The sequence below is a fragment of the Phoca vitulina genome, unplaced genomic scaffold, assembly GCF_004348235.1.
Source record: "Phoca vitulina isolate PV1807 unplaced genomic scaffold, GSC_HSeal_1.0 scaffold42, whole genome shotgun sequence".
NCBI classification, from domain to species: Eukaryota; Metazoa; Chordata; class Mammalia; order Carnivora; family Phocidae; genus Phoca; species Phoca vitulina.
Genome location: NW_022589745.1, coordinates 10363342 through 10507520, shown reverse-complemented (window position 1 = coordinate 10507520; position 144179 = coordinate 10363342).

Genomic DNA, 144179 nt, shown 5'->3' with positions numbered 1-144179 from the left:
ACAGGCTACACGTAGATGAACCTTGAAAACATCATGGTAAGTGAAAGAAGCCAGTCACAAAAGGCCGCATCATATATGATTCCATTTCATGAAATGTCCAGAATAGGCAAATTCATTGAGACAGGAAGTCAATTAGTGATGGTCAGGGGATGATGGGAGGCAGTGGAGAGAAATAGATTGCTAACGGCTATAGGAATCCTTTTAGGGATAAAATATGTTCTAAAGATGTTATGGTGGTGGTTGCACAACTCTGCAAATATATTAGAAACCCGCTGAATTGTACACTTTAGGTAAATTGCATGATATATAAAATTATTGAAGTGTACATTTTAATAGGTGAGCTATAGTGTGTGAATTCTATTTCAATAAATTTGTTATTTTATTTATTTTTTTAAAGATTTATTTATTTTAAGAGAGAGAGAGGTGGAGAGCACAAGCAGGGGGAGGGACAGAGGAGAGGGAGAGAAAGAATCTCAAGCAGATTCCGAGCTGAGCGTGGAGCCCAACGCGGAGCTCAATCTCACGACCCTGGGATCACGACCTGAGCCCAAACCGAGTCAGACACTTAACCGACTGTACCACCCAGATGCCCCTAAAGTTGTTATTTTAAAAAATGAGGGAGAGGAAAACATACCAATGGACTAAAAATTCCAAAATCGATCATTATGAATTTAGGCTTACTTGAGGAAGTAGACATTCTTGGAAGGGGAAAAAAAATAAGGTAAAGAAACTATATATTGGAGGCTGTTTTTTGTTTGTTTTTGTTTTTGTTTTTTGGGTGTTTTGTTTTGCTTGTTGTTTTTTTTTTTTTTCTTTTCTTTTCTTTTGTCTCTGGCTAGGGCTATGAATTTGAACTTCTCACCTATTAGCATCCCCCAGGCAAAGTCCAGGGATAACTCCGGTCAAACTATTTTAGGTTTCCTATTAAGTGGCTAGTTTTACTGCCATCACTGATCCCCAACCTTAGCCAAATCATCTTGCTTTAGGGGATTCAGTCAGTCATGCCTGTGTTGTCTGCTTGGGATTGTTGTAAGATACAGCTCATACAATTGACCTAAAATATCTTGAAAATCGGGGAATTGTGTTATTACCATTATTAGCTGTGTTGCAGAAGCAGGAGAATCTGTTCACAGAAAATCACATTTGATGTCTGACCAATAGAGAACAAATGATATGGATGTAGTTAGCTGTAGATAGAGATCCTGCCTGCTGCAACCCATGGCTGACTCGTGCTCTCACCCAGCAATCCTTGTACCATTTCTGCACCTGTACAGTGTGGTGTGTATATAGGAAACATCATAAATCCTATTACTGTGGCTTATTCAGATTCACACATATATTAATGGAAGGGGCCCTTAAGAGGGACGCATTTGTATTCTTAAAGAGTAGGCAGATCCTCTTTAGCTGTGTAATACTTTAGCTTTCCTTCTGGACCCCTTTTTCTATCCTAACCTCTTAATTACAAGCTTAGTTCTAAAGATTAAAGGGACGTTTTTTTTTTTTATTTTTTTAGGAGTGGGGGAAATGAACAACCAGAGCTTCTGCTTTAGCACAAGTTATAGAAAACCTACATGCCTTTCACTCTGAGAATACTTTGCATTCCTCTCTGCCTCCCTTTCTGCCTGGTCAGTATTTTTACATTTGCATTTTTAGGAAGTGGCATCTGAAAATGGTGCATTCATCCCTACACTGGGACTGGCCTTTTCTGATTGAGCTGTTGGGCCGCCATGATCACATTTTTGCATCATGTTGCCTCGCAGATGGAAGCGACTTCTGATAACATCTTTTGTAACCTGCATTTACAGAAAATATTAAGGGAGAGTGGAAAAGCTGTGCAGAGCTCACCTCCTCCAGCACTTTCCCTGGCCCCTGTGGCTGGGGGTGCACTTTCCTTGGAAGCCCTCCATGCCCCGGCTCAATCCTGTTACTGCACTTACCTTATGGCCCAGTGATCCATCTGGCTTCTTGTTTTCTGTCCTCAGAAGTTCCGAGCTTCTTGAAGGCAAGTACTTTTTGCTGTCATTGTTTTAAACAAAGGCTAGAGTATAGTACCCACCACCGGCAAGAGTCCTTTTCAGACCAGTCCTTATTTCAGGAGTGGTAACTGCTAGACAAAATGTGTCCTGCACTGTAGCTAAGAGACTTATATCTGAGTATCAGCAGCAAAGCTAGGTACCAAAAACAAAATGCATCTCTACTTTGCTTCCATATCTCATGGCCGTTACCATGCCATAAAACATTAGATCTTTTGGCTTCAAAATCTTTGGTCAGGAAGCAAAAAATATTTGTGTCCTATTTTTGTGTCATGCAAATGTGCAAGTAAAGCAAACAAAACCAAAGCATTTCCCTTGGGGAAAACGGCTACACAACTCTTGGCCTTTAATACGGCCTTTGTGTGTTTCAGAGTAAGTTTTTTTTTTTTTTTTTTTCCTTCAGAAATGTTTTTAGAAACCAAATCTCGATCATCTTTTTATCCTGGCTTGACAATGTTCCAGATGAACTGTCACTTTTGCTTCATAATTAAAAAATGATATAGAGCTCTTTTCAGCTATTTTTTTTTCTCCAACTTGCCATTAGGAATGAACACAAGTCAGTGCTGATATATGGATTTATATTTCTTAGAAATAGTGATATTGATGGACAAGAAGATATAAACCAACTTAAACTGGTTCTGCATATGAAATGGCTGCCTGCTTGGGGCAGAGTTTATTCCACCCATAAATACTTAATAGAAATTGGTGGGCTATGCGTTTTGCTAGTGGGAAGGCTTTTCACTCCTGATTTTGAGGACCCAGGTGGCTCTGGAAAAAAAAAATTGCTGAAAGTGATTTATTTTTCTGACACCAGTTTGTTGTCACATATTCCCAATAGATGGCCTTGGGCATCTTGAACTATTCCCTATGCCTTGGTTTTATCATCTGTAAAAAAGATAAAAAAATGTTTCTCTTATGTCCTATCAGGTTCTTGGGAAGGTTAGAACGATAGGCAAGCTGCAGCTGTAATGCATGTGGGTTCATCCATAAGGCATTCTGGAATCTCATTAGTGATGGATGGCAAGAAGCAGGAATCAGAAGGCGGCTCCAGGGACTGGCCTGGCTCTAAGGCTGGCTGGTGACTGGTAGCCAACAGTCACAATTATAGCATCCAGGGAAGCACAGAAGTGGAGTGTGCTTTGAGCTTAAGTTAGATTTCAGGGAAACAAGTCAAGAATATGGTGCTCGAGATAAAGAACCTTTACTGGAAATGATGATGCTTATGGGCAGAGCATGGCTGGATGCTTGCACCGTGTTTCCAGTTGCTCTATGTCTTTTGAGATAGCCAGCACTTGGGAGTGGTGTGTGTGTGTGCATGTGTGTGTGTAAGAGGAGCCAGGGTGGGGGGTTTTAGAGGCTGGTTAAAGACAAGCATGGAGAAGATTCTAGCTCTCAGGAAGAGGACTTAGCAAACAACAGCTCATAGGCCCAGCCTGTAGAGAAAGGAAATGCTTTCAGAGCCAGAACTTATCCCAGGAGGGACCTGGAGGACATCAGGAGTGAGGAAAGCACCGTGGGGTGTGACAGGGAGGTGTGGCTCACAGGGCACAGATGTCCCCAAGCCCTTACCAGTCACATCTTTTACTGCTTGGAGCAACAATGAGAACTCCAGACTAGACCTGCTTGGGGGGATTGAGTTGCCTGGAAATAGGCAGGGGAGAGCCAGTTTTGCTGAGGAATTTGCCAGCTCAGACTTCAGGCCGAAGGTCTTTACTTCCTGCTCTCCCTTGGGGCTGCAGCGGATGAGCAGGGACTCCAGCATTCTGGCCCTAAGAGTGTTTTCCAGCCTTTAGGTCTCACTTAGCCGTGTATTAAAATTGACTCTTCATTTTGTCCCACTATGTTGTGACAGGTTGAAAAGCAGATGAATTTTTTAGATAAAAGTAAAATACAACATTTATTTCACTGAGTTTGAGCTTTGGGCCATTTTCTGCTATTAGATAAGGGAAATAAAATCTCATGTTTTTAAGAGCTCTAATGATGAACATATGCCACCAAGGTAAAGTTCTCAAAAGAAAATCTATTTTTATCCATGGATATTAATTCCAGGGATAAAAGTCAAATGCAAAGTAGGTGCCTACAGCAGTCATAGCCTAGCTTCTCACCCCAAGCTTCTGCTAGTGTGTCTGCTCCTGAAGGTAACTCTATTCTGAGGATAGAAGGGGCATAAATGCATCCATGGCAGAGGCAAAAGCTGCAGCTTCTGTTTTACTTCGCTGGTCCCAATATCATCTGGTTTCTGTTTTCTCTTGCCCTGAACCTTCCTCGTACCCGCTGGTTGCTGATCATCTGCTGCCCTGAGCCTTGGATCCCAGGGCAGGTGTGATGCAGGAGAAGCTGAAATAGGAACCGCCTTCGGTTCTTTGTTGAGAGGAAAGGTGGGGTTCAAGAAAGCCAGGCAGAGGTGCCAGACAGAGAGCCGGGACTTGGAGGTCTGGAAATAGAAGAAAGCCAGGCAGGCAGAGAGGGCAGCACCTGGCCAGATTTAGCAGAGTCTCAGTTTCTAGGCTAGAAGGGGGAGGGAGTGGACAGATAGCAGTTCCTGCCAAGAGAAACTGAGGTATTGCGCTGCCTTTCAAGTCAGGGACTCAGGCCCAGGGGAAAAGACAGGTGTGAGTAGGAAGGTGTGGATGTGGAGTAGGGGGGCATAACTGTGAAGTACAAGGGCGCAGGAAAGAGGCAGGAGGCTAATTACTGGAAGGGCAGACCAGGGAACATAGCCAGTCGGCTGATTACGGTTAGTTTCATTGCCACATCTAGATCTCTGAAATTGGCCCTCATTAAGGATAGGATGCTGCCCTGAGCTCAAAGGGATAAGGCTCAAGGAGTGAGCTTTTATAGCAGAACAGATAACCCTAGAAGTAGGTACTTGAAGAATGGCAGGGGCTGAGTATCAGGCATATCATTAGGAGTTCGCCTAATAACTTCAGCAATCTTTTGTTCCTCCCACACTGCTGCCTCCCATATGTATCAGGAAGAATGGAATCTAATGAAACTCATTTATACTGTGGTGTAGGAGGTGATAGCTCTTAGTCCTCCCTGTAGCCTGAGATGTGAGAAGTACCCCTTCGTTAACTTCAGAGGAATGTTTTAGACCTGTTTGGGAAGCCACATCAAACTCTAAATGATGGATCTTCAATTAATATCACAAAGATAGTACTGAGCAGTTCATCTAGGTAAGGTGGGCATGAAGGAGGGCACTTGAAGTAATGAGCGCTGGGTGTTGTATGCAACTGGTGAATCACTGAATCCTCCCTCTGAAATGAAAAATTCAGTATATGTTAATATAAAAAATAAATTAAAAAATAAAATATCACTGCAATACGATGGATTTTCTGAACTATACAGAAGCTAGAGTGTGGATATTCAGTCTGACCTTTATCCATGTGTATATATATTTATCTGTCTATCTAGATAGATATATACCTCGAGAGAGATGTATGCATATATACGTGTATATAATATGTATATATTTGTGAATGTGTTTTTAGTTTATTTCTTCCTTTGTTTTTCAATATCTTCCTCATTTGAAAATAAATGGGCTTGTAACACATGCTGTTGGTTTCCCTGCTCATAACCTGAGAGGCAGGCTGACTTCCAGTGACCAGCAATTGCATCTCTGAGGGCTATTCTCAAGCTGGGAGAACCTACTCCGGCCAGCAACACAGTCCAGGAATTTCCCAGTACTACAGTCTCTGTCATGGGGATACTCCTAATCAATGTCCAAATGACTCTGAGTGTACACACTCCAGCCCTCTCACTCTTGGTGGGAATAATTCTGAAATGTGTGTTTTACAACAGAGAACTTCCTTGTTGCATTAAGCTCATGGTAGTTGGCTTAATAATGTTCCTTCTTATCAGCTATGTACCTAAACCTCACCCCCTACACTAGATGCACTCTTTCCTAGACTCTGTTCCAGAAAGACACCCAACCTGCACTGGGAAATCAATTATTTTTGTGCTATTTTGCTAAAAAAAATTACATGTTGTAGTTTAAGTTTGATTTCCTAAAATATTTCTTTAAAAAAAAAAGATTTATTTATTTATTTGAGAGAGCGAGAGCACTTGGTGGGGAACAGCAGAGGGAGAGGGAAAGAGAATCCCAAGCAGGGAGCCCAGAGCAGGGTTCAGTCTCATGACCCTGAGATCATGACCTGAGCCAAAACCAAGAGTCAGACGCTTAACCAACTGTGCCACCTAACCTCCTCTGGTTTCCTAAAATATTTCTTAATCCCTTATTTTTTTAAATCATTTTCATTATCAAAATTATGTCATAATGACTAAAAATGAAACAATCTTTTTAAAGGTGAATTGCAAGACCATTATTTGTCTTCCAAAATTGATAAATCATGCCAGTATGGCAAAGAGTTTTGAAATAAGTAAATAAGATAAATTTCAATCTCAAAAATTATCAACTGTGCCAACACATCATGCAGCATACACCTAAATCCTGTTTTACCAGTTTGTGGTAGCCGTGTAACAAGGATTTGTGAAAACACTCAGAAAACCACCCAGGGGTGTCAGGAGTTCATGATGAAAAGCTCTTCCTGTAAACAAGCTCAGGTTTGACTTCTAGAACATTGGATTCTTCTACAGCAGCTTCAGAAACAATGCAAACAATACACACCTCGGATTTAATCACCCCAAGACGGCAGGTAACAGAGGAACTGGTAATTGCCTTGTTATATTTCTGGTTCTGTCAGAAGTCCAAAAAGAGCAAGGCCGCATTAAAAGGACCACTGGATCTGTCAGAAAGGAATTCAGACTCACTTTTTTGATTATAACGCTGTGGATATGGATGTGTTATGGGGTGGATCATTTTCATGATGCCAAAAATTTTTTTTAAGAATGATAAAAACCGACCTATATTCAGAGAATGAGTATTGGGAGTAGAGGGGCAAAGCAATAGGGACTGTGGTAAAAGAAGATTGTGTGTGCTTAGCAAAATACCTAAATAAGAGTTGAAAGAAAGTATATCTAGACAAAAGGGTCTGCAGGGACAGAGCTGGGGGATGGGCATTAACTCAAAGCCAACATAGAGACCTACAGATCTACATTGTTATGACAGCTGCCTTTGGTTCTCCAAGGGACTGTCACAGACAAGGATTAGACTTGTTGGATGTATCCTCCATATACAGAGCTAAGGTGGATGGATTACAGTTTTGAGAAGGCAGATTTTCTATTAATATAAGAGAGAACTTTATAGCCTGACAATGGAGTGCAGCTTGATCACCTTAAACGGATGTATTCGAAGAGAAGTTGACTATTCCACCTCTTGGACTATGGCTGGTATGAGTGTCAGAGGAAGTGATACAGACTGGTAGTTTTGAGGAAGATTTTCTCTATCCTTTAAGGTCCTCCTAGCTGGACTAAGAATCAAATTGACATGAGACACATTAATGGGAGAAAATCAACTTTAATGATCTCTATAAAGGGAATCCACACAAACATGGAAATTCCAAAGATAGTGAGGGACCATAATACTTTTGAGCTAAAGAGAGGGGTAGGGGTTTAAGGATACAAGAAGGAGAAAGACCATTAGCAGTAAGTTAAAAGGAGATGTTTGGAAAACAAAAGTTGCCTTATTATGCAGATACATTTCTTAGCTTTCTTAGGTGAAGAGGAATCTCTGTTAATAGCTTTCTTCCTGGTACAAGCAGGCAGTTGAGGGGGAGGTAAAGAGCTTCTCCTGAATCTGCTGGGTTTGGATTGCTTTTAACTCAAAATAATGTCCATGCCAAAGTGGTCCATCTTGGGGCAGCTTGCACTTGGCCACTACAGTGGTTTTAAAACTTTCTCTTTGTATTGGCATCAGAATACTTTCCTCACAGAGAATCTCATGTGGAAGCACAGTATGTAAAACCTAAAAAGAAAGCTGCTTTGCATGAATGGAGTGTGGGTGCCCACACCCTCTCATCTTCTATCTGAGGCAGCCCTCATCACAACTCTGAGGGACGCCTGGGCTCCACTTTGAAAACTGCTGAACTAAATAATTTTAAACTATTCTTCAATCTCTTAAATGCAATATTCACCTAGGACTTTGTCTCCTTTTAATAATTTTAGAAAATATTTTATCTTCTCTGAAGTCCCATTGAAAATCTGTTTATCCATTAATCAAAGAAAAAAAAAAAAACATGCATTAACTTTACTCATAAATCAGTGTTCCCTATATAACTTGTAGCTCATGCCTTGGTTGGGGCAAATATTTTGGAGACCTCAAGAACAGAGCCGATTGCCTCATGGACTTTTGTGGGAGTTGCAGTAGCCAATGTTTGTTTGAGGAGAACAAAACCCTTTAAAGTCTTGTGTTTGACTCTTAATTCTTTCAAGTTGATCTAAGTCAGCCAGAAAGCCTCTGATGTTGATTAGGGACAGTGTCTGTATGTCTGTACTAGGTGTCAAACACAGGGCTGCTATCTGAAAAGGTAATGTCGTGTATTCAGTGACCCAACCTTACTGAGTGTCCACTTTGGGTCAGACACTCTTCTGGACACTGAGGGCACAGTGAGGAAGAAAACTAACTCTGTGTACTACTTGAGTTTGTCTTCTAACAGGGCTAAATGTGAACTTTCCACCATGGCACCATCCACAAAGAATAAATACCAGGTGCTGTACACCTGGAGAGCCCAACTTTACCTAGAGAAAGACTTCCCTGGGGAAATCAAAGTTCTTCAGATTTTGATCTTGGAAAATTTTAAACCTACAGAGAGTTTTAAAAAATAGTACAATGATAATGATTTCAGAATAAGATATTTAAGAAATAATGCAATGAACACCCATGCTCGGTCACTTAAATTCACCAGTTGTTACTAGTTTGCAGCACTTAACTTTGTCTCTCCATTTAGAGAGAGAGTGGAAGTGAGCTAGAAATAGAGAAATTCAGGGATTTTTTTGGGGGGGGGTGCTGAAACATTCATGGACATTTCGACATTTCATTCCCTTAAATACTCCAGCATGTGTCTCCTAAGAATTAGAGCATCTCCATTATAACCACTACACAGTTGTCAGACCCAAGAAAATTAGCAATCATTCTATAAGGCCATTTAATATATAGTTCATATTCCAATTTCTAAATTATCTCAAAAACTATATCAAAAACTAATGATGTACTGAATGGTGACTAACATAACATAACAGAAAAAAAAAGTCTTCTAGCTGTTTTGTTTTGCTTTTTCCAACCCAGGTTCTAGGCATTATCTGTGATTAAATCTCCTTTTAATGTCTGCTTTTCTTACTTTGAGGTTTTTTGAAGAATCCAGACCAGTTGTCCTGTAGAATATTCCATAATCTGAATGTATCTGTGTGTTGCATCACAAAGACATTCAGGTTAGACATTTTTGGCAAGAATACTTTATGAGGCAAGTCATATGCTGTTAATCACATCAAGAGACACCTAAGTAAGGTGGTCTCACTGTTAGAGATGCTTGATTATTTGGTTAAGGTAGAATCTGTAGCATTTCTCCATTGTAAAATCACATCCTTTCTTTCGGAATATTAAGTGGTCTGCGGTTAATACCTGGAAAATATATAATTGTCCTCTTCCTGCAATAATATTTCCTCCAATGCTCTGGCTCTCATGCATTACCATGATTGTATCTCTGAGAAATGCCTTCATTCTTATAACTCCATCTGATACCATCTGCATTAGGAGATAGCCACTTCCATCACCAAGGACACACTGGACCCAATGACAAAATTATCCTTAATAGTCCCTGTAGGACTTTCGGGAGGGAATGTCCAGCAAACAGCATGTCCTTTCTTCCTGCTTCTCCTAAGGACTGCCTCTCTCTGCTGTCATTATCCAGACTTTTGAGTAACAGGGAACTCAAAGTTTAAAGTCTTCTGCAGGGCTTACAAACCCATGTCAGGGGTAATCTTCACACCAGCATATCAACACCATCAGTGAACAAGGAACATCAGGTAAAGATCTAAAGGAACATTCGGTTAACATAGTGCCTGGACTATAAGCAATCCCTGCGTGGGTCTTCTCTGCTTGGGTCTTCTCCCTCAGAAGAAACAGCTATGGATTTTATAATCTCAGGGAAAAAAAAAAAAATCCAGTGGAGGTATTTTCCTCAGGGAACAGTTTTGTGTGCCTTCTGACTTGGTATGTAAAGTCAAAAAAAAAAAAAAAAAGGTTAATTGCTGCATGTCAGGGTAGATTTGTGATGTGCTGAGGCTTGCTGCTCAGGGCTGGGATGCCCTCTCTCTCCCCAGCTCTCTTGCGGGCACTTAGAACAGGCCACGATGGGAGTTTCTACACCACAAAACCCTGCAAATGCTACAAATTGGGACTTTTTTTTCCTTTTCCTGGAGAGCTGTTGTCAAATATTTACCAGCACATCACTGAATTCGGACTAACCTCTGCCCCTGGTATAGACCACAGGGGGATGGTCACACTGAAGCGTGTGTTCTTAGAGGCCAAGGATAACGGAAAGCAAATAGATAACAGAAATTCAAGTGCAGTGCACTGGGTAGGAGACCTCTTGGGGGTTATGATGACACCCCAACATAGGGTGACAACCCCCCCTTCCCGAGCAGCCTGGCAGACAATTGGGAGGTGCAGCAGGTAGCATCTGGGAGATCAGTCAGCAGGCAGCCAGATCCAAGGTGAAAATTCCAGACTCGTCTCTTAGGAGGTGGGTTTGGAGGACATATGGCAAAGGGAAGGGAGGCCCCAGGCTCTGGTCTGGGCAGCAGAGGGAACCTCAGACATAGGAGGTCAGTTAGAGATCCTGTTACCAGAACAGTCGTCATCTCTGGAGAACATTCTCTTACGAAGTTCAGGTTCTGTTTCATGGTACATTGGAAACTCCTTCATCACCAGCTTCTGCAAAGTCTGCTGAATGGCCCCAGGAGACTGAGGCTTCCTTCTATCAGTTGAAACACAAATCAGCTCGATTTGTAAATGCTTTCCCAGACGTGTGAGTTCCTCAAGGGGCATTGCCACTCCCCTCTGTGATTGGTTTCCTCGGCGCCTGGCGCGGAGTCAGTGCTCAGCAAATATCTGTAACATGCAAGGTTATTCAAAAATGATCTGGTCTCATGAGAGAGGCAGGGGTCCAGCGCCCCTTGTTTTTCCTGTTTGTCTTCTCTCCTCTGGAATGTGTCCCGTGGGAGCCAGACACTCAGTTGCTTCGTTTACTGCTCCAACCTCAATGCCTAGAGGGAGGTCTGGCATGCAGTAGGTGCTCAATACATATGTGTGGAGTGACCAATGACCAGTCAGGGGCCACGAGGTCAGAGCTGCAATAGGTAGTCTTGGGAGTTGAGACTGATTTTGATGTGGGGCATCAGAACTCCGTAAATCTTGTCGGCTTCGGACTATACTGGGCATGTAGGTGGTGTGTGTGGGGGGACCAGTAGTCCGTTCCTACATTTAAAGTAGGCTGATGGGTCCGGTAACAAGATAAATCTTACTGTACTAGTTCACAGACTTGAGTGTGCATCAGAATCCCCTGGAGGGTATGTTAAAACAAATTCAGAGTTTCTTATTCAGTAAGTCTTGGGATAAGACCAAGCAAGTGTTTGTTTTTTAATAAGTTCCCGTGTGGTGCTCATGCTTCTAGGGACCACACTTTGAGAACCACAGTGTTAGTACAACCAAGTGGAGGGCAGGGTGGCTGATAGGGGTTTTCATAAGACGGTTTGGCCCAATTTATCAACAGAAACTGAAATCTTCTCTTTTTGCCCTCTGCCAAATTGTGCACCATTCTGAAAGGAACTTTTCAGGATGCATGGAAACAGGTGCCCACCCTCTTTAAAAATAATATGAAAAACAGTCCCAAATGAAATGCTGCATTTGGTGCAATAAACTATCCTCCAAGGGTAATCAGGTGCCGACAGTTGCACAAACCTCCCATAAATTTTGACACACCAGCCAAAAATTATTCTGCTTTCCCGACATTCGGAAGTTAGCATTTTATGGCCTCACCATAATAAGATCATCTTACTTTGGAGTCATTTATGTTGTAATTGCTTTAAAATTTCAAAGAGCTCTGGATTTCTACACCTCATTAAATTGGATTACATCAGGAAGCTAGGGCTTTTTTTTTTTTGGTTTGTTTGTTTGTTTTAACCAAAAAAGTGACCTTTGTTTGTTCCTTTATCTTATCCTGTAGTTTCCTGGCATAGTGTTCTTGGTACTGGACACTGCTGGACCATAATCCACAGACGTTAGAAACTTCTAGAGGACAGCATGCAACTCTCCTGTGTTAACCACATTCTGTTCTTCCTTTTCATCAGGTAAAAAGAGCCACAAATCACCTGTGGTTTGGGTTTGAGCCTGTGTAAGGATTGCTTAGGCCTGACTAACTGATCACATTATTGTTCTGCTTACCTCTGGGGTAACTGAAGGAAAACAAATACTGTCCAGCCCCTCCCGCATCTGACGTACCAACACAAGGTGATAGGAGGAGGATGGAAAGAAAGAGGGCTTTCTCTCCCTCTTCCTTAGTTCTAGCATCAATTATTTTTTTTTCAATAAGCTAATCATTTGTAATGCTTACCATGTGCCAGGAATCGAATTCAATGATTTATATGCACTGTTTTAAAACACCTACACATTAACACTATTAAGTAGAATTGCCTAAAGGACTCAGAGCTAGTATGTGACTCCAAAGCCTGGAGATTTCCACTACATTATGATTCCTGGAAAACAACATTGTTTAGAAGCACCATAGGGGTTTACATATAAAACAGATACGGCACGTATGCCACCCAGGCTCTAAGGAAGTTCAAAGAAGGCAATTCCTCATTTCATCGATTTAAGATGCACATTGATTCACATTTTAATATCTCTGAAGTAATGATCTTGAAATTAACACTGCTTTAAAATTGCAGGCATGATGTGCTCATTATGACACAATTATCAGTGCGTACATGGGCATGAACTTGACCTTAGTCAGTCATCGTCCATCACATGTAGCTCTAACTCAGTCTAAAAGCCTCTTTGGATAAGTCCAAAATAAGACTTCTAAATGATAAGAAAGCAAGAGCTATCCCTCTAGAAGGTTAAAAACAAAAAACAAAAACAAAAACAAAACCTTATGTGTATAAATATACACATATGCATGTCTGCACACATATAAATACAAACATAACTGAATTTACACACATGTACATTGATGTGTGAAAGCACCTTGCTGTTACCTCTCTCTGTTCCTGTCTGTCTGTCCATCACTCAATTCTTTCCTTTCTGTTCTGTGGGTTCCTGTCCACCTCTCATTTCAGTGTGACTATACGTTGGAAGTGGGTTACTTTTCATTCAATATTAACTTTATTTATTAAAGAAAGCATTAGGTCTGTCCTTCATCATTTAAAATAAAGTGAGCTGAATTTTCATATAATACCTCACAGAGAGAGCAAACATACTAAAGATTCACTCACTTAAGCTGCTTTTTTCATAGTCTAAGCTTTTTTTTTTTTTTTTTTTTTTTTTGTATTAGAGGGGAAGGAAGGGGCAGAGGGAGAGAGAGAATCTTAAGCAGGCTCTACTCCTAGCATGTGAGCCTGATGTGGGACTTGATCTCACGACGCTGAGATCATGACCTGAGCCGAAATCAACAGTCAGATGCTTAACTGACTGAGCCACACAGGCGCCCCCGTAGTCTAAGCATTAACTTGAGATTTTTCATTGTGTCTGACCTTCAAATTGGGGTGTGTGGGTAGTTTCTTCTGCTGGGATATGAAACTCTCTTGTCTTCCTGACTGCAGAGAGGGTTTCACTAACCAGCCAGGAAACTCTCTGTAAGTCATTGCTATGTGACACGCCCCTAGGTCACTACTTTCCCTTTGCATATTTCGGGTGAAAATATTGAAGAGGTTAACACACTTTTCAGTATGCACACATTACATTAGAATAACCTAGTTTAATCTGTTGTCAAAATGCTGCAGACTTCCTGTTTCCTGGGGTTGGCGTGGTTCTGGGTGAATACAGAGAGACGTTTCTCACCGAGTAAGGTTTGCACGGAGATGGCTCTTCAGAGCCCACCTGCCCAGTCACGCACACGGCCATGCTGGTCAGCAGATCCGCTGCACACGTGCCAGCCCTTCCCGAATGGTTTGCTCCTGTGTAGTTGCTTGCTTTGTTTTTATTTTTAAGTGAAATCCTGATTAGAAAAAAAAAATATCAGAACTATTATAGGGAGGCCTCCAGATGAAAAAGAGAAATGCAATCGCATTTGGGAATCACATGAAAGTTACTGACCACACTGGAAAAGGCAGATTATTAAATAGGACGTGGGCTGTATGTGTTGACTTGGTGAAAGCTCATTCTCAAACCTGTGTGGTTCAGTGCCGCTACGATCAGGGAAGGCACTAAATCTAGACTAATCCTAACACATACTTAACTTCTCAGGTATGGATCTGAGAAATGGATTGTCATGTTTTATAGTGATTATACATTAAAATGATAATATTTTTGATACATTGGATTAAATAAGGTATGTTCTCAACAGTAATTTCAGTTGTTTTTAAAGCAGCAATTCAAAATGTTAAATTCCATTTGCGGCCTCATATTATATTTTTATTAGATAACACTGTGCAAGACACCTAATTCCAAATATTCTGTAAAGTCAGCTCTGTCATACCCGTTTTAAAGACAAGTAAACTGAGGCACAGAAAGGCGGAGCAACTTGCCAGTCATCCAGCTTCTATCCAGAGTCTCCTGTGTGTTTTGACTCTAAGCCTAGTGAGTTTCCTTTTCCGGAACAGTAGCTTCTTCTTTGCAGCAAATGCTTCCCCCATCATACTGGAATGTCCATCTGCGTTCAAGCAACAATGGTGCAACCTCCCCGGTCTGGCAAGCCCTGGGAGGGTGGCAAGAGGGCATGAATCACAGCTTTCTCAAGAAAAGCTTTTCCATCTTCGGAAGAGACGTAGCAACCAATCGCAGAGTTAGTGAGAATGACACCACAGAAGTCCAAGAAGGGAAGAGAGATGCATAAGTAACCTGAAATTGATCATGATGGTGACACTGGGAGCAAAGTAAGGCTCATCATTCCAACATTTCCTAATGCCCTTCATTTCATTAACTGCTGACTTCATCCAGCCTCTCTGAATAGCTATATTCACATTTATAGATAGGATGCTGTCTTACCTAGCTCGTCTGAATGATCCTCTCACACATTTATGTGTTACATTCCCAACGTAAAGTGAAAGTGGTGGCTAACCCTCTCCAAAGGGTCACTGTGCCTCTGAACCACACAGAGGACTCTGGTTCAATTTATTATTTCAACAGATATGTGAGTGTTCCCTTGCCCTCTTTAGCATCCCGTCTGTGCTTAGTTCTGTAAAATAAACCCGCTTTCATGAAGGGAGTGGATGGCAGAGTGATGGGTCTCAGGGAATGGGTAAGTCAATCTTTGCTTATTTACCAAATCTTTCTGAGCTTTCATTTATTTGCCTATACATAGGGAATAATCACTTCACTTGCAGGGTTGTCATGAGGAGTGAAGATGATAATAACCTTAATTCACCAGCCACTGTGGCTTGTGCAATTAAGTGCTCAATTGATGTTTTGATGATCTCTAGTATTTAACAATATTACCATAGATGATACTACAATGAAATCAGTCTCATCTGTGTTGTCGGTGTCGAAGGGGAGACGGGTGATAAGTACAGGACAGAGTGCCTCCCTACCGTTCAAATCTCTTTATAGAAATTAGTCACTCAGGACTCTTTTACCATTTCAAAATGGTATGTGGAGAGCCTCTTCTTCCATGCAGGAGGCATTGAGAGGTGGCATGGCGAGTGATGAAACAGAAAATGCAGGATTAGGTCTCTATGATCTCTCGCATGCTCTCAATTTTTTTTTCTTTTTTTAAAGATTTTATTTATTTATTTGAGAGAGAGAATGAGAGAGAGAGCATGAGAGGAGGGAGGGTCAAATGGAGAAGCAGACTCTCTGCTGAGCAGGGAGCCTGATGTGGGATTTGATCCTGGGACTCCAGGATCATGACCTGAGCCGAAGGCAGTCGCTTAACCAACTGAGCCACCCAAGCGCCCCAATTTTTTCATTTAATAGTTGGACAGGATATGATTGGACAATCTTTTTTTTTTAAGATTTTTTAATTTATTTATTTGAGAGAGAAAGAGTGCACAAGCAGGGGGAGCGGCAGGCAGAGGAAGAAGCAGGCTCCTCACTGAGTAAGGAGCCCAACACAGGGCTCGATCCCAAGACCCTGAGATCAGTACCTGAGCTGAAGGCAGACACTTAACTGACTGAGCCACCCAGGCATCCCCATGACTGGACAATCTTTAACATCTTGTTCTATGTTTCACAAAGCTTGGATTTGCCACCTATCCAGCAGAAAAGTATATTCTAACATAGGAGATAAAAACAATTGAACTATTGTCTATAACAGGCTGCTGAAGGGAAGTGGCTGAGGGAGACAGAAAATAAAGTAACCTTGGGTGTCAGAAGGAGGGATGGCCACTTTCATGTGGGGGAATCTGGCAAGTTTTCTTACAGAAGCTGGCATTCGAACTGTGTTTGGAGGATGGGCTGGATTTCAAACATGGAGAACTCTAAGCTGAGAAACATGTGTGAGCAGTGACATGGGAGTATGGAGGGGAGAGGGTCACATTGCTGCAGTGACCAAAGCTTGGACTATGTTGTGGGATTTCACAGACTAGATGGGACTAGAAGCAACAGTGTGGCCAGACTGTGTGTTGACATGGGGATGAGATTTAGCAGCAAAAATAGATAGGACAGGCATGGAAACTGCAGTGCTTGGTTGATAATTCTGGGGACAGTGAATGGGTAGGGGCTGGCAAGAATCACTGAAAATGACTGATCTGTTGAATCTGAAGACAAAGATGGATGGGATACTGGAAAGAAGACATTTTGTCAGGATTATTCTACCAAATGTTGCTGTTTTGAATGACAGTTTGAATATTTTATTCAACTGACTTCAGTTACATGTGCACCTTCCCATTTCGCGTGCTCTCAAAACCTAGGGGAGAAGCTGGGACACCCACACTGAGTCTCCTGTGTCCCACACTGGGCTGGGATGAACATGGCTAGGAGGCCTGGCCCAGCATGAGTCACCAAGAGCTGACATCAGTGAAGCCTGCCCAGGCTCCCAGCCACACAGTGTTGGAGGACAGCATGAATGCGTATGCTAGGGTCCTGCCATTGTCCAAATGACTTTCTCCATGCGCCACCTTCCATAGTGGGACCTGATTAGTTCTCATGGAAGAACAATGACTGAAAGGTGCAGAGGATTGCTGAAGCTTTTGGCACCAAGTGGTGGGTCCTTGAGAATGCCATGACCAGAGGAGTCCAGAGTTTCCCAAGTTCCCCAAAGTGACCAGGCTGGCCTGCCTTTATGCACTGGGGAAAGGGTGTGTGAAGCATGATCAGAGCCGTTCTTTGTCAGCTGAGGATGTCTAGACAAGCGCGCCACCCTCCCCCGCTCCCACACAGAAGAAACCTGTCTGATGAGTTGGCTCCAGAGGACAGAGCGGGGAGCAGGCACAGCTGGTGCAGGGTGCTCCCTAGTGGTGAGAAAGAGTCCAGAGCAGGGGCACGCTGCGCTGCATATTTATCTTGTCAGTTTCTTCAGGGTCACGTGAGCTGTGGACACCAACCCTGGAGGTAGTGTGGAGAAAGGACAGGTATCTAAATGTCAACAAACTTGTTTTTGAATCCTGGTGTTACCATTACTTTCTGTGGGGCAAGTTGCTTAAATACAGCAGGAATAACGCCACCTCCACTTCTGGGTTGTTGTAATATCCTATGTAAAGAGTCTGGCACCTAATAGATGGCGAAGGTGGTTATGGCTTGGAAAAGTCACTTTGGAGAAATCCCTTGGCTAAGTGCTGTGGAAAAAATTAAGGGAGAAAGAAGATAACTATTTTTCCAGGGTGGATGGCATCCATTTTGTTTTTCCTTACTTCACCTTTGTTACAAATGGAGACAATTTACACCACCAAGTTATTTAAAGCAGTTCCTTAGCAGTCATTGAGTTTAAAATGCTTTCCTAATGGTTAAATAGTCAATACTGTGTTCTGTGATCTTATTGCTGAGCACAGCTCAGGAGACAAGCCTGGATCAGTTAAGTCCATTATGTGACTGTCATCAGCATTCTTTTTCTGGAAAAACATGGGGGACATTCATATGTGATAGATCTTTAAACTTCCTTGTGAGATTCTGGAACAATGTTAATGATAGTTGAGTGTAGCATTTAGCTTCTTCTAGTGCAATTAGCCTAACTGAATGTCCTATAGAGACCCCCAGCATTCACTCTCATCCTCCCAATGATGCTAATTAAGGAAACCTGTGGCTTCCTTCTAGCCAAGGGCAGGGCAAGCTGGAAGTACCAGAGAGTAAATGCCCCAGAAGAAGTCCTCAACCAATAATAGACATGGAGTTGATGGATCAAACTTGTTGGTAATTCTAAATTGTGTTTTATACTGTCTCCTAGGGTCCCCGAGAAGACCTGCCCTTCAACTGCCCGTGGTGTTCACTGGCTCCTAAAACTTCTGTTGGATTTCTTCCTTTGTCAGGCTTACCTCCTCACACCTTCCCCAGTGTTTTCTAGTGTCATCTTCCAAACAATCTAATCGCTCTCAGAGGTGTGTCTCAGAATCTGCCCCTAGGGGAAGACACACCAAGTCACATTTTAGCTTCTTTTAGGTAATTGCACTGTTAGTTTTGTAATGTGAGGCCTGGAGCCAACTTACATTTTTTGCAAAGTATAGCAAATGGACATCTGATCTGAAGAGATCCAAAGGGGCAGGATCCAAATCTTCTAGCAAGTCCAGGTGATGGTATTGGCCACAGTTGTTACCAAGATACCCAGTCAGGGATGAAGAACATAGTATTAGAAAAAAAGGAGTAGAAACTAAACATGGAACTTGGGGGAAGAGGCACCCATGATCCTAATGATATACAGTGGTCTGGGGGTCCCAAATGGTGGGGCTGGGCACCAGGGTTTATCAGAAGTATAGGACTGGGTCTTGGGGTAACAGTCATTAGAGGTGGGGTGGTATATATCCATGGCCTGAACCTCCCTGACATTACAAATGGAGATAATGAGTTGCATTAGTTAAGGCTGACACTGAGAATTTTTGTGTATGTTGCTTCACTTAATTCTAATAAAAACAATGAAGTAGGTATTATCATCTCTGTTTTATAGGTGAAAAAACTGAAGTTTTGAGGTCATCTTCAGGAAGTGGAGCTAGGTCTCGATGACACCCAGTTCTGACTAATTCCATAGTTCATATGCCTTTTAGTGAAAGTCCAAAGGGTCCAAAGGCAAACAGAATCTCCTGGACTTCAATACTGTGCATACCAGTCCTCAACAGGATTGGCCACAGGGTGACCTGGGGATTCTAGGGATTATACTACATTTTACCATCAGATCCCATGTCTATGCAAAGGATTCACAGGACTGGCTAAGGAATTGAGGCTTATTTGATCACAAAAAGGGAGCATCATTTTTGGGTGCCAAAAGCCAGAGAAGGTATAGGAAGAGGAAGTACTCTTAATAGGTGTGCATGCATTGCTCTCTGTTGTTCGAATATTAGGGACAGTGCTCAAATTCACCCAGGATTCTACTGACAGGGAAGATACCATGGTTCTTTTAGTCTTAAGAGTTTGTTCTTTATTGTGAAGCATACAACAAAAATGTTTAGCTTATTAAGAATTGTAAAATGAGCACCCATGAAACCTCTATCCAGGTCAAAACATTGACTATTATCAATAACCTAGAAACCCACAGTGGCCCTTCCCTTCCTGTCCACTAGCTATATCTTTATCTTAAGAACATACTATGGTACTCACTCCCTTTCTTTTTTTTTTTTTTAAATAGTTGTAATTACTACTTCTTCATGCTCATAAAATAGAGCTTAATTTCTGCTTTTGAGCTTTATATAAATGATCTATGCAGACTTCCCAGCATTTAGTCCTGTTGTTCCACTATGAGCTGACTTTTATGAAGTTAACTACAGGTTTCAGGGACTTTGAAGAAAGTGAGCCAGTTGGTTGAGGTTACATTCCCTTAGGGGACCTATGTCCAGAAGATGCATTATGTATCATGGGGAATAGAGACTTAAAAGCCACTTGGGAGGCATGCACAGTCATGGTCATGGTTACTGAGGAGGTTTACATGCCTGTCTGTCTGTTAAGTGCATCGTGCTCCTCCTTCATAGGCCAGGTCATATAATTAATGCCTGGATCAACAACAGATTCATGAAGAGTGGGGTTCTTCCACTATCAGCAGTTTTCCTCTAGGAAAAACTGAAGGGTATTCTCCTTTTTTTTTGTTCCTGGAATAAGATACACAGTTTTGACTTTGGGACCTTGGTTCACACTCTTTCCTTTCCAAAATTCCAGGTAATTGCTTCTGTCCCTGGAAAATACTTGGTCCTCAAGGTTCAGCTCAAATGTCCCTTCTTAGATGAAGGCTTTCCACTGTCCTCTCCTTAAGGAGGAAATAATCTGAAATTCACTACAATGAGGGAATATTTGGACCTAATTGTATTGCCAATAACACAGTAGCATAATTATGTTTACATGTAGATCTTGTCTACTCAACAGTAAGAAACTTGAGGAGAATGATATCCCATTTATCTTCTCCCTTCTCAGTGACAAATGTATAGACATCCACTCACTTTTGTTGAATCAATCAGTCAATCAATCAATGAAGAGATAGATAAAGTCCTGTGGAGAGAAATTAATTAGTGTCAGAGACTCATCACAGCTTAAACTAGAAGGACAAGGCAAGGTTATAAATTATAAATTGTAATAGTCAAGCAGAATTGGAGAAAGGATCAAGAAGTGATGTATGCGTGAGGTCTAATGGGATGGGTGGGATAGATTCTTAATTCAAGAACACAAGGAAAGTCGCAGATGGAGTGATGAGAAGAGCATTGGTGGGCAGAACATTGTTGATCTGGCCTAAGAGAAGGGAGGTGCCCAAACCATCACGACCTCTTTCATACAACCTGATTACATTTAAGAAATTAGTAATTTCAACAGAAAGTATTTATTATTTCCATAAATGGAATATATATATATTTATATTTAAATTATATCTATAGATATAGATATAATTTAAAGAGAGCACTTCACGGATGAGGGGAACATACATGGCTGGTGGTTTTAGGAAACTTGGAAACTTCTATATGTTATTCACTTCTAAATAATTGGAGAAAAACTTTCATAAAAATATTACAAATGCTTTTATAACCGGAGCTACTTTAAGTTAAAACTTTTCAGTTAATCTTCCTGAAGACCTCAGGATCCTTCATACTTAATCCATGCAACACATCCTGGTGAAATGGTAATGTAACATTATGGTGCACTTGGAGGTGCCCTGAAAATTAAAATGCAGAGCTTCAGATGAATCCTATTCTTGCTTGTGAAATGGAGTGTTCTTGGGATCAAATGCCCTTGCTGTCAAAAATCAGTGGTGAGCTCCCTTTTCAAGTGCCTTTTTTTCTCTTTCTTTCCATTATTAATAATTTTTTCCTCCTGTACTTCTCTAAGTGACACAGAATGGATTGTAATGATCACAGGGGATAGTGATGATAAATGTAACATTCATAAATATGTCTGTTTCCTCCCACACAAAGGTGCTGTACAAATAGAGAATGGTTATAGTTATTGGTATGGAATCTGGCACACTAAACTGTTGTAATTTGCATGTTAGGATGCTATGAAATGAACAAGAGAAACCTTTTTTGAGTGAAGGTGGAGGGAGCAGTTGGTAAAGAAGTTTATTTTCTTTCTGTGTAGTGATTATATTTCACAAATATTTAGATATTTTCTAAAGGGAGGTATAATGGGAATTGGAATCCTACATTTGGCATTGCTCTTTCTGGTAGCTACTTTTTCCTGCCACTCAAAATCTCTCAAATATATATTTCATTCTTTCATATTCAGTGCATCTTTGGGTGTTCTTTCTGGATCATGGTCACCTCTCTCATGCAGTCTTGGAACCTAGGAGGTCCCAGTCTATCCAGTGACTTGAGGGGAGGGGTGGGTCTAATTGTCTCCATCTCTGGGGCCTTCATTGTCAACATTTGGACTTTCAGTGGTAGGAACTTCTGTTCTTGAATTTTTACCTCACTTGGACACTACAACCTGTTTGAGGGTAATGCTCTGTTTATGCATTATGCATCAATAATTTCAGTTGGAACATGAATTCAAACTAAACATTCCTGCAGGGTTTTGGAAATAAAGCCTGGATTTAGAGCCAGTTTTATCAGCTGCTCACATCCTCTTGTTCTTTAATTCATTAATTGTTTATTGATCAGTTACCATGTGAAAGACACTTCCTTAAGGCACTGAGACTACCCCACTAGATAAGAGAGCGCTGTCTTCAAATCTGATTTCAGAGGTTGATACTGGGGCCTTTGCTTATGACAACGGTTAATGTGGAAATGCAGAGAGAAACAAAGGAGGATTTTCAGTACATATAACAAACAATAGGCTTGAAAATAGTAAACATTCAGGAAGTATTTACTGAATACATTATCTTTCTAAAAACAAATACAGCATTATTTTTGTGTGAACCTCAAACCTACCCACCTGCAAAAATCTCAGCATTCTTTCCTCTTCTCCATGTTGCCCTGCACTTCTCCATATTACCCTGTCCTCCCCTCCTAGAGTTTCTCTTGTGCTTCAACCAAAGCTTCAAGCCATCTCCTTGGTTACGGTATACTCCTTCCTCTTCACTCTCTCCTTAATTTATTTTCCTATCTCTCGTCCCTAGATTTTGATAATACTCACCTCATGTACCGTTTTTAAAGGGATCCATAAATAGTCCCTCACATCAGAGTTACAACTTCTGATCCCTGTCAGTGTCTGTTGGGTAGAGCACGGATGTCTTAGCACTAAATCCGGGTGCTTCACCATGCATCCCCTCCTGCAAGTTTGGGCTCAGTTTTCATTCACGTGTCTCCCCACCCCAACCAGGATCCTTAGGTACACGCAAATCTCTTCACCACCCCCTGACTGGCTCACACTTTGCACCGTAATTTTCCATACCCCGTTTATACAGGCTCCTCTTGTCCTCTAGAATGCCCTTACCTGTATTTATCCAAGAGATTCCTTTTTTCAAAGAGGATCTCCAGAATGAAACTTTTTCTGATAATTCATTATAATTGGTAGCTCTCTCCTTTTTATCCAGTGAGTCCTTACCTCTCCTTCCTAATGAACTTCGATGGCTACTGCCAACTTGTTTGTATTTCCCTTGATGTGTCAGGTCTCTTGTACTTTGATGTCTGTGTTCCTGGCGCTCCTTCTGCCTGGAAGAGTCTCCCTTCACCCTTTATCCCTCCAAGGACGTCAGTCTTTGTAGATTCAAGGATCACCTTCTTTATGGCACTCTAACTGATCCTCCCACTAACTGAGGTTGAATTAGTTCTCCCTGTTCTATGTGGTTTTTGTGCTCATATTGTAGTTTGTATGAACTTCTACCTTGAATCTACTATATCTTGGAGAAATTATATTTGTCCATTTGAGGTTTTTTTAAATATTTTATTTATTTATTTGACAGAGAGAGACACAGCGAGAGAGGGAACACAAGCAGGGGGCATGGGAGAGGGAGAAGCAGGCTTCCCACCAAGCAGGGAGCCTGATGTGGGGCTCGATCCCAGGACCCTGGGATCATGACCCGAGCCGAAGGCAGATGCTTAACGACTGAGCCACCCAGGCACCCCTATATTTGTCTATTTGTATCCTACTACAAGACCATAGGAGCTTGAAGGAAGGAAGAGGATATAATGCAGGTATACATTTATTCATCTAATATGTATATATTGAACATTTAGTATATGCCGGCCATTGTGCTAAGTGCCAAAGATACATTAGTAAGCAAGACAGGCATATTTCTTGACTTCATTATACTTTATACTGCATTAGGAAAAGGAGGCAATGAACTAGTAATATAAGTCTGGTATTACAAATATATCATGGGTATGTGGAAGGTTACAACAGGTGGCTTAACCGAGCTGGAGTGTGGGGGACCTGGTTACGCAAACAAGCCTGAAGTACAGTGGCTGTCTTCTGAGAGTAGAAACCTGAATTCCTGAATTTCAGGAATGAGTTTCAGTGGGTGGCCACATGCAGGCTGTGACTGTGGAGGAAGTTTTTCTGATCTAGCACAGTTCCTGAAACATGGGCTATGAGCAATAAATATTAATTGAAACAATTGAGAGTACGAAATTCTTTCTCACCTGTTACTATCCTCTAGTCAATAGATTTCACCTCATTCTGAGGTTGACGTTTGTTTGGCTTCGTGTGCTCTTTTTCATCATAGTACAGGATCTTTTTGTTTTCAGACAGGGGACTCCAAAGAGGAGAAGAAGTCTTTTCAGGCCTCGTTGACCATGTACATTTACCCTATTACAAGTTCACACGGCATCATGAAGAACAGGAGCGGGTTCTGCTTCTGCTCAGCCTTCTATCCTTGGCTCTTGATGGTTGAACAATACAAATTCGTTCAATGGATGAATCCATGCATGTGCTAAATACCAACATTAACTCACAGGAGGGTGGGATCTGAGATATATGATGACTCTGCACTCACAAGGAACCTACTCACCTCCAACCTTAACCTTGACTTAGCAATAATCTACTATGTCATCTTAAGCCACGTGGACTCCTTAAATCTGGCATGTATGTAATTAGGGGAAATTCTACCCCCAGTAAGTCAAGAGACTTATTACAGTGAGTGCAGCTCAATCTCTCGACTTCAGTAAAGTATTTCCCTTTTCTGGGCCTTGATTTTCATATCGATAAAATGAAGGTGCATTAGATGATCTCTTAAGTTTCTTTCGGCTCAGAACATTTTTGGTAACATAGAGTTGTCTTTTGTTTAAATGCACAAGAAGTTTATTAAATTATAAAGAGTTTGTTAAAACTTAACTTACTCCCTAAAAATATAATCTTATCCACTTAAATATAAATTATAATACACAGTGTGTTGATAACTTTTAATGAACTATGAAAATGATTCCTGAAGGTATCGTCTTTGTTAATAACTTTTAATAACTCTGCTTTAGGAATTTGCAGATGTTCTCATTCAGGTAAAGATAAAGGGCAAGTCTATCTAAATCCTGAGTCCTGTTCAGGATTTCTTTCATAATCTGCTTTTAGTTTTAACCTCCTCTGTGTGTCATTTTTTCAGTGTCTTCGTAGTTCTGTGTCAAATTGATTTATTTTTTGTATCAAAAAACTTTAAAAAGTTATAGAGCATCCTCAGTCTCTTTTCCTCTGTAGAAGCTTATAGGACCCCTTTTGGATGATCTTCAGCCATATTACCTGCTTTTGTTTGATCTGTATTGTATGTCATAGAAAGGAGAATAGAACCAACTTGCTGTGTATTTCTCCCTACTGCTCTAAGAAACCACTTGTATTTACTATGAGCCTACTGTAAGAGGGTGCAATTGTAGGTAGTGGTATGCTGGAGCTAGGATCCAGTTGTGAAATTTTCAGGAATTTTGTGATCTGGTTATTAAACACAGCCTTTATTAAGAAGTAGATTTTATATGTATATATGTACATATATTAATAATTTATATCAAAAACAAAATTAAGAGACATTCAAGATTCATCACTTAAATATTTTATTACATTTACTTTTTTCTGTGCTCATAAATATATGGATACTGCTGACCATCCCTTCTCAAATCTGCATGCATTGCTGTCATATTGATAACTTGGAATTGGCCAAAGTGGGAATATTTACTATTCGAAAATCAGCAAATGCTACAGACTAGCCCTCTCCCCTCCTTTCCTGGCCTGTTGATAAATATTTATCAGCACACCACTGCTTCTAGGTGATACATAAAGTCAGAGTTGGAAAGTGGTTATAGCATTTGGGGAAATCCAGCGTTCATGTGGAAGCAGGGGCAAAGATGTAGAGGCAGCACTTTGTATGCTAGTGCAGATTCATAATTAAAAGGTAACTGGCAAGATAATTAAAAGGTAACCAAGAGAAACATTCTATACTTTGGGCCAAGTACCATAAAAATTAGGTTCAACACATGCTTTACCAGCTAGAAAAGAGTATGAAGCAGGTATTGCATACTCTGAATGTAATGAAACTACATTGTCCAAAGCTGATGAATGTGTCTGATAGGCTTTGTTATGAAAATAGCTATTGTCTTTGTCAATAAAAATTAGACATATATGAACACAAGTAGTTTTATAAGTCCAGAATGCCTGAGGTTTAGGTGTAAAATACATCTCCCAACTTTTATTTAGATCCGGTTGATAGAAAATATTTGTCCCAATTTACCTTTAATACTCTTGAGTTAAAGACTTGGTAGGTATCCAACAACATCCTGCTATTGTGAGTCATGGGCAAGGGAATGAGCACTTAGTAAACAACAACAATGTGCCAGACAAATTGTTAGGCACATAATATAGGCAATTTCTTGCCACCAGCACTCTGTAAGGGGGAGAATGAACAGGAAAGGGAAGGAATTAATATATACTAAACACAAACATGTACTGTTCATATATTGTCTTGAATCATTATGCCAGTTTTAAAAGTGATATTATGTATTCTTGTTTTATAGTAGTGAAGTGGAGGCTCAAAAAATATATAAGAAACCTTTCCAAGATCATACTGTAAATAGCAGGGCCAAGGTTTTTTAAACACATACATATCTATGATCCTTTCATTCAAGAAATGTTTCTTGGGTGCATACTGGATGCCAGAAGATATCCTGGATGCTGAAGAAAGTGGTTAACATTACGCTATCTACTATAAGTTAGAGAACTTATAGTATCCTGTGGGATGAAAATAAGTAAATAAGTTATTATAATCCTGTGTGTAAATATTGTAGAGGACAACACACTAAGTTTATAAGGAACATACTCAACATCATCTTGGAGCTTAGTGCAGGGTCCTGGGATGAGTCTGGTTTAATACTTAAAGGACAAACAGGAATTAGGCAGGTCATTTGGAATGGGGTGGGTGAAGAACATTCTAGACTGAGAGAATAACCTGCAAAGGACTGGGGTCAAGAGGAGCAAGGCAAGTGAATCATAATAAGAGCTAATATTTTATTGATCACTTTCTTAAAGTGATTTATTTCTTCAGACCTTTTAAGAAACTTATGAGTGGGCTTAGCTATCATAAATGAGGTTGTTCTAGGTGTTGGAATAATTAGATCATGAATTTCCATAACATTACAAGAAGTTTGGGTTTTTAACTTGAACATAGTGTTCCAAACAAGGAAAGAGAATGATCAGACTAATATTTTAGAAAGACCACTCTGTTTTTTTTTTTCAAAGATTTTTATTTATGTATTTGAGAGAGAGTGAGAGCGAGAGAGATCAGAGAAAGAGAGGAAGAAACAGCCTCGCTGCTGAGCAAGGAGCCTAATGTGGGACTTGATCCTATGGCCCTGAGATCATGACCTGAACCAAAGGCAGATGCTTAACCGACTGAGCTACCCAGGTGCCTCAAGACCACTCTATTTCGTGTAACAAGTAAAAACCAGACTAGTAGGTAATTCTCTTGTTTAAAATCTGTTTGACTCCTTAATTTTACATGTTTGTGTGTGTGCGTGACGACCCATGTGCATAAACTGAATGGATCATATGTGTCAAAATCTAAGTGAAGGCCTTGAGATTTGGTAGTTCTCAGTAGATGGTGGCCTTTATTTTTGTTGGCTATTTGTATCTCCTTAACCTAATCTTTTTTTTTTTTTTTTTAAGATTTTATTTATTTATCTGACAGAGAGAGAGAGAGAGCACAAGCAGGGGGAGCAGCAGAGGGAAAGGGAGAAGCAGGCTCCCCGCTGAGCAGGGAGCCCGATGTGGGGCTCGCTCCCAGACATGGCCTGAGCCGAAGGCAGACACTTAACCTACTGAGCCACCCAGGTGCCCCTCCTTCACATAATCTTTAGCCGCTCTCTTCTTGGGCTCCAACATACTACCTGCTTAGAATATGGCACCACACAATGTCAGCCCTTTCTTGCAGTGTCTCCCTCCACAGAATTTACCTAGTGAACTCCCAGTAGATTTCCATCAAAGCAGAGGATGAGGAAGGAGCGGTGGCTGGAAGAGTAGTTTTCAGGACTCACATTTCAGGAGTAGCAGTTAGAGGGGCTCAGGAGGAGATTCTTCAAAAGATCCCCTTAAAAATCAACCATAGAGGGGCACCTGGGTGGCTCAGTCGTTAAGCGTCTGCCTTTGGCTCAGGTCATGATCCCAGGGTCCTGGGATCGAGCCCCGCATCAGGCTCCCTGCTCCGCAGGAAGCCTGCTTCTCCCTCTCCCACTCCCCCTGCTTGTGTTCTTGCTCTCACTGTCTCTCTGTCAAATAAATAAATAAAATCTTAAAAAAAAAAAAAAATCAACCATAGAGTTGGCTGTTGGTGATTACCAGACCTAGAGATCATGAGACAGATGGTGACATGAAAACCTGTCTGCTCTCCTTTGCTCTATTTGCTTCTCATTTTTCAGCCCTAGAGGGGTCAGTCACAGCAGCTCTGAGTGGGGGAGGAAGTACAGGAGGAAAAAAAATTTAAAATAACTAGACGCCTTGTCATCTTTATCTGGTTTAAGTTAAGGAGAAGAGAGGCTTTAAACTAGTGGTAATTAACTTTTCCAAGTCGTAATTAATATCTGGAAGAGAATGATTTTTTAAACACAGTTGAATCTAGAATCTGTTTTCCATGAGTAATCATAAAATCTGTGGAACTGCTTGAGTTTTTATAAAATAGTAGTTGAAAAAATTCCTTACTGATTATATTTTATGAGAAAAGTAGGAAACAAAATATAGTTGTATATTTATTATAACCTATCAATCATACATTTTTCCAATTCCTAAAAATAGAGTTTTTGAATACCAAACTGTGGGGTTGGTTTGAAATGGGGGGAAACATGAAAGAAGATGATAAATTCTTGGACATGTAACATTATAATAAAAGTTGAAACCTGAATTTTATTCAGGTGATTATGTTGAAATAAAAAAGGCAATGCATAATTCATATGTGACTCACCAAAACTGGATTAAAGATTAATCCATAGAGGTCACAAACCAGAGATGCAGTGACTGGAACACTGAGAAAGATGGAGAATTTGAAGCTATTTACCTTTTAACACATCTTGCTTCAAACACTCAGGACAACCCACCGCTCAACTTCTTCCTTCCCTATCTTTATGCTGCATTTCAGATCCTTTATGGGGGCAGCTGGGACGCAGCTTTGCAGTGTCCTCTAATGGTGAGCCAGTCTCCTTCCTAACACACTCCCAACCCCAGCCCCTTTCCCGCTCCATGATAACACAGCAAAATCTTCATTTCCTTCCCCCGCTGGCGGCTCTTGCGCTTAGCCTTGCCCAACACAGGGACATTTGACTCATGCTATTCTTTTCATCAGGTGTTACATTTTTTCTCTTGCTGCTGAGATTTCATTCCTCAAGACTTTCATTTTTCTATTCTTATAACACTTTGTTCTTACTTACACTGAAGGAACTTGCCCCTTTGCATTATAATAGGGACTTCCTGCTTATCCTTACTGATTGTAGGTGTCTTAAGATGATGAAATTTGGGGAAGGGTTCAGCAGTCACAAGCACTCCCTCAGTGCCAGGAACTACTCTAGACACCTTGCAAAGCATCTTATTTAATCTTCAAAATATCCCTATAGTGTCTATTATCATCTCCATTTTACAGAGAAGTTAACCACTCAGTAAGTTAATTAACTCATCCAAAGGGACACTAGTGGGAAGGATATAAACTGAGTCTTTTCTGTCTTAAAGCCTCTACCTGTTTCACTCTGTTGCCACATCTTGAGATCTTGAGTTAGAGTTTCTTTAATTTAGTTCCCAGACTTTATACTATCTGGATGCTGCCTCTGGATCATTGTCTCCTTCTATCTTTCTGAGTGTATTTCCTCTCTCCATTTTCTCCAGTCATTTCTATTTCCTTGGGACTTTTAATTTAATTAATTTAATTTAATTTTTAAAGATTTTAAAAATTTATTTGACACAGAGAGAGATAGAGGGAGCACAAGCAGGGGGAGCAGCAGAGGGAGAAGGGAGAAGCAGGCTCCCTGCTGGAAAGGGAGCTGGACGTGGGGCTAGATGCCAGGAGCCCGAGATCACCACCCGAGCCGAAGGCAGACGCCTAACCAACTGAGCCACCCAGGTGCCCCTCCTTGGGACTTTTTAAAATTTTACCATACATATGAGTGTGTAAGGGGGTCATAATAGGGATTCACTATGAGGAATGCCGTGCACTGCAGGGGCTGATGTGATGGTGTGAGTGACCAAGCATTATAATGAGTGGCCACTGTAGTATTTGAGAGCAGAATCAAGGGGAGGACACATGTATTCCAGCCTCCATCTGAATGATACCAGGCATTGGGCAGGTAGGACGGCCTCTGTACCTACCACACAGGTGAAGCCAGTCATCCAAGATGCTCATGGAGAACCAAATCTGTGTTAAGATGGACACTGTTCTATTGGTCAGTGAAGGAAGCAGCCTACAAATTCTTGACTCCTGGTCAACCATCCTTTCACTACCGGGGTGGGGAGGGGAGAGAGAGGTAACTTTTCAGCCTGCGAGCTTGTGTAGATTCTTCCTCTCTCTGCAAATCACTTTTCACTCTTGTATAATGAAATTATGCAAGATTGGCTCTAGATTTGTTTTCTTGGCCAAACAAATGGAGGTCTTTTTAAATAAATGATTTTTTTTTTTTTTTTACTATGTTTTACTCTCAGGAAAACAGTATAATCTTCCAACTCTATAACACCATGTATCAAAATGGCAAATCTCTTCATATTTTTAGTTGAAGGAACTCAGGCCTGGAGAGATAAGGTGGCTCCCAAAGTCACAGAACAAAGTAATAGAGCTGAGATATGACCCCAGGTCTCTTGACATTTAGTTTAATGTTCTTTCCATCACATCTCTGTTGATTAAAAAGAAAGGGGGGACAAAGAAATAGTAAAAGGAATCATCCCAGTTGAGTTTTTGACAAGGCTTATACTCTGTGGAGTTATTAACAGGAAGCTCAACACCTGAGTTATTTTTGATCACTTGATGGCCCTAGTGACAAGGATTTGAAGAGTTCAGAATGAAATTGGTTAGAACAGTATCTTTTCTGACACAAATCACAGCTTCGAACATTTCCAGCATTTACCTACATCAGGCACACACATGAAAGACTCTAAGAAATCATATGTGAAAGCTGGTATTTGAAGTCCCTTCTGAATATTTGTAAAAATTGATGACACTAAAGGACATGGCTTTTCAAATTAAAAAAAAAAGACAATAAAGCTTTGAAAAGAAGATGGAAGTACTTTTTACTCAACATAGAAAGACTCCATTAAAAATCTATTTCCTTATTTTCTCAGCATGCCTGATGTGCTAGTGTTCATTTATTCAGGTTCAAATGAAGCTCAGAAAGTTGCCACTTTACAAATCCACACACTGGAATCTTTAGACTTCTATCCTTCAATTGACATTCAAACAAGCACTAAGAGTTTCTCTGAGAGGTAAATACGCTATTTGTGATCATGTATGCCCTCAAGTTCCCAGTCTTCAGTGGTCACCTTCCTGCTTAGCATCTAATTGTGCAATCTGAGCTTCTACTCTTTATGTCTGCAGATGCCCCATCTTTTACTGGATATCCCACCCTTAGTCTTCCTGAAATCACTAGCTTGCTCTCATATCACCAAAGTCAATTTTTTGGTATGGTTAATATATACTATGAAGAGCTATCTGCCCTACTATTAAAACTGCCAAAATAACAGAAGTAACATAAAACAGGTGCCTTGTATCACTAAGTCCCATGATTTATCTGCTTAAGTGCTCCCATTCCTGAGCTGGTTTGGATCTCTACAGCAATGTATACTTTTCTTTGTATTATAGTCCAGATCAATTGATTTTATTTTTTTATTTTTTTTCACATCAGAGAATTATTTCCTAACTGTTAATTGCCATGCTAACTTATGCCTGTCTTTTGCAAATATAGGAAATCTTATTGTCAGTGGGAAAAACCTTGTAACTGGGAATATATCTTCAATTTGCTGAAACTTTTCTACATCAACTTCAACTCTTGTGGGCTTGATTGAGGTATCTCCCTGCTCATTCTACAGTCTTAGGCTATAACCCAAGAGCTTCCAATTTTGTCTACTTTTCTTCCCCTCTTGAATTAATTTTACACTCTGATTTTTTCCTATAACATTTTTCTATAAATAGCCTGACAGTCACTAGCTTTAATCAAGACTGGTTTGCTAATCTCAATTCTATGGCTTCTATGTCAGTTAGGACTAACTGAGAGAAAGAAACAACACAGTAACTGGAGTGGTAAGTTTAATATAAAAAATCATTATTGATATCTAAAAGGAGGATAAGAATAAAGAGGTAGGAAGAACTTTGAAAAATATTTCAGAGTTGAAGGAAAAAAAAAATCATGGAAAGGATAAACTTGGAAGGGGATGACCTCATCCTCTTCTTCTCTAAGACTAGGATGCAGACCTCACAGGGGAAGGCATGTTCAGCTCCCTGCGTAGTACAGACCTTCTCTGGGTTGCTCTGGGTCATAACTGGTCAACAGTCAGTAGACATAGAAAACACCCTTCCTGGATGAGGATTGGCCAAGGCTTGGAAGCCAACTGCTGGGATGCCTGCAAAGCTCCCTAGAAATCTACTCAGATGGAGCCACTGAAACTCAGAGGGAAGTCTTCCATCTTGACTGTTCACCCCCAATATTCCATTATGCTTTTTTAAACAGCCCTGTTCTTTAAATAATACTTTCTACAAGTGCTAGAGTGAGTGGGAATCATCTAAATTTTCTTTCTTGTTTCATTTGAACCATTTTAAGGTCTTCCTCATTAGTATAGTGGTGAGTATCCCCGCCTGTCATTTGAACCATTTTATGAATTGTTAATAATTTGAAGTAAAAAGACAAAGAAAGAAAGGGAAAATATTGGGTGTGAAGAGTGTTTGCTTCATTCATCCAACATAGCTGGAAACAATTTCAGCAAAGATTTGATCTTCTGAAAGCAATACAAGCCTTATCCTCAGTCATTCCAGTTTGCCCCATGAGGACCTGTCCTAGTCAATTAACCAAGAAGCATGGACTTCTTGTAGATTCATACAAGATCCTGTTCTTGTTGCTGTTGAGGGCAAAGGAGAAGTAAAGACATTAATTGACAAATGCACCAAAATTGTCAGTCTTCAAAGCCTGTGCTCTTCCTGAAGTGCAAGGCTGGAATATGAACTTCACCTCAAAGAGGATGGATGTCATTTACTTCCCCTTTCCTCCCGCCTCAGGATACTTTCAGGTCCTTATTTATATATACTTCATTTCCTGTTATTGCAGAGGAGATACTGCCTCTGTGGGAATTTATCAGGAGCATTCATTGGACTGTTCTACCCATCTGGACTAATCTCTCCATTCTGGCTATTTCCCCATATCCCACTCTGGCCACAAGTGTTTTGCACCAAAGTTTCTCCACCTGAAAATTCTTCTTTTCCCCTTTCATCTAATTTTTAATCTTTCTTCTGATGTCAGCACAAGTATCGCTCTTTCTGGGAATACTTCCATGACCTTCCCGACAAGGTCAAATGTTCTAGCAACTATTCTCATAGGATCTTGAATGTCTCATTTATAGCACTTGTCAGAATTGCAGTTTTATATTTATAGTGTACTGTTTTATTATTCTGTCTCTCCCACCCGATCATTTGCTCGAAGGCTATGGTGTGTTTACTTATCATTATATCTGGTGATCTAGCAGGTATTCATAAGGGGACTATCTATTTGCCTATCTGTCTGTCTGTATTTCTGCCTTTCTCTGGACCTTCTTCATGACGACTCCTTCTTTAAGATGTGCTGGCTTATCTGAATTACTGAATTACTTAGTTTGGCTCTGTTACTTGGTTTCTCCTCTGTTGCTGAATCCAGTGCTGTCTGTGCTTATTTCTACTCAAAGTTGAATCTCTGATCCACATAATTTGCTGCAGTTCTTATCAAGATAAAGGCTCTTTCTCATCCTCAAAGTCACATTTTCTCTTCTTTGAGGCACTTGTTGCCAGAATTCTGAGGGCCTTGCATGTGGGACACACTTCTAGCTTTCTTCTTTGCCTTCATTCAGAGTCTGGCCTCCCTGCCTGTCCCTGATCTTGGGGCAAGTTCCCTGTTTCCTCACTTGCAGTTGTAGCGCTACTGACCTCACACCTTCCTCCAAAGCATGACCTCAGACACAATCAGGAGTCCAGCCCCATAGGCAAAAATTTCACCTGCTCAGCACATAGACATTGCATACCAAACTAAGATGAAGCTCTTGGGACTGGCGTGAGCATCCCAGAGTTTCCAGAGCTCAATCAGTGACTGAGAAGCAAGCAAGTCGATTTTGATGTTGTTAATTAACAAGACAAAACCCTTAGGAGCATCTGAGGAGTTCAGTCTTGAAAGGCTCTCTTTTCTGGTATTTTATCTGGTTTTATAAGTAGAGATTTTGATTATAAAAATGTAAGTATTCACTTATTATACTTATTGAATGTGGGAGAGCTCTGGGAATTTTTCTTTTCTGTATACTCCATCAGTAGGCTAGCCATGATGTTGAAAAAACAAAAATGAGAAAAACATAGCCTGAAGAATCTATAATGGCTAAATTTAAACCACAAGCCCAACAGATAGTGTATTTCAGCTATTCTTCTATTTAGATTTCTATTTCTATAAATAAAAGTAGTTAGATAAAGAACTCTACAAAACTGTTCATTACATAGCATATAGTTTGGGACAAGTGCTTAATTTTTTTTTAAAAAAAGGATTTATTTATTTGAGAGACAGAGAGAGCAAGCATGAGTTGGGGGAAGGGCAGAGGGAAAGAATCTCAAACAGACTTCCCACTAAATATGGAGTCTGACTCAGGGCTCGATCTCACAGCCCCAAGATCATGACCTGAGCCAAAACCAAGAGTCAGATGCTTAACCAACTGAGCCACCCAGGTGCCCCAAAGTGCTTAATTTTGGGGGGGGGGCTTCAGTTTCCTCATCTATAAATGAGAACATAACAGTACTGCCATATAGGGATGCTATGAGGAGAAGAAAGGAGTTCACATATTTAAGCACTTAGAACAATGCTTGCAATTTTCCTGATTTCTTTCATTCAGTCTGGACTTTCCCAACAGGATGTAGACTCATCAAATATGTTCATTTTGGATCACCTCTGACCCTGGTAGGAAGCCTACGTGTAAACAGCACAGTGTCCTTGAGGAAAATGTGCACAAATGATCAATTAGAGGATTTCCAGTGGATCTTCCCTGCTGTGGACATGAGCCTGTATTCTATCTTTAGGTGGAGCATATGCTGTGTATTTCCCAGGCTTTCATTATTGCTTTCAAACTCCCAGATGCCCAAGGAACATACAGGCAATTAGTTCCTTTCTTTTTGTGGGTGATATAAAGTAGATACGTTGTAGTAAAAGAGCACTGGACAGGGATCCAGCAGATATGGCCATTAAGTCTCTGATCCTGACTTTTTCAGATCTTCATTTCTTCCTATGTGAGACCAGGAGTTCATACCATGAGTTTGCAGAAAGGCTTTGAGTATCAAATGTGATCATCACATAGATTCACCTTGAAAATAGTAAAGCTTTGATAAATTTGAAAGTTAACATTAATGAATGGTAACACTGTTAGCTTATCATTACAATAGAAAGCAGAAAACATATTACGGATTCTACTGAGATGCCTGTGATTGGATCTTCTCCAAGTTGGGGGACAGAGTGTGATGGAAGGCTGTAGGTTCTTTATTCAAACTTTCTGCCACAACAACATCAGAGCCATGGTCACAGAGAAAGCATATGAACTAAGGTGTCCAGATCTTCCTTGGAGAGGCAGAAACAAAAAGAAGTACTCACTTTGCATGCTCTGGAAGCAATTCTGACCACTATCCCTCTACAGCCATTAAGCTGGAAGTTAGGGTCTGAAAGGTACTGCAGAATTTGGGGAAGCTAAAATTTTACTGTGATCCCAAAAGATCCCAAAGACAGAAAGAATCTGTTACTATTTGGGGTCAAATGGTAAGTTTGGATGACCTTTGAGGCCCTACCAACTCTTATATTCTTGAATGCCATAACTTTGGAACTGTGAAATTAGAAGAGCACCAACAGCCGGTACTTACATGCCACCTCAGTATGTGCCAGGTACTGATTTAAGTGTTTTATATATCACTCCTTTAACCAGCACAACAGTCCTGTGAGGCAGGTGCTACTGGGATCTCATCTATAAATGAGGAAGTGGATGCACAGAGAAGTTAAATAACTTGCTGAAGGAGCAGAGTCATCAGCAGCAGAATCAGAATTTGAATCCAGGCAGATTGCCTCAAATCCACAATCTTAATACCACTCGTCAAGACCACCACTGATCTTGAAGCCAAAACCAGAATCTTTCCATCAAAACGAATTCTGTCCTCTCCTTTTTCTCCTTGCTCAAAGCTGATGTAGATTAGATCATCTTTATTTGTTTTAAAGATTTTATTTATTTATTTGAGAGAGAGAATGAGAGAGAGCATGAGGGGGGGAGGGTCAAAGGCAGAAGCAGACTCCCTGCTGAGCAGTGAGCCTGATGCGGGACTTGATCCTGGGACTCCAGGATCATGACCTGAGCCAAAGGCAGTCACTTAACCAACTGAGCCACCCAGGCGCCCCAGATTAGATCATCTTTAAAAAAAGACCGTCTCCTTAAGAACATGCTGCTTTTAGACTTGGTGCCATCACAATATCCAAGGTGTATCTTTCTAAATTAGCAGGTTTATCCATTAATTCAACAGATAGTGAGCACTGACTCTCTTGGTTACTGAGCTGGGAAGAGAGAAATGAACAAGCATGCTGATGTTTCTCATGGTGTACACAATCTATAATGGTAGAAAGGAAAAGATCTAATCATAGTCAAAAATTAAAAGTGCCACAAAAAGGCATGTTTATAGCATCACAAAGACCCCAAATCCAGAGCACTGTGCCTCCTAAGGGAGGTGAATTATGAGCAAATTCAAAAAGACCAAGACAACACTAAAGCATTTTTCCTGTTAGCAAGTATCTCTACTGTGAATGGCTGCACCTCTGTGATGACACACTCCTTCCAGATCATTGATCCTTGAGACCCAAGGAGGTCTTCAGGTGAAACTATTGTACAAAAATTGGAGAAAGTGTTCTCTGAAAGAGACTCATCCTCAATGGGACATGCCAAAGGTGGCAAAAGCAAAAGGGAAGTGTATACTGCATTTGTAATTTAAGATGAGTTTGAGATACTCCAGACCCCATGATTTACTATGAGGAGTAGTCAAAGGATCATGTCACTTAGATCGGATGGACCTTCAAGTTGACCTCATACAGCTTCTGAAGAAGCATGCTAGTGATTCAAACATTCTGTTTGAGGTCTTTTAATGTATAGGAGCTAACTGCCCTGTAAAGTGTTCTTGGATATACTTAAATTTTAGAAATGAGTACAAAATATTATAATTAGCCAATATGTTTCTCTCTGTAGCATCTAAATATTGGCCTTTGGGCCATTTCAGAATGAAATAAGTAGCTTTCTATTTTACTTTATTTTCATTGTTTATACTCCCACACCTTCCAAATCAATACTTAATTAATGTAGTAATCTTTATATTCATTTAAAGCATACATTTCTTTAAAACATGGTTATGAATGCCTATTCTAAAAGTCTATGTAATTAGTATTGGTGGAGGGGAAGCTGGGCCAAAGTTTGCTAATCCCAGGAAATTTAACAGCCTTATAGCTGATTCTGATTTTGAGGCAAGGAAAATATAAAAACGTTGAAGTGTCAGAGGTATCAGACAAAATGGAAAGGTCTGAATAGGATACTGTGGGTGGAAGGGAATGAGGAAAGACTCAGGGGCTTTAGAAGGATAGCGAAGTTGGCCTCTCTAAGACCAGTACCATCTTCATAGGTCTCTCTGGAAGTGGAGTGACAGTCCTTCTGTCCTCATCCCAGAAGTATATAAATATTCTAGCCCCAGTCTGGCTATAGCACTCATGGACTTATTCAGCTACCCTGCCCTCAATCACAGAAGGCTCTAGACCAGATATTTGTCTCTTTTTTAAAATTCAATTTCAATATGTAGACCTGATATTTGATCTCTTGGCCACGTATTTCAGTTATAATTCACTTGGATCTAGAGCACCTTTGGTAAAAACACAGTATGGAGGAAGGAAGTGAAATTATAAATCCAGCATGGGCAGGCTACAAAATGGCTCTTGAAGTTCATTACTTCTCTTAAATCTCAATTTTGTAGTTGACAACTCAAAAGCCCACTCCTGAGTTCCTTGCTCTAAAGCCAGAAAGCTCTAGTCCTAAACCTTATTCTGGGTTCTGCACAACTGAATTAGTGAAATATAGAAGTATATATATAAATATGGGAGTACATATGTAATACAGGAGTGTAAATTTACTTCAGATTCCCAATTTCCTTTAAGAAGTATAAAGAAATGGCAACATTATTTTAATACTGGCTCTCAGTATTTAGTAGGTTTCTTAATTGATGACTATTTCTAGAATTAGTACCTAGTATGATACGATTGATGAGTAGATGACTGTGTTTGGTACTTAGTACAAGATATTTTATTTTAAAAAGTTACATGTAGTTCTATTATTCCTTGATAGAATTAAAAATACAAAGGTTTTGTTTCCTTCAATTGCTTCCATCTCTTTAAGGAATTGCTGCTACCCTCCCCTCCCCTTCCTTCTCAATTTGGCTTTTTCCCAACTGGACTGCAGGTAGGAATTAGTGTTTTGAAATACTGCATCCACAACTTGTTCATAACAAAATTCAGCGGGAGGAAGGAAAGGTCAGATGATTTAAGGCTTGCAATCTGCGTACTTAAGTACTCTAAATTGAATCCCCTAAATTGTACAGGTCCTCCTTTATTACCTATTAAGGCTTGGCAGGAATGAGGCATGGAATGATATGTTTTAAGGCTTAGGGGCTTCTGTAGTGAAAGGTCTGGGGATCCACAGAAGAAGCGCACGTCTTATCTAGAAGTAAGTGGAATGACAAGCCACCTTGGTGTTCCATGCCATGAGCAGCACAGGTGCAGGGATGAAAGAAGGCCACGTCTACTGAAAGTTTTGCCAAATCTGCCTTCTTTATTCTACCCTCATTGTCATTATCTTCAATGAAGGCTTTTCTTTTCTCTCTTAGATGGGTGGAATGTACCAATTACTCTCTTTAGTACCACTCTCCTCCATTTAATTTCTGTGTCACTATAAAATATTTTGAACTACAATCCTCATGATTCTCTCACCTTCTTAAAGCCATTGAATGGTTATTACCTTCACAGTAGAGCTCAAGCACCTTAGTAGAACATTCTACAGTCTTTATGTTTTATGTCTTAATGAGCTCTCAGGCTTCTCTCGCCAAGTCCCTTTCCACATCCTCAATCTAGCCATGCTGAAATAGCACTCAAACATTCCAGCATCTTTAGGTCTCTGTGTTTTATGGATGTTGTATCGCAGCGACTTGAAAAGCTTTGCTCCCCTTTTTCCTTACCTAAAACCTATGGATCCTAAAGGAAAAAAAAAAGGATCCTTTCAAAGTCTTTTTACTGTAAGTTGGATTTTTTAAAAAGATTTTATTTATTTATTTGAGAGAGAGAGACAGAGAGAGTGTGGGGGGGGGGTTAGAGGGAGAGGGAGAGAGAGAGAATCTCAAGCAGACTCCCCAATGAGTGCAGAGCCCAATGCAGGGCTCAATCCCGTGACCCTCAGATCATGATTGGAGTCAGAATCAAGAGTCGGGCACTTAGCCAACTGAGCTACCCAGGCACCCCTAAGTTGGATGTTTTCTACTTGGTTTCCATAACTCCTTGAGCATACCTGTATAACTGCATCCATCACATCATATTATAATCCTCTACCTATCTATACTTCTGTCTTCCCTGCTGACCTATAAGCTCTTTAAGGGCAGGGACTGTGCTTTATTAATTTTATTCCTTAATGTTTTATGAAGCAACTGGCACATTAAAAGCACTTAGTAAAGATTTGTTGACTGATTGAATAGATTTTTGAATGAATAAGATGGTCATTTTCCAATGTGCAAAAAGCTGATTCAGATAATAGCACTTTATTGCAATAATCCCATCATGGAAGCCTTCCATCCTAGGATGATATTCACTCAATATCCTGGGTTCACCAGGGTGTTCAGAATACCCAAGACAGGTGTTGTTTGTCTGAAAAAGTCTTTGATCTACATCTGTTTATTAAAAGATGTTCTGACTAGGTATAGAATTATAGTTAGGTCACTTCTAAGAATTTTTTTTTTTAATTTGAGAGAGAGAGAATGAAAGAGAGAGAATATGAGAGGGGGAAGGGTCAGAGGGAGAAACAGACTCCCTGCTGAACAGGGAGCCCGATGCGGGACTCGATCCTGGAACTCCAGGATCGTGACCTGAGCCGAAGGCAGTCGCTTAACCACCTGAGCTACCCAGGCACCCTAGTTAGGTCACTTCTTTTCTTTTTTTTCTTTTTATTTAAATTTTACTTAGTTACCATGCAGTGCAATATTGGTTTCTGGAGTAGAATTCAGTGATTCATCACTTACATACAATACCCAGTGCTCATCCCAGCAAGGGCCCTCCTTAATACCCTTCACCCATCTAACCAATTCTTCCAGCCCCCTCCCTCCCTCAACCCTCATTTTGTTCTCTATTAAGAATCTCTTATGGTTTGTTTCCATGTCTCCCCCGCTTCCCATATGTTCATCTATTTTCTTTCTTAAATTCCACATATGAATGAGATCATATGGTATTTGTCTTTCTCTGACTGACTTATTTCACTTAGCATAATACACTCTAGCTCCACCCATGTCGTTGCAATGGCAAGATTTCATTCTTTTTGATGGCTGAGTATTATTCCACTATATATATACCACATCTTCTCTATCCATTTATCAGTCAATGGACATTTGGGCTCTCTCCATAGTTTGGCTATTGTTGGTAATATTGTTATCAACATCAGGTGCATGTACCCCTTCAAATCTGTATTTTTGTATCCTTTGTGTAAATACCTAGTAGTGCAATTGCTGGGGTATTGGGTAGTTCTATTTTTAATTTTTTGAGGAACTTTCATACTGTTCTCCAGAGTGGCTGCACCAGTTTGCACTCCTACCAAGAGTGTAAGAGGGTTCCCCTTTCTCTGCATCATTGCCAATACCTGTTGTTTCTTGTGTTGTTAATTTTAGCCATTCTGACAGGTGTGAGGTGGTATCTCACAGTGGTTTTGATTTCTATTTCCCTGATGATGAGTGATGTTGAGCATTTTTTCATGTGTCTATTAGCCATCTGATGTCTTCTTTGAAAAGGTGTCTATTCGTGTCTTCTGCCCATTTCTTAACTGGATTATTTATTTTTTGGGTGTTGAGTTTGATAAGTTCTTTATAGATTTTGGATACTACCCTTTAATCAGAATGTTGTTTGCAAATATCTTCTCCCATTCCATAGACTGCCTTTTAGTTTTGTTGATTGTTTTCTTCGCTGTGCAGAAGCTTTTTATCTTGATGAAATCCCAGTAGTTCATTTTTGCTTTTGTTTCCCTTGCCTCCAGCAATGTGTCTAGTAAGAAGTTGCTACGGCTGAGGTCAAAGAGTTTTCTGCCTGTGTTATTCTCTATGATTTTGTTGGATTCCTGTCTAACATTTAGGTCTTTTATCCATTGTGAATTAATTTTTGTGTATGGTGTAAGAAAGTGGTCCAATTTCATTCTTTTGCATGTTGCTGTCCAGTTTTCCCAACACCATTTGTTGAGGAAAATGTCTTTTTCCCATTAGATATTCTTTCCTACTTCATCAAATATTAGTTGACCCTACAGTTGTGGGTCCAATTCTGGGTTCTCTACTCTCTTCCATTGATCTGTGTGTCTGTTTTTGTGTCAGTACCATACTGTCTTGATGATGACAGCTTTGTAATAGAGCTTGAAATCTGGAATTGTGATGTTTCCAGTTTTTTCTTTTTCAAGATTGCTTTGGCTATTCGGCGTCTTTTGTGATTCCATACAAATTTTAGAATTGTTTATTCTAGCTCTGTGAAAAATCCTGGTGGTGTTTTGATAAGGATTACATTAAATGTGTAGATTGCTTTGGGTAGTACGGACATTTTAACAATGTTTGTTCTCCTAATCCATGAGCTTGGAATGCTTTTCCATTTCTTTGTGTCCTCTTCAATTTCTTTCATAAGTGTTCTATAGTTTTCAGAGTGCAGATCTTTGACCTCTTTAGTTAGGTTTATTCCTAGGTACCTTTTTATTTTTGGTGCAATTGCAAATGGGATTGATTCCTTGAAATGTTTTTCTGCTGCTTCATTATTGGTGTATAGAAATGCAATGGATTTCTGCACATTGATTTTATATCCTGTGACTTTGCTGAATTTGTATATTAGTTTCTTTCTGCACTTTAGAGATATCATTTCACTCTCCTCTTGTTGAATAATTTTTGTGTCATTCTTATCTTTCTTTTCCTGTACAGAAACAAAGCTGTTTTTAAGATTTTATCCTTATTGCTGGTTTTCAAGTTGATTATGACGTGCTTTGGTGTGGTTTTTCTTTATGTTTCTTCTGTGGAATTCATTAAACTTCTTGGATCTGTGGTTATATGATTTTCATCAAATATTGGTAAATTTCAGCCCTTGTTTCTTCATATGTTTTTCTTCCCTTTCCCCATTCTGGGACCCCATTAAACATTTCACACCACTTGACACTTTCCCATAGCTTATTGAAGCTAAATTTATTTTTTGTGCTCTTTTTTCTCTTAGTACTTTTTTCTTAGTACTTCATTTTTAATGATTAGTGTTGCCACATTTTAGAGTTCCCTAGTCTCTTCATCCGACATACTTAATATCCTATAAATCCTATCCTATTCACTTTTTAATTTCAGATACTGTATTTTTATTTCTTAAGGTTTCATTTGGTTCTTTTTTATACCTTTCCATTATGTTCATGCTTTTGCTTTAGAAAAAGTATGTTGTTGGACTCAAGTCATATCAGGCTTGTTGAAGGATGATATGCACCTGCTTATAACATTTTACCTTAATCAGGTACCATTTTGGTTCTAGATGTGCCTTTTAAAATAGTGTAAACCCTTCTTGGAAAAAATGTATAGCACTGCCTTACTGTACACGAGGTAGTCATGTTTTTCATATACTTTATCACTTTGTCTCTCAATCAAATATAGAACATCAATATTCTGTTGTAGGGGAAATACATCTTTTATTTATGCATCTACTTTATTGTCATATCAAAAAATTAATCACTGCCAGGGTGCCTGGGTGGCTCAGTTGTTTAAGTGTCTGACTTTGGTTCAGGTCATGATATCAGGGTTCTGAGATGGAGCCCCGCATTGGGCTCTGTGCTCAGCAGGGAATCTGCTACTCTCTCTTCCTCTCCTTTTGCCCCTCCCCCTGCTCATGCTCTCTCTCTCTCTCAAATAGATAAATAAAATCTTTTAAAAATTAATCACTGTCATTATACATGCCCCCTCCTTGCTTTTGTGCAAGCATGTGTAGTATACCATTACATTTATAGCAAGGAAAATATTGGTGGGTTTTTTGTTGGTTTGTTTTCCTTTGTTCATGTTGTCCTAACTTGGTATCATCATTTCAGTGATCTTTCCATTAGATAGCATTGTCTCTCCCGAGATGGGTCATATTGTGAGTTGTTTGTACAATAAAGGCTCTATTTACTGAAAATTTAATTTGGAGCAATCTGAAGCTTTTATAACAAAAGTGCAAATACAGAAAAAAGAAAATAATACTCTGAGAGCCCATATAAATTTAATATATAAAAGGAACTCTCATTCAGAAATTATTGGTTCATTGTTGGCACAAATTCTACTAACCTTAGTTTCTAGGTTTCCTAAGGCATATCACATTTAAAATACAAAATGTGAAGAGGATTGATAATTGTGTCATCTTCACTGAGTATTATTGATTAGTTGATACAGATGAATACAGATACAGATACAGATACAGAAATGTAGAACACATGATCTGGTCTTCAAATATCAGCATAAAGTTAGGACACTTGCCATATATAGCAATATTAATAACAGTAGCGAGTATAATATGCAGAATATCAAAAGAGAATTACAGAAGAATATTTCCAGGTTTTACAGGGTGACAGAGTTAAAGTCTGAAAATGAAGAGTGGAATAGAGAATAAAAATGAGCACAAAACAGACACAGCTAACACACATTGCTGTATGAAGTCATGATGTTTTCCATACATCGAGAAACGAGATGGCCTCACTTCTGTCACCTCAGTTGTTTGTAAAGATGTCATCATAAGATTTACATGCAGATATTGGCTAGCTGATGTTAACAGAGCACAAAGAAAATCAATTCCATAGTAGCAGTGATCTAGCGTAGTGGTTTACGAGGATGGGTTCAGAAGTCCTACCACTTGGGGTTGAAGCCCCAGGTTCGTCAGTTGCAAACTTGGACCAGTTTTTAACCTGTGTCTTTGTGTCTTCATCTGAAAAGGAGATGGTAGGAAAACTTTTATCAGGTTGTTATAAAGATTAAATAAAACAAACTGTGCAAAGCACATAAAACAGTGTCTGATACATAGATAATTTCCAGCACATTCTATTTCTTAATAAATAAAAGCAAGTGTGTTGATAATACTTACCTATATACCAGGCATACTTCTAATTTTTTTTACATCTATTAACTCACTCAATCTTTACATCAACCCTAGGAGGGAGATACTGCTATTATCCCCGTTTTCCATTTGAGAAAATCAAATCACAAGGGTATAAATAACTTACTCAAGGACCTACCTATGTAGGTAGTGGAACCATGATTTTATCCAAGTGCTTTGTCCCTAGAGCACTTTGTAGTGTTGCCACCACAATGTCATATGAAAAAGTACAAATAAACATTAGAATGACCTGAAAATATAATAAGGCACTGATTTCCTGAGGCAGTGACCACCTTTTCATCAGAGGATTCAAGCAAAAGGCATCCAGTGAGGAGGCTGAACTAAATAATTTGTGTGGTTGCTAATGATTTATTTATTTCAATATTGGACCCTGGTCAATGAAAAGTAAAGGAATGTTTCATTTTTATTGTTTAGGTTGGAAAATATATACCCACTGAAGAATTTTTACTCTCAGAAAATGCTTAAATGTGAAATGTAAAACTCCAATTACCTTACAAAAGTTACATCTATAATTATGTATATGACTTATATGTAATTTTATACATACATTTACATGAAATTTTTCATTCTCCATCTATAGAGGACAAAGTTGCCCACCAATCCAGGAGGTATTTTAGTGAATTGATTTAACACAAAGGCTCTAACATCAGACCAATCTGGGTTTGAGATCTAGCTGGGCCACCTATTTGCATGATATCATTATAAAATGCGGGAAATGACAATGTGTACATGATGCAATTATTACAAGGAATCACTTAGACAATCTATTAAAAAGTATCCAGCACAGCACATGGCAAGTAGTAAATACTCATTAAGCATTGTTATTACTATTTTGTAAATGAGATGTTAATTCATAAAACACAAAAGCAAACACACACACACACCCAAGAATTTTTATCAATGGCAATCATTTTGTTAATGAAAATGATTCTTTTAATATTTTTAATTGCAAAGTATAAAATCCGCAGAGAAAAGCAGACAAAGCACAAATGCACAATTTAATGATTTATCACAGACTAACTGTGACAAAGAAACAGAATGTTTTTAGGCCAAAAGATACTTTCTGAGTACAATTTATGGAAGGTAGAATTACTTTTCGGGTCATCTTCAGGTAATACAAACAGTCCCATCTGGTTTAGTCAAAAGTTTGAACTTGTTCTAAATGTGGCATATCCAATGACTCTGATGGGGGAATGATGGAAGGAGGAAGGAAATAGGGTGCTTGAAAGTCTCTTCCTGATTGGTGGTGTGAGCTGTTTCAGTCTCCCTGAGCTTGGCAGGTATTGGCTTACCCTTGCTCACACAGGAGCATGTTTGTTGGTGTTCTGAAACCTGCTCCGCCCTTCACTGGGAATCACGCATGCCTTAATGCTGGCAGATACATTTCCTTCCATCTGTCCACTTACAACTCCTTCTGTAGCTTCTACACATTCAGCATATTCTTCATGCTGAGGCCCCCTCAGCCCTCCAGTTGCTCTGGAGGATCTCTTCTACTCCTTGGACAGAGCACAACTAGCTTGTGTCAAACATCCTCATTTCCTTTGATTTGACAAACTCAGAGCTTAGGACAGTTCCACTGTGGCCACTTGGTCTGTCATAAGCCTAGTTTATGCACTATCCCCACTTGGATCTTTCTGCCTCTGTCTGTACGTCAAACCATCCATTCTGCTTCCCAAACTGCAGGGGAAAGGCATGTGGTCTGGGTGGTGCCTTGAAAGTTCCTTTCCCTAGGCGCGAAGTGGAGCAGGCCCTCCTACCCTTCCCTTCAATGCTAATCTCTCTAAAGGCATATTTTCCTGCTCTCAGCTTCTCTAACCTTCTTTAGACGCTGGATGTGGGTGGTCAGTACAGGATAACACACTGTCATTCCCCACCCCCATGCCATTTGCACATCTCATATGTACCAGACTCAGGGCATCTATTGTCTTTTAGAAAGAGCAAAGCCTGAAACCATCAATTTCTCATTTTACTTTCACAACCAACCCTGATATAGTAATTGCCAATTTTGTAGAGGATTACCAAATACCCAACAACTGCACAAGGAGACAAACTAAGCAGGTACACTTTGAACTCACATCTTTCCTACTAGCACTGAGCCACCTTCCTTCCCAATTCTTTGTGTGTTAACTCTCATTTACACCTGCATTTGCATTCGTGTCACCCACCTGGCAGTGTCATGCTGTCTGGCCATTAGCTTATAGGTCATCTTGTTGAGATACAAACTAGTTAGTGGAAGGGCTGGGCCTTGGACCCAGGGTCCTTGATATCTAGTTTAGGGACTGTTCTGTTAGACCACACTGGCTTGATATTCCTTTCCACAGGAGACAATTCCTCTATTCACAACACCTTGCATCACTCAGTTACATGGATTTTATACCAAGGTATAATTAGCTGTTACAGAAATACAACAAAATGTTTAAGGTTGTGGGCTCCCAAGGACTCTCATTATTCATACACTTTGAGATCACATGTAGAAACCTTGGATGGCCACAAGGCAACTTGATAGGGCCCCAGACACAGTAGTGGGATCATAATCGCTAGTCCTGGAGTCAGGTATGGTAGTTTTCCAAAGCTGTCAAAGTTCAGACCCAGATGTTGCACACACACCATGTGCTTGGGAACACATGGCGTTAAATCCAGGAAAATGTAATCCGTTATGATCAAAGGAAGTGAATAGATGTGAGAGAAAACCCAAAGATTCTTTTGCCATGGAAATTCTGGAATAAGGCAAAGTATGGGAGCAAAATCAGGGGAAGTCCAAAAGATCCAAGAAAATTGTTTGCAGGAACTACGGTGGAAAAGACTCAATCTCTTGACCGGAAGCCACTGGAGAACATGGAGAATTCAATCTGCATGGTTTAAGGGTATCGGGTTGAAGCCAGTGACAATTTTTCCATATTTGTTTCATCTCTTGAATAAAGGTAGGTTTTCAAATAAATTGACTTTCAGAAATATAATTTTAAGGACAAGACATTTCCACTGTGGCCACTTGGTCTGTCATGACTGTCTTGGTCTGTCTTGGCTGTGGTCTTCAGTGAAATTCCACAGGTCTCATCAAGGTGTGATTTCAAATAAATCGTGATCATACTGAGTGAGAACCATCTTGAGATTATAATCACCTTGCCTATTTCAGCTCAGTTAAATCCATATGGGAGATGTACCAGGGCTTGTCAATACTTTAGATGTCTTTATATTTACATCCTATTTTGGATGGGCTACATATACCTGAAGTCACATAGTAGACATGGTAATTGTCAGATGTGTGTCCCGGCATAGAGAAGAAAACTGCAAAATAGCATGTTGGGGATGATAAGAACATTAATTCACAGGTTAGGCTACTTCTACTGCAGACCTCAACATCCTTTATCTCAGTGGAATTATATGCATAAGAAAAAAATAAAAGTGTGAGTGGGAAATAGTGGTATTTTCAGATCAAGATTCCTACCTTGGGGGCGCCTGGGTGGCACAGTTGGTTAAATGTCCGCCTCTTAGTTTTGGCTCAGGTCATGATGTCAGGGTCATGAGATTGAGCCCCGTGGCTCAGTGTGAAGTCTATTTGGGTTTCTCTCTCCCTCTGCCCCTGCCCCCCACTCTTTCTCTTTCTCTCTAAAATAAATAAATAAATCTTAAAAAAAAAAAATTCCTACCTTGAAAATGTGTGTGTGTGTGTGTGTGAGAGAGAGAGTGTGTGTGTGTGATGGAGGTTGGGGGGCGGGGATGGTTAGAGATCCATAGCTGTGAGAAAAGCTTTGAACTGAAAATAAAGAGGTCTAAGTTCCAGAAGGTAACCTGCTCCCACCTCACCCCTGTAACCTTGAAACAATCACTTTCCCTTTTTCACATTTTTCTCTTATCTCTAAAATGAAAGACTTGAGCAGGTTGATTCCTGTGATCCCTTCTAATTTCTAAGTCCTATGACTATACTTGGTGGTGAAGAGTCAAGAGAGTGAGTTTAATGCATATTCAAAGGCTAGAACTGGTTTAGGTATCACAATGGATTCTTGAATCCTTAAATTACATTTTAAACAAATGAAAGGATGTTTTGGCCATTGCTACTCCCATTTGAAATCCTAATCCGGAAAGCCGTTTCATTTGGAGAGCAATCTTGGTATTTCAGGTGAAGTCTAAAATTGTTATGAAAATATTTTTTTTTAAGCCAAAGCGTAACAGAGCTTTCCATGCAAGACTATTGCCAAAGAAATTCTAAGTTATAGATATCTAACCCAATGAGTGCATTTTAACTTCTTCATATCCTTTCAAAAACATGAGTTTGCTTTTAGTGTCTTGCAAAATTAACTGTATGTTCCTGTTAATAACTATAAAGCCTTTTGAATGCTATTTTCTAGATAAACTAATGTAAGTTAGAGCTCAGTCCCAGGAATATGTTTGTAATACTAAAACAAAATGATGTATCACTTTGCAAGTTAATATATAGCTTCCCTTAAAATATTACAAAATCTGTTTGTTTACTTAAAGAACCATTATTTTGATGGGGAGGTAGATAATCAAGTATTGTTAAGGAACACTCTGTTGTATGTCTCATTTACCCCTGCAGTTCATCTTTTCCTTTTCCTTTGATTTCTCTTTTTTAATTAAAAAAACATAAAAATGGTTTTATTGAGGCATGATTGACACACAATCAACTACACATACTAACGTACACAATTTGACCAGTTTTGACAAATGTGTAAGTCTGTGAAGTCATCAGCACAATCACCATAGTGAACATATTCATAAACCCCCTTTGAAATCTTCCCTCTCTCAGCACCCTGCTTCTTCCACCCAATAGGATGGATCTGCTTTCTATGGATTAGTTTGCATTTTTCTAAAACTTTATGGAAATAGAGTCATACTGTCTGTGTTGTTTTGTCTAGCTTCTTTCGATCAACATAATTATTTTGAGATTCAGCTGTTTTTGTGTGCGTCAGTAGTTCATTGCTTTTCATTACTGAGTAGTATGACATACTACTGTATGGACATACCCAGGATTTGTTTAACCATTCATCTGTTGGTGGACACTTGAGTCTTCTCTAGGTTTTGTCTACTACAAATTAAACTGCTGTCAACGTTTGTGTGTACATTTTTGTATGGACATATGGTTTCATTTGTCTTGGGTAAATGCCTAGCAGTGAGATGGCTGGATTCTATGATAGATATACGTTTCACTTTTTAAAAAACTGTGAGTAAAGGCGATTTCATGTTTTTCATTTCAATCTGGATGTTTTAAAATTTGTGTTATCTTTTTGCCTTATTTCACTGATTGAGAAATTCTTCTTTTTTCTGATCAATCTGGTCTACAATTTTATTGGTCTCAAAAATTCAGTTTTTGGTTTCATTTGTCTTTCTCTGTTCTTATTCTGTTTCTGTCTCATTTCCATTTTGATCATTATTTTTTCCTTCCTTATTTTGTGTTTAGTTCCTTAAGATAGAAACTGAAGTCATAGTTTGGAGGTCTTTCTTCTTCTTTTTAATATGGATATTTATTACCATTAATTCCCCCTCTTTTCCTTTGAAATATGAAAAATGAGGCTGTAAAAACAATTAAAATGTATCATTATAATGGGAGAATAATCATGTCAATTAGTTCATCTTAGGAACCTCCTTGACCTAAATTCCTGAAGTTACTTGCAGTATATCTGATTCTAAGATAAAGCTTAAGCCGTGTTCAAAAAATATTGTACTTCTTTAAGTTGGAGAAAATCCCAGGGACAAATACAGCAGGATTAAACACCAAAGGAGAAAGCACATCTAATTAAGTAGTAGGTCTTTGTACATCTTCATATAATTTGCCTTAATCAAGTATTTTTAGAAATATAATTTTCACAATACTCATTTTTATTTACTTATATTTCAATAATTTTACATAATTTATTTGTTTTAAAAATCAATGACTGCTACAAGCAGGTTGATACTCCCACTAAATTCACCTATACAAGGGTAATTGTCCTGAAAATTCTGAAGGAAGTGCAAGTTAACACACTTGTCTAATATGTATCATTCTTTTAAAATGATTATTAATCATAGCTTTTACTCAACATTTCCTATTTTGAATTTATTAATTAAATGCACTGTTACTAGGGAACACTAGTGTTTCTTATCCAGACTCATGATAACCCATAAAGTAATTTAGAAGAGAGAGGGAGACTCATGGGTTGATGAATTAGGACATTTATACATATGACACTCAAGCCGATTGTCACCCAGCCACTAAATATTACACCAAATAATCACCATCCTGAGCACTGGAAATAGTCTTTACTCTTCACTCATCCATTTGCTTTCCTCCAGAGATGAGACCCTCACCATTCCCACCTCTGGTCAACTGTGAAGATCATAGCTTTTCCTCTTTACATCTTGAAGCATCATTTTTTTCTTTCTGTATAGAAATAGTACTAATTTTTACTACTCCACAGACTTATTTTGAGGCTGAATTTAGGCAATAACCGAGAGAGCCCACACCATACTTGTCATTTCTGAGTCAGATGGGTGCATTGCATCCTGTTTTGAATCTGAGGCCACAGAATTTGACTTCTTCTAATTATAAGATCATTATGTTTATGTTCATTATGTTTCATCATTTAAGGATTCCTTTCTTATTTTTTTTTTTAAAGATTTTATTTATTTATTCATGAGAGACAGAGAGAGAGAGAGAGGCAGAGGGAGAAGCAGGCTCCCAAGGAGCAGGGAGCCCGATGCGGGACTCGATCCCGGGTCTCTGGGATCATGACCTGAGCCGAAGGCAGACGCTTAACCATCTGAGCCACCCAGGCGCCCTCCTTTCTTATTGTTAGTGTAATTATTTTGGTCTGTATTTATGGATGCAGAGGGAATGCCTAATAAATATGGACTCTTTTAAGCACTTTAAAAATACTTTTAATCAAGAGACCGAGGCTCATTCCCCCTTCCTTTTATCATTGAAGAATAAGGACAGCATTTCCACTCACTGCAGTGCTAGCAGGAAATCTGCTAACAGCAACTGCTTTTTAAGTTATTTATCGCCTTACAAAAAATCTGTTGCTGTGGTGGGTACATATCAATTGGTAGGAAGGTGGAGTATTTTCTCAGACAAGAATTAAAAAAAACAGTTTAGGACACAGAATATGCATAATTAATATCAGGACATACAGTATAATAGACCTAGTGATGTGTCCCTTAGCTGGGAGTCTTGAATCGGTTGATCAAGTCTACCCTTAGTATGCTGTGTGACCTTGGGCAAGCTACTTGATATTGCTGAGCTTTAGTATTGGCATTTGCAAGCATAGAGGATAATGCTGTTGGTGCCCTGCCCAGATTCCCTCATACACATTTTACCATTCTAGACACCAATTCCCTCACATTCCGCAGGCTTTGCATCTACTGGCAGGTACTTGTGACTTTCTTTAGAGGACTGCCTTCGGATTTTGGGACTCTTGCTTCACCCTAACTCACAGAAGTGCCAGGGACTTTATAATGTCCCCTACCAGGACCCCTAGCCTTTATCCAGTGACAGGCTGATCCAGCAGCATGAAAGATTAGCTGCCTTGCCTTCAGGATGAACACATTCTGAAATTATGATATATCTTCCAGTGCTCCCCAGGCTACTGCTAGGATGGCACCTGAAATCTCAACCTTGCTTGATGTCTCCCCTTTCCTGTCTGTCTTCTCTCACTTCCTCACTAATTGCCTAAGGGAGTGCTTTCTTAAAAGCCATTTGCACACGAACTCTCATCTCAGGATCTGCTTCTTCAGAACCCTACCAACCTCATGTAACCAGCTGCTCAAGGTTAAATAAATATTTGATCAACATAAACTTCTTATTCTTTTAGTATTTTGGTAGTATTTTAATTGCCTAAACAAGTTCATATAATGACACTATATAGACCTTCAGTCTACATACCTGTGTCAGTGAGGTGTGTATCTTGGCCCCTTAAGGTCCAGATTCAAGTGAAAAATGTTACTATTTCACTTTATAATATTCACTTCTTTCATGATAGCTATAACTTGTAGTAAGAAGGAATTGTTATTGCATTTTATAGAAGAGAATGTGGAAGCTCAGACAAGATACATCATATAAGTGGAATCATGTAGTATTTGTCCTTCTGTGATTAGAATTTATTCTACACAACATAATGTTCCCAAGCTTCATCCATGTCATTGCAGGATTTCCTCTTTCCCTTTTTTTTTTTTTTTGGTGGCTGAATAATATTCCATTGTATATATATATATATATATATATATATATATATATATACACCACATTTTCTAGAGGTATCTATAAGAGTCAAATTCACTGAAGCAGAAAGTGGAATGCCAATAGACAGGGTCTAAAGGGAGAGGGCATGGGGTACTTGCTGTTTAATGGGTATGACGTTTCAGTTAGGTAAGAGGAATCCATTCTAGAGATCTATTGTACCACATTGTGTCTTCAGCCAACAATACTATACTGTACACTTAAAAGTTTGTTGAGACTAGATCTCATGTTATCTTGTTACCACAGTTAAAAATAAATAAGGGACACATCATTGCGTGTATGTCTGGAGACCTTGGTTACATCATTGGAACCCAAGGGTCCCAGCTCTGAGCTCAAAGCCCTCTTTGCTGCCAACAAAGCTGTAGGTAAATGTCCTTGAAATCTGTTGATTCCCTGGATTCCCCTGTGCGTGGCACTGTCTCCACTGAACCCTCAATATCGTGTTTAATTCTGAAAACTTTCCAAATGATAGCTAAGATATTAGCTGCCAAGGATTCAGGGAGCATTGATAATTTAAGAGAGTGCTTTTAAAATATCTAAAGCCTTAATATTCAAAAGAATCAAAGCTGAAATGATACTGAACAAACTCTTTACTCAAGTTCTTCTAAAATCATACTATATGTGTAATGTAAAGAACATAGGAACCATATTTTTAACAACAACAACAAAAAAACTCACAAAATTTAACATATTTTCATGTTTGAATTGAGACTCGTTCATCATCTTTTGAAGAAGATCATTTGGCATTCTCTTTCATGACAAAGGCATTAATATTTTGTTTGGTCTCCATACAGATTTGTTACTGAACATCAGCTTTTCTGAAGAAAAACTGACATTTTTAAGAAGCCAATTTGCAAAATTAAAGAAGTATTCATAAGAGGAGAGTGGGAGCAAGTCAGTTAAAGTTCAAGGGAAACCTTTCTTTAACTAGAGTCTCACAGCAGGAGTAAAGCACCCAAGGGTTTGAGGTTCTAGCAGGAAAATGCAACCATTTCAGCCTGAAAGAGAAGAAATGTTATTCTTAGAATGACCCAGAGGTATGGAATAGGTAATTAACACCTTTCTTTTCCTTTGTAACTGACAACTGACTGTCTTCCTAATCAGCTCAGGTATTAAGAATAAGATAAAGGCTTTAAAAGCATTAGCTCTACTCTTAGAGTGTGAACAATTACCTGGGGAAGCTGGCTTTTAATGTTCCCTCTTGGTCCCATTGTCTGCAAGTTCTGTTTTCTCTGAGTGGGCCTGTAGCCCAGGAATCTGCATTTGTAGCACTCATGGATTCTGTCCCTGTGTTCCTCACATTAAGAACGCAGTTGGTGCCGGCTGCCAGTTATGGAATGGATAAGTTACACGTGTGACAGATACAGAATAGGGAATATAGTCAATGATACTGTAATAGCATTGGATGGTGACAGATGGTAGCTACACTTGTGGTGAGCATAGCATGTCATACAGAGTTGTCAAATCCCTATATTGTACACCTGAAACTAATCTAGCATGGTGTGTCAACTATACTGCTGTAAAAAGAATTTTTAAAAGCCACAATTGGTGAAATACTATTTTAATAGAGGCCAGTATTGCAAGAAGGACTCCTTATAGTGGAGCCATATGATGTTTTTATTGTTATTTTTTTCCACTTAGTATGTTGTCATAACTTAAATATTTGCCCAAAGGAGACAGATGTGACAGCAAATAGGAGTGTGTGTGGTGAGAGAACTCTATTTTTCCTGAGGAACAATTGAGTTAAATAAAGATACATAGAGACTCATAGATACAGAGAACAGATTAGTGATTACCAGAGGGGAAAGGGGTTGGGGGAGTTAGTGAAAAGGATAAAGGGGTCAATTGTATAGTGAAGGATAGTAACTAGACTTATTGTGGTGTATACAAATTATTTGTAGAGTATACAAATATTGAATTATTATGTTATACACCTAAAACTAATATAATCTTATATATCAATTTCGCTGTGATTAAAAAAAAAAAAAAAAGGATTCTGAATAAATGCTGTATGCTACCAAATACTTTATTTAAATGAACTCCTATTGAGGAGAGATCGGTTTTTGCTTTTTGTTTTATAACTTCAAGAAAACAATTGAGGATGAATGAGTAGCAGTAATGAGTAGACTCTTCAGAGAAGTGGATTTCTAATGGAGTTGTCCCAGGTAAACTGCCTCAAATAAAGTGAGATCCAGATTTGCAGGGATTTGAAAACATTGAATGGCCAGCCAACTGGCAAGATGAAGTGATACAAAGCCCACAGATAATTCTTGTTACCTCACCACGTATGCTTCCTTCAAGACAGCAAGACAGTGGACCTTCCCCAAACAGAAGAAGAATAACACTCTCCCACTCACATCCCCTAACACAGCCTACCACATGGAGGCTGCCTTTTCTTTTTCTCTCTATAATTGTTGTGTCTTTTTCTAAATTCATGGAGGGATTGTGATGTCCAGAAAGGGAACAAGGTCAGGGGTAAAAATTAGTTTATGTGGTAGTGCAGTACAAATTAATATTCACATAACACAGATCAAAATGGAAACATTTAAAAGGACTTCAATATTTATTTTTGTTGTGAATGTAGAGATAATAGTACTCTTTACACCTTCTGGTGTAAATATGTATTGCTTTATCTTCTATTAAGTAATCTTAAAGACACTATTAAAATCTTAAAATGTATATACTCTGTGATCCAGCAATACTGTATTCCTTGAACTGGATCTTCTAGAAACCAAAGAATCAATAAGTAAAGATCTATGTACAAGGGAATTTCTTACATTATTATCCATATAGGAAAATAGAAGGAAAAGTGTCTATCAATGGAGAACTGGTTATACAAATTATGGGGCATCAACACCATGAAATAAAGCCATAGAAGGAATGAATTAGATTTACATCTGTTTCCTGGGAGGAATGTTTACCAGGTACTGAGAAACCAAGATGAAGAAAATATATATATACCATCTTTTAATTTTTTAAGACATGATTCAAACATACGTTTTTTGAAGATTTATTTATTTTAGAGATAGAGAGAGAGCACGAGCATGAGGGGCAGAGGGAGAGGGGGAATCTCCAGCAGACTCCCCACTGAGTGCGGAGCCTGATGTGGGGCTTGATCCCACCACCCAGAGATCATGACCTGAGCTGAAACCAAGAGTCAGATGCTTAACTGACTGTGCCACCCAGGTGCCCCATGATTCAAATATATTCTAAAATAAATTTAGGTTTATGTATTTGTTTATGTGTGTTTATATACATATATGTATTTGGTATGTGTATATATAGTGTGTGGAGATTATATATATATATATATATATATATATATATATGCATATATATATGTATGTTATGTATGTGTGTATATTGTGTTTTGGTAAACATAAGTATGGAACAAGTATGAAAGGTGTAAATATTATACAAGTTTTACCTCAAAAGACACTGATATGGGTGGAGAGAGGAATGAGGAAGGAAGGAGGCAAATTAATAAGTAAAACAACAACAACAACAACACAAGTCTGCATTAAGTAAATAGTATGTATAGTTTCATAATTGTGCACGGTGAAAAATTATATATGTGTAAAGAAAACTGAATAACATCTTTTCCTGAGTGATGAGGAAAATCCTATATACATAGTTTATTAGCCTAGTTTTAAAATTTAAATGACAAATCCTTTTTGGGTAAAAAGTCAGCAAGTAATAGAGCTGGATTCAGCTCAATGGCCTATTTGCTGGCTTCTTTATTTATCTACAACCTTTCTCATTCCAGCTCTGATTTAATGCAACATGCAATGAAAAAATAGCATAATATGAAAAGTAATAGAGGAAATTACAGGTTGGGGAATTTAGATACATTTTTTTACAATTTTTTTTATAAGCAATAACAAAAACCTCATGTTGGGTATCTGACAAGTCACTCATGACTGAAGGGTTTATGCATCCAAGAAGAACGTCATCAATATTCTTATTGAGTTGAGTCTCTTGATGAATTTACCTCATTTATCTCTATGACAGAGCAAAGTGATTTCTTTCACTTGGACAAACATTAAGGCATTGTTGAGTATTGTCAAACTCAATAAGTCAATGGTAATTTCAGGGGAGAAAAAAGTATTTTAATTGAATTCTAGCATAGGACCTACAGGAAAACGTCTACAGGATAAGAGTTCAATTGCTTCAACATTTCCATCTTCAGTTTTGTTTAATTTAACACTTCGATGAACTACCCAGTGGTAACACAGTGCCATGGACGTATCTAGCTCCTTTTAGATCATTTACGGTTTTCACTAAATACCACAAATTAAGGAGTTCAACATGGGTCAGGTTGTATTATTTCTGAAAACATCTATATGGACTCTGATACTCCACATATCACTAAATCTATCAAGTAATAATTGTTTCCCCAGAGCTAATAGACGTGAGAACATTTTTTAAGTGGCTCTTTGTATACTGATGTGCCTTTAGCCTCATTTCAGACAGAAATGAATGATCTCTTAAGGCAGTGAGGGTTTGTACCTTCACCTCAATTCCACCTGGTTTCCAATTATTGGAACAGACCTGCAAGCTCTCCCTTAGAAAAAGACCTGTCTGGCTTTCACCGTAACCCCTTCCTGCAGAAGTTCATAACTCAACTGTAAAAATCCTCTCAAGGTGAAACATGTCATGTAGTCTTCCAGTCCCAGATGTAGATTTTTAAAGCACAATTTTTCAATTTCGATAGAAGACCACTTAATTTTTTTTTTTTAAAGAGCAAAAACAAACAAAAAAACTTGTCTTCTCAGTTGGGAGGCCAGTCATATGTCCCCAGTTGAGAAAAAAAAATAGGTCAAATATTGATTAACTTAAAATACAAAATGTTGGTTTTCCTTGTAACTTTAATATTTCCTTCCTTCCTTCCTTCCTTCCTTCCTTCCTTCTTTCCATCTTGCCTCCTTCCTTCCTTCCTCCTTCTTCCCTCCCTCCCTTTCTTCCCTTCTGACATTTACGGAGCATTTTTAGAGTTCCTAGTACATGTTGGGTCCTAAACTAGTTATTGAGCATATTAGTTTCCTTTACTACTATAACAAATTGCCACAAACTTAGTGGCCTAAAACAACACACATTTCATTTTTTTTTCTTTAGCAGTTGTAGTATCCAACAATCCAAACTGGGTCTTAAATAGCTGCATTAAGGTGTCTGCAGAGCTATGCTCCCTTGGGAAGCTCCAGGGTAGAATCCATTTCCCATTGCCTCTTCCAGCTTCTGATGGCTGCTGACATTCCTTGGTTGGTGGCCACGTCACTCCAGTGTCTCCTCCTGTTGTTACACTGCTTTTTCCCCTTCTGTGTCTATTTTCATTCCGTCTCTCTCTTATAAAGACAGTTGTGATTGCATTTAGGGCCCACCCTAAGAATGCAGAATAATTTTCCAGTCTCAGGATCCTTAGCTTCATCACCCACACAGCCCCTTTTACCACAGAAGGTAACTTTCAGAGGTTTTAGGAATTACGAACTGGCAACATTTGGGGGCCAATATTTAGGCTACCATACTGGAGATATGTAAATATTAACATGAACCTGTCCTCAAAAAAGCTCACATGAGAGCCATGTAAACAGATTATCAAAATCTTAGAAAGTATAACATTAGACACTGACTCTAAGAGCATAGTATTTTCCTGTTAGAAAGTGATTAAGAACTAATGACTTCCCAACCATTTCAGTCCAAATAGGAATTAATGTCTGCTTAACTATATGAAAAAAATACTAAACCCAATGCAAACGGACATGTCCTTTTATTCCTGTGGTAGGCTGAATATGAACCCAAAGGTATCCAGGTCTTAATCCCATCCTGTGTATGTTACTTTATATGGTCACGGGGACTTTGCCGATGTGTGTAAACTCAAGGATTTTGAAATGGAGAGATTATCCTGGATCATTTGAGTGGACCCTAAATGTCACAAAAGTTCTTTTTAGGGGGAAGCAGAGGGAAATTTAAAGACAGTTGAGAAGAAGGTGAAGTGCTAATGGAAGCAGAAAAAGATTTGGAGATGCTAAGCTGCTGGCTCTGGAGATGGAGGAGGGTGGTCAAAACCCAAGGAATACAAGGAATTCAGCTCTAGAAGCTGGACAAGACAAGGAAAGCAATTCTTTCCTAGAGCCTGTGAAGAGAGTACAGCTCTGCAGACTCCTTTATTTTGGCCCAGCAAAATTGATTTTGGTCTTCTGACATTCAGAACTATAAAGGAGTAAGCATGTGTTGTTTTAAGCCACTCAATTTTTGTTGATTTATTAAAGCAAAAATAGGAAACCAATATAATGTCTAGAGGCTCTGAATGTTTTCTGCAGTTGGGTGTAGCAGAAAGAACACTGGTCTGAGAGATCAGAGACACAATCCCAGAACTGCTAAGTGCTCACTAACTATGAACCAAAGACAACCACTTTCTTCTGAAGCCTGGGTCCCCTGTCTGTACATGGTGAGACATGACTCCCTTTATGTTCTAATGTTATATCTCCCTAAAGAAAATTTCTACATTTAGCCTTCTACACATTACAAATATCCAAATATCAGCCAGGAAATATCAAATCAGGAACATTGATAAATACATGTGTTCTTGAATTAGATTCTGGACCAGGAATAGGACATGAGACCGTGTGTTCAGAGTAGAGCAGATTATCTTATTATTGCATTTTTTTTCTGGATTAGAATCCAATTCAGGAATCCATGTTGCATTCAGCTTCCATGTCTCACTAGTCTCTTTTAATCCAGAACAGTGCCTCAGCAATTCTTTGTTTTTCATTGCTTGGCACTTTTAAAGAGTCCTGCCCTGTTGTTTTGTACTCTGTTGCTCAGATTGGGTTGGCTGAGGTTTCCCTATGATTGCACTCAGGTTATGCATTTTTGTCAGGAATCCCACAGACACTGTGTCTTTCTCAGTGCCTCATATAAGCATGCACATGTTTTTAATTTATCTTGTTTAAGGAGTTTGGGTGAAGGTGTTGGAAGTCTTTGTATTTGTTTGCAATTCTGTAGAAGTCTCAATGAAAAATTGCAAGTTGAAAAAATTAAGCAGTAGGACATCAACGGGCAAATTGATGTAGCCTTAAATGTCTAGCAAATCATGTAAAAAGTTGAAAGAGTTAATGCCTCTTTCAAAGGGCCTACCTATCATGGTCATAAAACCTTGGGGAGAAAAACATGTACTATATTTAAGAGGCACAGTGTCATAGGTCGAAGCCAGAGTTCTGATGAGACCACACCTGCTGATCTGGTCTCCACTACACGTAGCTCTGTGATCTTTGGCAATAAAGAATAGTAATAATGACAATTAGTCAACATTTATTGAGAATTACCATGTTCCAGATCTTGTTTCAAGAGATCTACATTATTCTATTAATCCTTATAACAACCATATGTATTTTATGTAATTTTTATTTCTATTTTATTGATGAGATAACTGTCACCCAAGAGGTTAAGTCACTTTCTGAAGATCACACACCTAGGAAGGAATGGAGCCAAATTCGAGCTTATTCTGTATCCAGGTCCTATGCTTGTCACTACTGTATTTCCCTGCTGCTCTAAAATTGTTAACCACAGTTTTCTCATCTGGAAAATGGACATGATAATCACACCTGTGTTATACATATCTGTGATTTTATTAAAGGAGGCATTTAAATTTATGACTCATGAGAGGCATATATAAATGTTAGTCTCATTATCCCATAGTGTTTATTGTACCTTGATTTTATTTGTGGGGGTAGGGGGAAGAGAGTCAGAGAATTTATTTATTTATTATTTATTTATTTAAAGATTTTATTTATTTATTTAAAGATTTTATTTATTTATTTGCTAGAGGGGAGTGAAAGTACAAGCAGGGGAATGGCAGGCAGAGGAGAAGCAGGCTCCACGCCAAGCAAGGAGCCCAATGCGGGGCTCCATCCCGGGACCCTGGGATCATGACCGGACCAAAGGCAGACGCTTAACCGACTGAGCCACCCAAGCATCCAGAGAGTCAGAGAATTTAAATAATTGCCCAAGCTAACATCATGAGGAAATGCAGATTAAAGCCTTAAACTACTCATTCTGTGCTTCTTTCCATTATATGCTACGTCTCATAGAAAGTGATCACTACACTAAAAATCAAGGGAAGATCCTATCATAATGATGTAGTATAGCCATAGGTATAAATTAAAGACATAATTTACCCATAAACTCATTAGGGATCACTCATAGCAACCACTTAGTAATGGAGCAATAGAAACCCTTTGGTTCCAGGAGCAGATATGGAGCACACATTAACAGCCTTGCTGATGGAAGACTGTTGCCTGGTTGATCACTCACCAACCACCCCATTCTCTTGGGAGCTTGGAAATCAGCAGCCCCACCTAAGAAAGTGGCGAGACTCAACACTCCACGCTATGGTTAGAGACTAATAATGGTCTCACAACTAGAAGTAATTAGTGGTCTCCCACAAGTCACTTCTGCTCCCTGGGCCTCAGTTTCCATAGTCACAAAGTAAGGAAGTTGGGAAAACTTTTAAGAAAAATTCTAATATTCATTCAAGCTTAGTAATTTTAGAAATTCTGAAATGCTTGATTATTAATTTTCCCATTAGTTTGGTTTTTAGAGCAGGCATTTTAGAAATCAATCAACTAATAATTAATTTTTGTGCTTAGTACAGTGTTAAATATTCATGCACTTCATAAATTAGAGTTTTGGACCAAGAGTCTGGTGTTTTAAACATGCTTTCTTTGTGCTCACTTGTCATTTGACTGACTTCTCATTGCATTGTGCATACTCAGGCTTTATCTGACTGCTTGCTAAAACATCCAAATCATCTGCAGAGTCTTAAATGACCTTGTGCTAACCTTTTTTACCATAGATGAAGGTATGTCCATAGAAACTCTGTGTTTTTAACATACTCTGTTAACTTTCCCCTATCATATCAAAGGGCGCAAGAAGTTTACATCAGTATTTAGTAAAGAATCGTTTTTTGTTTTGGTTGCTTTTATATGCAAAGGTATTCTAAAGACCTCAGGAAGAATGCATTTGCTATGAACTTTTCCATCATATGCCACACATTTTAACATCAAGTTGAAAAAAAAAAAAAAAGCCAGCATAGGATTCATGAGAACATGGGGCTGAAGACCCCAACCTGTATGTTCACAGTTGTATTAGCTAGAAAGCAAGGTCAAAGTAATAAGACCAAAATTCCAAAGGATACTAACTGATTATGACATTTTAATGCATTGGCCTATTATTATATTATTCAGCAAACTAGCTTGGTAAATAGTCCAAACAATTAGTCTTTAATATGCTCTCAGAAAATTTCCTGGTGAAAAGTTAAACTGAGATGAATTTTCTTCCATATGGTAAACTTCTTACTTTCATCAATGAAAATTTTCAGTGATATTTTTATTTTTATGAACTGGGGCCTAGTCCCTAATAGACTTTCTGAGGCTTGTGCCTTGGTTTGGTGAAGAATATAAATTCTCACTTTTTAACACAGAATCACTGATGTCTATTCCATGTCCAGAGTGTTCTATTAGGTTTAGGCCCCAGAGGGGAGTAAGGGATAGGTTCAAAGGGCAGGCAGCAGCCAAGTCCCCATCTTGCTGTCACCCAACTAGAAGGAGAAGGCAATTGAATACAAAGTAGACTGTGTTGTGTGACTTGAGAGGTTCACAGAATATTTTAAGACTTTAGAGGAAGATAAAACTGTTTCTAGGTAGCAGATCAGAAAAAGCTTTGCTAGGGGGTTAATAATTGAGCTGGACCTTAGACAATATGTCAGATATGGGCTTAGAAGAACTCAGGACAAGAACACTTGGGTGCTGATGGGTAGCTTAAAAAGAGGCAAACACAAAGTCTGGTTTGAAAATTTGGAACAGTTCAGTTTATTAAAACACAGATCTAAAGAGGAATTCTAGGGAGAAAAAGTTAAATAAGTACGTGGGAGACAGTACCCAGGAAGCAAATGGCTAGAAAGAATGAGCTCTAACCCACATTTTATTCTCATCCCACTGATGCTATGCTTGCCATTATCCAATTGGAAATATTTATTTGACAGAAAAGGTGGGAGGCGGCACGTGTTGAAGAAGGGAGGAAATAGACAACATGGGCAAGACATACCATTTAGGCTACCTCAATGTTTCCCCTTGGAGCACACTTCTTAATAAAACACAGGAAAACAGGAATGTCTTTTTAATATTCTTGGAGGTAGAAAGAGTATTAAAAGAAAAAAAAAAGCAAGTTCTGGAATAGTGATTACTTGCAAACCAATGTCAATGGAATTGCTTGGAGTGTCGAGTTTTTCTTTTTGAAAGATGCCCAATGAAAGGAAAAGTCGGAATGCAATTTCCAGAGGAGAATAGGTTTTGTGAACTCTGTCATCACTTCATTTTGCCTCTATGCAAAGAAAATTGTATCTTATGTTCCAAGTCACAGTACATTTGTCCTGAGATAGTTTCACGCCATAGTCACCACCACCAATTTTCTGTCAAAATGTTTACATTATCTATGGGTCTATTTCAGAAACTGACAAAAAGTGTTATGCTGAAGGAAAGGAATTTCGGTGAGCTTACTAGATACTTTGGCTTCCTTACCAAGTTTAAATGCTGCTTGCAAATTACAAGGCATTGCATTATTATGGTAATTCTATAATTTGGAAAATCTGTTTGAGAATATCAAATTTAATTGTTTTGTTCTTGAAGAGTTTGGAAAATTTGACTTTGAAAAATGCTGATTCATTAAATTGGAGAAGTTCCTAGGTAAGACCAAAAGCTATCACTTCCCTCTTTTTCCCCTTACTTTGGTTGTAGAGCCATCCATGTTTATGTTTTTTGCTATGGGGAGTGATTTATTTCAGGATAACTTGTGATGGATATGTTTTTCATGATTAAAATGAGTACTTTTTAACCTTAGGCTATGGCAGATGGGCGCATAAATATGAAACAGAAACTGAGCCAAAGATTAACTTGTTTGCTTTTTAATCCTTTCTCCCAACACACACACACAATTTTTTAAAAAAAATTAAAACCTCAAGAACTCCAGTTTGGATAAGTAAAATTTCTGGGTTCTAAAGCCCAGTGTTTAATTTTGGCAATGACATGAACTGTTGAATTTATTCAAGGATGTTGCTTACCTGGGTGTCTATCTAATTCGGATGCTTGGGTGCCGTTCATGTGCTATTTGTTAAAATCCTGGACATGTATCTTTTCTTAGCAATACCGGGTGGGATTCTCCCATTTGGAAAATTATAAGGACACTCAGAAATAACTAAAAGCAGTCTTTATGTTTATGTAGGAGATTGGTTTATGTTCTCTCTGTGTATAGTATCTTTAACTGGTTTTGCAATCATGATTGTATATTTCTTTTTTTTTTAAGATTTTATTTATTTATTTGACAGAGGAAGACACAGCAAGAGAGGGAACACAAGCAGGGGGAGTGGGAGAGGGAGAATCAGGCTTTTCCCGCTGAGCAGGGAGCCCGATGTGGGGCTCGATCCCAGGACCCTGGGATCATGACCTGAGCCGAAGGCAGACGCTTAACCAACTGAGCCACCCAGGTGCCCCATGATTGTATATTTCTTATGGAAGGAACCATGTGATGTTATTTGGATAATCTAGAAGCCAGTTGTGTGAAATAGCAAGTCTTGGTTTATAAAAAAGAGTATTAACTAAGGACAACTAAAGTCACATCATAAAACAGCGACACCCATGTTTTGAAACACTAATTTAAGCAGAGATTCCTAGGACAAATTAGTACATCCATGAGAACCACAGAAATGTAGTTCTAGTTTTGAAATTGTGTTCTTCTTTTCTAGGCTAATTAGCAGTGGGTAGAGCAGCATTTCTTGTCTGGATTTGGTCTAGATCTTGCACCTTGTCCACATTGTTCGGGTTATCCTTGACTCTGATCCACATGATCTATTCTCTTGTCACATTATGAACATATGAGTAGTGCTGCTGGTGTTACATATTAATTCCCAAGAGTCCTCTGACTCTGATTGCTTCGGGTTCAGGAATTAGCGTATGGAGGTGTTCTGCTTCTGAGGAACTTCTGCTGCTCTGGATCTCTTTGATTCAGTTCTGAATTTCCAGTGCTGTGAGTCTTAATAGAAATCTCCTCAAATACATTTGAATAACTAAAGGTTCTCTGCTCTTCGGGTGCTGGCTGGAATGTAATATTCCCATGACACTATAGGCAGAAAAAGATGATCTTCTAAGTACTCCGTGTATGGCTCTTCTTTATCTTTCGGAAGCCCTTTCCTTTCTGCTTACCTCCTTAGCAGACATCCCCTGAGTCAGGAAGGCTCTGTGGGGGGGCCAAGGGGTAGTGTTGCCAAGTTTCACAAGTAAGAGCACCTGGGAGAGGCAAAGACAAGAGTACGTTTTGTGGCATGTCTGAGCTATTAGATACCCAACAGGAGGTGTTGAGTACAAATTAGATATCTGAGTCTGGAAATTAGAAAACATTTCTGGTTGAATTGGAAGTGGAGTATTGATATTTGAAGATGAAAACCATGAAACTGGTTGAGAACACCAAAGGGGTGAGTATAGATAGGAGAACCAAAAGTTCTCTCTGGCTAGCAATAGCATACGAGATTTTGAATATGTATAACTAAGTGAATTCGTTATGTATTATAAACCTATAGAAGTTTGTATCTTCACATTGGCTGAAACCCTCATTTGGGGATTTTTTATTGGAAAATTGGGATAATAGAGGATTAACTTTATTTGGATTTGCTGTATATGTTGAGACATGTGGTAAAACTTATCAGACTGTTTTTTGCAGGGGGTGGGACACTGGAGTGAGTCCTTAGTATGCCTGAGCCTATGTGATAATGAGCTGGATTGTAACAGTTTTCTATTGAGTATCTGGTGCTTATTCATACTCTATGGGAAAGGCAGGCTGGCTTCACTAACCGGGACTTTTAAGTAATTTTTCTGTTTTTGAAGCACCAAAACCATCTTTCTTATATTATTCATTCAGTAGCTTTTTCTCCATCTGAAGGGAGATGCCTTGGCAAGTGTGAATGTGCTTCTATTTTCTTTCTTGTTAATTCTTTTCACATGATAAATTTCAGAGAACTGTACTGAAATCCCTTGAAATTGAAAAATCAGCCTACATGAATGTTTGGGAGCAAAGGTTTTAAACATAATAAGTCCACAGACACTCAGCTGAGAGAATTTTCAGAAACATTTTCAGTAGATTGCTACCTTTTATGGGTACATATATATTAATTTGCATATGTTTCAATACTTCTTGCTTAGGTGGTCAGTCTGAGTTCTTTAAAAGGATTGCAAAACCTACCAGTATTACTTGAAATATTTGATATTTTTTGAAGTTAAAGTCATTCATAAGGTAACCTTGCCTTTAAAATACAATGAGTGAAAATAAAGAAATACTTTGGGATTTCTCCTTATTTCCATCTGTACCAAGATGAACTATGTATACTTCCGACCTGGCCTTCATGCTCTCTGTGAGCTCCCTGGTCAGAAGAGAGATACTCAGATATTATTATTATTTTTTTAAAAGAATTTATTTGTTTATTTGAGAGAGAGAGAGAGCGAGCATAGAGGGACAGTGAGAGAGAGAGAAGCAGACTGCCTGCTGAGCAGGGAGCCCGACACAAGACTTGATCCCAGGATCCTGGGATCCCAGTTAACCAACTGAGCCACTCAGGTGCCCCCCAAAACCTTTTCAATTCACAATACATTTTCATAGGATAATTTAAAATATCAAAATTCTTTAGATTTCTCAGTTATCAAGAATCCAAGTAGTACCTTTATATGTGTGTATGTGCATATTAAAAATCACAACCAAAACAAAATAACTTTCACTAGTGAGCATATATTAGGGAAAAGAATATTCTCACACTCAAGGAATTGCCCCCACCCAAATTATTAATTGTGGAGAGAAAAAATACTTTTACAATGAAGAGATCTGCCAGATACTACATTAACTGGGGTCTGAAATTTCATATTATTAATAGTTGACACACTGGCTTTGGATCTCTCCTAATGAAGCACTCTGGAAGGCATATAGCATCCCCTGGGGAGCATCCTTGCTGAAAATGTTTAAAATCTAAACCTAAGGGACCATCAGACAAGTCTACTTTGAGGGATACCTACAACATAACACACGTGGCCTGTCTCTTTAGAAAATGTCAGTGATGTAAAAGACCAAACAATAAAAAGGGGTAGTATTTAAGATTAAAAGAAACTAAACAAACACCAAAGGGTAATTTGTAATCGTTTATTAGATTCTAGATAGAAACATTTTCATATAAATTGTCTATTAATAACATTGTATCAATGTTTGATGTCTTGATTATTGATTTGTGATTATAATATTATGGTTACACAAGAAAATCTTTGTTACTAGGATATAATATTTAGAGGTGAAGTGGATGATGTTTGCAACTTACTTTCACAAACTTATAAAATATATAGAAATACCCATATAGGTAGAGAGGGATATATGAAGAAAATGTGGCAAAAGTTAACAACTGCTGAATATAACAAGATTAGTGAGGGATACACAAGTATTCTTTGAACTATTCTTTCAAATATACTGTAAGTTTGAGATCATCCAAAAAACGTTGGGGAAATAAAACATATATATTTGAAAGGAAAGTAAATAGAGTTGGAAAATATACCTCTCATCATAAATGATTCAATTTAAAGGGAGCATTTTTAATAGATATCAGTAATTACAGCATTGACTTTTGGAATAATAGCTTATTTTTCACATGGTGCTTTATACTTTACCAAATATCTTTTTATGTATTATTTAATGCTTAGAAACTCCAATGATATTGTATAGAATAATCATTACTTATTATTACTCACTTTTTACAGATGGAGAAACTTGAGTCTCTGAATTTAAATGCCTTTTCCGAGATTTTATAGGTTAAAAAAATGGGAAATTGACTAAAACCCTGATCATCCAAATCTAAGATTTCTTTGCATCTTACCTATTAGATTTGTTGTGTGTTTCTGTTTGTAAGTGTGCATGTTTCTCTAATAATTAAAAACCTTTGAAAATTGCATGGTTGCCTCTTAGCTTTAGTGGATAGGCCATGGGGCTAATGAAGCATATAATATAAACTCAATTTCTGTTTTGATGGGAATTTCCAGTGTTTCCCATTACTATGCCGCAGATGATTGGGATTGGTATCACAGGGCCAGGCCACAGAGTATTTTTGCTTCAAGAAAATGTCATTACTTCAACTTGTAAATAGCCTTTTAATATTGGCTTAAAAACTTTTATTTTTATTTACACATTTATGCCTTGGTGACAGTTAGAACTTTAAGATAGCTAAATTGTGATAGTTCTTGACAATTTCATAAGTCTTTTTTTATTTTGTTTTGTTTCACCTTTTTACGTTTAAAAAAAACATGACTCCAAATTAAATAAGAAAACCTTATTTAAGTTTTGGGAATTTGAAAGAAACATATTTCCTCTACATACCACGCAAGTAAAAGAGATCCCAGGAGCAACTTTCTTATTACTGCTTTTATGAGGGTTTGTTTTCTAGTTTCTTTAATCATAAAATGATAGACATATTTATCATGTGAAAAAGTTGCTATTAGCTTAAATTCGTTTGTTTAGCAGTTTTGTCTGACATTTTCCACTACTTCAGCAGATTCATGCTAACAGAGCCAAACAAGTTACTGTGCAAATAAGTATTCAGTGGAACTAAGGAAAGTGGGCCTTGAGATGTGGCTTCTCCGTGTGATTGTATCATTGTCTTGACTCCATCTTGTATGGTTTCTGACTGATTCTTCAGTCATTTGTGTAATTCCCAGGCAGACTATGCAAGACCGGAAGTCATAAACCAATCCACACAGGGGCTCTCTTGCTGTTGTGTTACTACAATGGCTTCCAAGGAGTTGGTTCTCTCTTCCACGGCCCCTACCTTGTAGACAGAAGAGCCACTAGATGGCCAGACTCACGTATTGACATGCTTTATCCATTCCTCTCTTCATCCCTTCTTGAAGTGTTTATTGAATAGCTAAAACCAGAAAATAGAATTTTGAGAAAGAACTATGAGGGGGGGCACCTGGGTGGCTCAGTCAGTGAAGTGTCTGCCTTAGGCTCAGGTCGTGATCCTGGGGTCCTGGGATCGAGGCCCCCAATCAGGGGGGAGCCCTGTTTCTCCCTCTGTCCCTCCCCCTGCTCATGCTCTCTCTTGCTCTCTTTCCCTCTCCCTCTCTCTCACATAAATAAAATCTTAAAAAGAAAAAAAAAAAGGAAAAGATCTATGAGGAGAGAGGCGCATTCTAACAAACATTAAAATATATTATGTAGCTACACTGATTAAAATGATAGGATGTTTATATAAAAAAGGAAAAAAAAAATAGTGCAACCAGGTATATGGCTAATGCTGGAACAGACTGCAGTTTAATAATATCTCAGCCATAAGGTAAAGAAGTTTGCTCAATTAATAAATACAAATATTCAATGAATGCTAATGATACAGTGACTGGTCTTTGGAAAAATAAACAAAAAATCTAAAGCCTCATATAACAACATATGCCAAAACAAATTCATGATGAATTGAAGGTTTAATATATTTTTTTAAAGATTTTATTCATTTATTTATTTGACTCAGAGAGAGAGAGAGAGAGAGAGCACAAGCAGGGAGAGGGGCAGGCAGAGGGAGAGGGAGAATCAGGCTCCCTGCCAAGCAGGGAGCCAGGGGCTCAATCCCAGGACCCTGGAATCATGACCTGAGCTGAAGGCAGCTTAACCAACTGAGCCACCCAGGTGCCTTGAAGGGTTAAATATTTAAAAAAAAATTCAAACAATAAACAACTTAGAAAAAGATAGAAATGCTTCCATATAAAACCTGGCAAGCATGTGTAAGTTTAATGGGGAGAATTTCTTTACTTTAAAAGTTAGTGGAAGAGAGTGAAAAAAAAAAAGAAAAAACAATAAATATGTTTTATTAGGGAAACATTAAAGAGTTCTGGATGCTTAAAAAACAAAAGTATAGACCAAATAAAAAGTTGGCTTAATGTTCCCAGACAACAGGAGAAAGAGAGAGTTAATAGTATTTTTTAATCGTTAATATTATTAAGCCTATAAATCTGTTAAGAACAATAGATGTCAGGCCACCAAGCCCCGATAAAGTCATTCTGATCTTATACAACCCTTAAAAGAAATTGGAGTGAAGGATGGAAGACTTTGGAAATTTTTGTAGCTATTTATCTGTCCTAGTCTCTTCAGAGCTGCTCATTCTGAAGGACTAGACATTTGCAAACAAGCTTTTGATCTTCCCTGTGTTCCAAATAGCTAACTTTGGACACCCTGGCTGTTGACTAAACCTCTCTCTCTTTTTTTTTTTTTAATTTTGTTTATTTATTTGACAGAGAGAAACAGCGAGAGAGGGAACACAAGCAGGGGGAGTGGGAGAGGGAGAAGCAGGGAGCCCAAGGCAGGGCTCGATCCCAGGACCCTGGGATCATGACCTGAGCCAAAGGCAGATGCTTAACAACTGAGCCACCCAGGTGCCCAACTAAATCTCTCTTAAAGGAACCAACTCCATTAATAGCAAAATGTAGATTACCTATGCATATCATAATATGTAAACATATATTACATACATAATATGTAAACATAAAAAGAAAACATGTATTGAGCATTTGTGAGAGTCTCTTACCACCAAGTCCTATCAGGAACAACTGTTCTTCCTTTTTAGTGCCCCAGTGATCAAAAAGACACAGGACCACAGTGGAACTTCTTACAGTAGCAATAGATTTCAATGGAATAATGAGCAAAGGATTCTAAAGTATAATTCACAAGAGGAAAAACAGACAAGCAAACAAATGGAAAAATATTCAACCACACTATAATTAGCTAAATATATATATTTTTTTCTGAAAGTGAGATTTTCACTGCTCAATCAGCAACAGTTTTGATAAAGTAATGTTACTTTTTTTTTCCTGGTCTTCCATGAAATGGGCACTATTATATATTACTTCTTTGTTGGGAGATTACTTGGAAAATATCGAGAACTTAAAAAATATGTATCTTTTTTCACTCCCAAATTAGATTAAACATATCTATTCTAAGTATGTAATCTATCATAGTGCAAAATGTTTTGCACACAGATGCTTATCCTATCATTTTTGTCAATATTGGAAAATGATAGAATTCAATGGTGCATCTATTGTTTGGAGTGTTATACTGTGATTCAAAGCAGTAAATAAAAAGCAACAGAAAAATGGTCAAAAGATTTGAGCAGCAGTTTACCAAGAAATGAATAATACATATATGAAAAGAGGTTCAATCTATGTATTGTTCAATAAATAAAAATATAGAGTGTTATTTTTTAAACTATCGTATTTTCAAAGATCAAGAAACAGCACAATATCTATTGTTATTAAGGCTATAAGGAATACCGTACTCAAATATATTATAGATTACAGTATAAATTGGTACAACATTTTTAGAGAACAACTCGTGAGTACCAATCAATAAAAAATATATAAAACTGCTGACCAGCAAAATTTTCTTTTAACTTAACTCTGATACAGAAAAACTCAAAAGAGTTGACAAGGATGTTTATTGCAGCCTTGGAACGGCAAAATACTAGAGAGAACTTAAATGTCCATTAGTACATCAATTATGATACAACTACTTGAGGAATATTATTCCTCAAGTTATTGGGTAGAATAAGCTCAGTGTTACCTACTAACATAGTAGGCTATCCATGATACACTGATGAGTCAAAAAGGAAATTGCAAGTTGGTACATAGAGTATGGTTCTAAATTTGTGCCTTCTGTCTCTCTGTTTCTCTCTCTCTCACTTTCTATATCTATCATCTATCTATCTATCTATCTATCTATCTATCTATCTATCTATCTATATCTATTATCTATCTACCTACCTATCATCAGTCATCAATCATCTATTTATCCATCCCTATCTGGGAACATACACTAAGAATCAGGGAAGTTAAGAGATGAGGATTTCGCATTACAATTCCATGCTTTTATATATATATATATATATACACACACATATATATACATATATAGTTTTATATGTATATCAAAAATAATAAAAAGAAAAATAATCATAATATTCTAAAGAGAAATTTATAATGTAATTATTAAAGCTTATATTCTTAAGCATAGAGAAGAATATAAAATTATTAAGTACAAACAGAAAAACAAACCATGCTATTAAGGCTGCAACTATTTGAAACTAACAAAACTATAAGCATAAAACATATGCGGGGATATATACATGAGTACTAAACATACTTATTTCTGGGACATGAGTGTTGAAAATTATAGGTGTTTTTTCGTTTTGTACTTCCCAAATATTGTATAATGAGCCAGCATACATAACATTTTACGGTGGTAAAAAGAACTTAAAACAGTGTTTGTAAAGCACTTATTTAATTTGTAGGATGTCTTAGTCTATTTGGGCTGCTGTAACAAAAGTATCACCGATTGGGTGGTTTATAAATAGTAGAAATTTACTGCTCTCAGTTCTGGAGGCTGGAAAACTGAGATCAGGGGGCTGGCATGGTCAGGTGAGAGCCTCCTTCTGGATCATAAATTTCTCTTCTATCCTCATATGGGGTGGGGGCAAGGGATCTCTCTGGAGCCTCTTTTGTAAAGCACTAATTCCGGTCAGGAAGGCTCTATCCTCATAATTTAAGCACCTCCCAAAGGCCTCACCTCCTACTATCATCATTTTGGGGGGTTAGGATTTCAACACATAATTTTTGGGAAGACACAAACATGCAGGTCTTAGCACCTGAAATGCCGTGATGAGTACTGTAAGGATAGGAGGTAAGACAGATGAATGACACACTCATAAACAGAATTCACAATTTTTCAAAAGGTTTGTATTGTGTAGTGGTTAGGAGCATTGACTTCAGAGGCAGGTTCTCTGTGGTTCATATTCCAGCTTCTGCACTAATTGGTTGTATAACCTTAAGCACTTTTATTTATTAATTTCTCAATGCTTATTTTCTCATCTGTGTAATGGAAATAATGATGGCACCCACCTCATAAAATTGGTACAAGGATTAACTCAATGTCTATGTAGGAACATTTTACGGCTGCTGTAACAAACTACCACAAACTCGGTGGCTTAACACAACATATATTCATTATCTCACAGTTATGGAGGCTAGAAGTCTGAGAACAGATCACTGGGTGGAAATCAAGGTATGAGCTGGGCAGTGTGTCCTCCAGAGGCCCTGAGGAGAATCAGTTTCCTTGTCTTTTCCAGCTTCTAGAACTGCATTCCTGGATTCCTTGGCCCAGGACCCCTTTGAGCATCTTCAAAGCTTGAAAGTTAGCACCTTGCATCAGTCCTCACTGATGGGTCCTCTGTGTTAGATCTCCCTGTGCCTCACTCTTATAAGAACACTTGTAACGACATTAGTGCTCACTTGATAAGCCAGGATAATCCCCTATCTCAGGATCCCCAACTGAATCATATCTGCCAAATCCCTTTGTCAATAAGGTCACAGTCACGGGTTCCAGGCATTGGGATGGGACTATCTTTAAAGGCCATTATTTAGTCTACTGCAACATATTGCACTTAGTACAGTACCTGGCTCAGAGTATGTTCTTGATAAATGTTAACTATTACTATTTCAAAATTGTTTGTGATGACATAAAGGGCCCACTAAAGCACTAGAGAGTGCATGGGGGTTTAGAGGAGGCAGACATTGCTCCCATCTGAGGTTATCATAGGTGGTATAATAGAGCAGAGAACATTAAAAACAGGAAGAATCGGGGTTTTCAAAGATGGAGGGCACTGCAGATTTCAGGCACTACATCATTCAGCTCTCTGTCCTGCCCTTCCATCGTGTGCCCCACCACTTGCTTTGTGCTCAGAAGATCAAGGGTGTTACAATCAGTGGGCATGGATTTAATTTCCCTCTCTTATTAACTAGAGAACTGAGAATAAGTTCTTTTTTATTCAGCTCTCACCTGACCATGCCTGCAGTAAATAAGGGGAAAACGAGGCTTGCCACAGGTTAAGCTTGGGTGATGACATTTCCTTCTTCACTTCTTCCTTTTATTTCTGAGTCCCAATGTCCTCTTCTTTAAGATGGAGACTGATAAATTATTGAACACTACATCTGAAACTAAGTATGTTGGCTAATTGAAATTAAATTAAAAAAAAGAAAAAAAGATGGAGAGTGAAGTGTGTTTCTCACAGGCCTCAAGATTAAATAAGATAGTGATTGCGGGGAGTCTTTTGGAAAGGGTAATCTAGTCCACAAATGCTAACTGTAGTGTGTGTTTCTATGCCATTACTAATTGTATAAGGACTCCCTTATTCCTAGGAATAATAAGATAAACAGCACAGGTTATCCTTAAGAGCATAAAGTGTTTGAAGGTTTACTTCTCAGAAAGATCCAGACTGGTAAGAATGCAGGTAAGAAGATGAACTATAAAGGACAACTTTAAACTCTTCGCTGAAACAATGGACCTGGACAGATGGCAGTTTTGGGTGAATAGGTAAAATTCTATCCCAAATTGATCTACAGGCTAATTGGACAAAATTCTACATGAGAATAAAATCATTACTTTGACCCTTTCTTTGCTCTCTTTCCATATTTTCTTTCAGGTCTTAACACTATAGGATTTTTGATCTAAACCTCTTCCCCTTTCTCAACAAATTCTTCAGATTTCCTTTGAGTTCTTTTCTTTGACAACTCTCTCATCCAAGACTTAAATGATTCACATCAACAACTTTCTTTGGAACCAAATGGCTTTCTTGTCTCAGTGGGTGGTTCTGGCACCCTAAGTCTCCCAGAAAATCTCCCTGAAATTATTAGGAACCAAATTCTGTGTTGCATACACCATTGACTTGGCTGAGTAAAACACTTATTTTACCCTTGTGGGTCTTAGAAGAGCAATCTCTTCAATTATAAACTATGGGTTGAACTTATTCTTATTAAGAAGACATTCTCCAATTCTCTTTCTGCAGAGATTAACTTTCCAGCTTACCTAGACGTGGTTAATGAGATGCAAGGTGTAATGAATGGTGAAGGGTAAGTCATTAACTTACTCTGAAACATTACAAGAGCCCAAATCAATCTTTATTTCTACTTTGAAGATAGAAGTTCTATATTTTCCTTTCTATCTTTTCGGCAGTGAATAACGGGAAAAAGAATCTTGTCTCACGTTAGGCTTGGATGGTGGCATTCTGCGTTCACTGGTAGGAAAGAGATAGATGCTAGCGGTGCATTGATCAGGAGTGGAAGTCTCTTTGGGTTTCCTGCATGAAGCCATATCCCCCAAGCCTGGGCAAAGGAATATCTATAGCCCACAGAAAATAAGCAGAGTTCTGAGTGACTAGAACTTAATGTCTCTCTTATCATATGTCTTGATGTCTATGTCCCTTTAATCCAGACAAATCAGTGGCCCCATCAGAGATACATAAAGGAAGGAGCAGAATTTAATTCTTTATTACGCTCAAGGTGCAATGAACTGGAGAAAGAAATTAAGCCTATCTACTAGATCCAAGCATTGGTGACAAGCTGGGATCAGGCCTTGCAAGTTTTAATGTATCTTCACACAAATTATAAAAGCTATATTATCATTCATCTACTTAAATTATAAAGTAATAGATGGTGGTAAGAAAAAAGTCAGTAACTAATATAATTTGATACAATGAACATGTTTTTGTGATATACATAATGTTGAGATAATATATTAACATAAAGATATTAATGTTAGTCAAGCAGTTTACAGTCTGAAAACATTTCCAGGTATGTTATAATTTGGTCCTCAGGACAACCCATGATGAAGGTAGTACAGTGAATATCATCCCCATTCTACAGATGAGACCACCAAGAAGGGGGAATCAGTCGATCCTTCAACATCCCTCACACGACGAGGGTGGCAGGGCAGAGCTTGAGCCACGTTTTCCTGACTTTAGGACCAACCTCACAACCTATTCTTCTGGGAAAAGCTGACATATGGAAGAAAACAAGTCATGGCTAATTCTCATCCTCCGCAGCATTGTAGCCTGGCTTGTTACTCTCATTATCAACCACTTCTCTAAGCTGCAGGCAGTGTTGTGGAAAGAATAAAAAGTCACGATGCCAAATAAGATTTGTAATGTGTGGGAGTTTCATAAAGCAAAGGGAAGCCCAGGCATATAGTACATAGCTGATGATGAAATGGGACACTTACTGAGATGGATGTCTTTTTAAATACAACAGTTATACTTTGTGTGTGCTGTGTGTGTGTGTGTCTATCCTTACATGTGGGTGTATATAGCAGTGCAAAAAATATGATCCTGAAGATAGCAAGCTCCCAAGCCTCATTAAATGCAAGTTTCTGAAATATACTGATGTGCTACTGAACACAAAATATTCATGTATCTCTGATAGAAAGTATTGTTCTTTAGAGTGTGTTAGATGAATATGATGCTATAAATCCAGGGCTCCCCAAGTAAGATTTTTTCCAGTGGGTTAGTAGACAGGAGGGGAATCTGGCCCATTGTGATTTTATTTGCTTTTGGAAATGGGTGGGGGGGATGTCTCCATTGCTCAAAGCTTCTGGGCACACAAATAAAAAAAATGAATTATAGCATTAGCAGTCCATGCAGCAAAAGCACGAGTAGGTTAATAAAATGTAAATACTCGCAGTGGCCAAAGAATAGCACATTTGGTTCGGAAGGTGGGAGGTAGGTTGTTAAGAGCCAGGAGGGTGATGAAGATGCCGGTATGGGCTGATGAGCTCACTGTGTGTGGATTCAGAGACTGTAGCTCTGTTTTCCCCCAGTGGCCCTGCCTACTGCAATTCTTAATGAGTTATTACTTCCCGGGCTGAGCAGGCAACACGGTACATTAGGAAGTACGTTAAGAAACAATTCACTGCCTTGCAGAGTTTACATTCTGAAGAGGCTAGAAATGAGCCCGGGAGACCCTTCTTGAGAGGAGGTGAAAATAGAGAGACTTGTGGGAAAAGCCAAGGTGATTTTTATCAACGATCAAAAAGCTGAAAGGCAGCTTACCGATATGCAGAGAGCAGTTACTAGAGTCCTTCCTTCCAACAGAAAGTTTCCGTGACAATGGGTAAGTAAGTGAGCGTGTCTGGGAAGAGCAGCACCTGGTGGGCAAAAGCAAGTTGTCGGGCAGGTGACTGTGGGTTAATTTTAACATTTTTCACATGGAGGGCAGAAGATGCTCCTTAAAGGTGTGCATCAGTAAAGATATAATAGCTTTTGAGGAATCGGTGTCTTAACTTCATGAACAAATGTTGTACCCCTGACTTAGCAGGGGGATGGTGAGGGAAAGCAGCATTTTCTGAACACCTACTAAGTACAAGGTGCTCTGACTATTCCTTCCATGGACCTTATCCTCATTTCGCCCTCTCAAGAGTCTTAAAAGATGAATATTTCAAGCCCATGTTTAAGCAAGAAATTGATGCGGAGATGATTGAAGTGATCCAGATCTCTGCAACTCAATACCTCGGTGCTCCTTCTACCTCGTCATAGTTCTGGCATTTATATACTTCCTTCACAGTGTTTTGGTTTTGGTTTTTCCTTTGCTGCCTCCCTGTTCAACTCCTATAGTCCCGTGCCCAGCTAATGGGGAAGCCAACTTTCCAGGTCTCCAGGGAGTGATAAGGGGAAGGAGCTCAGGTTGGACATGTCATCTGTCGGTACATGTCCTCAAACTCCATTCAGTGTCTTCAGTGTCAACCCGCCTCCTCCTCCTTTTCCTCCTCCCCCTTTTATCCCTCTATGGTGGAAGTAGGCCATAATTTGAAGATACGAAGTAGGAAAATGTCAACTTTCCCTCTCCTTGCGGAAACAATGCTCATCATTTTTGGTGTGAGATGCACCAAGTCCAAAGTTCCTCCAAGGGTGCATTACATCATAAGTTTACTGAATACCTATAGTTTGCCACGGATGGTACCAGCAGCTTGATAGCTACCTGTGTGTAGTGTGGGAGGAATACATAGTCGCAAGTTCTCAAATGCATATGATAGGCTTTTAAGCTTTCAGAAATTAAAGAAAAAAACACACCCACAAAATAAAAGGTATGTAAAACTACCGTAGTGTAAAAAATAAAGTGCCAACACTATGCAAAGAAAAGTCAATGTCGATCAAAGAGAGATGAAGAGAATCAGTTTGAACGGGGCCTTAACATATGGAAAAGCAATTTGAGCTGGCTTTACTATGTAGTGTAACTGGTCAGCTTGGTAAACCAAAACCCTTTCTCCTGCTTTGTGGGATAATTTTTAAACTGTATGAGTGTTTTTCATATTCTTTGAGAAATGAAATAAATATATGAAATCTATTCTTTGATATATGAAGTAAACAAATATACCTATGTTCTGGATTTGCTTTCCTTTTACCATTTCCTTTTACCACTTTTTCATCTGAAACAACAACAAAAAAAGCTTTTAAATAATGGTGATTTTCAAGGTTTTGTCTTACAAGCCGGAAAGAGAAGTTGAGACAGGTCAGTGGCTGATCAGAACACAGAAGAGATTCCCTGAGTCTCCCAGGGTTTTGGAAGCTCAGTGAAGTATGCAAATACAATGGCTACTCCCTGGTGCCACGTGTTTGGAAGATACCAATGGTTTGGGGGCAGGAGGTTCTGGAACACATGCTGGATGATACCATAAAATATTTCCAGTGGGTTCTTCATAAGGCAAGCTTCAAAGGCATGGCGTGGCCGTGAAGATGCTGCAGGAAATTGACCTGAGCCCAAATTCTTTTTTAGCATATTCCTTTCTATAAGCCCTAATTTCCTTTTTGTGCTTCTATCCAGGATGATAACTAAAATATCTTGCAATATTTTCCTATAACATTTAACTCACCAGGCACTTATTTAATTATCTGTTGTAAACTAGTTCCAAGTAGGCACTTGGCACTTCCCCAGTAACTTTGCTGTTGTTGTTATATACATCGAAAGCCTTCTCTTTTCCCTTAACTGCTTCCATTTTGCAAGTTACTTGAATTCTCTGTGCTTCAGTGTCCTCATCTTAAATTACAATGATAATTATAGAACCTACTTAACAAAACTTTTATAAAGCATAATGACTTAATATATGTAAGGTCCTTAGAAGAGTGCCTGATGTATGTTCAACATTTTATAAACAAGAATTCTTACCGTTGTTGTTATTACTTCGTCCTTGGGGTAGGGGGACTGGCTTTGGGCCTTTGCACCGAGTGAGTGGGATTTAGATCTCTCCAACCGATGCCCCCCCGTGGCAAGCACAATGGGAGGATTGCACAAAAAATGTTCAAATAGAACATTAGACTGGGAGTCAAAGTACTTGTGCATTGATAAGGAACACTTATAATAAAAAACGATAAGAGAAATTGCATCAAGTACCTGCTACATACAGCTAGGCTAGGAGATACACCTATACTTCTGCCTCTAATGCTGTTTGCATGGCCTTGAACAAACTAGCCCCCTCACCAATTCCTTGTGCTCCAGTTGTCAAGTGATATGTTTGACGTAATCATTGATCAACACAGTTTTCAATTATTAGAAGAATCCTCTTAAAATAAAAAATATTTCTTACAGTCTTTTCTATCAGTGGAAATGCTTCACCCAACTGTAACAGCTCCCAGGAACCTCCATAGAAACACAGCTTGGAAACCTTTGGATTAAAAGGTGTCTATTTATAATGCTAAACACATCACTGTATGAGTGCATAGCATCATGTAAATTATTGATACAGCTCTGTGAGTTTGCAGTTGATTTCTCTAGCCTACGGGGACCTAAAGTTTAGCAGCTGAGGTGATCCTAGTTCCTACAGAGGATTGGCAAGGGCTATGTGGCTGTGATATGGGTGTGGCCTTAAGAGATGCCACACAGTGACTTGAATAGCCACAGCCTTTCAAATCTGCAGTGAGCCATCATAACCTATTACATAGACTAGAGTCCACAGAAGGACCCATAGTCTTTGATGAGCTCAAGCTTATTGGAAAGAGATATTGGCTAATAAATGTTGTTTTATTGTATTTTATCTTATTTTTTTGATTTTTATTTATTTATTTGACAGAGAGAGATACAGTGAGAGAGGAAGCACAAGCAGAGGGAGTGGGAGAAGAAGAAGCAGGCTTTCCGCTGAGCAGGGAGCCTGATGCGGGGCTTGATCCCAGGACCCTGGGATCATGACCTGAGCCGAAGGCAGACGCTTAACGACTGAGCCACCCAGGCGCCCCTAATAAATGTTGTTTTAATAAATCTCTAAAAATATCCTATAGAATGTGTCCTATATATTTTATGTAATATATAGGACATATATACTATGTTTTATATATATCCTATATGTTATATATATACATGTATGTGTGTGTATGTATGTTTATATATATGTTTGTGTGTATATATGTGTTGTGTATATATACACTGATATACGTGTGTGTGTATATATATACTTATAGAATATATATATGTATATCCTATCAGTTTTGTTTCTCTGGAGAACCCTGACTAATATACTCCTTTAATGTTTTGTAAATTATATATTATATTTCTATACTTCCCTTGGCTACCTTTAAAATTTTATCACATCAAAATTCATATAATTATTAATTAAAAATGTGAATATAATTTATTTGTCTCATCTCCCTTGAATCCTGCACTTCCCATTGAAATTATATGAAAAAAAGGGGTGCCTGGGTGACTCAGTTGGTTAAGCATCCGACTCTTATAGCAGTTCAGGTCTTGAGCTCACGTCTTGATCTCAGGGTTGTGAGTTGAAGCCCCACTTTAGGGTGCATGCTGGGAATGGAGCCTACTTGAAAAAAAAAGTAAAAAAAATATGAAAATGTATTTTTAGAGTGTTATTAAATTTTTACCATCATGTGTCAATAATTATTTATATTTAAAATAAATTGTATTAGTGTTTCCTCATTAATATACTGTTTCTTTTATTCAATGTCTGCCCCCTTCTTGTTGACTCCCCTACCCCCCATTTTGTGGTGGTATATTCTTGAGAACATTTTCTAGAAGCAGTGTTACTTGAATGGTAAATTTTCTAAGTCATTGAATGTCCAATGATATCTTTATTTTACTTAAAATTAACTCACAATTTTGTAAAAGCAGAATTCTAGGTTCAAAATCTTTTTTTTTTTTTCCATGAAGAAATTACTTTTTGTCTTCTAGCATCCAGTGTTGCTCATGAAAAGTCTATATCAATTGTATTCATATATATGAATATATATATATATATTCTGCCAGGTATTAGGAATTGATGCTTATCTTTGTTGTTCTTAAATATCACATGCATGCTACAAAATATGAAGCTATTTTTTTACATCCTATTTTACATTCGGTAGGTCCTTTCAGTTTGAAAAATCGGTCTTTTAATAGTTTAGGGAAATTTTTTTCTACATGCAAATATTATTCTCTGATGACTTCTTTTTCCTTCTTTTCTTTCTCTACTTTTTTGGGGGAGTGTTTTCTCTTTCTGAAACTTCTTTTGGCATATGTTAGAATTTCTGGATTTATATTATGTTTCAACTTTCCATTCATAATTTCTATTTGCCTTATGAAGCAACGTTTCAGGACGATCTTTCATTGTTTCATCTTCCAGAGCAATAATATGATTCTAAATATTGCATTCTGCTATTCAGCTATTCAGCCCCATTATGTACATATTTATTTATTTTAACATATAATCATAATTTCCAAGGACTCTGATTAATTGGTTCTTTTTCATATCAATCTAGTCTTGTTTCTAATGAAGATATCTCATTATCCCTTTAAAAAATAAAGCTTTATTAAAGCCATATTATTTTTTCTCTAATAAATATTCAAAGCTTTAGTTTTCTGTTTGCTGAATTTAGTAAATTTCTTTCATAATATCATTCTTTTTTTTAAAAAAGATTTTATTTATTTATTTGACAGAGAGAGAGAGACAGCGAGAGAGGGAACACAAGCAGGGGGAGTGGGAGAGGGAGAAGCAGGCTTCCCGCGGAGCAGGGAGCCCGATGTGGGGCTCGATCCCAGGACCCTGGGATCACGACCTGAGCTGAAGGCAGATGCTTAATGACTGAGCCACCCAGGTGCCCCTCATAATATCATTCTTTCCTAAATATTTTGTGACTCTTTGATTTGTTGCTCACCATTTTATCTGAGATTTCTTTTTGACCTGTGGGCGGATCTTGTTTCTGAATATTGTATTCAGGCTCTAGTGATTGTAGGCTGTCCTGCAGAACATGGCTCTGGTCACTTGTCACTTGAATTTGGTGATGACTCATGCTTTTGAAAGTCAATAGTCACCTGGGACACTGCCTCTACTCCTTCTACAGAGGTAGTGGCCCCTGTGCCCAAATGTACTGTCCTTGTCTGAGCTTAAAAGCTGAGGACAAATTTGCTATTGGAAAGATTTGACAACCTAACCCCTTGAAAGCTGCTGCCTAATTAATCACTTTAGAAAATGCCCAAGGAACCTGCTCATACCACTGTGTCTTGGCTTGATGTTTCCTGAGCTGTTCCTACAGCAGCAGAATTGGGTTGTGGTTTCCTTTAGGTTTCTGCTTTGTTTTGTTTTAACCATATATATTTAATACTATTTGCTACGTCAGCATATATTCCAAGATTTGTTAACATTTCTCTTTCTCTAGTGTCACTCTTGTTTTCCATCCCATTTTTTTAACTTTTCATTTTAGACTGATTTCCAGCTTATAATATAGTCGATATAATATACAAAGAACTCCCATTCCACTCATATATTTTTCAGATTCACTTCCTTTTCTCTCTGTCTTTTATAATTTTTTTTCCTGAATCTTTGGCATCTAGATTGAATACATCTTTATAATCTTTCTAATTTTATTACCTCCGTGTATTATGTCTCAGTATTTTCTTTTTTTTTTTTAAAGGATTTTATTTATTTATTTGAGAGAGAAAGAAATTGAGAGAACAAGTGGGAGGAGAGGCAGAGGGAGAAGCAGACTCCCTGTCGAGGTGGGATTCGATCCCAGGACCCTGGGATCATGACTTGAGCTGAAGGCAGATGCTTAATCAACTGAGTCACCCAGGCGCCCCTGTCTCAGTATTTTCTAAGAACCGGGGTATTCTTTTACATAAATACAATAAAGTTATAAAATTCAGAAAATTTAACAGTGATACAAAATTTTTATTTAATCTACAGTCCACATTCCAATTAAAAAATGTTTCTACTAATTTGCTTTATAGTGTCCCCACTCTCCCATTGCAGTATTTGGCTGAAATCACACAGTGCATTTACTGATCATATTTGTTTAGCCTTCTCTAATCTGGAACAGTTCCTTAACCTTTCTTTTCTTTCATAACACTGACATGTTTTAAGACAACATGGCAGTCATTTTATAGATTGTTTCACAATTTGGGCTGTCTGTTGCTTCTTGATTAATTTGGAATCTCCAGCACATTTGGTGAAAATATTACATAAGTGATATTGTGTCCTCCTCAGAGAATCACATCAGGAGGCACATGACATTTTGCCCCTTACTGTAACAAGTGTTCTTTGTTTTCTTCAGTGTAAATATTTTTTTCCTTTGTAAAGTAATTTCCAGAAAGTTATATTGAGACTATATATAAACATAAAAATCATCCATAGATTTAGCATCTATTGATGATCCATTCCTGCTTCACTTTTACTATGAGGGCTGAAAAATAGTAATTTTCTAATTTCATAATTCTTGTGTATTTACTAATTGGTATTCTGACCATAAAAAAGAGGTTTTTCTCTTATCTTCTGTCTACTATATAATATCATCTTTTTATTTTTATTTCTTTTTTGATTTAATTTTATTCCATGAGTTATATTGCATTACTGTTTTATTTATTTTGATGCCAAAATTTTCCCAGAACCATCCAGAGTGGGCTGCTCGAAGGTAACTTCTGTGTCTTCTTACTGCATCCTCATCTTTTACTTTTCTTTTTTGGAGCATTCTTTTGCTTTCCAGGGAAATAAGACGATCCAGGTTCATCCAGTGTTTCCTGTTTCCCAAACCTAGAGAGGACCATATTTTCAAAGACCCAGTTCCTCTTAGTGGAGAATGGTCTTTAGAAACGACAATCTGAGCAGTAGTGTCCTCATTACTGGGGGTGTTGTTGATCTATTCCTTTTGGTGAACAGAGCTAGGAGAATGCCCTCCAATTCTAATTCAATCCCGAGCATTTTGCCATGTTTTCCCACATTCCACATTTGTATTTTGCTCCTTTTATAGTGAAAATCTTGATTCTCTACAACAGCAACATATTCATTCTAAAGTCATCCAGTACACTCATAACAATTTCAGAATTTCTTTACTCATACCAGCATGAGTATGCTTTACTCATACTTGTTAGTGTGACTACTAACAAGATCTCAGGATTTGTTTGCTGTTCTTGTACTTTTACTTTTTGACTGAGTGTGCATAATCAAAGTACTGAGTTATGAAGTTACTAGACTTAGTTCCTTCTGCCCCCAGAATATGATTATATTATTCACTTGAAATATAACTGAGTCTATCTGAGTATGTTTGCATCCAGTTTCAGAATTTATTTTCAATTCTTGTTGATTTAATTTTATTTTGATTAACTTAACATTTACATGGCTCCAAAAGTAAAAACCAAAAAAAAAAAAACAAAACCCAAAATTGTATTAGTGAGAGGAAAGAAGCGTCATGTGCTGTTTTATTTGTCCTCATTAATCCCATATGGGATTGGGGGAGGGTTGCATATGTGGACAGATTTGAAATAGGTGACCATCAATATCCTGGGATTATCCAGCCTAGTTTCCTATTTTATTTTTACCATTTCAATTTAAGGAGAAAATAATTTTATGAAATTTGGGACTGAAAAATCAAACACATGTCCTAATTTTGCCAACCTAATCCCATTTCTAAAGCTATTAGTTTACCCACTGCCACTAGTTTCTGGATGAACTTACATATTCTGTTTGGCTTCTCAGCCAAATGGTGAAACCAATCTGCTTTCTTGTTTTATTCCATCAGCCAACATCCCTGCTCTTGTTCAATCACAGACTTGGCAAAACTTCAGAATAGTTTTGGCAAAAGTTATTCTGACATGATTTGACAAGTCGGAGGGCACAATGCAATGAAGTGTTTGTCATTTTGCCTCCATATCTTCCATAAACCACCCAGAGCTCCAGCTGGGTGGGGGTGGGGTGTGCCAGAAAAGTCTTCTGTGGGAAGGTGTGTGATAAGTAGGCATTAATCAGGTAGAAAAGAATGGGGAAAAAAAGTTCAAGGCAATGGAGACCAGGTAAGAAATGTTATATGTGGATGACAATGTGGTGAGATAAAGGTCCAAGGAATTACATAAGAGTGGAACACAGCATTGAGGGGTAAAGGGCACTGGGATAGGGTGTGGGGAGGAGGCCAGAACACAGGGGCTTCTGTATGCCCATCCTTTATCTCACTAGTGCTCTCACTTGTAAGGAAATCAACTCTTTAATTAAATAAACAACATATTCCAAGTGGAGGTCTCAGGGTCACTGGTGTAGATGACAGCCTTCCTTTATCCTGACACCTCTGAGAGAACGTTATGTTTTATACTTTAAGAAGGTGATTTTCCTACATGAATTTGTTCTCTTTCTTCTCCATATCCTCACATCATTCTTGGCTTTCTTTCCCTGCATAGTCATCCAGTTTGGTATTTTCTACTGATGTTGTGGACAGTTTTCACATTATCAGATTATCAGATCTAAAATGGCTTTCCTTCCCCAGTTGTATAAAGGAGCTCTAAGGTAGTTGTCAGGGCAATCAAAACATAAGGCTGTGGGTGTGTTTCGGGCTCCAAGAGACTTCTGAAATAACTTTTGTGGTTAGGAGGAATATAATGCAAAGCATCTCTTTATATGGATGCCTTATTCTTACAAACTATTTAGAGATATGAAGGGAGACAGAGAGAGGGAGACAGAGAGAGGGAGAAAGAGAAAGAGGGACAGAGAACATTTCTATGTAATCCTGTGCAGTATATTAACTCTCTTTCCATGCTTATGAAATTCCCAGATTATGAGACAAAACTTGCCTCTCACTATACCCTTGACAGTTATGGGTAGTTCCCTCCCCAGCTTTTTTTGTGGCTTTATTTGCAACCATGATACATAACCCAGACTACGCCAAACAGGTTTGACTGACCCAGATGTTGAATCGCCAACTACAGATGCACAGGACTGGAGACTGAAAAGAATCTGTCTCAGTAAGGAGGGAGCAGTGGCCATGCTTCGGGTTTTTACAGATGGTAATGGCTGCGATTCTAGCAGGATCTGCCCAGAGTCCAGCAGTTGGATGGGGAGCCCCGAGAGGATTGCCAGTGCAAGCTATTTCACATTTGCCCAGCCTCAGAGACAGTAGTAATTTCCAGTGGACCAGTTCTGTGACCTGATTTTGGGTATTGCTCCTGACTATTTACCCCAAAATACGGCTTTTCACCTTCCCGGAGAGCTGTTTAATACTTTTTTTTTTTTTGCATAAATTTGCCCTAGTTCATTTCTCTTACTTGCAACTAAGAACGCTGATTAATATACTGGATAAGTCCCTTCATCTCTCTGGGACTCAAATCCCCCCTCTGTGAAATTGGCTGGTTAGTCTATATGTTTTTGTAAGTCGGTCTAGCATAGTAATAGGACTGATAAAGAGCATAAAAACACTTTTTTTACACTCAAAACTAAATAAATGAGAATAAGAGTTCTTTAAAGTAGTGATAACAAATGACAGAATGGCTCATTTACACTTCTCAGAAACGATGTCACACTCATTAGTTATTTTCTGGTACTAAAATGATGAATGACCTGGCAGTGAACTCACCCTATATAGTGGATACCTGCTTACATGAGAAGTGTGCTTATCAGAGAAGGAAGATGTTTATGTTTTTAAGAAGTATTAGAATATAAGTTCTTTAAAGGAGTTTTAGTTTTTTAAAGGGGTTTGCAATTTACCATTGAGGACAAAATCACACTTTCCATGGGAATTGCAATATTCAGGCTGAGAGATAATGAAAGGAGCAAGATGCCCTCTGGGAAGGAAGAGAGCTCCAGGGGGAAAAGGACAGATAGTCAGAACATATAAACTGAGCATTCAATTATTTTCCAGAGGAGGGAGAATCGAGATTTTTTTTTAGAACAAAATAAAGGCTTTTATAAGACCATCAGTTTCTTTTTGGAAAATATTTCAAAGTATTTGACATTCACAGACCTTTATGGGCAATGTGAGATATTTCTCAGGTTACCAGAACATAAATATATTTCAAACATTCACCAGTGAAGATACCTCTTTCCAATAGTGGTATTGAGCGCCATGGATCTTCAGGAGCTATTTGATGATGGCCTTTAGTTTACTTTGAAAAACATTTGCATTTCACAGCCTACAAACAGGAGCATTCATAAAGAGTTATATGGATATGGAAATCTAATAAACCAGACTTTTGGTATCCAGCACATTTTTTTTTTAAAGATTTTATTTATTTATTTGAGAGAGAGAGAATGAGAGAGAGCACATGAGAGGGGGGAGAGTCAGAGGGAGAAGCAGACTCCCTGCCGAGCAGGGAGCCCGATGCGGGACTCGATCCAGGGACTCCAGGATCATGACCTGAGCCGAAGGCAGTCGCCCAACCAACTGAGCCACCCAGGCGCCCCCCAGCACATTTTTTTTTAATTCTTTCATTTACTCATATATTACATTCCACTGAAGTTTATTGAGCACCTACGGATACTGAGGATTGTGCCGGGTGCTGAGTTAGGTGGTGAGTAAACAGATCTGGTTTTTGATCTCATGTCTAGTGACAGACTTAGACCAATAAAAAAATATATTAAAACCAGTAAAATCAGGAACTGTGCTAACTGCTATAAAAACATGTAAAAATAAAATGGCAGAGAGTGTTAAAAACAAGTGCTGTGTCCTAGTCAGCCTTATATTGCTAAGGACGATCAATTGAATGGCAAATAATTCTTTGTTAAAAGTCTGTTTAATTATTTCCAACCTCTCATCAAGACCTACTCTTGGTATTTACAACAGGGAAGTTAACCTGGGTACAGCGATTGGGGACAACTTTCCAAGGAGTAACTTCTGAACTAAGAGCTGAAAAATGAATCTGTAAGTACCAGGTAAATTGCAGAGGAACAGGTGCTTCAGGCACGGGAATGACTTGTACAAATATGCAGCTGCCTGACTCGTGGCGGCAGGATCCTGGTCACAAGCAGCTTTAACGCACTGCTCAGTGCACATCCCCTCCCGAGATCTGATGACACACATACACTCCACACCGTCAATATCCAGCCCTTTAGTATAAATGCCCAGAGAATAAAATGGAAACAGTGCCCAGGCAAATGGAGAGCAAATTAAAAAAGTTCCATTCAGAGCATTCAGGGAAAAGAGATGGCTCAGAAAAAAGCTGCTCATTCAGTAATGAATAATAGGCAGAAATGATTAATCTAGAAGAATGTACCAAACACATGTGTGCCCACAAGAAAGGAACACCAAATTCATAATGAAAATGAAAAACCAGGTTCTTCAAGGGGGATATTCAAAGAAATAAAGAAAATATGAAGCAGATACTTACCTGTACCCTCAAAGAAATGAAAATGAATATGAATTAAAAATGGTGATTGGAGGGGCACCTGGGTGGCTCAGTCGGTTAAGCATCTGCCTTTGGCTCAAGTCATGATCCCAGGGTCCCGGGGTCGAGCCCCGCATGCAGCTCCCTGCTCAGCTGGGAGCCTGCTTCTCCCTCTGCCCCTCCCCCTGCTTGTTCTCTCTCTCTCTCAAATAAATAAAAACCTTAAAAAAATGATGACTGGAGAATGAAGAATGATGGACTCTGAGCTGTGCCCCCCATCTCTTCCCCCAGCAGGGACTTGATCCTGGAGCTGGTGGGAGTGCTAACAAACAGAGCTGACAGCCTGGGGTGGCCTCAGCCACAAGGCCACTTAGCCCTAATTCAAGCCTCCCAAGGGTAGCCAACAGCCGCTGACCAACCCAGCTAGAATTATAAAGGCCAGGCTATTTTGCCTCACAGGGGACATCAGTAATGAGAGTTTGTAGCTCCAGAGCTCCCCTTGAGATTGGCCAATGCTGTCATTTGGAACTATACCCAAGTTTAAATTTTCCCTCTGCCCATTCCCAGTATATTCTTCTGCCTTTCACAGGTGTTGACCCAAGAACACTGCTAATAAACATACTTCACACAAAACTCCCTCTCAGACTCTGCTTTCTAAGGAGCCCAGCCTGAGACAAAATGCAAGCTATCCCACAGGAGATCCTAAGTTAAGAGCTTGAGATGAAGTAGAAAATGGCAGCACTAAGGAAAGAAATTAAAACAGATTATGCTGGAATATTTAAAACCACACCAGAAGCAGCAATGAATAGAACTGACTTGCAGAAAATAGAATCAGTTATATGAAAGGCAAGTTTGAAAAACAACCCACGAAATGCAGTTGAAATGGGCCAAGAGGAAAGCAATCAGAGATGAAATGAACTCTATGGAAGTGATGTGCTTGCATGAAGATTGGAGTTATTAAATAAAATAACCAAAGCACAGAAAAATAGTAGAATTTTTTTTTCTGAAGTGAGAAATATATGAATCTTTAAGTGTGCACCTTATGTTTGTCTTAGTTTGAGACAAAAACATAGGTGCACGTATGTAGTTTATTGGAGATGTAATCTCAGGACACAAGGGAAGAAGAGGGGAAAGTGGGAAAAAGAAAAAGTGGGAAAGTGAAGAATATGTTAATGAGCTGGTTTCTACTATAGGCCCCCAGGTCAGAGGTCCAAGATGCAACACACATCAGAATAATCCCCCCAGCAAACAGGAGGCTGGGGAGTTTAGCTGACTCCCACCCTCTATTGCTGAGGTTGATTTTGGTGGCATCAACTCTGCCATGCTAGGAATGGTGAGCAACCAAGTGAACTCCGGGCACTGGATGAAGCCTTCAGGAAGAGGAAGAGGGGCAAATCCAACTTTGAGACGGGGAAACTGCAGCATTCTGGGAACTGTCTGCAACTACAGATAAATTCAGGTGGACCAAGGGGATATTGGGCAAGACATTGCTAGCTTTTTGGAAAAAATCATAAAAATATCAAGATTGAGACTTAATTTTGTGAGGTTATTAAAATTCAAGAATAAGTAAGAATTTCAAAACCCTGTGAAGAAACATATCACCTATAGAGGGGAGGCATGCCTTTGCCCCCCATTTTGTACATAGAATGACAGAAGACAAAGGAATAAATTTGTAGAGTGTTGGAAGGACGATAAATACATCCAGTTAATAAAAAGGTGGCCAAAGTCAGCTCATGCAAACCAAATACTCTTCAGTGATATGGAATCCGTGGTATTAAAAGACCATTGGTGGCCACTGGGTCCATGATGTCCACTGTGCTTTTATTGTATTGTCACTCAGTGAATACTGGCTGAATGAACTGACCTGTCAGTGAAGACACTTAATGCGAAGTAACATTGGTCATCACATACGGAAAAAGAAGAGAGTTGCAATAATTTTCCCTGTTCAGAAAAAATATTTTAAATATTATACAAATGAGTATATCATGCAGTATATAAGAAGTAAAATATATAAAAAAGTAATAATTCTACACAAGTGCATGTGGTTAGGAGAAAGCATGATCTTTCTCTGACTCCCTAAACATAATCACTGCTGCATTACTACTCAGTTTTTGACTTGCCTCTCTATACATACATATAATCACTTACCCAAATGTGTTTATGTGGGTGTGACCATATAAGAAACAGGAGGTCAATATGTCTTCAATCTTTGAAATACCAATTGGATAAAAATGAGCAAAACTACAAAGTAAATGATGAAATTTAAAATAGTATTAATAGACACACTAAATTAAATGTAAATTAAATGAAAATAAGCACAAACACATCAACATGAAAATACTGCAAACTGAAAAAAAGAAATCATAAGAAATTCTAATGCCCAAGAGGAAATTAAAACTGCTGTAGATCAATATCTGGATAATAACAATAATAAAAACCCTCTAAATCCTATAAGAGCTGAAGCTATATTCAGAGGAAAATGTGTAACTTAAGATGTTAATTTCATAATAAGAAATCACAAAAATAAATTAATTGACCTTCAAACAAGAATTTTGCAGTAGAATAAAAGGGATTATGTGTGGAAAACATGAGAAATTCATAAAGATAAAAGTAGAAATTAATTTATTAGGAAATAATAAGATAGTAGAATTGATAAGTAATCCCCAAATTACTAAAACAAGTCCACAGCAAGTAATGAAGAGTAAAAAAATATATAAAATTAGACATTAAATGAAAAATAAACACAGACCCAGAGAATCTACTAAAAAATGTAAAGATTACATGAAATACATAAGTTTCTATAAAAATACAATAATTAAAATTAACTTGAAATCACTGGCTCCCAAATAACAAAGAAACAATTATAACATTTAAACAATCCCAGACACTTCACGTGTAAATTATTTCGTGAAGCAGGTGATTTTAATGGCATTTAAGCTGGTCCAGAGCATTCTATATAGACATGCAAATGTATGACATCTAAGCAGTTTCACTGCAGATTTATTTGTAATAATGAAAATGTAAAAATGGTATAGATATCCTTTGAAAAAGTACAGGTAAATAAAGTAGGATTCATCTACATAGGTGGTATGAGAACCAGGAAATTGGGGCACTATTCCAAAATTGTACACCAAGGAAAATTTCCCCAGAAAAAAATGATAGAGTAATGCAGGAGCTATATTTCAAAGGATGAGTAGGAATTAGTCATATGAAGAATGGGTTAGGGTAGGCATTTTAGGGAGGAAACAACACATGGAAAGTTGTGTAGATATAATCCAAACCTGACTGATTAAAATACCTCTACGTGGGTTGGTGAGCCTAGGGCAAGTAATGTATACAGAAGAATGGAAAAAGAGGTTAGGGGAAAAAATAAAAAAAGAGGTTAGAAGACTTGGTTCAGAACTTTATATAATCAAGGGATGACTGATCCAGTATCCAGAAAGAAACTGCATTGCAGAGTGCATTGTATTCAATTTATATACTAGAAAAATACATAAAGTAGGCATGTATGCACATGTTTATTATAAACCTTAATTCCCTATCCCTAGAAGACTGGCTGAATTATTAGCCATGCAATGCTATTAGAAAGTTATCTTTTATTGTCTTGGTTATTTGATATCACTGCTTCAATTCTGGGTCCAGTTCTGGTCCATGTCCCATGCCAGTATGTTCTGGAATTGTTACTTCTTTATTGAGGACTGGACAACCACCATAAAGGATTCACCCCAAAGGATGCACATTCCTTCTGCCTGCACTTCCTTAACATTCCCATCTCTGCTCAAGCCTTTGTTACTTATTTTCCTATCCTTCTTCATAGGGAACTTTGTGAAAGGTGAAGTTTAAGAAGCCTCACTTTTTTTTTTTTTTTTTTTTTTTTGAGGTTTTGATTTGTATTTCCCTGAGGCCGAGTGATGTTGAACACTTTTTCTCATGTGTCTGTTGGTCATTTGGATGTCTTCTTTGCAGAAATGTCTGTTCATGTCTTCTGCCCATTTCTTGATTGGATTATTTATTCTTTGGGTGTTGAGTTTGATAAGTTCTTTATAGATTTTGGATACTAGCCCTTTATCTGATATGTCATTTGCAAATATCTTCTCCCATTCTGTCGGTTGTCTTTTGGTTTTGTTGACTGTTTCCTTTGCTGTGCAAAAGCTTTTTTATCTTGATGAAATCCCAGTAGTTCATTTTTGCCCTTGCTTCTCTTGCCTTTGGCAATGTTTCTAGGAAGAAGTCCCTGCAGCTGAGGTCGAAGAGGTTGCTGCCTATGTTCTCCTCCAGGATTTTGATGGATTCCTGTCTCACATTTAGCTCTTTCATCCATTTGGAGTCTATTTTTGTGTGTGGTGTAAGGAAATGGTCCAGTTTCATTCTTCTGCATATGGCTGTCCAATTTTCCCAACACCATTTGTTGAAGAGACTGTCTTTTTTCCATTGGACATTCTTTCCTGCTTTGTCGAAGATGAGTTGACCATAGAATTGAGGGTCCATTTCTGGGCTCTCTATTCTGTTCCATTGATCTATGTGTCTGTTTTTGTGCCAGTACCATACTGTCTTGATGATGACAGCTTTGTAATAGAGCTTGAAGTCTGTTAATGTGATGACGCCGCTTTGCTTTTCTTTTTTAAACATTCCTCTGGCTATTCGGAGTCTTTTCTGGTTCCATACAAATTTTAGGATTATTTGTTCCATTTCTTTGAAAAAAGTTGATGGTATTTTGATAGGGAATGATTTAAATGTGTAGATTGCTCTAGGTAGCATAGATATTTTCATAATATTTGTTCTTCCAATCCATGAGCATGGAACGTTTTTCCAGTTCTTTGTGTCTTCCTCAATTTCTTTCATGAGTATTCTATAGTTTTCTGAGTACAGATTCTTTGCCTCTTTGGTTAGATTTATTCCTAGGTATCTTATGATTTTGGGTGCAATTGTAAATGGGATCAACTCCTTAATTTCTCTTTCTTCTGTCTTGTTGTTGGTGTATAGAAATGCTACTGATTTCTGTGGATTGATTTTATATCCTGCCACTTTACTGAATTCTTGTATGAGTTCTAGCAGTTTTGGGGTGGAGTCTTTTGGGTTTTCCACATAAAGTATCATATCATCTGCAAAGAGTGAGAGTTTGACTTCTCCTTTGCCAATTTGGATGCCTTTTATTTCTTTTTGTTGCTGGATTGCTGTGGCTAGGACTTCTAGTACTATGTCGAATAGCAGTGGTGATAGTAGACATCCCTGCCGTGTTCCTGACCTTAGGGGGAAAGCTCTCAGTTTTTCCCCATTGAGAATGATATTCGCTGTGGGTTTTTCATAGATGGCTTTTATGATATTGAGGTATGTAACCTCTATCCCTACACTCTGAAGAGTTTTAAACAAGAAAGGATGCTGTACTTTGTCAAATCCTTTTTCTGCATCTATTGAGAGGATCACATGGTTCTTGTTCTTTCTTTTATTAATGTATTGTATCACATTGATTGATTTGCGATATTGAACCAAACTTGTAGCCCAGAAATAAATCCCACTTGGTCATGGTGAATAATCTTTTTAATGTACTGTTGGATCCTATTGGCTAGTATTTTGGTGAGAATTTTTGCATCTATGTTCATCAGGGATATTGGTCTGTAATTCTCCTTTTTGATGGGGTCTTTGTCTGGATTTAGGATTAAGGTAATGCTGGCTTCATAAAATTACTTTGGAAGTTTTCCTTCCATTCCTATTTTTTGGAACAGTTTCAGAAGAATAGGTGTTAATTCTTCTTTAAATGTTTGGTAGAATTCTCTTGGGAAGGCATCTGGCCCTGGGCTATTGTTTGTTGGGAGATTTTTGATTACTGCTTCAATTCCTTTACTGGTTATGGGTCTGTTCAGGTTTATATCTTCCTGGTTCAGTTTTGGTAGTTTATATTTCTCTAGGAATGTATCCATTTCTTCCAGATTGTCTAATTTGCTGGCATATAGTTGCTCATAATATGTTCTTATAATTGTTTGTATTTCTTTGGTGTTGGTTGTGATCTCTCCTCTTTCATTCATGATTTTGTTGATTTGGGTCATTTCTCTTTTCTTTTTGATCAGTCTGGCCAGGGGTTTATCAATCTTATTAATTCTTTCAAAGAACCAGCTCCTAGTTTCGTTGATCTGTTCTGCTGTTCTTTTGGTTTCTATTTCATTGATTTCTGCTCTGATCTTTATTATTTCTCTTCTCCTGCTGGGTTTAGGCTTTATTTGCCGTTCTTTCTCCAGCTCCTTTAGGTGTAGCATTAGGTTGTGTATTTGAGACCTCTCTTGTTTCTTGAGAAAGGCTTGTATTGCTATATACTTTCCTCTTAGGACTGCCTTTGCTGCATCCCAAAGATTTTGAACAGTTGTGTTTTCATTTTCATTGGTTTCCATGAATTTTTTTAATTCTCTTTAGTTTCCTGGTTGACCCATTCATTCTAGTGGGATGCTCTTTAGCCTCCATGTATTTGAGTTCTTTCTGACTTTCCTCTTGTGATTGAGTTCTAGTTTCAAAGCATTGTGGTCTGAAAATATGCAGGGAATGATCCCAATCTTTTGGCACTGGTTGAGACCTGATTTGTGACCTAGGATGTGATCTATTCTGGAGAATGTTCCATGCGCACTAGAGAAGAATGTGTATTCTGTTGCTTTGGGATGGAATGTTCTGAATATATCTGTGAAGTCCGTTTGGTCCATTGTGTCATTTAAAGCCTTTATTTCCTTGTTGATCTTTTGCTTAGATGATCTGTCCATTTCAGTGAAGGGACTGTTAAAGTCCCTTACTATTATTGCATTGTTGTCAGTGTGTTTCTTTGATTTTGTTATTAATTGGCTTACATAATTGGCTGCTCCCATATTAGGGGCATAGATATTTATAATTGTTAGATCTTCTTGTTGGATAGACCCTTTAAGTAGGCTATAGTGTCCTTCCTCATCTCTTATTATAATCTTTGGTTTAAAATCTAATTTGTCTGATAAAAGGATTGCCACCCCAGCTTTCTTTTGATGTCCATTAGCATGGTAAATGGTTTTCCTCCCCCTCACTTTCAATCTGGAGGGGTCTTTGGGTCTAAAATGAGTCTCTTGCAGGCAGCATATCTATGGGTCTTGTTTTTTTTATCCAGTCTGATACCCTGTGTCTTTTGATTGGGGCATTTAACCCATTTACATTCAGAATAACTATTGAAAGATATGAATTTAGTGCCATTGTATTGCGTGTAAGGTGACTGTTACTATATATTGTCTCTATTCCTTTCTGGTCTATGTTACTTTTAGGCTCTCTCTTTGCTTAGAGGATCCCTTTCAATATTTCTTGTAGGGCTGGTCTGGTGTTTGCAAATTCTTTTAGTTTTTGTTTGTCCTGGAAGTTTTTTATCTCTCCTTCTATTTTCAATGACAGCCTAGCTGGATATAGTATTCTTGGCTGCATATTTTTCTCATTTAGTGCTCTGAAGATATCATGCCAGTCCTTTCTGGCCTGCCAGGTCTCTGTGGATAGGTCTGCTGCCAATCTAATATTTCTACCATTGTAGGTTACAGACCTCTGGTCCTGATCTGCTTTCAGGATTTTCTCTTTGTCTCTGAGACTTGTAAGTTTTACTATTAGGTGTTGGGGTGTTGACCTATTTTTATTGATTTTGAGGGGGGTTCTCTGTGCCTCCTGGATTTTGATGCCTGTTTGCTTCCCCAAATTAGGGAAGTTCTCCACTATAATTTGCTCCAATATACCTTCTGCCCCTTTCTCTCTTTCTTCTTCTTCTGGATTCCAATTATTCTAATATTGTTTCATCTTATGGTATCACTTATCTCTCGAATTCTGCCCTCATGATCCAGTAGTTGTTCATCTCTCTTTTTCTCAGCTTCTTTATTCTCCATAATTTGGTCTTCTATATCACTAATTCTCTCTTCTGCTTCATTTTTCCTAGCAGTTCGTTAGAGCCTCCATTTTTTACTGCATCTCATTAATAGCCTTTTTGATTTTGACTTGGTTAGATTTTAGTTCTTTTATTTCTCCAGAATGGGATTCTCTAGTATCTTCCATGCTTTTTTCAAGCCCAGATAGTATCTTTAGAATCGTCATTCTGAACTCTAGTTCCAACATCTTACTATTGTCCGTATTGATTAGGTCCCTGGCAGTTGGTGCTGCCTCTTGTTTTGTTTTTTTTTTTTTGAGGTGAGTTTTTCCATCTTGCCATTTTGTCCAGAGGAGAATAGATGAATGAGAGAACAAAATGCTAAAAGGGTAATAACGACCCCAGAAAAATATACACTAAACAAATCAGAGGAGACCCGAAACCAGGTGGAAAAGAAAGGGAAAAAAAAAAAAAAGGAATATGATCAGGCTGGTGAATAGATCAGAGCCACACACTAGATTTTGGGTGTACTTTGGTCTGTTAGAAGAAACTGCCTCCCAAAATTTTAAAGAAAGAAAAACTTATATATATACAAAAATAAGGGTAAATATGATGAAGGAATGGAATATGACTGCAAAGATGAAAGTTATAAAAGATTTTGTAAAAGGAATTGATATGATAAGAAATTGATTGCAAAAAGAGAGAAGAAAATTTTTTTTAAAAATGGCATGTGATCAGACAGGAGACTAGAACAAAGCCATAAACTAGAGATTTAGGGTATATTTTGGTCTGTTAGAAGAAACTGTATCCCAAAGTTTTAAAGAGAGGAAAACTTATATATATATATAAGTTTATATATATATATATATATAAGGGTAACTACAAAGAAGGGATAGAATGACTCTAAAAATGAAAAAAAAAAAAATTAAAAAAAAAAGTAATAAGATATTGGTTGAAAAAGGGAAAAAGAAAAACTCAAAAAAAAAATAGAAAAAGAAAAAAATAAAGAAAATGTAAAAAATTTGAAAGACTATAGAATCGGTGGGGGGAAAAATCCATGAATTCTATGTGCTGTATTCCCCTAGCACTGGAGTTCTGCCATTCTCATTCATCGGTAAACTTGGTCTTGGCTGGCTGTTCTTGCTGATCTTCTGGGGGAGGGGCCTGTTGCTGTGGTTCCCAAATGTCTTTGCCAGAGGCAGAATTGCCCTGCCCTTGCCCGGTCCGGGCTAAGTAATCTGCTCAGGTTTGCTCTCAGGAGCTTTTGTTCCCTGCAAACTTTCTGTACAGGTTTGGAGGATGAGAGTGAAAACGGTGACCTCCCAGTCTCTGCCCCGGAGGACCTGAGAACTTGGGGCCCCACTCCTCAGTGTGCCCCCAGAGAAAAGCAGCCAATCACTCCCGTCTCCCCGGTCTCTGGCCGCATTCCGTGCTCACCCGGCCTGTGACCGAACGTTTCTATCTCTGGCACCCGACCCCGTGTGGAGTCTCCAAACCCAGCACATCCCTGCGGTGTGCTCCCGCACTGCTCCTCCCAGGGGAGGAAGGGGAGTCTCCCTGGATCTGCTGCTTGTTGGGTCCCTGCTGGAGGAGCAGTGGGCCGACTGTGCCGGGGATCACGGTTTATGGCAACCCCGAGCTGAGAGCCCACACCTTGGCTCTGTCTCTGGCTTCCCTGCTGGGATACCTGGGAGCTCTGCCGCACTCAGGCACCCCCGGTCTTTCTGTGACCCCGAATGGGTCCTGAGACCACACTCTCCCAGCGAGGGTTCCACCCCCTGCTTAGCCACTGGAGTGATGTCCCTCAGTGGAGCAGACTTCTAAAAGTTCCGATTTTGTGCTCTGCTGCTCTATCACTTGCCAGTGGCCACCGATGGAGGCCCCCTCCCCCCCCATCTATCCTCCTGAATATCGCCTCGGATTCACTTCACATGCATGTCCTACCTTCCAGAAAGTGGTCGCTTTTCTGTTCAGAGAGTTGTTGCTATTCTTTTCTTCGATCTCCTGTTGAGTTTTTAGGTGTTCAGAATGGTTTGATCCCTATCCAGCTGAATTCCTGGGACCAGAAGAAATTTAGGTCTTCTACTCCTCTGCCATCTTGCTCCTCCTCTCGATCCTCACTCTTTTTAACATGCATATTCTTCAAAAGTAATAGGCTGTCCCATTGGCATAGTCCTGGGGGTGGTCACATAAACTGTCTTGGAGTTTGGCTAAAACATTTTTCCTAGGTGAAGTTCAACCTAAAAAAATCTCTCTTACTTTCAATTCCCATGTTCCCTTGTCAAAGAAATATTCTTCCATGAAACTCTGCTCTTGCTTTGCCTTTTCTGCCTCATATAGCACCTGTGGGTTTGCTCAGGGTCTAGGTGGTGGTAGGGACTGGACGTCGAAGTCTCACCAGGAGAAATTTCATGGGATACTTTCTATTCAGACTCATTGGCCATTCATCATTCTCCAAGAAAGGGACATGATTCAATCTTCTCACCCATTAATTATTCAACAAATATTTATTAAAACCTATTATTCATCAAGCATTGAGCTAGGTACTGGGAATACAGATATGAACAAGATATAGTTGTTGCTATAACTCATCTCCCATGAGGAAGTAGGACAGTGAAACAGATAAAATCAGTAGACTGTGCTGCATGTAATGGAAAAAAATAGTATGGGAACAGGGAAGAGAGGAACTTGCACAGTGTGGGGAGGGCACTGGTTGGGGAAGACTTTCTTGTGTAAGTCACAAATGAGTTATACCATGAACCAGAGAAGGATGAGCCAGAGAAAGATGAAAGACGGTGTATGTGTGCATGTGTGTGTGTGTGTTTGTGTGTGTGTGTGTGTGTGTGTGTGTGTGTGTGTATTGGGCTGGGGCTGGTCATCAGGGATGTATAAGTCATGGGGAAAGTGGTAAGAAGGTAGCCCAACACTTTCTGTACGAAAAGATAATAGAAAGGAGAGGTGCTTTCACCACCTGTGTAATGATGCATTAGTTGAGCTTGTTGGTTTTTTAACTTCAGCCTTTTGAATCTCTTAAAATCAGATGCCCACATTTTCAGCAATTCAGAAGCAATTCATACATAGTAACACAACAGAAAAACAACTACAGTGCCTTAGAAATGTGTTCTTTCACTTGCCTTTTCACAAAGCCATTCAAATGATGAACTTAATTTCCACCTTTAGAACAGTTTAGATAGAAGCAGCTCTCTAGGCATATAGAAAAGAAATGAAAGTAAATATTTATTGGCACAATTCATTTTGTCTTATGCTTTCTGGCCATGATTTGGGTCGAATAGAGCTGAAAGACTTCAGGGATCAAAGAGCTAAATATCATGAAGTGGCCACATAAATTCCAAAGCTATTTTTCATTTCAGGAATATATTACGAGTGTCTTTGGTGACCTATAGAAAATGATTTTATGCTCTTGCTCTCAATTTGAAATAAACTCATCCTAGCACAGAAGAAGCATTTGTAATTTGCTTAATGCCTGCTTTGTGCTGCAATACATACATATATACAACCTAACACATTGCAGGGGAAGGAGAATTCTTAAATGCCTGCACTTCAGAGTCATTTATTCATTTATTTATTTATTCATTAATTCAACAATTTGTTTTGTGCCTATTTTGTCATGGGGCAAGGTACTGCAGGTGCAGGTGGATGTGGCAGGCATGATTCCTACCTCTGGAGCCTATATTCTTGTGGGGAAGACATACAGTGAATAAGCCCATAAATAAATGTAGATTCTAATAAATGCTATAAAGCAAGCAAGTGGGGTGATTTGATACAGAATAACTTAGGGGTGCCACATTAGATAGGACATAAGAGAAAGCTTCTCTTAACAAGTGACATTAAAACTAAGGTTTGAGTCTGGCATTCTTTAAAGTCTCCATTTAAAAATATGTAAAATGGGGTAATAATAGACCCCAACTAATAGGACTTTTGAAAGCATTACAGAACCCAGCTTTGTCCCTGACAATTCTCAGTAAATGTTATTATTAAAATAGATGTTGTGGTTTATAGAATATATCCCTACATGTTTTCCCAAATAAAAATTGCTGAAGCTCACAGAGGTCTACCTAGTGATGTGAGGCGTTTAAAAAATCTTTAGGATACTGAACACCAAATAAAGAAATAACCCATCGCTTCTTTAAAAACTGAGAAATAATTTGTATTAGCTCCTTCTAGAACAAGAGGCATGGGAGAGGAAGTGAGACACAAGACAGAGTGAGGCAAAATCAGGGAAGCAGAGGCAGGAGCAGGCTTTGTGTGCTGTTCAGAATCTCATCGGCTCTCCGTCATCTTCTGTGCTGATCAGAGCTCCAAAGAGGGGAAGTTACTTCCCCCCAGAACTGACTGACCAAAAGCCCTGCATCTCCTCACAGAAGGGTGTGGCTGAAGGAGTCAATGAAAGATTCAACATGGGGTTCGCTGGAGTCTGGGCTTTGTCAAGTGTACCGAGGACACATGTTGAATTAGAAGTGCTTGAGAAGACTTGGCTCAGAGGACCACGAAAATGTGTGTCCGTTGTGTGTGTTCATCTCCCTCTGACCTTCCCCACCCACATGCTTTCATAAGCACAGCAATGGCAGTAACGGCCGCTGGTATCTGTATAAAACTTTATAGCTCATAAAGTACTCCTTGGTTCATGGTCATGATGGATCTGATAATAATCCATTGAATTGTTATTATTGCCCAGTAATTTTTAAATGAAGGGTGGTTGTCCTAAGAACACCCAGGTCATTAGGACAGAAAAGGGGCCTGATGGGTGTTAAATTACTATCACTTTGGGAGTATAAATTCTCATTTTTGTCTTTTATTAGAGAGACAATACATGTACTGATGATTGTCATCTTCTTCATCTTCTAGAGAGAACACTGAAGACAAGATTGGCAACCCAAATTTGCCTCCATACAGTACATGATGGACAGCCTATTAGAACAGATTGTGATTAATCCTCTATGGAATGCATTCAAGAAAACTTGTTACTATATAATCGATTTTTTTCCCCTTTTTATCTTGGCTGCTGGGGAGTCCCAAATAAATTTCACATTTGTCCCTGACACAGCTATCATCTCTTTTCTTCGCAAATTTTCTTCTTTTCCTTTCTTTCATTTTAACTTTCCTGTGGATATGTAGATATCTACATTGATAACTATCTCTATGTGTTTCTACAACTACATTTACACTTACATCTTTGTGGCAAGCTGCCTCTCGTCTGGTTTGGAAGCAGTCAAGACATAAATCATAAATATAGAGTAGAACTCAAAGCAATTGAACAACTCGTGAATCTAGAGAGTATTTTGGCAAGAGAAAGTAAACCCATTTTTTAGCATATTAGCCTGAATAAAGACAGAGATTTAAGTGGGCTTGGATTTTGTATTAATTCTATTTAGATCTCCTTTATTTTAGTCATTTGCTCACTCTCAGACTTTAAAAAACACCACTTTTTTGTGGGAACAGAGAAACACATGGCCATGTTGAGACAGATTCCAGTTATTAATTGAAAAAATAAGAAATTTCTGTTTACAGAAAACTTGGATGATTCATTATTAATTTATTTGTCAAAACATAATTGCACTGTACACAAATTACTATTAATTTCAACTGACACACTTTGATGACAAAGTGGGAAATATATCATTAAGTTTTAAAGTCAATTATAAAGGTGCAAATCAGGGATTTTAACAAAAGTTTTCCTTTTTTTCCCCAAAAACTTTTCCTTTGGATATATAAATAGTAAAAAGTTTGAGTATCTGATTTTGGAGTGAAGATGCCAAAAAGATTCTTCATTTTTAGCTTTGAAGCTTCTGTGTGTGTGTGTGTGTGTGTGTGTATTTGTGATAGTTCTAGAAACTGTACCTGTAGCAAGGCATGCCAACTGCATTACTCAAGGAAACACTGGGTAGGAAGAAATATCTCATTTATAGAAAACAAAGTTTACTGAAAAAAAAAAAAAACCTCCCAAGCTGAATTCCCTGTTGATTTTGCTTCTACTTAACCCCAGTCCTTTCTTTCCCAAAGGATTTAGTTAAATGTCAGGTATGCTCATAATCTGTCTCTATTTCTGTATTAATTTAACAGAAATTTGTTGAGCACTTATCCTTAGAAACCATCCTTATTGTTTATCATCTAAACCAGAACACTTTTGAGAGCGATAAGGATGTTAATAAGCTAAGACACATGGGATTTGGGGATTCAGTAACTTTTCTCAAGGTCACATGGATAGTAAAGGACAGAGGGGAAGGCCACATTCATGTTGAATGTCTTTCCAAGACTTTGCATTGAGGGCAGTGTTCAGCACAGAGTAAGTGTTCAACAAATTTCTGATGATTTAGTGGAGAAATGGATCATGCTAAATGAAATAAGTCAGACAAAGAAAATATAAAGTTCTCATTTATATGTGGAATCTTAAAAAAAAAGGTCAAATTCATAGTGACAAAGAGTAGAATGGTGATTACCAGGGCTGCGGAGGTGGGGAGCAGGGGAAGAAAGATATTGACCAAGGGTAATAACTTTCAGTTATAGGATGAATAAGTCTTGGAGACCTAATGTATTACATCATATACTTGATATTTGCTAACAGAGTAGATCTCAAGTGTTCTCACCACACACACAAAGATAATGATGGGAGGTGATAGATGTGTTAATTAGCTTGATTGTGGTAATCATTTCACTATATATTCACTATATATATATATAATATATATATTCACTATATATAATATATATTCACTGTATATATATATCGCCTTGTGTACCTTAAATATATTCACTGTATATATATGTATAATTTATATTCACTATATATATATATACACACACATCACTATATATTCACTATATAATATATATATTCACTGTGTGTGTGTGTATATATATATATTACATCACCTTGTATACCTTAAATACATACAATTTTCATTTGTCCATCATATTTCAGTAAAGCTGCAAAAATGGATTAATTTGGGGAAAAATAAAATAGAAATAGAATGCTTTTAGAAAAAGAATTTTTAAGAAATCTCATTTGGAAAAACAAAAGAAACACAAAAAGAAATCAATCAATATTTTAGATTCACATGACACCTAACTCAAACCTTTGGGAAGAAAGACGGAAGTGTAAACCAGGACAGGAAAGCCTCCCAAATGATGGGAGGATACTGGAAGTTGTGAGGCAGCTAGGAAGTAGAGCTGATGCCCACCGTGGAGAATGAGTGAATGCGCGCAGTACACCTCACAGGGTTGGGGTGATGATGGAGTGAACAGACAAGACAGTCCTTTGAAAAAAATTCATCTATGCATTATTATTCATCACTCCCTGCTTCAATCTTATCTCTACTGCACTTGCTAGCTTACAAGTCATTTATCATTAGTGCATTACTAGTTCATCGAGGATAAGAAACTCACAGCTTTTATATCCCTACTACCTATTTAATGGCCTGAGGGGTAGAGAAGCTCAGAAAAGGGTTATTACATGGAAACAGACAATAAATAAGAAGTTATGTTTCCTCCGACTCCCCACCGGAAAAGAGGACCCTGTTTACTATGAGGGAGACACATTTTAAAGAAAATGGCGATGAGGTTTGGAGCATCGTTTGCACACCCAGGGAAATCAACACCTGCGGATGTTTCTCCTTGCTCCATATCTTTCCACTGACGCACGTGCAGTCTGTGTGTCCACTCCAAAATAATAATCTTGCCCTTTCCCCAAATTGTGAGGACTAAAATAATCTAAAGGCTCATGTCACTGAGTGATTAGAAATTACTCCTGGTTGTTGCCAGCTTTATTCACCTCTTGTACCTTTGCTTCTGGTAACTCTGTGCATTCAGTATTAACCATCAGAAGCCCTCTCCATGGGGAAAATGATCAGGCTGTGACCTCTTCACTTAAAGACAACATTGCACGTACACTCAGCAACTGACCCCGCTCTCCTCTTTGAAGCTAGGGTCACAGAATTAAATATACCCAATTAACACTGGTTCAGCCCTCAAATCATGGACGCGAATGTGATTTATACTCATAATAATCCTTTGTGGGAAGTATAATAACATCCTTGGCTTTTGTCTTCCTGAGAAAATTGTCGAGGTTTACACAGCTTTTCAGAGATAAACCAGGGTATAGATTGTGTCCCTCGATATACTATTAACAAATTGAACTGTGGTATCTCTTCTACTTACATTAAAGGTTTGAAACACATATTTTGCACGCTAGGTTAGAGAGTTAGCAGACTGCTCTTGGTTCAAGGGGAAAAAAGTCCCCCAATTGCCTATGAAACTGAAGTAATTTGTGGTGTGTGGTACATCAGAAATGAAAGTCCCCAAAGTTACTATAGTTCTATTTAAGAAGGTGGGGTATCATTTTCTTGCAACAAGACCCTTCTTTTTTAAGATTTTATTTATTTGTTTGACAGAGAGAGACACAGCGAGAGAGGGAACACAAGTAGGGGGAGCGGGAGAGGGAGAAGCAGGCTTCCCGCGGAGCAGGGAGCCCGATACGGGGCTTGATCCCAGGACCCTGGGATCATGACCTGAGTCGAAGGCAGATGCTTAACGACTGAGCCACCCAGGCGCCCCTTGTAACAAGACCCTTAAATAGATGAATGGGGGAGCACATCCTAATTATGGGAATTGTGTTGCCAAGGTTTCAAGGATTGGAGCTTCAGAGGTTCTAGGAGCAGTGACAGCTAACCCCTGGCCAAGAAAATCGCATTTAGGCAAAGAAGAAAATGCTGAGTCTTTCATCTACAGAGCTCACCTTTGCAGCAGTCTCTGGGGTACACGCGTGGGCTGTTGTGGGTGGGAGAGGGGTAGGGCCTACGCGTGTCAACAGTTAGGCTGCTGTGCGGCCACACTGTAAGAATCACACACTGTATGTGTGGAAACACCTATTAGATAGAAAAAAGGTGAGTATCAGCCAGTCCCAGAGAGAAGACGTAAAGATCAAGTCCTCTGATGAGTGTCAGGAATGCAAGTACAAGGGTGCCCCAGAAGCTCAAGCGTGCTCACCTCTGGCCTGCTCTTGGAGCCACTGTTCTTTCTTCCTGAAAAGGGATTTTTGAGGAGAAAATGTACTCATAATTCCAATATTTCTTTAAACTCTGATTAAGTAAATGCCAACCTGAAGGAGATTCAACAAATCTTAGTTTCAGACTGCGTGTGCACGCATGTGCGCGCATACACATACACACCCCAGTTATTACATTTCAAATAAAAATGTAACATAAAACCATGACAAAACAAAACGAAAATGCCCATGGGACAAAAAGAAGTGCGATTTGAGATTCAAGATGTAGCCAGAAAGCAACTCTTTACCTCTCATTTAAATTTCATCTCTGCTGTAATGGAGTAATAAGGCAGGAATGAAACTACTCTGATAATATGCTTTTATTTATTTTTTCCTAATTAGGTATTCAAATTCTACATGAAAGAGCTCCATTTCCCCAGCTTGAATGCTATCCAGGCTTAGATGTTCCCTGAAGTTCCTCAATCCTGGGGTCTCAGTGGCTGCGGGGATGGTGCCGTGGGAAAGGGAATAGGGAGGGTGGAAAAAGAGAGCCAACCGAGTTCCACTGGGGAAGCTTTTGGGTCCCCCACCCCACTTTAACCCAAACCACTACATTTGGACCAGTGTTATTGTTGGGCTCTCTCTTGAGATTATTGAGCTAGGACTAGGATGAAATGAGTGAGGCATTTGCCCTGGGCACACAGTTGAAGGGGATGTCAAAAGACCCAGTAAGTGATATAAGGCATATTTAATGTAATCTTTAAAAAAAATCACATAGCTTACCTATGGCTCACAGAGTAGCCACCTGTTTTGTTAATACAATTTTATTGGAACCATGGCTATCATTAGCACGAGTGAAGTAAGATCATGCAAATACACTGTTGGATCCTACCTTTATTTAAAATGTTGAGGGGCGCCTGGGTGGCTCAGTCGTTAAGCATCTGCCTTCGGCTCAGGTCATGATCCCAGGTGCTGGGATCGAGCCCCGAATCAGGCTCCCCACTCTGCGGGAAGCCTGCTTCTCCCTCTCCCACTCCCCCCTGCTTGTGTTCCCTCTCTTGCTGTGTCTCTCTCTGTCAAATAAATAAATAAAATCTTTTAAAAATTTTTGACCATTTGTTCATCATGGATTACGGATATTTTAATTTTTTTATATTTTAAAATATTACATTAAATATTACTTATCTTCACTGCTGAGGTTTTTTATTTTGTTTTTGTTTTTTTGTTTTTTGTCGTTGCCTCCAAAATGAAGGCTTCACTTGCTTCATCCTAATTCTGGGTTTTTGATATTTTGCCTCATCCTAATTCTGGGTTTTTGACATTTGAAACCCAGGTTAAATTTTAAACAAAATATATGCTAAAAAAGTTTGTAAATCACAGCCCTTGAATATGAACAATGACATTGTGTTTAGGAAGGAAGGAAGGAAGGAAAGAAGGAAGGAAGGAAGAAAGAAAGGGAAGGGTGAAGAGAGGAGGGAGGGAGGAACAGAGACAGGGAGGAAGGAAGAAACCACTTTCTCCAAAGCTGACGGCAGAATCCCACCTCTTCCACCAGCCAATTATGATTTCTTTATTCCATTTGGTTTTCTGTTTGTTTTTGTTTTTTGTTTTAACCTGGTAGAATGGTTAAGGGTATGACCTGGGATTTACTTCTGGCTCTGAAATTTAACGTTTTTAGAGTTGTATTTTTAATTCCCTGGCCTTCAATATCCTTATCTGTAAAATGGGAGTAACATCTACTTCACAGCATTTGTGTGCTAACAAGTGAAGACAGTGCATAAAGTTCTCAAGCTCAGTTTCTGATATACACTAAGGTCCTAATAAATATTAGCAATCGGTTTTCTTGTTTTTGATGTTCTTGACATTGTTGATTTTTTAAAGTAATAGTTTCCCTATTACATGACAACATTCAATTATAGAAAATGCAGTATATTTTATATTAAATATCTATTATAGTATATACCTAATGTCAAATTCCATTACACATGTTATATAGTAAGTATATGTTACTTTTATGTATCATAGGATATATTGTATTTTATATATATTTTTATTATGTCAGTATATATCTTTTGACCTAGCCTATATGTACTCACAAGAAAGAGTCCATGCCTTATACATCTGTCGTATCTTGCATTTTGCTTACATGATTCAGCTTAGCCTAAGTTTTATTCAGTTGGTACCATTTCTCCAGGAGAAGTAATTGACCTAGTCATCTTTGTTTTGTTATTTCTTTGAATCCTCACAACCACCTTGTGAGATACATAATATCTATATTTGCCAGTGAGGAAACGGGCTCAGAGAGTCTGTGACTTACCCAAGGTCTCATGACCGGTTCTAGAACTCTGTCTGAATACATTTTAACACTTTTGATGCAGTTGTGATTGTTTTTTAATTCGTTTGGTTTTGTTTTAACTCCACAGCTGAATCGCACAGAGTGAGAGCATGCTAGGCAAAGCCACTTAACGGTTCAGTTAGTGGTCATTTTATTTTGGGCAAAACTTGACTAGGCATGAGTTCTTCTGAGAAGACTTTACTAATAAGCTCAAGCTGGATTAGGTGCTGCCATAATGTCAGCGACTTCTTGTTCTACCAGCACTTACCAGACACTATATGATTGTCTTTTAAAACACTTACCTGCTGCTAAAATACTCTGGCCTTCTTGAGGTTACTAAATGTGCTTTATTCACTTCTGTATCTGCACTACTTCATGAATCTTTGGTACCTAGTAAGTGCTCAGTTAACATTAATTGAATAAATGAGTGTGTCCATGTATAAAAACTGCTATTCATTTAACAAGGAATGACATTAAGATCTTCCAGACAAGATGAGAAAAGCTATGATATTTTGCTCCACCAGGCCTTGATCTGTTGATTAATCTGTAACATTTTTCTGCAATTGTTCTGCCATTTATCTAGCAAGCCAATCATTCCATGAAAAGCATGAAACTGCATATTCATTTAAACCAACTCCCCTCCTTCTCATTTTTACACATTGAAACTTCACATGTTTTTGATAGATGAAGAAATTTCAAATGTGAATGAGTTTTCGGTGGGTAGAGTCTGGCTAATTTAAATTTAATTTTTTTATATTCCTAAGAAGGAAGATGATACATCCATTAAGATATCAACCTAATAGGGGAGTATTTTCCCAGTAAGATTATACACACCAATTTTTCAAGATGATTTCAGTAGGGTTCTATAAAAAGCCAGATTTTTACATTTTGTGCCTGTTATGTGGAACTACATTCAGTATCTAATAATTTTTTCTTCACTATAAACAGAAATTGCTTTTGTAATCATAATAAAATATCTGCTGTTATACTACTCTAATTTTGATACCATCCAGCAAGTTCTATTCAACGTTTAGAAAGGCTCATATTCTGTAGCTGTTTAATAACTCCTTCTAGGTGGGTGGCAAATGCCACGTTAAGCCTTAGGGATATATAGATGAATGCAACACAGTCCTTAGATGCAACAGTATTTATTGTGGAAGACAGGCATGTCACCATCTCAATACACTGGTTCAGAATTTCTTTTGGAACCTGCAAACTGAGGCAATGAGTCAGGTCAACTCTAGAATTACTTTCTGTCATGAAACTCTTTGTGGTTGTGATTATGATTAGTGTCACTGGACATAACTAGAAAGAGATGAGTATGTAAAACTTACTGTATAATAAAACATGGTTCCTGTGAGGAAATGCATTAATTTAGTATTGGAAGATAAAACTCCCTGATTTAAACAGGATGCAGGTGGTAAATGACCTTGGAAATGAAATTAAGAGGAGTATTTGGAGCTTCAAAAGTTCCACTTCAGTGTATTCATTCCTGTTGTGACTTAAGTCCTTCTCTACTGAAGAAATGCATTTTTGGAAAAATGGACTTTGTCATTGATGAGGCTGTGTCTGGCCTATCCTTAAGAGAAATGTGATTTAAACAAATTAAATTTCTTCCACTTTTTAAATTGAACAGGCTGGGATCCTCAATCCCATCTCTCCTATTCCCTTGCTGGGGTGAAATAAAGACCAAACTATAATTGGCAATTATAAACTTTAGATTCTATTATAGAACCCTTGTTGCAAAATTCATCTGCACAGGAACTTCTCAATGAAAGTACACATCTAGATCACTGTGAGCACAAACTGCCCTCTCCCCCAGAACTGAAAATGTCAGCTTTGCACCACAGATCAGCTGTCCTTGGATAATGGGTGTCTGGCTGCTTCAGTGCTCATCACTCAGATAACCCGGGAGGAGTGAAGAGGTTGGGTCCGTGTAAATCAGCTCTACACGGCATAAGCTGGTAGGACGCTTACCTGTAGATAAATTCAGTTTCTGCTACAAAAACTCCTTTTTTGAGGGCTTTTTTAAAAGCTACAAATTCCCCTATTTCTTTATATAAGTTGGAAATTGATTAACAAGAAAGATAAATGCAAAGTTGATATGATGAATATATACCAAATCTGGGATTAACCAGCAAAATTCAACTCAAGGTAATGATGATCAGTTTTTACTATGGGTGGGCAAAAAAAAAATTTTTTTTTAACAGTAGTAACCAGTTTGGGCAAGGATCCAAGCAATTGGACACTCTCATTACCTCTGCAGTTAACAATTTAGAAATATATACTATAAGCTATCATGTGTGTGTATCTTTGAACTAGTAATTCCATTTGGGGGAATTAAAAATAAGAAAGTAATTAAGGATATGGATGTAGACTTAAATAAATGTTTTACTGTCAACATTTTCATTTGTAATTGTTAAAAATAAGAAACCACATAAATGTTTTTAAAACTGGAAATGTTCAATTTATAGTGATTTCAGTGGTTTTCTTTGAGATTTTGTATTTTGTAATGTTTTACTATGAAAAACAGTTGCTTTTATAATAGTAAAAATTAATGTGTATAAAGGGCAAAATATATATTAAATATTTTCTACTGTTAAAAGCAATCACAGATTATAAAGGTATTTAGACTTGAAAGATTTAGACAGGCATTTTTTTGAGACAAACTACAAAAATTTAGACTGAGTCATATCTTAAGGTTGGATAGCAATTCTAAAGGTATCAAGGCTTCCCAAACTAACCTGCAAATTCTTAAACACCCAATAAAAGTGTAGCCAGAATTACTGGAGGTAAATGGAGGGAGAGCTTTAGCCCTGAAAACAAAAATCCCCCATGAATCTTCTTCCCTGTGGGAAGGGAAATAGAAAAATAAATCCTATACATTTTAAAACATAGAAGTATGGAGGAAGAATCCTTGACTTAATATGGGCAGCATCATTAACCACAGCAGCTCACGCAAGGTGGTAATAATGCTAGAAGAATTGTTAGGCCTGTTGAGGGCACAGAATAGGAACACAGAGATTTAATATGCAGATCTCTAGAGGGAGAAGGATTCAGAATATTCTAATATCTTTTGAATCCAGCTCCTCTCCACCTCTCCCCTCAACCTCGGTCGTAATTCATGCCCTAATGATCTCTCTCCTATTTGCTGACAGTTCATGCCATGTAGTAATTTGCAATTATTCTGAGATATGAATTTGAACAAAGCTTTGTGAGGCGGCTGATCATTTAGAAATCCAGTCTCATTTGAAAAGTGCTTTGTTGCTGTCTTTTCATCGGCCGGGAAATGTTCTAAATGTTGGCTCTTTGTGGAAAAATGTCCATCTTGTGAGAAAACAAAAAGTATTAATTTTAAAAGGTGAATAACATCTGGTCATGTGAGAACATGTACAGAAAATAGGTGAATTATTACAAATGTGATTCCTGAGAATGAGAATGCCAAAATTCTATATGAACTATTCCTTACTGTTAAATTTGCTGCATATTAAATCAGTTGGGGAAGGGAATTACCTATTTAACACACATATGAAGATTTCAATCTATCACACACTTTATATCAAATAAAATTTCAAATTTCCATCAGAGTTATCTTGTGAAAAAAATAAAAATTAAAAGGAAATCTCTCTCAGAACAATTAAGAGAATATTGAATTGGTTTTCGTATGGAGAAGATATCTATCTATCTATAGATATACATGTATACATATACATATATATATATATATATATTTTTTTTTTTTTTTGATAGCCAGACATGATGTACTACCCAAAAGAAACTGTTGTAAATTGACCTTTAAGAATGTAGTGGTGAGTTTTAGGGGAGGCGATGAGTTCTACAGTCCTATGTTTGAGAATCAGTCTTTTAGTGAGTCTATGCCTCTGGACTATGAACTTGTGTATCTCAGTACCCCCCCTCCCCACCCCCTTAGTTGAGATAGGAAGGCTAAGTGAGCTGGAGTTGGGTATTTCCTTTCTTCCAGGCCAGTAAGACTAGATAACCTATCCAGTAGGGTAGGGCCCGGTTAACTAGTTTCTCCTGAGTGCAGACCTTGTTAAGAAGAGAATGCTGTGGTGTATTTCAAAATGGCTCCTCCCCCACCCCCACCCCCGCCCTTGTGCAAGCATGAGTGGCTTTTTCTCCAATATTTACTGTGAGAAAGTGGATGAGCAATGGAAGGTAATGCTCACAAAACTGTGGGCGCTCCCCGTGACTGGGTCTCCCTGGAGACTTTAACTCTCAGAGTTGTCCACATGGAGCCTCCAGCAATTCATCAATTATAGTTCAGGTTTTCCTACCCCGGTACTGGCTGCCAGTGAAGTTTCTGCTCACGCCTCTCTGCTCCGGTAAGCCTTGACTCCTTCCCTATGTGTGCTTGTCCCTCTCTTCCTCTAATTTGGGGGAACATGGTTTGTTTGCCCTCTGTCCTCACTTCTCTTACAAATCCTGGAATTGTTTTTGGGATGGACTTCCTAGCATGTACAATCAGAAACATAGAATACTCATTTTTTTTTTATTAGAATGCTCATTTTTAAAATGAGATAAAAAGCAGCTATATGAAAACTACTGTATATGAGATTCAGATTATAGATGTTAAAATGTATTATAAGTCTTCCTATTCAGTGCTTTTTACTATTATTCATATAGGCTTGATGTTTTTATTGTTTTACAATATATTATAATGTGATTCCAGAAGGATTTCCTTTTTCATGTTTGTGTGTTAAAAAATATATATATATATATATATATATATATATATATATATATATATATATTTGGAATACAATGGAAACCAGTACATTGGAGTGGCAGAAGGTAAAGCATACCATGGATTATTGACTTGGACTCCATTGTCCCATTTGTTTAGTAAACAAATAATATGCTTGCATTCAAAAACAAAATCAAAGATTAATATGATCTGAAAGTTATACTTTAAGGAAAAAAATAGATTCTGACCATTTAAAGGACAAATTTTAGAATTAGGGACCAGAACTAAAACAAATATTACAGTCATGACAAGCTGACTTAACACGTTCAGTTTAAAAGCAAGAATTATGTTGGCATCTTTGTGATTAGTATTCTCTTTCAAAGAAAATGACTACCAGAATAAAGTAAATGTAAAAAAAAAATAAGTAAAGCTCTTAAAATGGCGAAGCATGGAGGTCAATGCAACACAACAAATAATATAGATATGGCATGAAGTTTTGAGTTGCTTAGTCAATGAAGCAAGAGTTGATTGGAATAATTGCATTGAAAGGGTCAATATTCTCATTCTTCCCTAGTCCTGCACACCAATTAAGGTTTTTGTCACAACTCCAATCGAGGCCCCTTTTTGACTGTCACCAATCTTCTCCAGATGACATGGTAGTAATTCTTCATTTTATTAAAACTATTAGTGATACTGAATTACCCGTCTTTGAGATTTTTGTTTCCATTGGCTTTTGGACAACATTCTCCTACTTTTAGTTACCTTCCTATGCCGGTCTGTTTCCTCACACATTCATCCAGTCCATTAGATTTCCAGTATACTCCAGTGATGTTCAAACTGTATCTCCAAGACCAACTTTTCCCTGAACTCTAGACTCTGAAGTAAACTGTCTAATTGACATTAACTTACCGTGTCACAAAGTGCACCTTGATCCTGACACCTGCTTTTCTAATTCCCAACTTGCAACTGAAGTTAGTCACAACGCCCATCTTTCTGTTCAAAAAGAGACATCCTTGACTTCTCCCTTCCTCTCACACTTGACACTCTGTCTTTGATCAGTCTTGTCTCTAACTTCAAAATAGATCCTGAATCGGAACAACTTTTATCTCTGTCCCTCTCTCACCTGAGCTCATCATCTCTTTGGTTTAGTGCTGTATAACCCTTACTCAACCTCTCTCCTTCTGTAAATGCATTTCTTTGTCACAAAATCATTGAACTAATTCTTTTAAAGAGAAGCCACCTCATGTCACTACACTACTCAGAACTCCAAGGGCATGACATCTAGGCAGAGTACAACTTCACATTTTTGACATGGCCTTCGGGACCCATGTAATACAGTGCCTACTTTGACATTTTCTCCTGCTACTTTTCCTCTCGTGCATGTCCCTCCACACACTGGGGCTCCTTGTAGTTTCTTCAGAATTCAAGTTGTACTCTGGTTCCTTTGCATTTACTTTTAACTCTGCCCCAAAGAGCTTACCCCAAATATTTATATGCCTTTTTCTCTCATGTGATCTATGTCTCAATTGTCCTGTTGGTTTAAATGTTCTCTTATCAGTGATATCATCCCAAGCAATCCAGTTATCACAGTGTGCCCAGCCACACACTTCTTCCCCTTTTATTCTCTTTCCACTTAATCTGATTTATTCTGCTATGGTTCTCTATCTGATATATAGTGATCTGATTGTTTATTATCTACTCCCACTTGCCACCCCCCTCCCCCGCCACTGGAATGGAAGCAGTATGAGAGCAATCTTCAGTGATTTGAAAAGCATCTCGTACCTTGATAGGCATTCATTCATTCGATTTCTTGAATGAATGGCTGAATATATGAATAAATATTTTTATTCATGATGTAAGCCATGAGTAAGGGAGTGCTTGCATTGGTATATACAAATATATTTGTGTCAGTGAATTTTGTAAGAGTTATCATTTGACTTTTACATCAAATAATTTTATGTGCATTATGAAGTGCATTTATGCTTTTTCTGAACAACTGAAAGTGTTGTTTCTTTTATTCTGTCCTGTGTTCTTTCAGACATTGCCGTTCTTTTAAATGATGACATGATGTGGCTGTTAGGGAATTTAGTCATTTATACCCTACCTTTGTACCATATAAGATTTTTATGACATCTATTTATTTATATCACCTTTACATTTAGCTTTATTTTATTTTTCCACTAGTCTTTCCCCTTTAGTTCAGTATCTTTAAATATTTATTTTTTATTTTATTATATGTCTACATGCCACCTAAAATTCAAAACTAGGAAGAGGTGAACATACACACACATATACACATACCCACACATAAAGATACAGTTTGGGGTGCCTGGGTGGTTCAGGCGTTAAGTGCCTGCCTTCGGCTCAGGTCATGATCCCAGGGTCCTGGGATTGAGCCCCGCATCGGGCTCCCTGCTCAGTGGGGAGCCTGCTTCCCCCTCTCCCACTCCCCCTGCTTGTGTTCCCTCTCTCGCTGTGTATCTCTCTGTCAAATAAATAAATAAAATCTTTAAAAAAATAAAAAAGGTACAGTTTAAAGATAAGTATCACAATGGCAATAAATGAAGTATATACACATTGTCTTTTATTTGTAATTTATAAGTCTGTTAAAATTATGTGAAATTTCAACTAAGAGGGCATATATCCTAAACATATTTCTAACTTTTATAATCAACCAAAGAGTTAATTTAGTAGACATGTATAGTGAATAGAGTGCCTGTTTTGAAGTCTTCCGGCTTTAGTAAGTCAAACACATAAGTTTTAACAGGACTCTCCTGTCCCCTTTTTTACCCCTACAAATTGTGCTATCATTAGTTACCGGAATATCTTCTCTTCCAGTATAGAGGCTTGAAGATGGTGCCATGTTTTATTTGTTGCCATAACCAAATTGTAGCTATACAGTTTTCTGTTTTCTAAGATGCACTTTTAAAATGAATCAACTTCCCATAAAAATAGATTTCTAGGCTTGCAAATTCTTTTATAGCCTAGTGATCAAATGTTTGATTGAATTCTGATATTTATAAAGCAGATCTTATAAATATGAAAATTAAACGGTGGGATAACCCACACATTTTTCTATCAGAAAGCGAAGCAGTGGCCCTGTCATAATTCTAAATGTAACGTCCTTTTGGACGCAAATGTCAAGCTGCTTCAGAGTGAGATTTCTCTATAAGTTGAAGTCAGAAATTCTGATCAGTGAGATGGGACTTCTTAGAAATTTCTCTGTCACTAAGGAGTTTGTGTGACTATGTTCAGGGAAAAAGACGTATACATGACAAAATTCTTCAGTAGACATATCTGGAGAAATGTTTATTACTTTAAGAAAAGCAAACAAGAAAAAAGGGGAGAATTAAATTCAGAGGTTGATTTTTCGTGGGATTTTTTTAGAGGTGTTTGGCACAAATAAAGGACATCTAAAAGCACACAAATGATAATTTTAGAGAGTTAAGTTCATATCCTCATGACAGAGATGGGTGGAATTTCTTGAAAAGTCGTGTTTAAGGAACAAAGATCACATTAGCCCAAGTCAGAATCTTTTGCACATTTTTTTTTTTTAAAGATTTTATTTATTTATTTGAGAGAGAGAATGAGATAGAGAGAGAGCATGAGAGGGGGGAAGGGTCAGGGGGAGAAGCAGACTCCCTGCTGAGCAGGGAGCCCGATGTGGGACTCGATCCCGGGACTCCAGGATCATGACCTGAGCCGAAGGGAGTTGCTCAACCAACTGAGCCACCCAGGTGCCCCCAGAATCTTTTGCACATTGACTTTCAACATTTCCAGTGAATCATGTATAAGCCTGTTAGAATTTCTAATGAAATGTATGCCAGATTAAGGGAATCTTCTGCCAATTTTCGTTCTTCCAATTTTAGAGAAAGAAAGAAAGGAATGGTGAAAATATGTAGATATCTCACTCAGAAACATTTCTTTTTTCTATGCATATCAGTTGTTGGAAATGTAGAGATTCTGTTTCATGATTTATTTATAAATGTTTGTCTCACATACTTTTGCACAGTACTACAGTTGTTCCAATGAAAGTTTCTGTTGTCACCATGACTCCTCCAAGAAATAAGTGAATTTCATGTGGGAAAAATAAATAGGTCTGTCCCACATCACCATTTTCTGAGCTTGGATGCTTAATAATACTTTATTCCATTGTTGAATGCTAATCTGGAATTTTAATGGTTTGTAGCAATATTAATGTTTTCTAAGGATATTGGTCTACGGGATATTCTTGCTTATTATCCCCATAGACCGATTCAATCTTTTTTTGTTCTTATCTTCCTATTGTTCTTTTTCTACTTGGTTACCTATTTGAGTATCTACCTGCCACATAGAATCATGAAATCTTGCTGTTAAGTAGGAAGGTTTTAATACAGTTTTTAGTAACTGATGGAGCAATGTACCATAAACTTCTTTCAGTGTGTATTCAGGTGGTCTGCTATCTAACCTGATTGAACTCTTCCTCTATTGTATAAATTCAGCATAAACCTTCCTCCTAGTCCTTGTCAATATCATTCCTTTCTCTTGAAAGCCCCTCCTAATATTTTTGCATGCCCATTCTGGCCCCATTAATTAAAATGCTCTAACCTCTAAAGAAGTTTTCCTATTTCCCTTCCTTCCAAGGTTGAATAGCTAATATCTATTGAATGTTTATTGTGTGAAAGGCACTCTGCTAATTACTGAGCATCTTGTTTATTTTTACAACAAACTATTAGCTATCATTATGCTCATTTCATACATCATGAAGTTGAGATCTGTATAGGTTGACTCCCTTGCCAAGTTTAAACATTTTCTATATGACAAAGTGAGATCTACACCCAATAGTTTCTACTCCAAAACCCAGGTTCTTAAGTTCTATTCTTTTTTTTTTTTTTTTTTTTTAAAAGATTTTATTCATTTATTTGAGACAGAGAGAATGAGAGAGAGAGAGAGCACATGAGAGGGGGGAGGGGCAGAGGGAGAAGCAGACCCCCCGCCAAGCAGGGAGCCCGATGCGGGACTCGATCCCGGGACTCCAGGATCACGACCTGAGCCGAAGGCAGTCGCTTAACCAACTGAGCCACCCAGGCGCCCCTTAAGTTCTATTCTTAACTGCATTATACATTTTCTGATCTCTGTTGGTGTGACCACTTTAATAGCATGTACCAGAGTCTAATTAGGTTTCTTATTGTAAGTAACAACTGACCTGGATATTAGTCATGTCCCCTTTGGGAAAAGGATAAGAACCCAAAAATACATTTTCTACAAGCAAGAACAAATGCTGTAATTTTCATTCTGTCTGTGTAGCTACACCGTATTTATAATGTGTGTGTGTATGTGTGTGCAAATTTTTAATTGAATTTACTTGAACAAGAATCCTTATCCATGGTCTTGCCCAGGTAGAATGCTTTTATGACTAAATTTTCTGCTTACCATCCTGGCAAAAACATCAGTTAACTATATACACATTGATGGAGAAATTCAATCTAACATGTAGCACATTTCTTGGGAGGCCTTGTAATTTTACTCTATGGAGGAAATGGGTATTCTTAGCAGGAGTCAGAAGCGTCCTGACTAAGAATTCCCCCGGGGCTCAGTGATGCCACAGAGAGATATTTGGGGATTAGTTTATTCAGACACAAGTTATTAGAGGGGATGGCTGGGCTAACTGCTCTTAGCTATGGTTAGATTGAGAGCATAAGAGATATATTTACTTATTAAGGACAAAGACGTTCCACAAAATACTGAGTTCTTGGTTATAAAGTGCCCCACAGGATGGCATAGATGAAAAAAAAAAAGAATTAACTAGCAAGTTAACTAAATTCTGCTTCAAAGCTTTGATTCAAATGAGCATTTAAGAAGCATTTTCTTTTTTTCAGTAGCAACTCATTGATTTTTTTTCTGAATGAGATTAAGTATTCATTTTTAAAGGATAAAAACTAAACCAACAAATAAGAAACCTCTTTTTGCTCATTTTAAATTATTGTATAAACTGTGTAACAAAAACCATATTGGAAATCAAAACAGTGTTAAAAAGTCAACTACAACTTCCCTGCCTTATTATGGCAAATAATTGCATTTTTTAACTCTCTCATAATTGCAAGATTTAAAGAGAAAAGCAAGAATATTTAGTGTTTATCTCCTCCAAATATGTCCACTGTGTGAGAAGAAAACTAAATTACGTCGAACATGAAGTCTACCTAAATCTCAAAGTTAGCAAGTGACAAAGACAGGATTCAGATTTAGACCTTACTAACTTCTCCAACATGACTTGCTCCAATTGACACATTGCTAATTTCTGCTGGGCATAAAGAAACAAGAAAATTAGCACTTGAGTTGCTAAGAGGTCAGAGATTCATACTCAGCTAAGCAGAGATCTTTCCCAGGAGCTCAGTGTTCCACCTGGGAAATAATGAAACTCCTAAACTGACAGATGAGTTTTCCATTAGAGTGATAATTACCCATTATGGTACCTGCCTACCTTAAAAGTATCTCTTAATGTTGATCAGAGTATTATCATTTCTTTGTTATGATTTCTATTTTAAGTAAGGATGTTGAACTGCTCCATGTAATGTCCCATCAGTTTTGAGAGCAGACTCTAGAGTCAGAATTTTTGAGTTGACCCCAGCTCTGCTGTTGATTCTATGAAACTGGTCATGTTTGTCATCTCTCTGCCTCAGTTTCTGAATTGCAAGCCAAAGATTACAATAGTATCTACCTTAAAGTGTTGTAGGAATTTAATGAATTTACAAATGAAAAGCTCTCCAACAGTGCCTTTCATATTGTAAGTTAAATATTGGCTTCCATTATGTTTCTAGGTCATTACAACAAAAATGTAATTTAGAAAATGGATTCATTGATATCTTTCTTTTTCCAGAATGTGTAAATAAATTACATGGATAATATTCATATTCGATCCCAGTTGTAAAGTTAAAATAAAACAAAAAAATCTGTTCTAAATCCTCATGATACTCTGTTTCATTGTGAGAAATGTTTGGGAAGACAATCCCATTACTTATAATCCTTTTGGTATTATAACAATTCTTAAAGTTTCATCTAGTGCATAGAAATTATCCATTATTTACACATTGTTACTAAATTAGTTAATTGACCATGGCTTGTAATTAAATCTGAGGTGGATATTAAATTATTCATGCTGTAAATAAATTAATGCTCAGAGATTTTGCTTTCATTTTTAGAATATTTGATTAGTACTCCTTTACTCTGTAACGTACCCATTTTCATTTCTAATGGGCCGTAATTTTTCACAGATGGGCACTATGAACCCATAAAAAGTTGGTGTGACTAATTGAGTTTACCCTGCTTTGTCTTGAAAATCTTTCCCGTTGTTCTTTCTAAAGTTTCTAATTGCATCTGACAGGCTGATGCAGCATAGACCTTTGAAGTATGGCTTCAGTATAATGGGGCTGTCTTTCTGACAATTGCATCAAAATTTAAACATCAAAATCAGCTTTGTGTATCAAAACTGTTCCTTTGTGAGATTATAAATAATTCTATCAAGTTATGGTCAAATCACAATGATCAATATAAGATGAAAAGTGATTAGTGTAATATAGCACAAAAAATTAGATGACACCGGGTAGAGCTCATAGCTTCAAATGTTAATTTATAGTGTCGTCCCTGTGTCTATACACCCCTGTGTATGCACACCCATATACACACACCCATATATTCAGAGTATCTTCTTATGGCATTATAGTGAAATTATGTAAAAGAGCTCGTCTCAGAAATTATTCTGTTCAATTCAATAAATATTTGTTGACCCATTTATTATTGCAGTGGTCATAGGGTTTTACAGAAATACAGCAGAAGCACTTTTGTATGGTCAAGAGAAGTTTCTCATGGAAGATGTTGCCTGGATGCTCACTGTCCTTGTGGAGGTTAAAGAATGCTATCAAGACATTTCTATGATCAGGGGTTTCACAGAAGCACTGTGGACTTTGCTGAGTAGCCTGGAGACCTGACTGGCCATCTTGATGGCTCTAGAAGGTTAGAAATAAATGAAAAGTTCCAAATACCTAACAGATTAATGACTTTCCTTTCCAGAGAAGTCTATTCACAGAACGTTAAGATTTCTGTCCATCAGCATTTTTCTAGTACCACAGTATGTATAACAATCCTTTTTTGGATACATTTACATATATTTAAACAAGTCTAATTAAGCATAACACTAAGTTATGCTAACTATATTGATTCAAATAAGATACATTTCCAGTCCTCAGGGGCCTGGGAGGCAGACAGACACATAAATTCACACGATAGATCATGGTGCCATGATCAGTGTACAGGTTGGAGTAGAGACACAGTGAACGAGAAACAAATCAAACATTCTTAGAAACCAAGGAAAGACTCTGTGGCAGAAGTCACCCTTGAGTGAGTAACTTGGAGATATGAGTAGATGCCTTGAGAAAGCAGTGGAAGGGAGGGGCAAGGGAATTACAGTGAAGACACAGTAAGGAAGCCTGATAGCTAAGAAATGAAAAACCTTTCCTTTCCTCAAACAACTTGATTTAATACCTACATGAATAAAAACCCAATCCTAATTATTTATATTTCTTTCACATTGATACCTCCTTCAATTTCTTATCACAGCGCTCATTGTATTTTTTGAACTCTATGACTCATCACTTATATTAAAAGTACCACCAATATTACGTAAATAATAATATCTTCAGTGGGCATTGCTAAGATATTAATATAAACTACAGAACATCTCCTTCAGTCCTTCTTCAAATAGTTGGCGCTTCTTTGTCAAAGTTCTTATCTTAGTTCATTCAGGCTGCTATAACAAAAATACCATAAACTGGTAACTTAAAACAACAAACATTTATTTTTTTCCCAGTTCTGGGGGGCTGGAAGTCCATATTAAGGCACCGACAGATTCAGGGTCTAGTGAGGCCCACTTCCTGGTACATAGAAGGCCATCTTTCAACTGTTGTCTTTGTATGGGTGGAAGGGGCCAGAGAGCGCTCTGAGGCCTCTTTTACAAGGTCCCTAATCCCATTCTAAGGGTAGAGCCCAATCACCTCCTGAAGGGCCCTTCTCTTAATACCATCATCTTGGGAGTCAGGAATTCAACATATGAATTTGAGGTGACACACGTTCAGACAATTGCAGTTCGATAAAAATAGAAATGGTGGCTATCATTATCAGTCAGGGTGTTTGTCTGGCTAAATTAGGGAGACAATGAGCTCATGATAAGGATGTAAGATACTGGGAAGGAGGCAGAGTCAATAGGCAGGCTTGAAAGCCTGGCTCAGAGGGTGGGCAGTTAGGCATATCACTCATAGTCATGCCACAGAGCCAGGGCTTTGACCCCATTTCCATCACTGCTTCACTTTGCACTGATGGCACCACCAAAACTAGATGCTGGGCACTCGCTGCCGTTGGCACAACTGCTCCCACTGCCCTGGAGGCTCCATATTATTGGAACTGTCCCAAGGGTACTCGGCAACCTCTACAGCTTTGTGTCAATAACTCCTGATTCCAAGGATGGGTCCCTTGCATGTGAATGATGGAACCTAAGTGATATTTCTAGATACTCATTCCAAACCTGGGAAAGCACGTTATCTGATACAAAATATGTTTATTACATCACTCAACCAAAGTGTGGATAAGTTTTCCATACTGAACTAGTATTGTTTCCATGGCCTATTTCAATATAGAATCAGGGCAGGATATAAACCTTAGTTGAATCTATTTGGTAAATGACACTTAAAAAAAAAAAGTGTAATGTGTATTTCAACTTGGAATTTTATGAGGAAAATAAAAGACTGGTAAACTATTACCTGCTAAAAGTTAACCTGTGTTTGCGGGGATTATTTTGTGGAGGACAGTTCTGGAAAAGATGGCAGGGTAACTTTTCAAAACTTAGATTTGAACCCCAATTTATTGTCCAATCACTGTAAAAAACATAAAATTATCCATAAATATAAATGTACCCCTTATCAGAGATAAGATGAATATACCTGGAAAATCTCTGGTAAATGGGGCTTATGTCAGAAGACACCTGGAACTTGAATCCAATGGCAGACAGGGGTAGCTGGAAGTTCAATGCTCTGGCGTAAGGAATACTTCTGCCTCACTATGTATTTTGGGAAACTGAATCTAGGATCACTGAATGAAACAAGGGACTGGGATAAAGTTCCTACATTCTTTTTGATAAAGACAGAGATAGAAAATATGAAAGAGATAAGAATGTATATTCTGCTGTTATTGAGTAAAATGTTCTACAGATACCCATTAAGTCAAACTGGCTTAAGTGGTGTTCCAAGGTATATATGGAAATGTTACTCTTCTATAGCTCTATTCCTTTCCCCATGCTTGTTTTATTATTATTATTTATATTAATTTTACATATGTCACAAACCAACAATACCTTGCTATATTTATTATTTTATATAATTTTACAACTTTGAAAAAAGGTGAAGGAATAAAGAACAAGTATTTGTTTATAGCTTCATTATAATAACTTCCTTATTAATCATTTTTGGTTTTCATCATTTGTTCTCATGGATTTGGTAAAATCTGGATCACTTCCTTAGACCAATGCGACTTTAATTCTGCTCATCTTTTTTGTGTTGTTACTGGAAAATATATTACACATACATTACATCTATGCATGTTATAGGGCCCAAAATACATTGTATGCGTATTATTGTCTACAATTACTTTTTAAATCAGTTTAGAACAAATGAGAAAAATATGCATTTACACTCTCTTTTATAATGACATAATTACTCTTAATAGTCTTAGTATTTCTTGCAAAGTGGGTCTCATAGTAACAAATTATCTCAATTTTTTCCAGCTTTATTGAGGTATAATTGACAAATAAAAATTATATATGTTTAAAATGTGCAGTGTGATGTTTGATATACACACATTGTGAAATCTTTACCACAATCAACCTAATTAACATATCCATCACTTCACATGGTTATCACTTCTTTATGCTCGCAATAAGAACACTTAAGATCTACTCTTATGGCAAATTTCATGTACACAATACAGTATTATAAATATAGTCACCATGCTGTATATTAGATCTTTGGAATTTATTCAACATACATAACTGAAATTTTGGACACTTTGACTAGCATCTTTTTATTTTCTCACTCCTCGGGCCCTGGCAACCACCTTTCTATTCTCTGCTTTTAAGAGTTCAACTTCTTTAGGTTTCGTATACAGGTAAGATCATACAGTATTTAATTGGCTGTGTCTAGCTTATGTCCTCCAGGTTAATCCATGTTGCTAAAATGGCAGGGTTTCCTTCTATTTTAAGGCTGAATAATATTCTATCATATATGTACCACATTTCTCTATCCATTCATCTGTTGATGGACACTTAGGTTGTATCCATATCTTGGCTTTTGTGACTACAAATGGGCACAGCAAAGGAAATAATCAACAGACTAAAGAGATAACCTGCCTACAGTGGACACAAAGATGCAAATACTCTTCAAAATCCAGATTTTATTTCCTTTGGATATATACCCAGAAGTGAGCTTGTTGGATTATATAGTTCTATATTTAAGTTTTTGAGAAACCTCTATACTGTTTCCCGTAATGGGTGTAGCATTTTACATTCCCACCAATAGTGCCCAAGGATTACCTTTTCTCCATATCCTGGCTAATACTTGTTATCTCTTGTCTTTTTCTAACCAGTGATCCCTCATTGTGGTTTTGATCTGTTTACCTGATTGCTAGTGATGTAGAGCAATTTTTATATACCTGTTGCCCATTTGTATGTCTTCTTTTGAGAAATATCTGTTCAGGTCCTTCGACCATGTTTTTCAATTGGATTATTTATTTATATGTTTTTGCTATTGTGTTGTTTAAGTTCCTTATATATTTTGGATATTGATTCCTTACCAGATGTATGGTTTACAAATATTGTCTCCCATTCTGTAAGTTGTCTCTTTAGTCTGTTGATTATTTCCTTTGCTGTGCAGAGCTTTTTACAGTAAATTATCTAAAAAGAAACTAAGAAAACAATACCGTTTATCATAGCATTAAAAAATACCTAGGAATAAATGTAACCAAAGAGGTGAAAAATCTGTGCACTGCGAACTATAAACATCTATGAACAAAATTGAAGGCACAAATAAATGGAAAGCTATGCTGTATTCATAAATTGGAAAAATTAATAGTGTTAAAATGTCCATACTACCCAAAGCAATCTATAGATTCAATGCAGTCTCAATTAAAATTCCAGGGATATTTTTTAGAGAAATAGAGAAAAAATATCTTAAAACTTATAAAATAAATAAGTCATGGGGTTGTAAAGCACAGAATGGTGACTATAGTTAATAATATTGTAGTGCAGTCTTGAAAGTTGCTGAGAATAAACCCTTAAAGTTCTCATCACAGGAAAAAAGTCTTTTTGTAACTTTGAATAGTGATGGTTGATAACGAGACTTATTGTGGTAATCATTTCACTGTGTATACAAACATGAAATCATTATATTCTACACCTGAAACTAATGTAATGTTAAATGTCAATTATACCTCAATGAAAAAGAAATGAACCAGGAATCAAAAAGCTATCAAAAAATTTTTTTAAAATTCATGTGGAGCCTCAAAAGACCCCAACACCAAAGCTATCTTGAGCAAGAAAAAAGCTGGAGACTTCACATTTCCTGGTTTCAAAATATGTTACAAAGCTACAGTCATTAAAGCAGTCCTGGTATAAAGACGGACATAGACATATAAACCAACAGAACAAAATAGAGGGCCCAGAAATAAGGCTGCACGTACACAGTCAACTCATGTCCAACAAGGGTACCAAGAATACACAATGGGGAAAGGATGATCTCTTCATTAAATGCTGTTGGAAAAACGAGATCTCCACATACAGAAGAATGACTTTGGATCCTTATTCACACCCACACCAGAGACAAAAATCAACTCAGCACAGATTCAAATAAAACCTACAGTTGCAAAACTATGAGAAAAAATATATAGAAGAAGCCTCTTAACATTCCTTAAGTCATTGATTTTTTTTCCCCTCCGATGTGACCCCAGAATCACAGGCAACAAAAGCAAAATAGGCAAGTGAGATTATGTCTCAATTTTTACTTGGGAAAGTCTTTTGGATGAAAGACGGCTTTGCCGGATGTAGGACTCAGCTGACAGTTGTTTCTTCCCCTTCGGGCATTTTGAATATGTTGCTCCATAACCTTCTGAAAGAAGAGTCCGTGTTTTCTTGCTTTCAAGAAAAGATTTCAAGATTTTCCTTTCTCTTTAGCATTTTTACCATGACGAGTCTCTTTGTGGATCCCGTTGTGTTTTTCCTGATAGAGTATGTTGAGCTTCCTGGGTGTTTAAATTAATGTTTCCCAATAAATTCAGAAAGTTTTCAGCCATTATTTCTTCAAATATTTTCCCTTTCACCTTTTCCTGTCATAATCAATATGTGTGCGTTGGTGCAGTCATGGTGTCCCATGATTCTCCGAGGCTGTCTTCATTTTTCTTCATTCTTTTTCTCTCTGCTCTTTGCGTTACATCACCTTTGTCAGTTTATATTCAAGTTTATTGATTCTTCCTCTCTGTCATTCAGATCTACTGTTGAGCCCCTGTGGTAAATTTTTTTATTTCAGCTATTATATATTTCAACTCCAGAATTTTCATTTGGATCTTTTTTAATAATTTATTTTTATTTATATTTTCTATTTGATTCCAGTCTCATCACACTTTATTTCTGTAATCATGGTTTCCTTTCGTTCTTAATATATGTATAATGGCTATTTTGAAATCTTTATCTATTAAATTGTCTGGTTGTTCTTGTGGGCCAGTTCTGTTGTCTGCTTGTATGTGTGTGTGTGTGTGTCTGTTTGTGTGCATGTGAGATGGGTCATATTTTCTTGTTTTAAAGAAACAACTTTTGGGGCACCTGGGTGGCTCAGTCGTTAAGCATCTGCCTTCAGCTCAGGTCATGATCCCAGGGTCCTGGGATCGAGCCCCGCATCGGGCTCCCTGCTCAGCAGGAAGTCTGCTTCTCCCTCTCCTACTCCCCCTGCTTGTGTTCCTGCTCTTGCTGTCTCTCTCTCTGTCAAATAAATAAATAAAAATATTAAAAGAAACACAACTTTTTATTCTGTGTCACATAACACCCTATTGAATACCTCATGTTATGCTGCACATACGCATATAGACAGTTTTTTTAGAAACGCACAGTTTACGAGCGCCTGGGTGGCTCAGTCAGTTGAGTCTCTGACTCTTAGTTTCCATTCAGGTCATGATCCAGATCAGGAGTCCTCTTGTCCTCTCCCTCTCCCTTTGCCCCTCCCCCGCTCTCTCCCTCTCTAAGATAAATACAATAAATCTTTTTTTTTCTTTAAAGAAATACACAGTTTAAAAACGTTTGTAAAACAATGTTTGCAGCCTAAATTTGTAAGCCATGGGGCTAGCCACACCCTGAGGCCTCTTTGACCTTCAGATTTACTATCCAAGGACGCTTTGGATTTGGTGAAAACAGGTATGGGCAGAGCAGGTCTTCAACCTTGGCTCTTCTGTCCTTTCTAGAATTTTTCTCAATTTGGTCAAAGGTTTACCTGATTTATTTCCAGTTTGTTTTTACCTGACTCATTTCCCACATGTAGTTTTTCCAATGCTTTTTGCATTCTCTCAGGGGTAGAGTCTCCCAGGAAGAATTGGCTCTTCTCTGAGGTGGATGTCTAGGATATTGTTGTTGTAAAAAGACCTCATTCTGATCTCTTCATCACAAAAAGAGATGAGATCTTAACCCAGTTTCACCTTTTCTAGCAAAAGGACACAAATGCCAGATGCAATGCACATTTATTCTGTCATTCTTCTTCTTGGTTCTTCCTAGGCTGACAGCTATATAGCATGAAATAAGGGGTGCTTTTGGCCAGCTAGAAATATAAAGGCCATAAAGAAACAGCACACACTGCACTCATTTCCCATAAAACAGGACCGTTTTTATTACTTCTGATTTATAATAGAAATGACAATTGCATATATTTCTTCATGCGTGTACTGAATCAAATGCAGAACATAAAACTCCCTGAACAATACAGGACTCTACCAATTAGGTCTGAAATTGAATACTTCTCCTTTAGTCTAAAAACTTGAAAAACATTCCTGATGGATCTCCCCCCCTCCTTGCTTTCATAGACACATGTACCCACAAACTTACAAAAATTTTACCAAATGAATAACCACAGCTTAGAATCCATTGTCATTAGCTATGTCATATAAATTAGGTGTCTAAAATTATTTCCCATGAAGGTAAATTAAAATATTTCAAGAGGATTTTTTTGGCACTTTAAAACATTTCAGAGTACTTCATCCCATACCTTAATTTTAATATAATGCTACAGGGTAGTATTTCTTTTCTTTCTTGTTTCCTTTGTCATCTTGTGAATATTAAGATTCTTTTGCCCAGAATGGTCCTTTTCATAAGATGACTGAAAATATGCCCATGCATGCATTTTTACACATGATTTCATGGTGTATACAAAATATATCCAGGGATGGCAGGTCAGAGAGTCCCTTTTTTAAAAGATAGGAAAGGAATAAATGTGTATCCAGCACTTCATTGATACCATATGCTACTTCATGTGTAGCATCTCATAGAAGTGCCAATATATTTTAGAAATGAGGACTTTGAAACTCAATGGGGTAGTTAATCCAGTCACATAGTGAGCACATAGCCCAGCTGGGACTCAGCTGATATCATCGTCTCCCCTCACATTTTTCCATTTCACCATCTCTAATGTTAATCAAGAGCTAATAAAAGATGAGTCCACAAATAGTGCTTCTTCTCCAAGAGTCAATTAAAGGTCATGATAAAGCATCCTGCCCCATTGATTAATAGTTGGATGAACTTGTAGATTTCAGTTCTCTGTGCTACATCATCCTCATCTGTGAAATGGGGATAAACACACTGTCTCATGTGGCTGTTATGAAGAGTAAGAGATTTAATCTAGGGAAATAGCTTAGAACCTAAAATGTTCCTACAACATAGAATGTTTCATTGTATGGAACATGGAAGTTTCCTAGTGTATTCTAGTAATCATTATTATTTCTCTAATTCTAATACCTTGGTTCTTTTACCTCTTATGCTATAAATATGTGGCTGGTATTTTTTTCCCCAGAAATTTCTCTCTCTCTCTCTGTCTGGTCTCTCTCTTTTTAAGATTTTTATTTATTTATTTGAGAGAGAGAAAGTGCAGAGGGAGAAGTACAAGCAGACTTGGCCCTGAGTGCAGAACCCAACTCAGGGCTCCATCCCAGGACCCTGAGATCATGACCTGAGCAGAAACCAAGAGTCAGAGGCTTAACCAACTGAGTCACCCAGCACCCCTCTTTTTGTCTCTTTCAGGTAACTTTGCTCTGGTGTTTCTATAAAAAGACAACGCAAATATGTTAGCAAATAAGGTTAAAACGAGCCAAGGGAAATTGAGTGTATTAGCATATTTTCCTGTCACTGAAGTCTTAATTCTCCTGCTAGACAAAGCGTAGCAGGGGTGGTGACTCCTGGTGTATTGGTATGCAGACCTGGTGCATCCATAGTGAGTTCAGTTAGTGGTTCCTGATCCATTTATGCAGAATTTAACTCTCTCTTTTCCCGTGGCATTATTATAAAACAAGATTTCAAAAATCAGTTATCTTCTATCACTTCTGTCATATATTTATAGCCTATATTTGCTGCCAGGATCTAACTCCTCAGTTACAGTCCTATCTATTCACAGGATACCTTGTGCCCTCCTCTACAGTAATTTGTGTGCCTTAATTTCCCTACTTCTAGTTAGAAATGATGATGATACTAAATAATTATACTAATCACAAGGAGTTATTGGAAGGATTAAGGGAGGTGTGATGGCTACTTTTATGTGTCAACTTGGTTAGGCCATGGTGCCCAGTTGATTGGTCAAGTACCAGTCTAGATGTTGCTGTGAAGGCATATTTCAGATGTGAAAACCATTTAAATCAGAGATTGAGGAAAGCAGATCACCTTCCACAGTGTGGGAGAGCCTCATTTGATCAGTTCAAGGTCTTTTTTTTATTTTTAAGATTTATTTATCTATTTGAGAGAGAGAGGGAGGGTGTGCATGCACACACACAGGAGTTGGGGGAGGGGCAGGGGAGAGAATCCCCAAGCAGACTCACCACTGAGTGTGGAGCCCTACGCCACACAACTTGGGGTTCGATCCCACCACCATGAGATCATGACCTGAGCTAAAACCAAGAGTCGGTCACCCAACCAACTGAGCCACCCAGGTGCCTCTGCTCAGTTCAAGGTCTTAAGAGAAAAAAACTGAGGAATTCTATCTTAAGACTGCTGCTGCTGGAATTTCCAAGCTTCCAGCCAGCTCTGCAGATGTCAAATTTGCCAACCCCTATAATCATGTGAACCAGTTCTTTAAAATAAGTATCATTTTATTATCTATCTATCTGTCTACCTACACACACAAACACACACACACACACACACACACACACACTATTGGTTCTACTTCTGGTTCTCTGGGGAACCCTAATTAATGCAAGAAGTTGCATATTTAGTGCTTAAAGTACTGCCTGTCTATAGAAAGCACTTTAGTTACAGCATATAGTAGGATATTACTTAAATAAACTCTGATAAACGCCCAGCATAAAAATTAAACCATGGCTTCCTTATGGTTGAATCAGAATGAAGAGCTGACAAGATTTCTTGTCCCCCACCTTTCTGTTGCTGTCCATAAAGACTGTCTTTTAGACTCATTTTGATAATCCTTGGAACACATTCTCAAATTCAATGGGCTCAACCTTTGGACTATATTTGAAATTTCCATTTTCTGTCTACCTGGGACATAATCAAGTACATCACTAGACAATGCTGATGGTGCCTTTGTATAAGAAAGGCCCAAGTATTTGTCCTCAACTTAGGGTCAGTTTTGTAATGCCCTTACAGCGCAGGTCCAGGTGACTGCTTTTATGCCCACATAGGTTCTCAAGACAATTCCTGCTGGGTAAAGATTTATAATGATTATGATCAACTGAGAACACCTTAAAATCTAATTGGGAGTCAAAAAAATGGGTGGGACCTGATTTACCCCCTAGATTTTTTGGTAGTTTTCAACTGTCAGTGAGCACATTAAAAAAAAATAAATAAAATAAATAAATAAATAAAATAAATAAATAAATAAATAAATAAATAAAATGAACTGGCCCCATCAAAGACCTACCTAATCATAATCTCTGGATGTTAGGCATTGTTGGTTGGACTTTTAAAAATTATCTAAGGTGATCCTAAAATATGCATCTGGTTAAAAAAACCATCTTATTTCATGTAGCTTGTTTTTCTTGGTGACTAGAAGAGAGAAGTTAAAACAACTGGCCTGTGATCCACTCACGTTCTTTTTTTTTTTTTTTCCTGTTTATAATGTTTTATTATGGTTTAGAATTTTTCCAAAAAAAGAATGAAATTACATAGATAGCATAAACATTCATGTATCAGAAAGACTCAAAAGGCTGTTTTTCACTTTGTTCAAGTTTTGTTTCCAGACACTCACTTTCTTTAGGAGCTGTCCATCCCTGGAACAGGTAAGGAAAAAGAAGGCAGGTGACCTGTCTGGTCTAGTCTCCTTGTCAATCAGACCTCCAGTTAAATGTATTAATGATATTTGCTTGGAGGAAGAGGCTTTATCTCGTAAATGCCCTTAGCAGGATCTTCCTTGGCTAAAGGATTACGAATAGGGAATAAAGTCAGAACTGATGAAGCGTGGCTCTCTGGAGAAAGTCATATAAATGCTACAACTCTCTGGGGTGTAAAATGGGGATGCTTCATAAATGCTCTTCACTGTATTAGGTAATGACCTTTAAATCCTCACCTGGAGAGCCCATCTCTTATTCTGGGCTAGTGAGTTCAGGTCTGATACGGGAAGACAAAGCTGGAAAGCTGCCTTGATAACTCAGACCTCTCTAGACTCTTTCTGAGCTTGTTTACTGCCTGTATCCTTGGGACTATTAGTAAAATTTAATACCAGATAAGATCTCTGATGGGCTTCAGCCTGACTTGATAATCCTATCATTTGTATCAGCTCACATAGCAATTAGTATTGGGACATTTTGGTTTGCCAGCTTTTAAAGAGTTAGGCTGGAAATGGTAAAGTGGGCAATATTTAATTTTATCCTAATGGCCAGAGATGATAGACACCAGTACCCTAAACTGATTAAAAAAAAGAAGGTCAGTGGAACAATTAGCCATTGTATATATTGGGCCTCATCATTCCTTTACATCATGCAGACTTGGTTTTATACATCAAAAAGGGACTAACATGTGGTGGCACAAGGTGTTAATATTCTCTTATGAGATTAACACTATAGACATCTGTTGTGATGATAGTTTTGTTTTTAAAAAACATGCCTATCTTCAATGGAACTATGCCCTTAACTTGATGTCTTCCATTCCCGGGACAGCTACTCTGGTAATCTTGAGGAAGAATATCACCTCAGGAATCCAAGGCAATGCTCCTGAGACTCATGCCAATCAGTGTGAGCAACATAAACAATTTGATGACTGTTTCCAAATTAGCTAAATCACATCTGCTAATGTTCACTTCTATTTCATAATAGGTCTGCAGAGATGCCATAAAATAGTCTATCAGCAAATCTCACAAGTCTTCTCTAAGTCCTAATGAGACTTCTAAACTTTCCACAGTTACAAAGGGAATCAGGGAAGTTCCCGCTCATGCATTGTCCATCTTCCTTCTTGGTGGTAAGGAATACATTTCAAATATTATGTTTTTTATATTTATTTTTATTACACTAGGAGCACTTAACAAGAGGCCTACTTTTAAACAAATTTCTAAGTGTGCAATACAGTATGGTTAACTATAGGCACAAGGTAGTATGACAAATTTCAAGAGTTTATTCATCTTCCTTAACTAAAACTTCATACTCCTTGATCAGCCACTGCCCATTTCACCTCCCCCCACAGCCCCATTCTATCCTGTTTATATATGTTTGACTATTTTAGATACCTCATATAATTGGAATCACTTGTCTTTCTGTGATTGGCTTATTTCACTCAGGATAATGTCCTTCAGGTTCATATGTGTTGTCAAAATGGCAGGATTTCCTTTTAATTTTTTAAGGCTGAATAACATCCTATTATATGTGTATTCCACATTTTTGCTATCAATTCCTCTGTTAATGGGCATTTTGGTTGTTTTTGTATCTTGGCTGTCATGAATAATGCTAAAATGAACATGGGAGTGCAGATATCTCTTTGAGATTCTGATTTCCATTCTTTTGGGTATATACCCATGAGTGAGATTGGATCATGTGGTAATTCTATTTTTAATTTTTCAAGGAACCTCCATGTTGTTTGCCATAGCTGCTGTCCCATGTTACATTCCACCTAGAGTATATAAGTATTCCGATTTCTCCACACCCTTGCTAACACCTATAACTTCTTCTTTTTGATAATAGTTATCCTGCAGGTGTGAGGTGATAGCTCATTGTTGTTTTGATTTGCATTTCCCTGATAATTTATAATGTTGAGTATCTTTTCATATACCTGTTGGTCATTTGTATGTCTTCTTTGGAGAAATGTCTATTGAAGTCCTTTGTTTCCCCACCACCACCTTTTTTTAAGATTTTATTTATTTATTCCAGAGAGAGAGAGAGAGAGATAGCAAGAGAGAGCATGAGCAGGGGCGGGGGAGAGGGAAAAGCAGGCTCCCTACTGAGCAGGGAGCCCAATGTGGGGCTTGATCACTGAGATCATGACCTGATCCAAAGGCAAATGCTTAACCGACTGAGCCACCAAAGTGTCCCTGCTTCCCTCTTTTTTGTCTGCCTGTTAACCAGTTTTATTTTCCTTTTCAGTTAATGATATCAGTTAATGATATTGTGGATGTCTCTCCACATCATTAAAATTCTTCTAAAAATGTTTAGATTTTAAATATTTGGCATTCCATTTTATGAATGTTCCGTAGAAAAATTCCTAATATTGGATATTTAGGTTTTTCCATTTTTTGCTAAATATTTATATGGTGCTTGCCATTATAATATTTTAAACACTTTACATTAGTTAAATTAATCTCTATAAAACTTTATGAGTTTGATACTATTTTATCCTCATTTTATAAATTGGGAAATTAAGCACAAAGAAAGTAAGTGTCTACGATCACACAGCTAGTGAGTTAAGTGGTGGAGCCCGATTAAAATCGAGGCAGACAAGGATCTTATCTATAGGCCTAATTCTTACACTGTCTCTTATTGCTCAAATGATCATAACTGAAGCTAAATATTTCATGCATCCTTAATAATTTCTTTGCTATATGTGCCTAGATGTAGAATAACAGAGTCAAAAGATGTGCATATTTTACAGTTTTCAATGCAAACTGTTCCAAACTATGCTTCTATTTTTTTTCTTTTTCCATTTTTTTTTTAAATTGTAAAATACACATAACATAAAATTTACTCTCTGAACCATTTTTAAGTGTACAGCTCCGTGGTATTAAACATATTTATAATGTTGTGCAACGATCACAGCCATCCATCCCCAGAACTCTTTTCATCATGTCAAACTAAAATTCTACACCCAATAGACAATAACTCCCCATACCCCTCTCCCTCCAGCCCTTGACAATCATCATTCTTTCTGTCCGTGATTCTGACTACTCTAAGTACCTCCTATATTTGGAATCATGCCCTATTTGTGTTTTTGTGACTGGGTTATTTCACTTAGCGTAATGTCCTCAAAGTGCATCCATGTTGTAACATATGGCAGTATTCCCTTCCTTTTTAAGGACTGAAGGAAGGGCTTTTCCTTTATTTGAAGGAAATATTAACAAGAAACGTAACTGGGTGTGACAAACCTGAAGGTCAGTAGAGTGCTGGGGATAATCTAAACAGCTCTGCCCTAGAGCTTGGAGACCTGTCCTAGCCACCTGATTTTATATCTTACCAGCAATTTAGACACAAGGAAGTCAGTAACTTCTCTGAGCTTGATATTCTGCTTCCAAACTATAAGGTCCCTGACATAGAGAACATGTAAATTTTGCTCTGGACCCACTTATTTTGACTTCATTAATCCCTAATTCTGATTTCCGAATATACTTCCCATCTTCTATTGTGGAAAATCAGGATAAAAATTCATAAATAAAGACATAATTCTCATTTAATTCAAATGTTCTCACGTATTTCAATCCAAATACCCAAAAGGTCAAAGGAGAATCCTCAGCGATGTGGAGTCTGTTTCAAGTGTGCCAAGTGAGAACTTACTTAGAGGTTCTGATTTTAAAGTTAAACATTGATTCAATGTGTTTTACCTGTGTCATGATTTATCCAGTTGTTTTGTATACAATTATGTGCTTTCCCCATTCTGCTAAAATTCTTTAAGTAAAAATGGTGCTCAGACTCTGCTGCCCATGATAGCATCCGCTAGCCATGTGAGGCGATTAAAACCTCAGTTTCTCAGGTGGACTAGCCATATTGCAAGTGCTCGATAGTCATAACTGGGTTGTGTATACTATATTGGACGGTGCAGATAAAGGACATTTCTATTATCACAGAAAGATCTGCCAGATAGCACAATACTGGGAAATAGTCTGGTGGTTTCTGGTTGCTCAGGAATCCTTCTGAGTACCTTCTGAAACATGGAAGACCAGTTGGAGAACTGTAGCTCAATGGATATTGAAGAACATCAACTTTTGGTGCAGTCAAAATAAAGCAAAAATTGGGAGTCAGATATTAGGATTCATATTGAGTTCTGCAACTTCGGAGGTGAGATGTAGGACTTTAGGTAATTCCCTTGGATTACTAATGTGTCTAGACACAGGTTGTTTTATCTGTATTATGTTAAAAATAAATGTACTTCCTACTTCATAGGGTCATTCTAAAGATAAAACGAAATAATGCACAAAGATAAGCATTGTGTCTCACTAATCTTCATATATTCTGAATCTAAGATGGTGCCAGACATATCTAGGTTCTCAAAAAAATACTTAAAACTGGTGGATAGGATGATAGATATGCATCTAGTTGAAGAATCATTGATGTGGACAGTTTGAAAAAAAATCAGTTTATGAGGGGCGCCTGGGTGGCTCAGTCGTTAAGTGTCTGCCTTTGGCTCAGGTCATGATCCCAGGGTCCTGGGATTGAGCCCAGCATCAGGCTCCCTGCTCAGCGGGAAGCCTACTTCTCCCTCACCCTCTGCTTGCCTCTCTGCCTACTTGTGCTCTCCCTCTCTCTCTCTTTGTCAAATAAATAAATAAAATCTTAAAAAAAAAATCAGTTTATGAAATTTTATAAATATAGTTTGGCCATCAAGAAAAGATAATTTTACTCTATTAAAACTTATCCTCAGAGGCTTAATTCTAAATTTGATATGTTGGAGGAAAAAGATTAGCATATCAATATAAATTACTCTAGAAGTTGTGAACTCTTTTAGCAAATTTAGTTTTAAGAGGGCACGTACTGAATGGAGCACTGGGTGTTATACGCAAACAATGAATCATGGAACACTACATCAAAAACTAATGATGTAATGTATGGTGATTAATATAACATAATAAAATAAAATTAAATTAAATTAAAAAATCTGGCCAATATTTGCATATTTTCTAAAGTTAAGGAGATGACCACAAATTTTCTTGCAACTAAATCATCTCTGGACATTATCTATTTCTGATTGTTGGTTTTTTTTTTTAAGATTTTATTTATTTATTTGACAGAGAGAGAGAGGACAAGCAGGGGGAGAGACAGAGGGAGAGGGGGAAGCAGACTCCCCACTGAGCAGGGAGCCCAACATGGGACTCGATCCCAGGACCCTGAGATCATGACCCGAGCTGAAGGCAGATGCTTAACTGAGCCACCCAGGCACCCCTCTGATAGTTGTTTTTTAAGGTCAACCTATCTTTGGAGCCAGATATTGTTAATACCAAGGTTGTTTGTCTGGGTTCTCCCTACTATTGCAGAGCACAATATTGAGCCAAGGACTGGGGAAGGATGTCTGTGAGAGAAAAAGAGGCGTCCCATTCACTCTCAATTTACAGAGAATTCTAAGTGTCAGTGACCTGGTTGTATTTATAGCACATTATATATTGTAGATTAGGATATAGCTCAGTGGAGGGGTTGTATGGAAAATAGAAGTGATTTCTGACAGTCTAATATTAAGAGAAATAACAAAACATCTTTGAGAAGAAGGACAAAGAAATAAATAGGGCATGCAAGTACTCTGAGTTTTCTGGAGTCTCCAAAGACATCTTTGCAACCTAATCTAATATTAGATGGGAGGCATTGAATGACATAAGATAAAGCGTACTTACAGAGTTTAATGAACTGAATTCTATTCTGGACTTTGTTATTCATTGTTTGTATAAACTTTGGCAAATACTTCCCTTGCACTTTTAATTTCCTTCTCTATAAAATGAAGGATTTAGGCTATGTGACCTCTTGCATTCCTTTTGGTTCCAGAGTTTTATGGTTTAGTCTGCAACACTGTATTCATATGATGGTCCTGAATTTCTTAAAGAACATGTTCATTCATCATGCTTCTTAACATGGGAGCACAGGTGCTCTGATGTGTATATATATCACTCAGTTACTGATATGACCACGGGCTCCAGACAGTAGAGAAAAGAACACATCACTTTGGAGCCATACTTACTGGGTTTCAGGTCAACTATTACATGTGGTTTAGGGACTCACAGTTGCCTTTTCTGTAAAATGGAAAGTATTTTACACACATGTTGAAAGTTTCTCATGTAGATAAAAACCAAATAGATACATTATTTAGTTTTGTTTTTGCACTTAATATAGGAAATTAGATCTCAATCAAAAGGAATTATTACTGTTTGTATCTGCTCTCTTTAATATACCATGGCCTTTCAATTGACAATTCAATTAGAATATATTTGTTATTTTTAATTCTAAAATGTTAAATAATTTAGACTAAACTGAGGAAATAGCTAAAGTATCACTTTAAAGTAAAGAGGACCATGCATTAATAAAACTAGTCAAAATTAAATAAAATGGTACTTGTAATTCTAGAAATATTTCATTTAAATCTTGTGATTTTCTGAAAATTCTCTTCTTGCTTTTGCTAGTCACTAAGATGATTAAAAGATTTCTTCACTTTTATTTTATTATCTCATTGCTTTTGACTATGTATTTATCTTTCCAAGGATTTCTACTTGCTTAATTTTGCAAAGATCAAGAACCAACATTTCATGGCAGGTATAAACACATGAAAAATATCAGTCTCACAAAATGCACATTAAAGAAACAATGAAATATCACCCCTCCCCCAAATGTATCATAAATGAATCCATCTTATTTTTATTTTTAATGCTAGTGGGTTTTGGTAAATGTCACATAATATTGACTGTTTTAAATTAAATTAATTTTATTTATTAAATTGTATTTTGGCAAAATCTGTCAATATATCAATTCTATTTTGTATTTTTATTTATTTTATCATTTAATTAATAATTTCAACAGTAGAGGCACCTGGGTGGCTCAGCCGGTTAAGTGCCAACTCTAGATTTAGGCTCAGGTCATGATCTCAGTGTTGTGAGATTGAGTCCCAGGTCAGGTGTGGAGCCTGCTTGAGGTTCTCTCTCTTCCTCTCCCTCTGCCCCTCCTCCCTCCCATGCAGGTGCACGTGCATATGCACACTCTCTCTTAAAAAAAACAAGAAAATAGCAATAATAATTTCAACTGTAGACTCTGAGGAAATAACGAGAAGTATATCAAGTTTATGTACATGGACACAAAGAAGCATTTATTTCTATTCAATTATTTAAATATAATTTAACTTTTAAAATTTTCTTCTCTCTTTTACATATTTCTATATGAAATATTGTAGGACTTCAGCTTGCATATATCCCTTACCTAGAGCAAAGTTTATTTTTGGAGCAGGTAGCAAGATATGGAGCACTGTCGCTTCATGCACATGTTTAGCAATCAAGAAATACTTAAATAAATAACATGACATGCAGGTTAAACAAATGTGTTTCAGATATTAAATATGCTGCATTAAATATTTAGAATATTTGATGAACATAGCCATATGTTTGCAACACACATGTTTGGCAGGTGCAATATCACCATCTGGGGGTTGAAAATTGGTTTTGGGGGAAAGCATAAATCTACATATAGGACATAAGCAGATACATGGTATGTCTATCATATTAAAATTCCATCAGATGGTCATTAGGAAAAAATTATTTAAAAAGTCTTCTTAAAGGGACGATATTGATAAAAAGTTTGAGAAACACTGGCTTATAATATTAAATACTAAAGGCAGAACATGAAGCTCTCAACATATTTGTATGTTATATATGCACAAATGTATATATAGGCAAGGTACACACATGCACATTCTCACACAGAGAATAAAACTGAAAGAAAGTACTACATCGGAATGAAATTTCTATGTATATAGTTATAATGAGATAGCTCATTCATTATCAATATCTCATTTATTTTTATGATTTGTACAATTTTCTTTGTAAGAACATAAATTATTTTAAAACATTATTTTAAAAACCAATAACTGCCTCTAGGTTATATTTGAGCCCAGTTTCAGCTAGAATCGGGGATTCACTGTTGCAAAAAGACAGACTTGGAATGTTTGGAGATTAGCATGTAACTAGGGAAAAAATCATATACAAAGAGAACCTATCAGCACACAGCAAGTCTTTTCCTGTGCCAAAAAAAATTTTTTTTGAACAATAATAGTTCTTTGGTCTAAAAGGAACACAGTTCTGTAAATCTATGTGCTCACAGAAGCACTCAAGGAAGAGGCAGGACTTGTGCTTGCTGTTGGAGGGTTTGTCTTTCAAAGGGATTAGGTGTGGTTTACTTAGCCAAATATGGCAGGAAGAGTGGATTAAACAAGATGGAGGTTTAATTCTCTCTCACATAAAATCTGTCCAGGTACAGGCAGTCCAGGGTTAACATGTGGCTCATTGTCTTCAGGATACTCGCATCCTTCTATCTTGCTGCTCTACTATCCTAATGTTTGGCTTCTGTCCTCAAGGTTGACCTCATGGGGGCATAAGTGATGCTGAGGATCCAGTTTTTATATCCAAATTCCAGGAATCAGGAAGGAAAGAAGAGAAGATCTTATTCTTTTTAAAAAGCCCTCTTGAAAGATGCACAAAATGTTTCTACTTATAATTTATTGGATTAAACTCAGTCATATTATGGTCACTTCTAGGTCCCAGTAGAACAGACAAAAGCATTCATTATTCTAGAAGTTTGAATATGTGTTCCTAAAGAAATAAAAGGAGAAAAATGTTTATTAGTCAACTGGCTGTTTCCACCACAGTCCCCCCTTTTTACAAACTAAAGATCTCTATACATCTTTCTTCTCATAAATAGAACACATCCTTTCTGCCTTCCTAAGAAAATATCCCCGTGGTCTCTTCCAGTTACCGTGTCCAACTCAAAATGTGTAGTCTCTGGGTGAGATCCATCTCTTCCTCAGGCCAAAAATGTCATCCAGCATTATATAAACAGGAAACATTTTTTTTTTGCCCCCATAGCAACCAGTGGAGATGGTACAGAATAATCTAATAAGAATTACTATTTACAAAAGGAGACAATTATATTACTGTGAGAAGTGATATATAAGAAATAGTAAGAGCTGAAGGAGTACAGAATAGGAGGCAATTACTGGGGGTGAGAAGATCTTGAACTGTGTTATGAGGCAATAATGATCTGGATGCCAATGAATGGATACACCTTAACAGGTAAAAATAATAATTAAAATTATAATGATAATAGTATTACCGTTATTAGTAATGAAACTATTAACTATTAACTAACATTTGTTTCCTCTGCTTCATGCATATTTCTCTACATGACTTAACCCATTTATTTAGTGTAAGAGTCTTATGATAGAAAAGGTTTATCCCCATTTTGAAGAGAAGTTAAGTATCTTCTGGTCACATTCATCCTGCTAGTAAGTGGCAAGACTATGAGTTGATTCCACTAAGTCTAGTGCCATGCTTTTAACCACTGCAATAGATTTGTTATTTCAATACTGACATAAACAGAAGGAATGCTTTACAAAAGTTTTTGAGGCATTGCACATAGAAACTAACAGGTGGTTTTAATTTAGGCTATGGCGCAAGAATGTTTTCAAACCACAGATAAAGACCACTGTGCTTGAGCTATGTTTTACTGTTGTTACAAACTTATTTTAGACACTGTGTTTTAATACTCATGAGATGATTATAATATTTAGATCACTGCTTACAGACATGATGTGGAACAAATCTCACACGAGATGTATCGATATTGATATCTATATCTATGTATTAATGCCAAAAGCCAATGTGGGTTAGATGGAAATTGGCCAGACATGGGAATAGCAGCATATTTATGTGCCTTACACAAAAGCCAATAGAGACAGAAAATGAAAAATGGAGTGCTAAAAAATGCTCTGTATGCATCCTCTTTACTTATTTACTATGTTATGTTCAAGGTTAAAATACCAATTTGTTCAGGGAGGCTGTTCTGAAGTAACAATTTAGGAATGTTTTGCTCATACATTTTTTTTTTTTAATGTTGCTTTGCTTATAAGAATGTATAATGCAAGCAAAGCAAGGCTTTGAAGTTGATCACACTTAAGAGATGAGATTTAAATTTGTACATGTTGACACATGGTAGACAAAGAACGTATTCTAGTTAAATGTAAATCTCACATTACGCTAGCTCTAGTGGAGGATACGCTGTGTCTAGAACACCATTATCCAGTAGAACTTTCTGGGATGCGGGCTATGTCCCGTGTCTGTGTTATCTGACATAGTAAACACTAGTTACATGTGGCTATTGAGCATTTGTGGCTAGGGCAAATAAGAAACTGCATTTAAAATGTCTTTTAGTTCATTTAAATTTAAATAGCTACATATGGTTAGTGGCTACCATATTGTACAGCATAACCCCAGAAAGAGAAAATTCAGTTAAAAAAATAAGGTGTACACCTAAAAATGGTACACATTGAAACATCACTTAAAATCATTAGGCATGATGGTCCCTGAGTGATTGGGTAGGAACAAGGAGAGGATTATTATTGAATTAAATTATCAAATATTTATTAAGCACCAACACTTATTTTCCAATATGCTACAAATACAAATGTGAATAAAACATGTAAAGAGTATTTCTAGTGGAGAAAAGGAGATGCAATTCATAAAATGTACAGTTTAATGTATAATATGATATAGTGATAGATGCCTTGAGGAAAGCTAAGTATGGAATCAGAGAAGAATGGAATAGGGTGAGTTGTCATTTTAGAAAAGATTACTAGGGAACCATATGTGAAATTGGGATGCTTATTTAGATATTTATGACCTGAAGCAGGTGAAAAGTAACCCTTGTAGATATTGGGGGAAGAATATTCTAGAAAGGAACAAAGCCAGAGCAAAAGCTCAAGGTAGGAACTGATTTAGAAAGGCCTAAGACATCAAAGAAGTCCATGTGACTTCAATTAATGACTGAGTAAAAGTGTTGGCAGGTGAAGTGAAAGAATTAAGAAGATTTCAAATCATACAGGTATTATGGGCCCCAGTAGATTTTGAATTTTATACTAAAGGGATGAGAAATCATTAATTTTAACTGCTTAAGAACTTACGTTACAATTAAGGATGCTATAATGTATTTTTTCCCTGAAATTCACTGATTTTTATCTAAAGTAGAGTAAACATTTGACCAAGAAACAAAATATTATTTTTAAAACACCAGAAATATAGGAGTACTTGGGCTAAATATATTTTTTTAGTTTTTTAAAAATCAACCATTATTTTACAACCTTAACCAATCATTTCCATTTTCTCTCTCTATCATAAAGGTAACATTAAAATAATGGACAGGTAAGCAACAAGAACAAAACAATGCTATCTTCTCCAAGTTTTTTCAATGGTATGTGAAAATCTAATTGTATTTGGGGTTCTCTCGAAGAATAGAAGCAATAGGATGTGTGTATGTTGGGGGGGAGATTTATTTTAAGGAATTGGCTTATGTGATTATGGGGAATGACAAGTTCAAAATCTTTAGGGTGGGCCAGTAGGATGGAAACTAGGGAACATCAAATAAAAAAAAAAAATTTATTTATGTGTTTTTTGAGAGAGAGAGAGGGTGGAGGGGCAGAGGACGAAAATCTCAGACTCTGCACTGAGCGTGGAGCTCAACACAGGGCTCGATCTCACGACCCTGAGATCATGACCTGAGCTAAAACCAAGAGTTGGGTGCCCAGCCAACTTAGATACCCAGGCACTCAGGGAAAAGCAAGTGTTGACCTGCAGTTCATGTCTTAAAGTCATCTGCTGGCAGAATTCTCTTGATGGGGAAAGTTGGTCTTCTGTTCTGTTCAGGCTTTCAACTGAAGGTTATAGGGAAATCTTTAGGACAATCTTCTTTTTACTCAAAATCCATCTATTTAAATATTAATCTCACCCAAAAACACCCTCAGAGAAACATCCAGAATAATATTTGACTCTATCTGCCCACTGGGCACCATGGCCCAACCAAGATGACACATAAAATTAATGGCCATGCTAATAGTTATTAAACACCTTTTACAAGACAGTAAACTCTACAACTTTACATATTTTATCTCATTTTACCCCTAAAAAAAAAAAAAAAGAAGCAAGCAAATCAATAAATAAAGAAGTAGGAGAAGGTAGTTGAGATTAGAAGTTGAGATAAGCAGAATTTTTGCACTAACAGTTTACGTTTATCAGGATCAAGAATTACCAAGAGAGTACAAAGTGGATTTAGCATCAAGGAGGCAGGGCAGTGACCCTGGAAGTAGAAAAACTTGAGAGGCTGAACAGTGCCTGGTAGGTGAGAAAGTGGAAAGGACCCATGTGGATAACTTTTAAAAAATGTTTGGCCCTGAAGGGGAGATTGCATTGTAGTGGATGTTGAAGGTCAACAGCTGGGATTTTTATGAGATGAATACTGTTGAAACCCTGTTTGGAAATTAGATAAGAGAATGATTAAAGGGGGGGGGTGGGCTCTAGATGATGATAGGTTTTTTGCCATCATGAAAATCCTTTAGCGATTTCATCTCTTGAGAATAAAGGAAATAATGGAGTTTTGTGAGCATTGGGTTCACTGAAGTAGCTTCTGTGAAGAAGACATGACAATGGGAGGATGAATTCTATTCATACTCAGTGAGTCACACCCTCAAGGGGTGTGCACAGAACCTGTGACTTTTTTGTAGACAACAGGATAGAGCAAGTGTGATGGACATCATCCCTGTAATGAGGTTATGTTATATGGCAAAGATGGAGGGATTTCTGCAGATGTAATTAAGTTCCCTAATCTGTTGATTTTTGAGTTTTGAAAAGGGAGATTATCCTAGGTGGACCTGATATAATCAGAGGGGTATTTATAAAAAACAAAGTTGAGGATTCAGAGTCTTGAAGCAACAGATTCTCTCGCTCCTGTGGGCCTTAAGGGAAACATCTATGTTTTTCCCGTATCTGCAAGGAAGTTAGTTCTGCCAATCACCACATGACCTTGGAAGAAGATACAAGCCTGAGATAAAATGATAGCCCTAGCCAGCACCTAGATTACAGCTTCCTGAGACCTTGAACAGCGGACCCAGTTAAGCCATGCTCAGACTTTTGACCCACAGAAACAGTGAGATAATTGTTTTAAGCTTCTAAGTATGTACTAATGTGTTATGCATCAATAGTGAATTAATACAGTGACTGGATGTATTCCCGGACAGTGTTTTAATCCCAGCTGAGGTTGGAAACCAAGACTCTATTTTACTTTTCACAACATTTCTTCAGGTAACATGTGCATGTTTATCAAGGTCATGATAAAGACACATTAAAGGAAAATTTTGTGCCCACAAGACCCTAGCGTCATGCAGAGAAGTTAGTTAAAGGGGTGACTTTGTAAGTGGT